This window comes from Phascolarctos cinereus, unplaced genomic scaffold, assembly GCF_003287225.1.
Source record: "Phascolarctos cinereus isolate Bilbo 61053 unplaced genomic scaffold, phaCin_HiC Scaffold_5;HRSCAF=322, whole genome shotgun sequence".
NCBI lineage: Eukaryota > Metazoa > Chordata > Mammalia > Diprotodontia > Phascolarctidae > Phascolarctos > Phascolarctos cinereus.
Genome location: NW_027555958.1, coordinates 477,603,444 through 477,747,622, shown reverse-complemented (window position 1 = coordinate 477,747,622; position 144,179 = coordinate 477,603,444). Strand labels below are relative to the sequence as shown.

At 43.2% G+C, this 144,179-nt stretch overlaps 3 protein-coding genes and 1 non-coding gene across 9 annotated transcripts; 1 reads left to right on the top strand and 3 right to left on the bottom strand.

Annotated features, from left to right (window-relative positions):
- Window positions 1-22,129: 22,129 nt before the first annotated feature.
- Window positions 22,130-32,324, top strand: ASB17 (ankyrin repeat and SOCS box containing 17). The gene is given in 4 exon segments (XM_020968494.2): window positions 22,130-22,364; window positions 22,367-22,529; window positions 29,047-29,326; window positions 31,936-32,324. Coding segments are annotated over 4 exon segments (885 nt in total). The 3' UTR covers window positions 32,143-32,324.
- Window positions 32,325-43,494: 11,170 nt separating this feature from the next.
- On the bottom strand, window positions 43,495-130,737 carry MSH4 (mutS homolog 4). 6 transcript variants are annotated; one of them, XM_020968519.2, is made up of 20 exons: window positions 130,433-130,737; window positions 122,836-123,018; window positions 119,848-120,011; window positions 114,469-114,579; window positions 112,389-112,504; window positions 109,821-109,994; window positions 106,553-106,725; window positions 105,913-105,980; window positions 90,385-90,459; window positions 87,160-87,224; window positions 77,434-77,603; window positions 71,925-72,061; window positions 69,561-69,664; window positions 65,387-65,511; window positions 59,872-60,072; window positions 54,965-55,083; window positions 51,935-52,063; window positions 49,396-49,570; window positions 47,203-47,291; window positions 43,495-45,101 (listed from the first exon to the last, which is right to left on the bottom strand). In XM_020968519.2, exons 1-20 carry the CDS (start codon window positions 130,722-130,724, stop codon window positions 44,901-44,903), a joined length of 2,871 nt encoding a protein of 956 aa, XP_020824178.1. In that variant the 5' UTR covers window positions 130,725-130,737; the 3' UTR covers window positions 43,495-44,900. The 6 variants fall into 6 exon arrangements, with proteins under 6 accessions (XP_020824178.1, XP_020824181.1, XP_020824182.1 ...); XM_020968522.2 differs by lacking the exon at window positions 51,935-52,063; XM_020968523.2 differs by lacking the exon at window positions 59,872-60,072.
- A 2,097-nt stretch (window positions 130,738-132,834) lies between these two features.
- On the bottom strand, window positions 132,835-139,976 carry RABGGTB (Rab geranylgeranyltransferase subunit beta). The gene is made up of 9 exons (XM_020968540.2): window positions 139,874-139,976; window positions 139,536-139,643; window positions 138,214-138,411; window positions 137,116-137,221; window positions 136,087-136,139; window positions 135,891-136,001; window positions 135,245-135,370; window positions 134,289-134,438; window positions 132,835-133,647 (listed from the first exon to the last, which is right to left on the bottom strand). The coding sequence occupies exons 1-9, from the start codon at window positions 139,874-139,876 to the stop codon at window positions 133,507-133,509; spliced, it is 996 nt and encodes a 331-aa protein (XP_020824199.1). The 5' UTR covers window positions 139,877-139,976; the 3' UTR covers window positions 132,835-133,506.
- Window positions 138,017-138,100, bottom strand: LOC144458087 (small nucleolar RNA SNORD45). Its single transcript, XR_013487639.1, has one exon. It is a non-coding gene; the product is annotated as a small nucleolar RNA SNORD45 (small nucleolar RNA).
- Window positions 139,977-144,179: the final 4,203 nt, after the last annotated feature.

Genomic DNA, 144,179 nt, shown 5'->3' with positions numbered 1-144,179 from the left:
AGAGTCTCCATTCTAGCCTCAGTAGGGTAGTAGCTTTTCTCCAAACTCTTTCCAGTCGAGTGGTTCTCTTCCTGTGCAGACTTTCCTACGGCACTCAGTCGAGTGTTAGCATGCTCCCCTTATAGACGTACACACTCTCCTACTACCCACGTTCCACAAGTCTAGTCAACTTTGGCCCTTTTGGTTGTGGATACAGTATGTCTCAGCCGATTTTGCCCAGCATGGTCTAAGCCAGTGATACACCAGCATTGTCTCAGGCAACGGTTCTGAACTGACGTGCACAGAATTTCTTTGAAATCAGAGGTGTAAATTTATTAAGTGGAGGATGAAAATAGTTAATAATCCCATTATGGAAATTTAAGCTTACAAGTAAACATGCAAATCATGGCTCCTCAAAATGAGCACAAGCTCAGAGAGCTGCTTTATTTAGCTTTAAAGCCGTCTAAGAGCAAGTCACACCAATTTCAGTCTGAGAGAAGATGTACACACAGTAGGCACATGAATAGGACTAAGGTCCATGAGAAGGGAAAGAAACACACATGCGGAGGTTTAGAGTGCTTGAAACAAAGGCGAAGGCTGAACTTCCCAAGGTCCTATAGGCTACTCAGGAGCCATCTTTTCACACCAAAAGCATACCTTATGATCGTTAATCGACAAGCACTTAGTGAGCTCCTACTATGTGCCAGGTACTGAACTAGGCAATGGGGATACCCTCAAAGACCTTACATCCTGTGAGGGAAGACACACATTTACTTATCAGGAAATAAAAAATATGTAATAAATGTTTTGGGGGTACAAGGGCGATCATGAATGGCTCATCCAGGAGATGGCATCTGAGCCATGCCAGGAAGAGAACTAGAGATTCCGAGGGGCAGAAATGAGAAGGAACCTGCATGTTATGGCAAGAGAGGAAAGATATGTGAAGAATGAGCGGTGTTGAGCATGTGGAGGCAGGGCAGAGAGCAGGATCTCCAGACCAGCTGTGCTTGAGTGCCGGTGCATTGAAGCTCTGAGCGCAGTGCCCTCCTCACTCCTTTCGAGCCTAAGAGAAGAAAAACATCAAAGAAAATCATTTTCACAAAACAAGACACAGCTGCGGGGAAGGAGAAAACAAATGACATCAAGTCACTCTTCTCAAGACCAGTGGCAACAGCAAGAGAAGGCTCGCCCTTAAAAGACACAAGGACCTGTCTCTGCCTCTCAGCATCGGGGCTTTTCTTTAAAAAAAAAAAAACCAAAACATTCTTAACCTAAACACCAAAAAGGAACATTTCTAAACACAGCCAAGCACAGATGAGCATTTTACATGAATCTCCATTCCACAATGCCTGCTCGAAAAAAATGTATGAAATCGATTCCCCACATGACTTTCAAACCTGCCCAGCTTGTCTGGCCTTCCTTCAGAATGCTTGTCTTCCTCTGTGCACGTACTTTATTTTCCAAATACACGTATCTTTCAAATGTCAGAATGCAGAGATATGTCTTTGCCCCTTTTCCTGTGGTCAAGGTGTCTAGAAGCTTTCTCTTCTGCCATATCTCTTGGTGGTTCAATATCTCTGACCCTGAAAACACATGGAGGTTAGGTTACTGCACAGGTTCATTACAGAGCCCTTGGGTTCCACACACAGTATCTTCTTCAAAGATGATCCCAACTTTGACTTGCGGGTGGGAGTGAGGAGGAACACTCGTGGGGACCCCGAGATACACACTGTGTTGGGTCAAGCTTGTGGTTGGAAATAATGGACTGATTTTACAAAGTCTTTCTCAGCCTGCAGATCATGCAGACCTTGAAGTTGCATATCAATGTAAACTATTCTTACTGAATGACCGATGATGCTAAAGACGGAAGCTTGGGAAACACAAGTTGGGTTTCAGCCTTGTGCAGGCTCTCTTCAGGTCCCCAGAGCAGGGAAGAGCATCTTTTCTTGTAGCTTTACAGTAAGAGTCTAAACCTGAGAGGTCCTGTGCTCCAGCAGACGCACCATGCTCAGTTCCTCTTAAGGATAACATGTGATCAGAGAACCTTTAAATTAAGTTTCCTATTTTATTACAACAGAAAATCAATCTTAATCCAAACTAGGAAAAGGAAAATAATCTGATAGCATGATTTGGTATGAAGAGTGGCTCATTGATATATAATGGGCTTCTGGATTCCATTTTGTAAAACAAGGAATCTTCCCCCCTTTGAAAAGCAAAGTACTTAGAATGCCAGCTCGTGATGGGTATAATTCTGTACAATTATCTCTGCTTGTCTATAATTGAGATTGATGAGAAAGTCCATGATGGGAAAAGCACCAAGGTTACCAGCTCATGAAGAAATCGAGTTAGCACAAGCATCATTTTGGATGCCAGCTCTTACATTCAGCACCTGTTGATTCTTCCTGGGGGGCAGGACACCTGCTGAAAGCTCCGGTGCAGAATAACCACCAAATTAAAAAAAAAAAGCTTCACAGAGGATGTGTGTACAAACATGTACATATATGTATACACATACACACATATGTACCGGTGCATACAACATGCACATGGAAGATAAACCATTACTATGGAGAACAAATGAAAGACCCAGAGTGAGACCTCCCCTTCCCTGAAGCCAGCTCAGATTCAATTGATCCCACAGAAATATCTAGCTCACTCTAAGGTTCAATGATGCTGTGGCTGCTTAGATATAGGGATGGGGACCCTGCGGCCTCGAGGCCACAGGTGGCCTTCTGGGTCCTCAAGTGCAACCCTCTGAGTCCTCAAGTGCAGCCCTTTGACCGAATCTAAACTTCACAGAGCAAACCCCTTTCATAAAAGGATTTCTTCTGTAAAACTTGGACTCAGTCAAAAGGCCGCACTTCAGGACCTAGAGGGCCACACGTGGCCTGAGGTTCCCCACCCCTGCCTTAGAATGATCTCGTAGGACAATGAGATTTACCCCAGCTCCACAAAGGGCCTCCAAGACCCTCAAAGCCAGGGACTGGGTCTTCTCTTACTCCTCTGACATCCCACATAGCACTTAGCACAGCGCGGTGCCCACAGGGGAGATTCCCAAACATGTGCTGAATGAATAGATGAATGAATGAAGATACAGAATCCAACAGGACTGATAGTAGGATAAAGCAGTTCCTTAAATACAAGGTAGCTTGAGAGGGAGGGCAGCAGCAGATGGAGAGATCTGGAAGGGCTTCATGGAGAGGGGGTGCTTCAGGGTGTCTCCAAGAACACGGGCATTTTATGGAGTGCAGGTGAGAAGGGAGCGTCTTCCGCACAGTGGGGACAGCCAATGCTAAGGTGGGAGATGGAGGACACTGTGTGAGGAACAGAGAAGTGGCTAGTTTGGTTGGACTGAGGAGTGGAAGATGGCGAGTCAGGTACAATGAGTCCAGGAAGCTAGCTTGGGGCCAGGTTGTAAAGGGATGCAAAAGTCAGAGGTGGTTCTATTCGATCCTAGAGGCGGCTGGGAACCACCGGAGAAGTTTGAGTAGGTGGCGCCATGGTCAACCTGTGCAGAAGCCTTGTGGAGCCATTGGGGAAGGCAAGACAAAGAGACCAATGGGGCTACTGCCATGATCCAGGTGAGGCAGCATGGGAGCCGGAACTAAGGTGGGGCCATGTGAACAAAGAAAGTGAGATGCCCACTGTTTTGGAAGCAGAAATGACAAGATTCAGCAACCAAGGGAGAGTGAGTGTGAGAAGCAGAGGATAATCCCCAGGTTGTGAATAGTGGACATTGAAAGGATGGCTATACCTTCATGAAAAATGGCAACATTGGCAAAATGGAAAGTTTGGAATACAGAAGATGAGTTCTACTTTCAGTCAGTCAATAAACATTTATCAAGCACCTAATGTGCCAGGCCCTGGACCAAGTTCAGGTAAGGGAACAAGTACTTGGAACTGGAGGAATGGTGTCAACGCCTCTTTCTCTAAGGCAGGAGACCAGGATGGAGATTTGTTGAAACAACCTTTCTCTCCTCCCTGAAAGGGAGGATTCTGGTGCTCCAAGAAATGGTCTTTCTCCTCTGCCAGTAAGAGTGGAGGCCAGACAGGAGCCACACAACAGCACATGCAGCGCCTCCAAGCAGTGCCAGCCACCACGTATTCACTGCTATCTGCCATCACCACAGTGGGGCTGCCATGTACATGGCAGCCACAAACGCACGAGGGCATCTGTGTGCAGGGCTTTACAAACTTAAAATGTAGTATCAATGTTGTTGTTGTTACCAGATCAATCCTTCATTTTGCATGAAATTCTAGGTCAAGACTCTCCTGAAGGCTGATGGGTTACCCCATGACCCTCCTTCTGTCCAGAGCATAGATATGACATCAATGTATCCCTGCCCCTCAGAACCACTCTCAGGTCCAACGGAAGCATTCCAGAGGGCCAAGTTCACAGGTATCTGATAAAAGGAGTAGAGGGTGTTATCATACTTGTTCTGAAATCACATTTAAAAGGTAGGTTACAAAAGAGGCAGCTTAGGTGAAACAATGGGAAGAATGTTGAACCTTGAATCAGGAAGACCTGAGTTCAAATCTACCTCAGACACTTCCTAGCTATGTGACCCTGGGCCAGTCACTGGCTGCTCTAAGCCTCGGTTTCCTCATCTGTAAGATGTAAACAATAATAGCATTTATCTCACAGGGTTGTTATGAGAATAAAATGAGATAGTCTACATAGAGCTCTTTGCAAACCTAAAAATGCTATGTAATCACCACTTCTTGTTATTAAAAGAAAATGAATGGAGCTAAGAACAATGGAGCTGAAAACTAAAGAAGGAAAATTTACAATATTCTCCTTTGACAAGAAAATCCCAACCCACTGCACCTGATTTTGACCCCAAATCCAGGATTCATACATCAAGCCACAAAAGATAAGAGGAAAAGTAAGATAATCCTTCCAAAGATTACTTTGACAGCTAAATTTCCTAAACTAACTGCATAACTCATAAGGATAAAAGCGGAACCATTAAATCTAACAAAAATATCAGTAAATCTAAATGTATCACTGTTGTTCAGCCACCAACTGTATTCTCAAGTTAATTCAATTATGTTAGACAAATATGCAGACTATAAAGTGAATGAAGGCTCTCATAATGGTGAGAAGCATAAGTCATTTCTATTTAATAAACTTTTATTAAGCACCCACTATGTGCAAGGCACTGTCCTAGGTGCTGAAGGTCCAAAGACAAACATAAAACATTTGCTCTCTCTTTTCTGGTGGGAAGAGACAAGGAAGAGAATATGGCAGCTGGTTGGTGCATTGGCCATGGCCCAACACCTGAGTTCAAATTCAACCTCAGATAAGTACTAGTTGTGTGACCCAGGCTACTCACTTATCTTCTCCATGCCTCACTTTTCTCATCTGTAAAATGGGTGTAATGGCCCTCATCTCCCACAGTTGTTCTTGAAGATCAAATGAGATGGTATTTAAGTGTTCTGCAGATCTTAAAGCACTGCACAAATTCTAGTTATCATTATGAAATACTTCTTTGAAAACCAACGTAACAGAAGTTCAGAGTTTCCTCTGCTCCCCCCTTTTCTGTTCTTTGCTTATTGAAATGTTTGTGCATGTTGATGACGGTCAAGTTAAAAACAGACATTTTTAAACTATGCCTCTTTCCTCCCTCACCCCAGCCCACAGCAGAGTTTGCTAAAAAGACTCCTCAAAATTCAATCATTCTTTTTGCCACAAGTGACCTACAAACACAGGTGTTTAGTAGATTACTATCTGAACATCTGTGCTCCAGACGTGATCATTATTAGTTCTCTTGCATCAGGGAACACTAAGTGAGTTACACCATTTCACACAGAAGCAATTAGCTGTTGGCAATGGGTCCGTTTTAACCAACTGTTTTTTATATTACAAAACAGAAATGGTAAACGCTTTGGATTCCCAGAGCACAATGAAAGAGGCAGAAATTAACTGAGAACAGTGAGGGAGGAAATACATAGTACAGTGAGTGTGTAATTCACACAGCTGTGAGATACTGAGGCATGTGGCCATCTAAGACTCTCTCATAATGATGTACCTATGAGAAAGGATGAAAAATCCCTTCGAGGGAAACTTTTCATTTGTATGTATTATTTTTCCATTGATTTAAAAGCCATGCAGTACAGTAGCTGCCGTAGGAGCCTGCAGATTCTGAGACTTTCACTTAGATGGTATGTTTTTCTTCATATCAAAGTGTTGCCTGGTCTTTGATTTTTTCCTCTTGGTAACTGACATAGCTTTTGCTGTTGGGGATTTTTAGGAGAAACTCTGGGCTATTATTGCTCTATGTTTGTTTATCTATCAAATCAAGAATTGTCTCTAGCACTCAGCCGCAAAAACAGAAATGATGTTTGAAATGAAAATAGTCTGAACTTTTTAAAAACGCATTTCTTTCTCTTCCAGCTTCAGATGTGTCCATTCAAAACAAGTGTGAATAGCCCAGCACCTAGGAGAGATGGGAGGGAGGCCACTGCCAAGCTTGGGACGATTCCCATCCACATCTTCCATGTTGAAATATTCTCTAACGTGAGCTTCAGCAAGTAAAATTAGTCCACTGTCAAAAGCAATGAAACCCAAAGCTGTGTGCTGTCAGCGTAAATAATTCTGTGGTGATGTGGGTGCTGGAGGTGGGTACAGGTTGAAAGGTGTTGGTCAAGACTTGCAATGTCATCTGTGGGGGTAAGTCCTGGGATGGAAACTCCCTTCACAGATGCAGATTAGCAAGCCATTTGTAACTGATAGATAGTATTTCAGCAGAGCTGTGAGGACTGGTTAAAGGAATGAACCAAGGATCTTAACTGGGAGAAGATTTTGGGGGACACAAAAGCTATGTTTAAATATCTGAAGGCTATAACATGGAGGAGTAAAAGTAAACTTGTTCTGTTTGAAAACCCAAAAGGGCAAAACTAGGAGCAATCAGTGGAAGCTGCATTAGGCTTGATCTCAGGAAAATGTCTTAACAGTTAAGAGTACAACAGGCTCTTCCGGGAGTGGAGGATTGCCTTCCATGGAGATGTTCAAGGTGAGACTGAACATTTACGGAGTACCTAGTAGAAATTCCTTTAGCCTATGTATTGGACCAGATGGCTGTTGACATCCCTTCCACTTCTGCAACTAGGGCTGGGTGGTCAGGGCATTTTCCCAGGCTGCTAAACTTTACTAGGTGCTTTCAGCTCTTGTGCTCTGTCAGCAGATAGAAACAAGCTTAGCACATGGTTCACAACTGATGTCCCTGCCTCCAATCTTACCCCACTCCATCCAGTTCTCCATACAGCCGCCAAAGTGATGTTCCTGAAGAGCAGGCACAGGTCAGGACTCTCTCCTACTCATTAGCGACTCTCCAGTCGCTCCCCAGTAACTCTAAAAGCAAAATAAAGCTTCTCTAAGAGCAAAATCAAGGGCATTCAAAGCCCTTACGACCTGGCCCCAACCCATCCTCCCGGACATATGAGTTCCTCCACGTCATGTGCTTTACAATGCAATCAAACTGGTCTCCTTACTTCTCCCACATGGCACTCGAAACCCCCAGCTCTGCACTTCCTGGGGCTCACCTTTGGAACCTTTACTCCCTGTCAAGACTGAGCTCAGACAACAGCTTCCAAATGAAGCCTCTTTCCTGCCCCCTTGTTGCTAGTGTCCAACACTTCCCCTCCTAAATCGTCGTGCATTTATTTTGTGTATACTGATATATGTCCAGGTTATCTCCCGATGGAATGTAAGCTCCCCGAAGGCAAGAACCGCTCCACAATTTTTTCACATTCCCAGCACTTCGCACACTGTAGGCCCTTTAGAAATGTTGCTAATCGGTCGACTTGACTTTGCCCATTGCTGGGGACACTGATTTAAGTCCTGGTCATACAGCTAGCATGTGTTGGGGACAATCCTCAATCCCAAGCCATCGTGACTCTCCGAGTGACTCTCTATATGCTACACCATGCTGCCTCCCAATAATTATGACTTGCTTAAGCCACTAAGATGTCCTTTCAAGGTTGACTAATGAGAGTCAATGTACAAAAGTTCTGAAGACATTCTTAGGAGTGGACATAAAGAGGGGCAGCAGGGCAGAGCAGGGAGGGACCTGGCTCTTGGTCCACCCCCACCACCCACAAGACTCTTAGCTAGTCAGGGCCCCCAGGCAATTGTCCAAGAACAGGCATCAGCCTAGTTGGTAAGGCGAGTGTCCCCTCTGGGAGCTCTTTCCACACAGACCTCCTGGCTTTGGCTGTCAGTACTATACCAAGCTCTCCTCAGATCCTCTCGGAGGGTAGGGTGACCCTTCCTTCTCAGGTGGCTGGCTTCTTCCTCTGACTGGTGAGCTCTATCCCTGACTTCCAACTGAGGAAATGCCAGTTGTGTTCTAGTTAATTGTGTGGATTCACAAGAGCCAGTTGTTAAATGTTTAGGAATTTTGTGACCCAGTTGTTAAATATAGCCATTATTAAAAATTAGATCAAGTAAATTTACAATCAAATAAATTGTATTAAAAACAAATACTCAACATGCATCCCTTCCCAATTATTTTACTATTATCTGTGTTCTGGAGGCTATTTCTATTGCATCTGTTTGGTGAAAATTCTCTATGAGGGCCTCCTACTGTGCATGTCTTCCCAACTCCATATTTAGTGACGTCATGTAGGTAGCCTGGAGTGGCCATTTGGGGAGTGTTTGCACCACAGACATCAGTAGATGATACAGATCAGGGCTTGATTCCAGACTAGGTCAGCACACTATCCCCAGAGAGCCGAATCCAGCCCACTGCTGCTTCTGTGTGCCCTCCAGCTAAGAACAGTTTTGTTGGTTTGTTTTCATTTTGAAATACAATTCGGATTTGGCCCGTCCATTGCAGTGCGCTGATTCCTGGTCTTGACTTCAGAGAGTGATGGAGAAAAAATTCAAAATGTGATGAAATTCAAACGTGGGCCATGTTTAGAGCTGCTGCCTTGTGAATAAGATTTTAAAACGGTGGAAATGTCTTTCCAGTTTTCAAAAACCATTATTCACTTCAGCAAAAGCTTTGTTCCTGCCATTGATGAATGAGGGAAGCTCCTCCATACATCTTGGTTATTTTGCTTTCATCTTACTTATTAACATAAGTGAAAATATCAGCCAAAATTCGTGTGGGTACCATCCTGGTTCATCAATGATACAAGTAACTTGTATCATTGCATTTATTCACGATCTGGTTTTGTGACCCTATTGCTTGCAATAGAATGACAAAAACTGAGCGGGGATTTTGTAAGAAATAGTAGTAGCACTGAAGTTTTAGGTGTAAACTGAAATATAAGATAAGTGTTTTAACCTAAAATTTGTTATTTCTCAAATCATATAAAGAAATAATTAACATTTTTCTTATATTAACCTTCAATCAGCATATGAATTTTAGTAAGGCAAACATACAATTCTTTTTCAGATTCTGTTCCCTAAAATGCCAGTGAGCTATTCAAGTTTTTTAATATGAAGAAAGTGAAAAGACACAGAAAATAACAGTGGGAATAAGAATAATCATGGAGCATTTAAGTCAACAGAACCAAATTTCAAATTTTTTGAATGACCATGCACTGAAGAAAAATCATCATGTCTAGACCATAGGTTGCTTCCAGGTTATTGGAACTGAAACAAGCAGAAGTGTAGAAATTAAAGAAGGTAAATTAGGACGTCAGGAGTGTTCGACAGCTCAGCATTTAGGAGTTAACAGAAAAAAAATCACATTTACGGGTTCACGCATACTTTAGTGACTCCAAACGGCAGTAATGAAACTCCTTGTCAACTTTTTATGTGAAAAAAAATTATATCAGGGAACTCAATGTTTCTACATAAAACCTATATTGTTCAAAGCATTGGCTAATGACCCAGTTTCCAAGTTAGTGCATAAACTAAATAACAAAAATATTGATGCCATTTTTGCAACTTAGTCAAATGTAAGAGGCCTTTATTTGATAGAGGGAGCAACAGAATTACAAGGGTAAAGGGGTGGATAGAGAAGCAGTTGGTTACATGCACAACATAATGCAGCAAGAATAGCAAAATATTCACAAAAGAAACTGAGATGAAGATGTTGAAGCATACGATAGAAAACAATGCTGAAATCCCTGTCAAAACTGATGGGGCATCTACAGTGATTTCTCTCCAGTGCACACATTTCAATCAGCTCCAATACTGGGAATATTATTTGTTGCTTTCAAAGAACTGGTGGCAACCACATCAGAGTGTTATCTTCAACACATTATTGTGAATTTCAGATGATTGTGGCTCTACTAATATTTGAAGGCCAACTTAATTGCATTTTGTTCTGTTGGTCCTGATACAATGCTGGGAAGAAAGTCAGAAGCAGCTACGAAGTCCTCAGGAAATGTTCCTAAAGTCGACATCTGGCCTTGTTTAAATGATCAATCACAATTATCACTCAGTGTTCAATATCTGAAATAAAACAAGTCAATTATTTTAAATGTTTCTGGATCTAATAAAAATTACGCTGTGCTGGAAAATGTAGCCAAAAAATATGAAATATAAATTATTGAAATGGATCAAGTACTGGGACGAAGACAAGTGGTGGGTAGTTCGTGAGTCCCTGCTACTGGGGGTGCCTGCAGCCAGCTGGGTATGCATTCTCTTTTATCATTCCTCGTCTTCTGGTTTGGCGAAGAGATTAGCCAAAATTGCAAGACCTTGCTTTAATGACTGACAGTCTTGAGAAATTTTCATTACTTTCACACTTGCATTAGAGTCAAGATCAATTTACATTTAGAAAGTGGGAAAATTAATCAAATATTATCATAAGATCTCTGGAAAATTTAAAGATTGGCATTGGAAAAAATAAGTCTCAAGTTAAAGATTTGATTAAGTTGGATAAGTTTAAAGACATACCATTTGATAAGAATAATAAATTTAACGCTCTTCCCAGGGATCTATGTATATTGCTTAGAAAATATAATTCATCTTTTATCAGGCAGAAACCATGATGGAAGCATTTTTAATTATTTCAATTTATTAGAACCATCTACCTGACACACGAAGAAGAGGCTTCACCACGGAGAGGTGATGGAAACAATTGTGCCATCTCAGTGAAACTTTAAAACCTGAAGTTGATTTGGATGATGTGGGATTTTAAAGATAATAAAGCAGGACAAAAAGGTCTCTAGCACTGCTCTAACCAGCTATCCAGAGATGGTTCAGTTTAATGAACATACTTGAGAAACAGTTTAAATGAAGGTTACATATCAGATTTAAAAACAATAAATGTGTTGGGGGAAAAGTTAGCAGTCTGCCATGGAAGTCCATTTGTCACATCATGGATGAATTATGACCACCGGTTGGCTCTGCACAAAACAGCTTGGCAAAAGTCAACCAAAGTATTCTATGAGAATCAATGAGCTATGCTGAATTTACAGTAAAGAGCATCACATATTTTATCATTATTTGTAAATTATGTGCTACCATCCTTTACACCAATAAACTTGATAGTAAACTTATGTACAGACATATGCATACTCTTTTTTGGACAGCCCCTAATTAAATCACTAGGAAGTGCCCATGCCAGCCACACTCTCTTCAAATCTGCACCAGCCCGTGACTCCCAGACTCCTCCTCTATCTTGTCCCCAAGTGGGCACCTTTCTGCCAGCTCTCTGCCTAATACAGTCTTTTTAAAAAAAAATTATTTTTTTTAATATAAATTTATTTATTTTTAGTTTTCAACATTTACTTCCACAAGATTTTAAGTTCCAAATTTTCACCCCATCTTGCCCCTCCCCACACCCCAAGATGGCATGCATTCTGAATACTCCTTCCCCTAGTCTGCCCTCTCTTCTATCTCTCCCCCCCTTCTCTGATCCCCTTCCCTTTCTATTTTCCTGTAGGGCAGGATAGACTTCTGTACCCCATTTCCTGTATTTGTTATTTCCCATTTGCATGTGAAAACACTTTTTAAACATGTGTTTTTAAAACTTTGGGTTCCAAATTTTCTCCCTTCCTCCCTCCCCACCCACCCTCATTGAAGAGGCAAGCAACTCAATATAGGTTATATATGTGCAGTTATGCAAAACACTTCCATAGTAGACATGTTGTGAAAAACTAATTCTATTTCCCTTAATCCTATTGTGCCCACCATTTATTCTATTCTTTCTTTTGACCCTGTCCTCCTCAGAAGTATTTGCTTCTGATTACCCTTTCCCAATCTGCCCTCTCTCTATCATCCCCCTGCTCTCTTGTCCCCTTCTCCCCTATTTTCCTGTAGGTAAGATAGATTTCCATACCCAATTGAATGTGTATGTTATTCCCTCCTTAAGCCAAACCCTATGAGAATAAGATTCACTCATTCCCTCTCACCTTCCCCATTTCCTCCACTGTAAGAGCCTTTTCTTTTCTTTTTGTGAGATATTTTACCCCATTCTACATCTCCCTTTCTTCTTCTCCTGGTATAATCCTCTCTCATCCCTTAATTTTATTCTCCAGATATGACCCCTTCATCTTCAACTCACCCTGTGCCCCCCCCATATAAATATATATAATTTCCACCCTTCCACTACCCTAATACTGACAAAGGTCTCATGAGTTATAAATATCATCTTTCCATGTAGGAATATAAACAGTTCAACTTAATAAGTCTCTTATGATTTCTCTTTCCTGTTTACCTCTTCATGTTCCACTTGAGTCTTGTATTTGAAAGTCAAATTTTCTATTCAGCTCTGCTCTTTTCATCAAGAATACTTGGAAGTCCTCTACTTCACTGAATGACCATTTTTTCCTCTGAAGGACTATACTCAGTTTTGCTGGGTAGGTGATTCTTGGTTGTAATCCTATCTCCTTTGCCCTCTGGAATATTATATTCCATGCCCTGTGGTCCTTTAATGTAGAAGCTGCTAAATCTTGTGTTATCCTGATTGTGTTCCCACAATATTTGAATTGTTTCTTTCTGGCAGCTTGTAATATTTTCTCCTTGACCTGGGAACTCTGGAATTTGGCTACAATATTCCTAGGAGTTTTCCTTTGGGGATCTCTTTCAGGAGGAGATCTGGATTCTTTCAATTTCTATTTTGCCCTCTGGTTCTAAAATCAGGGCAGTTTTCCTTGATAATTTCTTGAAAGATGATGTCTAGGCTCTTTTTTGATCATGGCTTTCAGATAGTCCAATAATTTTTAAATTCTCTCTCCTGGATCTATTTTCCAGGTCAGTTGTTTTTCCAGTGAGATATTTCACATTGGGTTCTATTTTCTTCATTCTTTTGGATTTGTTTTACAGTGTCTTGATTTCTCATAAAGTCACTAGTCTCCAGTTGCTCTATTCTAATTTTTAAGGAAGTATTTTCTTCAGTAATCTTTTGGACTTCCTTCTATATTTGGCCAATTTTTCTTTTTAGGGCATTCTTCTCCTCATTGGCTTTTTGGACCTGTTTTGCCATTTGGGTTAGGCTATTTTTTAAGGTGTTATTTTCTTCAGTATTATTTTGGGTCTCCTTTAGCAAGCTGTTGACTTGTCTTTCATGATTTTCTTGCATCACTCTCATTTCTCTTCCCAGTTTTCCCTCTACTTCTCTTACTTGCTTCTCAAAATCCCTCTTGAGCTCTTCCAAGGCCTGGGACTGATTCATATTTTTCTTGGAGGCTTTGGATGTAGGAGCTTTGACTTTGTTGTCTTCTTCTGGTTGCATGTTTTGATCTTTGTCACCAGAGTAAGATAATATAGTCTGACTCTCTGCGCTGTGTGCTCATGATCCTGGCCAATTACTTAAGTTTTAAACTTTTTGTTAAGGTAAGAGTCTGCTTCCAATGTGGAGAATGTACTGTTCCAAGCTTCGGGGGTTTATACAGCTGTTTTCAGAGGGACCTGTAAATTTTCAGTTCTTGCAAGGTGGTGAGGTGTTTACTCCTTTACTGGCCTGTGCTCTGGTTTATTAGTGACCATAAGCACTCCTTTCTGTCCTGGAACTGTGAGGAAGGTTTTCTCTCTCCACAGCCATTACAAGCTGCCCCATGCCAGCGCTCCTCCTTGCCCAGGACTGCCACCCAGAACTGTGACCCAGATCCAAGTATGGGCAAAGCAAGAGATTCCTGTTCTCAGCACTGGCAAAGAGATCCCTGCAATCCCTCTCTGATCAGCCACTCAATTCCCCCAGAGTCTGTGGGCCGGAAGCTCAGGATGCAGCCACCGCCCTGGTGCCTGCACTCTGAGCTCTGTGCTCTGGAACTGGCTCTGAGACCTAGCTCCTCTCTCACTGCAGAAACAGACTGTTCCCACTGACCTTCTAAGTTTTCTTTGGTGTTCCTGCGTTGAGAAGTCTAGAATTCACCACAGCTGCCTGTGATTCAGTCCTCTGAGACCTGCTCCAGGGTCGCTGCGGCCTGTGCCCCCATGCCACACTGTGCTCCTCTTCTTGCCTGGTGCAATGTACCTTTCCGAACAATCATCCAGGTTGTCTTCGGCTGGAAATTTGCTTCACTCTGTCTTTTTGTGGATTCTGCTGCTTTAGAATTTGTTTAGAGCCATTTTTTATAGGTATTTGGAGGGGTTTGGGGGAAAGCTCAAGCAAGTCACTGCTTTCACTCCACCATCTTGGCTCTGCCTCCCCCCTAATATAGTCTTTCTAACATATTTCTCTATATTGTAAATTTTGTGTACCCAGAACTGCACCTCTGACTTATTCAGTTCAACACACATTTATTGATCCTCTAAACACCTACCATGCACACGTGTGCCAGGCACAAAGACAAAAGTGGAGCTGCCGATGCTCTGGAGCTCAGGGAGTGGGTGCAAGGCAAAGCAAGGGTACAATATGTACAATATGAAGGGAGAGAGCTCCAACCTGGCAGGGGTAGGGCGGGAGGGGGGCGAAGCTGTGTACAAGGCAGACCCTGCGCTGAGCATCTACGGGAGCCAGAGACCCAGCCCAGCGCACTCTGGATCTGGGCGTGGAGGGGAGATGTGACGTGCTCTGTGGGGGGAGGGCAAGCAGACCCTTTGACCGTGCAGAGTGCGTGGGGGGCAGTGACAGCAAATAGGTGGAAAAGCTATGTCATGGTGCTCCTCTGGGTGACACTTGATTGAACACCGGTGCCCAGCGATCACATCCTCCCTGGGTCTTCTCTGGACTCCCATCCCCAGGTACTGGTCCTCCTCCTGGCCGGTGGTCCTCCTCCCCACACTCTCTTGTCTTACCCATGTCCTTCCTGGCGCACAGAGGGATAGCGCTGATTTCTGGAGCCTTGCCTCTCTCACTGCAGACTAATGTTGCATTAGCCTTTCTGCTGCCCCATCACCCTGCTGACCCATATTGAGTTTAAAAGTCTATTAAGCCCCTCCCCTACAGGTTCTGTTCAGACAAACTGCGGTCCAACCATGTGTCCTCCAACCACGCTGATTTTTTTAACTTGTGTGAGACTTTACATCAATTTATTCCTATTGAATTTCATCTAATTAGATTCAATCCAATACTTTAGCCCCTGTCTGTTCACAAGTCTAATTACTTCAAAGGAGGAAGCCTTCCCAGGCTCATTGGAGAGAGGGGAGCAGGGTACTCTTTCAGGATAAAGACTGATAAGGCTTCTCCAAAGGCTTCAGAGCAGAATCATTTTAAAATGTTTTCTTAACAGTTATGAAAGGGAGAGCACAGAGGCTTTGCTTCCACATTGTTCAGGGAGAAAATAGGAGAGGGAAAAAGATTTTCACATTAACTGACTCTGAACATGGGAGTGGGGGGAGGAAGAGGAGGAGCAGGGAGCTTGCTGGCCCTTCTTCCCCCCTCCCCAACCCCAGTGAATGGGAAGTTCTTGGTGATCAGGACTTCACTTTTGAGGGACCCACAATGTCAGCCCAGAGTCAGGGAGGACCCTCGATGCCTCTGACTCTTAGAGGGCCATGCTCTCTCATAGTTCTGAGATAGGAAAAGCAGAGGCAGAATAAGGGAGTGAGGAGACCCCAGGCCAGCCGGCCCTTTGACTCATCCAGGTGAGGCGTTTTGAGGAGCACTCCAAAAATGCCTGCACAGGCTGTAGGCAAAAGCTTACAATCTCCGAGTTCCCTGAAGCCAAAGGCCTTCCCAGTGCACTCAGACTAGAATGTTAGGAGGGCTTAGACTTTCCTTCAGAGAAGTCCGTGAACTGCCCAGGGAGCCCAGAATCTGAGCCCTAGGCTGGTGTACCTGGTGGGAGGATGTGCAACATGGTCCTATGCAGCTAACTGCACCCTGGAATATGATTCCTGACTGCATCTTCATGGAACCATTCAGCAATGCCAGGTGGGGCAGTTTGTCCTTCCCCCCCATCTCTGTTTTTGGGGGCTTTGCTCAGACTTCGCTGGGTCTGCGATCTCATCTACCGCTCCTTCCCACGATGATGCAGAGCACACCCCACCATGATTTCTCATCTTATGTCTGTTTTGTCCAGTGCTTCCAGTAAACCTTGAGGTATCTCTTGACATGGAGAAGGCTGGTCTTGACCAGGCCCCTCCTACCAGCCCAGCCCACCATTAATTTGGTCATACCCTTTTCGGATTATTTTCTCCCTGCTACCAACTCTTATGCAATTCTTCCAGTTTCACTAATAACAAGCATGCTGAGATATATGTGACTCAGTTCCTCAAATACTGTGTCTCATCACTGGACAAGTAACTCATATTTGGAGTATGATTAGCTTAGCCACAGGTCAACTAGATGGTGCAGTGACTACAGCGCCAGGCCTGGAGTCAGGAAGACTCATTCTCCTCAGTTCAAACCTGGCCTCAGGCTCTTACTAGCTGTGTGACCCTAGACAAGTCACTTCCTCCTGTTTGCCTCAGTTTCCTCATCTGCAAAATGAGCTGGAGAAAGAAATGGCAAACTACTCCAGTATCTCTGCCAAGAAAACCCCAAAAGGGGTCACACAGAGTCAGACACAACTGCAAAATCTAGATGGAGTTAGCTTATGTAGTCTTAGGCTACTTGTGGTGGGGGAGAGCTACAAGGCGGCGGTCCCACCATGCCCTCCCCTCACTGGACCTCAATTCTGGGTGTCATGGTTCAAAGCCAAGAAGTGTCTAGAGGCAGGCAGCCAGCATGGTGAAGGGCTGGAAGGGCGTGACATGGGACGGTGCACGGACCTAGGCACGTCTGGCTGGAGAAGACGAGGACTGTCACGTGGAGAAGGAGTAGACTTGTTCTGTTGGGATTTGAACCACAAGCTCTGGGTGGCAGCTGTAAGGAAATCAGCAGGGTGGACATGAGGAAAATCCCAAAGAGCCATGGGATGTCCCCCTTGGAGGCCTTCAAACATCTGGGACGCCACCTGGTGAAGGCCATGAACGAGACCCTTTGTTTGGGGGTTGGACTAGATGAGCTCTGAGCGTCCTTGCAGTTCTCTACTTCTGTGACTGCATATTCTGGATAAGAAGTCTTGCAACATAGCTTAGAACACTTAAAGAGACTTACTCTCACCGAAGCTGCAGGCTGAGTTCACTGCCACAGTGGTCTCTTTAAATAGCCCCCCCAGGGCCAGCTAGGTGGTGCGATGGATGGAGCACTGGCTCTGGAGTCAGGAGGACCTGAGTTCAAATCCACTTTCAGACACTTGACACTTACTAGCTGAGTGACCCTGGGCAAGTCACTTAACCTCATTGCCTAGTCAAAACAAAAACAAAAACCCAGCTCCCCCAGTAACAGCAATGCAGTTCTAAGAACAACTGTGAACAACTAAGTTATTCTGAGCATTGTAAGTACTCAAATCAACCACCAAAGACCTATAAAGGAAGATGCTATCCACCTCCAGAGAAAGAACTGATGAGCAGAAGTATGCATATATGGTTTTACACACACACACACACACACACACACACACACACACACACACACACATGCACACACACCCACCCTGAATGGTGGCCTTCTCTAGTATGGGGTGGGGAGGGAGGGACACAGTTCAGAACTTAAAATAGAATATTAAATTAAAAACTAAATATACTCCCCATTGTCTTCCTGTAAGACACCTTTTTCTCTTCGAGTTTTTAAATTTTCGCTTTTGAGAGCCTCCCCCTTCCCATGGGCTGACTTCCTCTGCAGAAATTTAACCTCTCACAGACTATCTGAAATCTGCTCTCCCCAAACCGAGGATGGATGTCAGACCGCGCCCAGCCTTCCTCCTCCATCACAATTACAAAGACAGAAGCGGTCAGAGCTGAGGGTCCCTAGGTGAACCTGCGATGCTGACGCCCTGTGAGGCCAGTGAGGGAAACGTTAAAGGAACAAGCAGACAGGAGAGCCCTCATGAGCTTCTTCTATGCACTTCCCTCCAATCAGCTCCTAAGCTCATTAAGGGAGGAGACCACGCCCTTGTTTATCTTGGAATCCCAGGGGCACTTGACTGCACTTCATCAAGGTTAGGGAGGTGTTAGAACACTCTGACAGATCCTTGAACCTTGATAGCAAGCATTAGGGCTGGGGTTAGTCAAGTAAGACTCGTGCAAACGCCTTGGGGGTGATTGTTAGCTTTTACTATTTAAACTGGACCCTCAGATTAATAAATGGCTCAGTCTTCACTGACCTGCCTGGCCCACGTCTCTTCATTTCACGCTCCCCTGTGAGGTGCCTCACTTAGTTGCAGGTGACATATGTTGTGTTGACCTAGCTCCAGGCTTCTTAATTCGAGGTCCCTGAACGTTTGGGGAAAGTATTGATAACTGCATTCCAGCATAACTGGTCTCCTTTGTGCCCTGTGTATTTCATGCACTCAAACCTACCATTCTGGAAAGGGGCCATTAGGCCTTGCCCACAAGTTAGCACCACAAGCGCAGGTTCTCCGGCGCTGGGCGGAAGAAGCATGGTGGTGCTTGAAGTTTCCCCTCCTTGGTTGCTGAGCTCTTATCCGGTTCCTGCATCTCTCACTTTTCTGCAGAGGAGTTCTGTGTCTAGTCCTCATTATTAAGACCTTATTTCTTATGCATAATGCATCATGGTACTTTTGTCAGGACACTAGGAGGGATTATCAAAATGAATTAAATTGAAATTACACTTGTCAAAACAAATGGAGAAAATTCATTTGATAATATGGTTTTTAATTGGCTTCTGATGCTTTCTTATTTGCTTACTTGTTAGTTTATAAAATTCTGTAATGAACCATGGGTATCTCCATCATTAGCATGAATTATCAAGGTCCTTTAGTAGTTTCGGGTATTTTCATAAAGCTATTGAATATATTTGCAGTCCTATTAAATATCTAATTACTTCTTTGTGGGGGTTCAAATGAACATGTGAATCAGAAGCTACAGAGGATGGCACATGCTGCTGACAATTATTTCGAAATGGCGAGTCTAAGATCATCTTACAGATGAATTCACCTGCCAAGCTCTTTCTCTTTTCCCCGCCCATCCCAGAATGGGCAGTGACAATCCATCATCTCTAGGTACACGGAAGGATCAACACTGAATTCTTTCTGAAACCCACTGTGCGCTTCTATCTTCCTGCAGCTCTGATTGTGATTCAACAAACAGCTGCAGACAGGGAGCATCTTGGCAGGATCCCCTGCAAAGATCCCAAGGCTCTGTTTAACGACGCCATGTAAACACAGCATGAGATTGAAAACATTCTCCAAACAACACAATAAACACTATTTTGCACCCACTTAGCTCTTTCGAGGATCTGATCCCGGAGCTAGTTATGTATTATCTCTATGTTACCTTTTTTTAAATTAATTTATTTTGAATTACCAACAATCACCTCCATAAGCTTTTGAGTTTTAAATTTTTCTCCCCTTCCCTCCCCATCTCCCTCCCCAACATGGCACGTAATCTGATATAGGCTCTACATATACATTCCTATTAAACATATTTTCACATTAGTGATGCTGTAAGTAAGAATTAGAGTCAATAGGAGGGACCACCAGAAAGAGGAAACAAAACACAATAGAAGAAAAAAATAGCAAATACTATGCTTCGATATGCATTTAAACCCCATAGTTCTTTCTTCTTTGTGGACAGCATTTTCCTTCATGAGGCCTTTGGAGATGTCTTAGATCCTTGTATTGCTGAGAAGGTTTAAGTCTATCAATATCAGTCATAGCACAACATGGCTGTTCTTATGTACAATGTTCTCCTGGTTCTGCTCACTTCACTCAGCATCAGACCATACAAGTCTTTTCCAGGTTTTTCTGAAGTCTACCTGCTCGTCATTTCTTATAGCACAGTACTATTCCATTACATTCATATACCACAACTTGTTCAGCCATTCCCCAGTTGATGGGTGTCCTCTCAATTTTCAATTCTTTGCCACCACAAAAAGAGCTGCTATAAATATTTTTGCATATGTGAGTCCTTTTCCCATTTGTATGATCTCTCTGGGATACAGCCCTAGAAGTGCTATTGCTGGGTCAAAGGGTGTATGTCACCTTTGCAGGGAAAAAGGAAGAAGAGAAAAGGAGGAAAGGATTTTCTCTCCAGTAAGTTCCAATGAGGACAAATAATGGATCCCCTGAAGTCACATTTATTGAAATGCATCTGAGTTAAAGTTATCATTATATGAAATAGTGGTTCAGTATGAGTTTAAACAATGTGATCACTTCAGGGAACTCCTTGTTGTCACTACTTGGGACCTGGCTATGTTTATCAGAAACTAACACGGATCCATGGAGTGGCTGAAAAAATGAATGTCAACTCTAAGCTACGGTCCGTCATTAGTGTGGGAAAGTGGAACCACATTCACCTGACATTTTCTCTAAGTGACAGGAAAAGAAAACTATTCCAAGTTGTCCAAAGCCTATGGAATGTCCTAAAGTTGCCATCTACAATGTTGTGAGCACTGGATAACTTGGACAAACAAAAGTAGGCAGGGGTTAGACCACAGACTGAACCCAATGAATGCTCCAAGGCTGCCTGCTTCTTCTGCTTTCTAGGGCAATCCCAGCTGACCTACATAGACCGGACAGTCTGTCCTTGCCCATAACCCTGCCAAGTAGGCAGGGCAGGCATTAATGCTATCCATTTTTCAGATGGGGAAACTGGGTTAGAAAAGGGGAAACGACACCCACCATTACTTGGCTTGTGGAAGTGGAAGTGTCTGCACGCACAGATCCAGGTCTTCTAACGGCCTTGGGTATACTACTTGTTATTCTGCCATTAACCCTGTCTTGAGTAGCAAAGCTGAAGAACACAAAATCCCCCAACTATGTGTCCTCTACCTAATAATGGAGCAAACACAATCACAGAGAAATTACCATACACCATAATAACTGCTTATGGCGGTGAAGCTTTTTAAGGTTTATAAAGTACCTTCCTCCAATAAGCAAGGTAGGGCAAAAATTACTATTCCCATTTTACAGATAAGAACACTGAAGGTGACTTGGCCACAGACGGTAAAATGTCAGAGGCAGGATTTGAACCCAGGTCTCCACACTCCAAGTCCAAACTGACGTTCAAGCTCCTAAGAAATCTAATACAGATTCAAATTCAATTCACTGCAGTATTTCTGAATATAATTCTATACCGGAAGAGAAGGAGAAGCAAGAAAGAGGGAGGGAGAGGAGGGAAGAAAGGAGAGATGGAAGGAGAGAAAGGGAGGGAGGGGGGAAAGGGAGGTAGAGATGGGGAGAGACAAAAGGAGGGAGAGACAGATGGAAGAAGAGGGAGGAAAGGAAGGAGGGAGAGAGAAAGGAAGGAGGGAGGGGGAGAGCAGGGAGGAGCAGTTTTGCCCCTCTGTGGACCCGTTTCTGGAAAAAGGCAAAGATGTGAAAGCAAAAAAAAACCATAACCTGGTATTTTCTATTTCTACCCTTGAAATCATAAGCAACCACTGCTCCAGTGCTCAAATTCAAGGTCCTTAGTGAAAAATGTTGTGAATCCTTTCTTTTGTTTTAAATGTGTCCTTTTAGACCTTAGTAAATATGTGACTTAGACACACTCCTGTTACAATCATCAGACTTAGGTTTCATGCACTGGATTCACTTCCCTGCTCTTCTCTCCTAAATGTGTCACTAGGACACATAACAATATCCCAAATTTTCCCCTGTGCTGATGTCAATTTCCCCCATTGTGATGTCAGCCTGCCCTGCATGGCCCCATCCCAGGCCGCCTCACTTGCTGCCACCAGCCCTGGCATTTCAGATTTGTGGCACGAAGCCTGCCACACTATCGAAACATGTGATGGAAGGATTACAATATGACCTCCTGTGATTTGAGTCCTGCATCGCTGCCTTTTAAGTAGCAATGAGTAAATCTTCTAAGTTATGTCGTAAGACTTCTTGTCCAAGAAGCAATATATTCTGCAACCTCATAGACCGGATAGTGAAAAGACCCTCCTTGCAGTTCTTGGGTCAGTGGGGCTACCACTGCTACGAGCCCAGGATTTACAGGACGCTGGCGAAGATCCTGAGGTATGTCGACCTGGAAGGGTTCGATTTGCTGCTCACAGACTATATCACATTTGTGGAGAAGTCAGGATATCGTTTGAGCTGAATTTTAATCTTGAGTTTACCGAAATTTGTGTGAACACTATTCTGTACTGGGTCTTTGCAAGAAAAGGTAACCCTGACTTTGTGGAGCTGCTTCTCAAGAAGACCAAGGACTACGTGCAAGACAGAAGCTGCAGCCTGGCTCTCATCTGGAGGTAACCAGCCCCCACCCATTACCGTTAAGGATGATTCCTCCCCAGGAAATGTAAACTCTCCCACGACTGAGCCCAGGCACGCCCCTGCGAAGGGAGGCTTCCCCTCTCCCCATGGCAAGCGCTTTTCATGGAAAAGCTACAGGTTCTGTCCCATATCAGTCGAGTAATCAATCAAAAAGTGGGTACTGAACAGGTACCTCCATGTGCCAGGTCCTGTGCTAGATGCTGGGGAGGCAAAGACCAAAATAAATGTCTCCACCCTCAAAGGGCTTATATTCTATTGGGGGAGACAACATGTATGTAACCATAGGATGGTAAACAAAATAAGTATGAGGTATTGAAGAAATCAGGGAAGGCTTCATGTAGGAGGAGGCGTCTAGGTTGTATACAGTTGTGCATTTATTGTCTGCAATCAGACTGCAACCATTAAAGACCTCTGAAATTTAGACACAGAAAGTCATGCTTTTCTTGAGTACTATGATCTCAGCTTTTTGAAACTGGATATTTTCTGTGTATGCTCGTCCATATAAATTTATTTTTCATAGGATTTAAAAAATGAAAAGGATTAAGCACTAACATCCAATTCAAATCCATTAGGCTACCATTTATAAAGCACCTACTACATAACAGGTACTATTGCCAGGCACTGGGCATACAGAGAACCGCATTAGCCCCAGACGAGCTTATCTCGTCTACTGGAATATAACAATCAACAATTTATGTTTACCAAACTCAGTGGTTTCCTGACAGGTATGAGTTAGTGACTTGAAGCCCTCCCAAATTTCTAGGGACCTTGCACCTTGAAGAAAGTTAGCAAAGTCATGGTGTATACAACGATCATGAATGAGGGATGCCTATGAAACAAAGAAGATTCCTTCAAGAGCAAGGAAGGAAGGATGGAAGGAAAGAGGGAGGGAGAAAGGGAAGGAAGGGAAGGAAGGAAGGAAGGAAGGCAAGAAAGAAGTAAAGAAGGAGGGAGGGAGGAAAGGAAAGAGGGAGGGAAGGAAGGAAGGAAGAAGGAAGGAAGGAAGGAGGGAGGGAGGGAAGGAAGGAAGGAGGGAGAGAAGGGAGGAAGGGAGGGAAGGAGAGAGGGAGGGATGGCCTCCGTGGAACTCTCTGCCCCAGTCTGTAACAATACAAATGCTGCTGCTAGTGTTAAGCGACATTTAGCACATGCTTGGGAGTTTGCAGAGAGGGGTGAAGGAAGGCCCCGAATACTGCCTCTTGTGCAATGTCAACCCCAAACTGTACTTTACATTCCAAGGCCCTCTAACTATGGCCTCTGATCATGGAGGGGCGGAGGCACATATGAGGGCCTGGGGAGCATCGGCTTCTCTTTCCCTTTCCCCACACTGCACTCCCCTCTCTTTCTTTCTCCCCCCTCCCTTCTCTCTGCTAGAAAAGGCTTGGATGTTAGCTTAATGTTCAGTGAAATAAAATTATTTCTGGCAGATTTGTGCCTAGAATGTACAGTATTCATCATTTTTTTCCTTAGCACCAATTTTCTACAATTTTACTATCAACATAGGCGTGTGATGGGCAACTTTCCCCAAGATTAATATCAGTCATTTTACTAGCTCTTAAGAAAGCATTATGACGTTTTACAAGGAAAAGAATGAAGGTCTTGGTGGTGAGGATATTTTGCTTACAGTAATATTCAGGGTTTTGACAGATTGGACGACCCGCATGCACCGTTAGAATGTCAACCTGTCGTGCTGTCCCGGCCTTAAAGCTAACTTAGAAGTCACTATAAAGAAAAACCACTGAAACCAAGCTAAAACTAGGGTCTAACATGAGTTTTAAAAGGGTAACCTGCACCAAAGTGGCATTTGATTAATCCTCATATTTGAAAAAGCACATTAGGGTAAATCAAAACTTGCTTACTTGCACGACAGTTACCCCAATCTCTTGGGACGTGGCGCAATGGGGAGGCGAGCGGAGGAAGGGCAGCTCAATGAGCTGCTCCTTCGTACCTGAAAACCCGAGCATCCCAACTCCCCCCATGGCTGCGGGGCTGCGGGAGTCGGGGTGCTTCCCTCCTCTCTTCCCTTTGACTGCCCCAGAGCATGTGGAAGGATGCTGCAGGGGCCCTGCTGCCCAGCGCGAGGGCTCAGGCGGCCTAGCCGCCCGCGGTCAGCCTCCCACAGTGCTGCTCCTCTGGCCAGGACACTCCCGTCCTCAGCCCCAGAACTAATCTGGACGTCTCAGCTTCCTCCAAGGCTCACCCCAAGCCCCTTCTTTGTTTCCCTAGATGTTCCTCAGTTCCTTCTTTGCCATTAACCTTGTCTGTCTTGTATTTTCCCATCCGTGTGCATGTTATTGGGCATCTAAGATGGTGATTGAACAGAGTGCCGGGTCTCAAGTCAGGAAGACCTGAGTTCAAATCCAGCCCCAGACACTTCCTAGCTGTGTAACTGGGCAGTCACTTCACCCTGTTTGCCTCAGTGTCCTCATCCATAAAATAAGCTGGAGAAAGAAATGGCAAAGCATTCCAGCCTCTCTGCCAAGAGAACCCCGAGTGGGGTCACAGAGAGTCCGTGGTGACTGAAGGACGAGGACAAAAACACAGTTATTTCCCTCCCATAGGCTGTAAGCTCCAAAGGGGCGAGCACGTGGCGGTCACTTCTCAAATGCTGTTGAGTCAATTATCAGAAATCCGCTGGGTTCATGATCCAACACCCTCCCGGAGGGAAGAAAAGCTTCCAGACGAGTCAGGAACAAAGCAGTGCGGAGTGCTGTCCTGCCCGCTCCTGCTGAGGGATTCCGGGTCTCTACCCTATGCCTTTCTCCCAAGAACAGCATCAGTCCAGGCTTTCAGACTGCAAGGGTATTCTCCAATGTTTCTTGGGAAACTGAAAAGGAAGATTCAATCTGCTTCCACAGCATAAACATAGGACCATTGTTTTGTAAGAAGATCCTATTCAATTTAATACCACAAGCATTTGTCAGGTACCTACCATGTGTCAGGGACTGTGCTAGACAAAAAGACAGAGTCTTTACCCTCAGGCTGCTTCCAATCTCTCTGGGGCAACAAGTGTGCTCACAGGCAGGGAGGGCACTGGGTGCCAGAGGAGGTGGGAAAAGGCTCATTCCACTTGAGGGAAAACCACATGTAGGCAAATAAGTAAAAAACACCTACACATACACATGCATACACACACATATACACGTACATATACACACACGAAGATACACACACACACACACACACATAATCAATCATTCCAAAAGGGTTTCGGCTAAGCATCTACTGAGCACCACTGTGCCAGGTCCCAGGAGCAGGCCAGTCCTGGCCCCCCAGAGGCGAAGTGAATACAGAATTTATGCAGGTAAACAGAAGGTGATTGGGGTGGGGGGTGAATGATGGCAGAAATCACTTGCAGAGGGGGCACTGCCCATGCAAAGGAAGAGGCAGGAAATGGGTGTTGTGTTCAGGAATAGCAGACACACTGACTAGGCTGCATCCTAGGGAGTTTGAGACAAAGAGAGGCTGAAGTAAGATTATTCAGGGCCCTGACAGTGAAACAGAGGAGTCTGTATCTTTCCAGGCAGAAACAGAAGCCAAAGGGGCTTCTTGGGAAGGGTGGTGACATGGTCAGGCCTGTGCTTGAGAAATGTCGGTCTGGCAGTCACTTGTGTGGGGGCTGGAAGGACAACAGTGAATCTTCAGGTGGGGAGACCAAACTGCAGGCTGTTGTCACGGTCTGTGGGCCGGCCCTGCATGACAGGGGTGCTCAGTGGGCAGAGTCGACAAGACTTGGCAGTTTCCTGCCCTGTGGGGTCAAGGGATGAGGAATGGAGGAGGACCCCAAAGCTGTCTACAGGGCATGACTAGAAGGATAGGGGGAAGTTAATGAAGCAGGAAAGTGAAGAGGGCTCGTCTAGAGAGAAAGGTCAGGGATTGTTCTGAATAAGGGATGCCTACGGGGCATGCAGTACATGCTGTCCCATGAAGGTCAGGAAGGACATGCAGGCTGGTGTTTAGATTGGGGAGATCTCTTCAGAGAGACGATCATTTGAGGTCACCAGAAAGTACAGGGAAGAGTCAGTGGCTGGTTCAAGACTAAAGTTCAGGACAAAGACTATGCCTAGAGTTACGGGTCATTTTCATGGAGATGGTTCTACCAACTAGGAGAGAGCTTAGAGAGAATGGGGTAGAAGACCCAGGGAGAAGATGGAAATGACAGAAAGACCGGTCAGACAGGTGGGAAGAGAGCCTCGAAGACCCAGAGTGCAAGATTCCCTCCCAACCCTTCCTCCAGAGGCTGATGCAGGAACACAGGCAGGCAGGTCGCAACTCGCTCCAGGGATTTATTTATTGGGGACAAAGGGTGACTGTGGCTGAGGAGCTCAGTGCCCTTCTCACCATCCAGCTCCTCTCCAGCCTAACACCACAGGACACCAAGGTCAACCTTCATGTCTCCTACCTGAACAAGGCTCCCCTTCCCTGGAAGGCGAGTCTTCCAATCCAGCAAATCATCAGCGGCTCTAGGCAAACTGACTCGGCTTCATTTCCTTAGTCCAAACAAGGAAACTCCATGGATGAAGACCGTAAAGAAAATCTGCCTTCATTCCTTGATGGGATGAAACGCTGGATGTGGGAAGACAGATGGATTTGGAGTCACTAGTCCTGGTTCAAGTACCAGCCAGGCCACTTCCTGGCTGGGGTATGCTCGGGCCGGCTCATATTGGCAGCGGCCTCACTCTAAGTGGCACACACTGCAGCCCATCCTAAACATTGCATCAGATCCTCTGGTGGGCGGACAGTTCACCTGCAGCCACATGTCCTAGCTAGGGGAACTCCCTGGAGCTCTGGCTCATCCAGCCAGACTTGGTCAGAGATGGACCTTGAACCCCGGCCTTCCTGCCTTTGAGGCTGGCTCTCTCCCCATTATGCACACTGACCCGCCGCACAGGGCACTGGGGGGCGGGAAATGACAAGTTCTCCTCTTTGCCAAGGACACCCTGCCACCACCGAGAGAGTCCAGAAGAAACTCTGAACCAATGATTCTGAGAAGACAAAACTCCCTGGGAGGAGGGAAACAGCTTCTCCCTTGAGGGAGCTGAACCCAGCCTTGTTATGCTGGATATTTCTTGAACCTATCAAAACTACTTCCATTTTGCCCAAACACCTGGGAATAAAGTGGCTTCAACCTTTATTCTTACTACAGTGAATCACTGACCTCCAATCAAAGATGAAGTCTAGTGAATGGCCAGAGAAAGAGCAGCAGCATAGCAGAGCGTGCAGGAGGAGCTGCCTCAGACACCTATGGGGGTAGGGGGTGGTGACCAACAGCAAATCATGTAACCCCTCTATGCTCCTGGCCAAGCTTCTCCAGCATTAACCACAGGAGAAGAGCTGATCTCTACCCATGGACGAAGCCTGTAATGACAGCTTAGAGAGACAGAGTCAATAGATAAGGTAGATGGCAGACAGCATGAGAGACAGATGTAGATAGACAGGCAGATAGCTATAGATGTAGGCGGACAGACAGAGACAGAGAGCTAGACAGAGATAAACACAGCTAGACAGGAACAGACAAAGACAGAAAGATAAAGACACAGATGAGACAGATAGGCACAGATAGACAGACACCTAGATATAGACAAAGATAGACATAATTAAACATGGGTGGATCAACACAGATAAGCATAGGCAGACATGGCTAGACATAGGAAGACAGAGATGCAGAGACAGTGAGATAAGCAGGCAGAGACACCAACAGACAGACAGACAGACAGATCAATCTGGGGAACTAGAAAAAGCCATGGACATCCTAGTGGCCGTTTAATAAAAAGTGACATACACATTTTGTTAAAGCAAAATCAATTCAACCAATAAGCCACCAAGCCCTCTACTCCTCACCACCTTCTTCTCCTATCAGTTCCAGAACCTGGTTTCCCAACAATGTGGGTTTTTCAGTTGGAAAATTTGGCATTATTAGGAGTAATGTATATTCTTTACATACAATTATTTTTACTATCTCAGTCTATACTTTTAAGTGTTTGTTCTTTGGTTATGTTCCATTTAGTCTCATCAATTAATGAAGTAGAACACTTCCCGTGAGATAGCCCACATGGCAAGGAAAGGCTAAAAAATTGCTGCAGTGGTAACAAACGCCATTGACAACCACAAGAACAGACAGGTATTAAGCATCTACCTAAATACCCCGTGCAAAGTCATGGGCTAGGTTCTGGGGCACAGACAGAGATACAGACACTCGCCCTCAGGTAGCCTGCATTCTTCTGGTACTGCCCAGTGAAGTGAACCAGACCCTTCCTTGGCTCCCGCATACTTTTTCTCCCTAATTCCACAGCCGTAATGAGCCTCCATCAATGCAGCCAAAGCACCGTGGCCAGACGGTCTCCAGCCCGCACAAGGACAAGGAGTCGGGCAGACAGAAATCCTGAAGAGCGAGCCCGGCTCTTCCCCTACTTCTACTCGCGTCTAACACTTTTAGGAGTATTTCTAGAGCCAAGCTTCTAAAGCCAGCGGACTCTGCCTTTCTCTCTGCAGAACGTTCACCCCCGTGTACTGCCCAAGCCCACTGAGTGGCATCACGCCTCTGCTGTACGTAGCTCAGACCAGGCAGTCCAACATCTTGAAAATACTCCTACAATATGGAATCCTCGAGAGAGACAGAAAGCCCGTCAACATCGTGCTCACCATCCTGCTGTACCCTTCCAGAGTGAGGATAATGGTCGATCACGAACTGGTCGACATCCGGGAAGACGCCAAAACGTGCCTAGTGCTGTGTTCCAGAGTGCTTCCTGTCATTCCAGTCCGGGAAATTGAGGTACGTGAAACACTGAGCGTGCACAGCTCACGCTGGCAGCGGAGATAGTGGGAAGGAGGGAATGGTCAGACTCTCTCACTTTAAGCCAGAAGCAAGTTAACTGCAAGAGCATAAGCACGCTCATTAAACAAATAGCAAATAAAAGGATGCCATCTAAGCTAAGAACTAGCACAGGGCCTCATTTTCTTTTACCTTGTGGATGATAATGTGCAAATCAAAATCTACTGTGCCCTTTTCAAAGCGACCAAGTAGGTGTACATCAGCGTTATAGATCACATATTGTGAGAGTACAGACATCTAACAAGTATGTTCAAAGTAAGCACGAGCAAAACAAAATCATTCACAATTACGTGAATTGTTGAATGTCTGATCTGAACCAAAAGAATACAAATGAACTAATACCCTTACTCTACGCTTAGCAACTTTCACTAAGGGAGCTACGGGAGTACTCTGTGACACACCCTACTGATCTGATTGTAGACCATCACCACTACCTGCCCCAAGACTAGATTCCTATGAAAGGAAACACCCACGTAGGACTAGCTATAGATAGGGATTATTTTGCTGCATTGTATAACTATACACCAAAACTTCTTTTCCCAAATCTGGTTTGTATAAGCCCTGAGTGAATCTGGTAACCAGTTTGCTAGCTCTGCATCCCTCCTCATGTGTATTTGTATTATATATGTGTGTGTGTGCACGCACGTGTATGTATATATACATATACACACACACACACATTTCTATGTGTATATATACAACTAGTATATATATCACGTATCTCTCTGTGTGTGCACATACTGGAAAAGGGCACTGATTACAAGATTCACTTGGGATTTCTATAAGCCTGATCTGGGGAAAGAAAGCAAAGTTTATATTTGGACAATATAGTAGTAAAACCATGAATAAGCTTCTTTATCTTATAATCCCAAAGTACTTTAAAAGACAAGTTCTGAATAAACTATTTGTTAAATTGACTGTCTCTGTACTCTAGAGATCTAGAAAACACGAAGCTAAAATACCATTTTGCCCTACGTGTTTCTGTGAATTAAACTAAGTTTGGATAAACTGCAGCTTATGTTAGGCAGCTTGGGCAATGTCCACCATTTTCAACATAACAGCAAGTTTCTGTGCCAAACAGCTGCATCGTACCAACTGGCAGCAACCATCAGCTTGAGAAAACTGAGTTATTGGGACAGCTCCAAATTCACCCTACACAAATCACCAACATGCAGGAGACTGCCAGCTCCCTCCCAAGCTGGAATCTTAACCTGGAGTCCACAGGCTCAAAGGGATCCATGGACGGATTCCAGAAATTCCACGGATGTGGATGGGTGAAAATTACATCTTTATTTCAATATATTTTGTTTCCTTTGTGCTTCTACATACTTTGTTCTTCTGCATTAACAAAGATGATTCTGAGAAGGGAATCATGGGCTTCCCCAGACTGCCGAAGTGGCCCATTACACACAGACAAGGGCTAAGGACTCTTGCTCTGAAGGTCTCTGTCTGTCTGTCTGTCACACACACCCCCCCCAACCCCATAGAGCGAGGGAGCATGGTGGAGTGAAGGGGCCACTGGCCTTGGGAGTCAGGAAGACATCGGTTCACATCCCACCCTCAGACACTTAGTAGGTGTGCATGGTCCAGGCAAGTCTTTTAACTTGCCTGTGTTTCAGTCTGCTCTTCTGTAAGGTGAAAGGGTTGGACTGAGAGGCTCCCAAGATCCCTTCCAGCCTAGCTCTATGAGGGGAAGAGCTGAGAGAGGAAGCTTTTGGTGCCCCCAAGACCACACGGCTGTAAGGTGCACAGGAAGTACCAGCCCATGTTGGTAGAGGGAGTGTCCTGACCTGGAAGTTCCCTATACAAATGAATCCCAAGACTCAACCCTATTCCTATATGCACACATATGTATTTTTGAATAAATAATCACTTCTCAAGACTCTGCAACATGTATAATTTGTTGCATTCAATTCTCAATAAACCTATATAACTTTGGTCCTCTGCCCATCTCGACTGCATTACTCACTGTACTTTAGGGTTGCTTACTATACCTAATTTGAGCCATAAAGAAGAAAAAGGAAGTGAAAGAAAGCCCTTGAATAGGGAGCATTCTGGCCTTTTTAAATGACTATATAAATTTATTTGGTTTATATCTGTACAAGATCACCCTTTCAATTTACCACTCAGAACAGTCAACATCTAATCAAATTTCTATTTGTCGAGTATCCCTAGCAAATTTATTTTTAGGATCTCCCTAACAAAATTATTCCCAGAATTACATCTTTTAAAAGGAGTGGCTACTCTGATTTGGGGTTCTGGAATTATAATTAATTCACTTGCTGTGTGAACAAGAGTAAACACTTTAATTTCTAGTGCCTTGGTTTTTTCATCTGCAAAACAGGAATTTAAAATACCTGCTCAGATTTAAATAAAAGATATGAAAGCATTTTGATAAATTTAAGAATCTTGGAGAAATGTAAGCTGGTATTTTTTACTGCATTTGAACTAGAATTATGTACATACCAATAGTTCTGACCCAACTGTATTGTTAGTGATAAAGAATAATCTAAATGTTTAAAATAAAATCCTTTTTCTCTTCTTCCCAGGCACAGCTGAGCTTGGGAAGGCGGCCAATTGTTTCCAATTGGTTAGACTACATTCCTTCAGCAAGATACAAAGATCCATGTGAACTCTTACATCTTTGTAGACTAACGATCAGAGCTCAGCTTCTTGCCAACAATATGCTCCCCGATGGAATATTTTCACTTCTAATTCCTGTTCGTCTACAGAACTACCTGAATTTAGAAAGCTAATACACTTCTTTATCCCTAATTCCTTAAGGATGATCACCCTTTGTGTGGTTCAGAAGTTAATAAACTACTGTATTAACTTCATATTTTTACTTCAATGAATATTTTGTTTGATAATTCACATATTTTCTTTAAGTGTTTTGAACACAGAAGGTGCTTAATAAATGCCTGTTGAATGAATGAAATAATGGAGTGTCAGTATCAGATACTTTTTGTCAGAAGATCTGAGCCCAGATTCCACTCTGATGTTTGCTTCCTGTGGGTGTTACCTACAGTGAGTCACTGACCTCCCCAGGGGCTCTGTCCTCCTCTGTCCACTGATAGTGGTGGACTGGACAGACTCTTAGGTCCATGCCAACTCTAGAGCTATGCCAGAGTCCATAGCACCAACAGGGTGCGAACCCCTGCTCTGAAGGTATGCTTCTGTCTGTCTGTCTCTCTGTATCTCTCTCTTTTTCTCTCTTCTCTATCTCTGTCTCTCTTTTTCTCTCTCTGTCTCTTTCTCTTTTTCTCTGTCTCTTTCTCTGTCTCTCTGTGTCTCTCTCTTTCTCTCTCTATCTCTATCTCTCTTTTTCTCTCTCTGTCCCTGTCTCTCTTTCTCTCTCCTGCCCTCTCAGTCAACAATTATTCAATAAAGATTTCTGTGCCAGGCATGTCCCTGCCTTCTAGGAGCTCACAGTCTAACGAGGGGAATAACAAGCAAACATACACGAGACCAAGCCACAGACAGAATGAATCTGTAACAAATTAAATGAAGGAACGCACCAGGTGTGAAAAGACCAGGCAGATAGGAGGGGGCTGGGTTAGGAGGGCTTTAAAAGCCAGACAGAACATTCTGTATTTGAACCTAGAGAAGTCGGGGGTCACTGCAGCTTACTGAGCAAGGAGGGTGACAGGATCAAACCTGCCCTTTAGGAAAATCACTGGATGGACTGGAGCAGGGAGAGACTGAGGCAGGCGACCCCCCAGCAGCTACTGCAGTGGTCCAGGTGGGAGGGCATGATGGTCTGTAACAGGGTGGGTGGCAGTGTCAGAGGAGAGGAGGAGTACAGGACGAGAGATGTTGGAAAGGCTTTGGCACCATATTGGATTGGGGGAGGGTGGGGAGAGAAGAGAAATATTGGGTTGAGAGACTGAGGGACAAGAGGGTGGTGTCGGCCTCTGTAGAAACTGGCAAATTTGGAAAGAGAGGGGGCTTCCCAGGGAAGATCATGAGTTCTAATTTGATCAGGATGAATTTAATATGGCCACTTAACATCAGTCAGATGTCTGAAAGGGAGATGAAAACGTGAGACTGGAGGTCAGCAGAGAACTTGGGGCAGGAGAGGGAGACTGGAGAATCATCATCATCGAGACGGTAACAGAAGCTGACGAGATCACGTAGGGAAGTTGTACGGATGACCCCAGGATAGGGGGGGCTCCCATGGTCAGGAACCATGATCTGGAGGAGGGTCCAGAAAAGGAGGTCAAGAAGGGTCACAGAGTGAGGAGAACGAGGGGGGAGGAAGAGAGGATCAAAAAGGAGACGGTGACTGACAGTGCCCAAGGCTGCAGAGAGGTCAAGGAGAATGAGGACTGAGGAGAAGTCCTTGCACTGGGCAACTAAGACCCTTAGCAACTCTGGGGAAAGTGGTTTTGGTAGAGTGAGGTGGTCAGAAGCCTGATCGTAAGGACTTTCTCTCTCTCTCTCTCTCTCTCTCTCTCTCTCTCTCTCTCTCTCTCTCTCTCTCTCTCTCTCTCTTCCTCTCTCTCTCTTCCTCTCTCCCTCTCTCTCTCTCTCCCTCTCTCTCCCTCTCTCTCTCTTCCTCTCTCTCTCTTCCTCTCTCTCTCTTTCTCTCTCCCTCTCCCTCTCTCTCCCTCTCTCTCTCCCTCTCTCTCTCTCTCTCTCTCTCCTCCTCTCTCTCTCTCTCTCTCTCTCTCTCTCTCTCTCTCCCTCTCTCTCTCCCTCTCCCTCTCCCTCTCCCTCTCCCTCTCCCTCTCCCTCTCCCTCTCCCTCCCTCTCCCTCCTCCCTCTCCCTCCCTCTCTCTCTCCTCTCTCTCTCTCTCTCTCCTCTCTCTCTTCTCTCTCTCTCTCTCTCTCTGCCTCTGTCTCTTTCTCTATTTCCATCTCTGTCACACACACATACACACAGGCACAGTGAGGTCACACGGTGTTGTGGAGGGGGCACTGGGTCTCTTTGAGACAGACAACTGAACAAGTCATTGAATCACTTAGGCTTTCTTTTCTCATCTGTAAAACGGGGATAATACTATTTTCACTACCAACCCTGAAGGGTTGAGGAACACACATCTTAAACCTAAAAATGTAAACCTTAAAAATATATAAATATAAATTATTATCCTTATTACTATTAGTTTCTGACAGCAGAATCTAAGGATCCAAATTATATCACAATGGAAAATTATGCATCTTCCCATACTTCAACTATAAATTACCTTTTTATCATCATGTTTAATTATAAATTATGATTTATAAAGAGATTAAATTATACCAATGAATTTTTATTAAAGTCTTGGTTTCTTCACTTGTAAAATGGGATGTCAGCCTCAGTGATCTCTAGGCTCCCTCCCAGCTCCAAAAATGTTTGACTGGCCTCACAATTCATATCAGAAGAATCAAATGGATGAAGAGGCATGTTGCCTGGATTGTAACTTCCAGTTGGAAGGACACTCCATCGAATTTATCCAAATATAATTTTACCTTAGAAGAAGGAAAAAAATGAAAGAGCAGAACAGAGAAATTAAAACCCCTTATATCTAAAGAAGAGAACCACTGTCCTCAAAATCAAAAATCTGAGGCCAGGGATTCCATTTGTGTGCCATGGACCCCCCGTGGGAACACGCAGAAGCCTATGGAACCCCTCAGAAAACTGTATTCAAATGTATAGAACTGAACCTATGGGGCTACAAGGGAAATGCAATTATCAAACTATTTTAAGTTTGTGGACTCTTGGTTAAGACCCCTGATATGGGGTTTTCTTCACCATCTTCAAAGGGTCATCTAGTCCCACTTGAAAATGTCTAGTAATAAAATTATAATATTACAACTATTCTACAGCATATTAAGGTTCAGGGTAATTTAATATATTGTTGCATTTAATAATAACAACCCTGTGAGATCGGTACTACTGTTTCCTCATCTGTAAAATGGGGATAATAATAGCACCTTCCTGAGAAGACCAATTCAGATAACAGATGTAAAGTGCTCCACAAAACTTAAAATGCTACATAAGGTCGGCTATTCTCATCCCTATTATGTTACAGGTGATGAAAGAGACTTAAAAGAGGCTAAGTCATTCATCGAGGGTCAGTTGTCCAACAGAGAGAAGCGGGATTCAAACCTGCGTCTCCAAAGTCAGCTTCCTCTCCACTACCAACGTCTGTGACAACCACAGCCTTCCAAAGTAGCCGTTCCCACCCGGGGGTTGGCCCGCAACTGTCAGGTTTTCCTTATATTAAGTCAAGATCTGCCCCTCTGTGACCTCTCTCCTTTGCTCCTCATCCCTTCCACGTGACGAGCTTCACAGAGCTGAAGACTGCTGTTGCTGTCCTGGCTCCCCCCGCTCCTAACCATCTATTGACCCGGTAAGCAGCCTCAGTGCCTTCTGCCACGCCTTGTATGGCAAACTATGGAGCATTTGCTTTTTGTCCTCATTGAAATGTCAATGTTCGCTCACGTTGCCAAGGATTTGCAGGGTCCTAGGTCTTAGAAGGAGAAGACGTCTGGCCCAGGCTCATCAGTTTACAGTCACTCATTAAGCATTTCTGAAGCCCTGACTGTGCGTCAGGCCCCACACCTTGGCACAGAGCTCTGCTCTGTGGTCTGCAGCTGGCTCCCAAGTTACACTTTAAGGGTTGTAGTTGAGACACTGGCAAAGGCCCCACATCAGGACTTGGGTTGTTCTGCTGACTGTCTAGGAAAGTGAGAGAGAAGCCCTTCATGATGCAGATCACCTTAAGAGTGTTGGGGTCACATTTACCAGCACGGCGCACCAGTGGATACAAAGGCACAAGCCCAAGTCTCTGCCCTGAGAAAGCTTCCGTTCGCATGGGCACTTGGGAGGTCAAAGAGCCAAGGCTCACACAGGTCACACGGTGAACTCTCTCCAGGATCTTAAGCCAGGTCCTTGACTTCCACTCCCCCTTCCCCTTTCTGCTCCCAGGATCCCATGGATGCTACCCATGAGTCATTCAGTCCAAGCCACCCTCACTCCACCCAGAGTACAGCTATGATACATAAAAGAATAGTGTGTAGGGCATAGTGGCCACGCAGCCTCTGCTGGGAGATGGTCCAAAGCAGCCCACTCCACTCTACCCACCTGGAGACGGCTTTCATCATTAGGAAAACTTTCCCTGACCTTCATCTAAAATGTGCTTCTTTTGCCATGTCTACCCCTGAGTCCCGCTCTGTCCTCTGAGGCCAAACAGAAGAAACCCAATGTCTCTTTGTTTTCGATACTGTTTAACAAGTGTTTCTAATACATTTCCTCATGGACGTAAGAGAAGGAAGGAGAAGCCGAATGTGCCGTAAGCAGGTGTCATGGAGGTCACAGAAATCTCAGCAGGTCCCTTCTCTTTGCCTGGGAAATACTTTTCCCCACAAAAGGCCATGCAGGATCCATTCTCAACCCCTGTAGTGTCTCTTTGTCCCATGTGATTGAGGCCTGGATCCCTGTCTTGATTCAAAATGCAGGGTGGGGGGAAAAGCAGCCCACCGCTCTAAAACCTGAGAATTACACACATCTACACAGTTACACCCTGGCTAGGTCTGGGAAGTTCCTTTCAATCCCGTCCACTCTATTTCATATCAGTTCCACAAGCAGTGCACACCACATACAGGCATGTGTCAGTGCGGTTCTAAACCACCACAACAGAGTATCACAATAAAGCACGTCACCCAAACTTCCTAGTTTCCCAGTGCACATAAAAGTTATGTCTACACTATACTGTAATCTATTAATTGTGCAATAGCATTCTGTCTAAAAAAACAATGCATATACCTTAATTAAAATATTGAAAAAAACCCAATGCTAACCATCATCTGAACCTTCAGCGAGTGATAATCTTTTTGCTGGTGGAGTCTCACTCAGTGTTGATGGCTGCTGACTGATCAGGGTGCTGGTTGCTGACAGCTGGGGTGATTGTGGAAACTTCTTAAAATAAGACATCATTGAAGTTTGCCACATAGATTGACTTCCTTTCACTTGAACACTCAGAGACCCCTGTAGGGTTATTAATTTACCTAATTTCAATACTGAGGCAGCCAGGTGGGGCAGTGGATAGAGCACTAGGCTTGGAGTCAGGAAGACATCTTCCTGAGTTCAAATCTGACCTTAGACACTTACAAACCCTGTTTGCCTCAGTTTCCTCATCTGTAAAATGAGCTGGAAAAGGAAATCGCAAACCACTCCAGTATCTTGGCCAAGAAAACCCCAAAAGGGGTCATGAAGAATCAGACATGACTGAAAATGAATGAGTAACAACAATTTCAATATTGCCGTGTCTCAGGGAATAGGGGAGTTCAAGGAGAGGGAGAGAACACATGCACCATTTATCAGTTACATTTGCCCTCTGGTGCCCAAAACAATGACAATAGTAGTGTCAAAGATCACTGGTTACAAATCACCATAAAGGATGCAATAATACTGAAAAAGTGTGAAGTATCATGAGAATGACCAACACAAAACACACAGACAGCTGTGAGCACGTGCCTTTGGGAAAATGGCGCCCACAGACCCTCAACTGTAAAATGACTGAACAAACAAATGTACAAAGGCACTATCTGCAAAGCACAATAAGAGGATGTAAGCCTGCACTCACTGAAACCAGCTGGTGGGGGCCACTGACCCTCATGGGTCGGCAGGGAGAGGGGAGAGGAGCATCTCCTGCTGAAGGCCTGGACAGCTTCTCTGGGACCGCCCGGACCCACGGCTGGAGAAGGGCGCCACCTGGTGCACAAATTGGGCTAAATGCCTTTGCTGGCTAAGCGTCGGCCTGCAGAAAACGGAAATAAGTCAGATGTAGATGAGCTTATTTCATGATACCGCTGCCGTTAACACGAATTCACACTCCAATCAGCTCTACCAAGACTTCAAGGCCCATCTCAAGTCTCACCTCTAAGGAGCTCTCAGTCAGCACTTTGGCACACAAGCACGTGTGGTTTTCTATTGTTCCTTTTTTTATTTATGTGGCTCTTAAATAGCCATCAGAACTCACCTACCAACCAACAATGCTCCCAAATGGCTATCTTCACTGCCAGCTCCTGAGCCTCTGGAGAACTACTGAATTTAGAAATCTAATACAGTTATTTTTCCCTAATTCTTTTTTAAATGATTTTTTAGTATTCCTTTCTTTTAAATTTCGTGTTCCAGATTTGCTTCCTCCTTCATACCCTTCCCCCGCCCACTAAGAAGGCAAACAATATGACATCAATTATACATGTGAAATCATCCAAAACATAGTCAATATTAGCCACATAGGAAGAAAGAAAGAAAGAAAGAAAGAAAGAAAGAAAGAAAGAAAGAAAGAAAGAAAGAAAGAAAGAAAGAAAGAAAGAAAGAAAGAAAGAAAGACTCTTGCTTCACTTTGCACTCAGAGCTCATCAGTTCTCTCTCTGGAGGTGGGCAGCATTTTTTCATCGTGAGTCCTTTGGAATTGTCTTGGATCATTGTATTGATCAGAGCAGCCAAGTCTTTCACAGCTGGTCTTCATGACAACATTGGTCTCCTGGTTCTTTCTACTTCCCTTTGCCTTAGCTCGTGTAGGTCTCGCCATGTTTTTCTTTCTGAGATCCCCTCATCATTTCTTATAGCACAACAGTATTCCATTGCAATCATATGCCAATCAACCACTCCCCAACTGAGGGGCATCCCCTTAATTTCCAATTCTTTGTCACCACAAAAAGAGCTGCTACAAAGATGTAGTTCGGTTCACTGTGACACCAATGGTTCATTAACATACCTATTTTCCCTCACCCTCTCCAGAATTTGTCATTTGTCACATGTGAGGTGGTACCTTAGGGTTGTTTTAATTTGCCTTTCTCTAAAAAGTAGTGATTTAGAGCATTTTTTCATCTGACTATAAATAATTTTTATTTCTTTTTCCAAAAACTGCTTGTTCATATCCTTTGACCATCAATTGGGGAATGGCTTTTTTTTTTATAAATTTAACTCACTTCCCTATATGTTTAAAAAAAGAGGCCATAATCAGAAAAAAAAAAACCTTTCTGTAAAACTTTTGATGTTACTTCATTGTCTGTGGTACCTTTTGCCAGTTAATATTGCTTCTGCTTTGTCTGAGATGGATGGTCTCCCATGCCCTCCTCACTTCATTTCATTTATTTATTTATTTACTTTTGCTTCTTTGGTGAGACAGTCAAGGTTAAGTGACTTGGCCGGGTCACACAGCTCAGAAGTGTCAAGTGTCTGAGGACGGATTTGAACTCAGGTCCTCCTGACTCCCAGGCCAGAGCCCTCCTCACTTCAGCTGAAGCACAGCACGCGGCCCCAGCCCTTCATTTCAACTCTGGTCAAGTTCTTTGTTGTGGTTTGCTCATTTTCCCGGACTATTTCTTCACTTTGAACATCATGTCGAGGTTGGGCTCTGCTCACCTGGGGATGAAGCTCCAGGCTTCATGTGCTGCTGTCTTCAGAACTAGTTCTGGGGTCTGCAAGTTTTTAAGGTGGTGTGATCCTGGGACGATCACCGCTCTCCTGGTCTGCGCTCTGCAGCCCCAAGTGCCAGTGCTCCTCCTGGCCTGCAACTGTGATCCAGAGCTGCTTTGGGTAGCACCAGCTGCGCCTAGAGGCGGTGAAGGGCCACTGCAATCTCTTGTCCCACCCCCTTGCCATCTCTGGGCTGAGAGCTCCTGCCGCAGTTGCAGCCACCTCCCAGCCCACCGCTAGGGCTGCCACCATGCGCCGGCTTACAGGGCCCCATCCCAACGTCTCCTGGGGACCTCTTCAGTTGTCTCAGGATGGAAAAGTGTCTTCCTGTGGCAGCTGTTTGAAGGGGAATGTGCAGAGGCCAGCTGACTCCCTGCCTATACGCCTCCACCTAGGCTCCTCTCCCATCCCCAATTCTTTAATGATGACTGTCCTTTATATGCCTACAAGGTAATAAACTACTGCATTAACTTCATCTAAAGGTGCATTTCAATGAACATTTTAGGCACGGCATTCTAAATGAGCCCCCTCTTCACCCATAACGTTACACACACATTACCTTAACAGCGCTTGGGCCACAGAAGGCAGCTAATAAAGGGCTGGTGACTGAATCACATAATAGATTAGATTAGGCTCACTCTACCTTTATGCCACCGATGCCATGGAGAGAGCGCTTGCTGGGGGTGGATGACGGCCTCTGATGCTCCCTACCCCAGTGACCTCCTCCATCACTGAGCCATCCGGGGGCTCGGTCTCCTTCCCTGTAAATAGTGGGGTTGGGAAGCACAACCTCTGAGGATCCCCTTCTGCTCAAGATGTTTCTCCTTCTGGATCATACATTTCTGGATTGTAGGAAGTTCACCGTCTGCCTCATCGGGAAGAGCACAGTACTAGCAGAGCCAAGTTTAGCCATTTGATGGATGCTGGACAAGCACTGACCACCCTGGTGGACTCTTCTCCTCTACCCTACACCTGTCTGCTCTCTGCCAGTGACTCCCAAAACCTGGCTTGGGTAGGTGTCCGGGCTTCCCTCCCTGCCAGGATGAGTGGTAGGCAGCTAGCTTGAGCTCCTTCCTCTTCCACGCCAGAGGACAGCAGGGCAGACTCGGCAGTTCAGGGGATCTGGCAGCCTCAGTCACCTAACTGCAAATCGATGCCCTGAAAGTATTTGTGAGGAGATCTTAATATAAAAGGGGATAAGCATGGTGATGCTGTCCTGGAGTCAGTATAAACCGTGTTCTTGGGGCTGGTTCATATGGCCCTGAGTAAACAGATCTACCCAGAGAGATCGTTTGGTGACATTTAGAAGTTCGCCAGACATCGTTCATGGTAATTTAATTATTTTATTGATAAGGCCAGCAGGTTATTAGTGAAAGGATGGTCTCTTAGACCAAAGACCCTCCTGGCGGTGGGGTCACAGTTTATATACCTTCGAAGAGGAGGAATTCCTGAGGGATGCCGAATCACCTCTGATTGGTTAATCAAAAGGTTAACTCAAATAGCTCAAATCCTGGTCAAAGAGACATCAATTTATGTCACCTGTCTTGATAAAAGAGAGAATCAACATTTTCTCAGGCCTGTCTGAGCAAACACAAAGAGCAGGAATACACTCATTAGCCCAAACTTAGAATTTCTTTTACTATCTGATTAGATCTTGGCCTGGGTGAATCTCTGAGAGAAATTTCCCACTTTAGTTGGTTTCTGGATGAGGAAGAAGAAAAGGGAAAAAACCTTGGTCCTAATCCAATAATTGGTTATTAAATAGAGAGAGAAATATTCATTTTCCACAGGATTCAGACTGCTTCCTTGCTTTCTCCACCCCCTTCAGAATTGGGAGATACACCTGGAATATGGCAGAAATGGCAGTAAGGAATAGCAACTGGGCCCAAACCAAAGATCCCAATTTGGAATGCTTTACCAAGAGAGCACAAGGCGGATACTCCACCCAGCTGGAAAGGCTCTGAGCATGGGCTCAAAGATGGACTGTGGCTAGCTAAGACTGGAGAGGTTAACTAGCAAAGATGAATTTTCATGGCCATGATAACTCACAACATCCACTAACAAAGGTGCTGAGGGAACATGAATTGCATATCTGCAGGATGGACCAACGCTGCTGAAATTATAGACCTTTTAAAATAGTTCTGATTTACAGAACAACAAAGCTACTGTTATAATAACTATACATTATAGATGCTATGGTGAATGAAAACTGTAACTGTTAATACCAAATTCAATTCAGTTCAGGGGACATTTATTAAGCCTAGTATGCAAAAGTCACTCAGCAACACAAAGACAAAAAATGGTCTAGCCTCTGCCCTCAAGGAAGCCCACACTGGATGGGGAACAGGGGGTGGAGACATGACCTCCACATACACAAATACAACAGGAGGCCAAGGAATCTCTGTGGTTTAGTTTTTAATCCAGGCTTGCCGATATTATTTTCGTAACTGTCCTTTGCTGATTTTGGGTACATTCAGGCTATAAATGAATCGGTCTTTAATCATCTGAGGGGTCAATAGAAAACACAATTTGTGTTTCAGTAACAGTTAAGTAGTAATGCTAATCTCAAATAAAAACAAAACCAATCAGTTGGCTGCAGGTGTTCTGTTTGTTTTTGCATTAGGAGACTGGACCTTCACAACATATACACTGTAAAAGGTCTGGCCGGATCTGACCTTTGTGTCAATCCCAAAGGAAAGCTGAGGCATTGATACTTACCACACTGAATTCTCCCACTGTCTGCACTCATCCATCTTCCTTCCTTAACTCTTCCTTGTTCTTTCCTTATTGTCCTTTTGCCGATCAAAAAAGCCACCATATTGATTTTTTTTTTAAAGACCATTGACTGCTAGAAATTTGTCACAGGACCAAATTCTTTTTTGTGGATAACTGCTTTAGAAATTTCTATACAAAGAACATTTAATAGCAAAGGCAATGAATTAAAACAAAGACAGACTTTATTAAATAATGTCAAATTCCAGAATTGTCTAATATACTCACTTTCCAAAATGTGTCATTGGGGAAATAAAATTAAGTAGCAGGACTATCCATTTTAAAATATACTAAATCCTGAAATTAAACTACAGTTATAAAAAAATCATATTTCACCTGACTAAAAAGTTATTTCTTCATGTACCTAGCTGGTAATATTTGCTTAAAATTATAAGAAAGAACAGCATTTAATAAAGTAAACAACAAACACAATGTTAAAATTGTTTTAAAAGTTTACATTTCTAACTGAACTGACTGAATCCAAACTCCACGTGAAATTGGTGTCACAGTCAAAGGACCACACTTGAGGACCTGGAGGGCCACTTGTGACCTCGAGGCCACAGGCCAGATCTCTCTTAGGACTTTGTATCTCTGGTCCACAGACATGTATCTAGCAAAGCGCTGAGTTTAACAGATCAGCTTCTCTCCATTAAGCGGGTCAACTACAACTCTTCCATTTTTCTTTGTCTATTTCCCTTTGGCATTCACTCACTAATGGTCTCTGTAATCCACCTAACCAAAACTTCTGTATCTGAAAGTAAGAGGGTAACAAAATAATATTGGCCTTCAGGAAGACAGAATGGGTCACTTCAACGATTCCCCACCCAGAAACGGAAACGGTACCTTTTCTGTGTGTGTGTGTGTGTGTGTGTGTGTGTGTGTGTGTGTGAGAGAGAGAGAGAGAGAGAGAGAGGAGAGAGAGAGAGAGAGAGAGAGAGAGACAAGAGAGAGAGACAGAGACAGAGAAAGACAGAGAGACAAACAGACACAGACAGAGAGAAAGAGGAGGCAGAGACACAGTCAGAGAGACAGAGGAGGCAGAGAGAGGACACAGACTGAAGGCTGTAAGGAACTTCAAGAGGAGTGCTCAGAGATCTCAACACTATCCTGAAGAGCTTCAGGAGAGCTCATGCTGAGGGGGCTTCCTGAACATCTCAAGCACTGGTAAGGAATTCCTGGATAAGCCCCTAGGGAGGGGTCCCCTTTCAGAACAGAACAGGGCTTCCCTACTTATGAGGATAAGACAGACTTGTGCGACCTCCCCTGGGGCTGCTTAGTGATGACAACTGCATGCGTGCGTGTGTGTGCACAGACACATTGGTTGGTTTGCTTTATGGGCCTGCTGCCCCCAGAATCTGGAGGCCCTCACTCCATGTGCGGCTTCAGAGCCCCTAAGCAGGGACATCTCACAGCCGCCCTTGGGCTTGGTTTCCTCATCTGAGAAAGGAGAACAATTGTAAAAGGCTGTGCAAACCTCAAAGCTCTAGATAAATGCCCGCTGTTATTGTTATTACTCTACTAAATGTGGGGCTGGACCTTTGATTTCCCCAGTACGATGAATTCCCAGCAAAGGAATTCCTTCTACCAATACAGGTCAGCACCTGCCCTCTGACTTGGAGTCTTGGAAATTTGCCCGGGACTCCAAGAAAAGAAGCGACTTGCCCAAGGTCATACAGCCAGGATGTGTCAGAGGCCCGGCTTAAAGTCATTTCTCCCCGACCCAGAGGCCAAGTTTCTGTTCACCACATCACATGGCCTCTCAGTAGCCATGACTGTAATAATGATGGTAAACACTTACAGACAGGGTAAAGACCTAAAATGAAAGTTTTCAAATAAAATAAAAATTGTATACATGGCTGAGTTACTAAAAGTGATTTTTTTCCCCCAAATGTAATAATAATAGCTAACATTTGTATAGGGCTTACTACATGCCAGGCACTGTGCTAAGCATTTTACAAGAACCATTCGAGCCTAACAACAACTCTCAGATATTGGTGCTATTATTATCCCCATTTTACAGATGAGGAAACAGAGGCAAATAGAGGTCAAGTGACCTGCCCAGGGTCACACAGCCAGTGAGTATCTGAGGCTGGATTTGAACTCAGATCTTTATGACTCCAGGCCTGGCGCTCTATCCCTTGCGCCACCTACTCACCTAACATATGTAAAACTCATTCTATTAAAAACATAAATTTATCCCAGATTATACTGTAGATTACAAAAGAAAAATACAAAAATTTGATACAGATCATCATTTGATGTTGCTCTGGAAAAAATAAATTTGAGTCCCCTTCATCTAGATGTAGGTGGCTTGGGGAACGTCACTTATCTCTCCTCAGGCTCTTCTGATCCTCGTCCAGCCACAGACAAAGCTGCTCCAAACTTGGTCTTGAGGCCTCTCAAGTAAAGGCGCAAGTTCTTCGCATCCAGCTGGGAATTCCTGGCCGTCTGAAGGAGCCTGGTGGCCAGCTGGTACACGGCCCTCTGTCTGGAGGCTTCAGCAGGGCTGCTCTGGCTTTGCTGTTCCTGAAAAATATGCTTAATGGTCATAAGGTGCATGGTAGGAGCTTCATTCAGTCAAGCAGGGTCGGGCAGTATTCTGGCTATCCCACTTCTGGGGTTCGCAGAGCTCAGGAGGCTGCTTGGTCCAGCCTCTGGTTTCCAAACAACTCAACACCTAAACAAGTAGCAATCTTTATCACACCTAGAAACAGAATTTATGTTGAGCTCTTACTACTTTATGACAATTTATTAATTTTTTGTGCAACATTCTTTAACCAAACTCTGCCTAAAAAAATAGCAGCTCACCCCTCTTAGTTTAATTTCAGGAAGGAATGGGAAACCCATCAGCCATGTGCATAGTGAGACCGTACAGGGACCCCACAGTATTTGCATTAGCCACCAATACCCAGAAACAGAGTCGATGCCCATCTATTGGGGAACATCCATGGGACGGACAGTAAGGAACAACAGAGTGAAGCCAGCAGACCAGAGGACAGCATACACTACAACTAAATGGAAGGACAACAGTGACGAAGTAACTGGACTGGAATGCTGTGAAATTATATACTGAGCCTGGCCTGATGAGAGGCAGGGAACCACAGGTGAGGAATGCTGCATACAATGCCAGACTTATTCCTTGAACTGGCTGGATCTGCTGGACCTTTTTCATTTTTTTGTTATGTGGGATGGCTGCATTGGGAAATCATGGGCAGCGAGCTAGCGCAGTAGACAGGGTGCCAGGCCTGGAGTCAGGAAGACTTCTCTGAGTTCAAATCTGGCCTCAGATAAGGCCCAGCCATGTGACCCTGGGTAAGTCACTTTACCCTGTTTCCTCAGTTTCCTCATCTGTAAAATGAGCTGGAAAAGGAAATGGCAAACCACTCCAGCATCTGTGTCAAGATGGCATCATGAACAGTCAGACACAACTACAAAATCACTGAACAATAAAGAGATTTACAAAAATATATAAAAAGGATGTTTTTCACACTAAAGTTTTCTTGCTTTGGGAAATACAGTTATTTTTCATTAAAATATTATTTATATTCATATGAAATGGTTTATTAATTTAAATGAAACAATACTGTAAAACTGTATGATTTTTCATTTTTAATACAGCAAATATCAGTGGAGCTAACCTCCATAAGCAAAAGCTCTCTGAGGTTCTCAAATTTTAGGAGTGCCCAGGGGTCCTGCAGGAACAGCCTTATACTGGTCCTTTTCTGCTCCCTTCCCTTCCTCCTCTCCTTGCAGTCTTCCTTCTATGTTTCGGGTACACACTGCTTGAATTCCATCCTGTGGCGGGGGATGCAAACACGGAGCGCTGACAAGCCCTGTTCTTTAGCAGAAGACTGGGAGCTCCCCAGAATCTGCTACACTCTGCCAATCCATCACTCCCTACATCTGCTACAGAGAATTGAGCATCACTCCACGAGGATGATGATTCAGGATCCAGAGTTCTGGAGCAGAGACGGGTGGCCCTGCATCTCCCTTCTGGTTCGAGCTGGGTTCCCTGCGGTGCCAAAGGGCTCCTTCCGTCTATATATGGGACGAGGTGGGGACAAGGCTCTTTCTAACTTCCTACCCTTGAGCTTGTCTGATCCTAATTCTTCCAACTTTCTTCCTTCCACTCGGGCAACATTTAGAATGAATCAGCCCAGCTCAACGAGTGTCTCTTCAGGATCTACAATGTACAGGCGCCAAGGGTTGGCTGGCCAGGAAAAGAGAGATGAGGCCAGGTGACAAACATCCCACCGCCTAGCTCAGACGCTTACTCTTTCCCACTGGTAACTATGACTGAATTCAGTTTCTGCACATGGTTCTTCTATCCATAGAGAGCAGCTTCTTCTTCAAACAGAAGGCTCACACTTCACCTTCTTCCTACAGAGAAATTCTAGATGAGCAAATCTCTTTAAAATAAAGTTAAATGCTTTTAAAAAAACCCTGTAGTGTCAAGTCTGAATTTTAATATAGATGTTTAACCAAATGATTCTAACGCACCTAATTTCATATTAATTTATTTTCAAATAACCCATGACCCAGTCAGAAGCTATGCTGTTCTGAAGAGAAAACATTTCATGAGACTTTAAGGGACAAAATCATTCTTTTTGCTAAAAAGTACACTTACCGTAATCTGCCTAGTGATCTCAGCTCTGATCTCTTTTGCATCAGAAATAATTGACTGTGGGAGTGACGATGCTTCAGCAGCTTTGATCCCTGGAAACAAAAAAAACAAGGCCATGCCTTATTTCCAGGACTGGAGATGGTATTCATACTGGTAAATGTTAGCTGATGAAATGGTCTTTTTGTTATTATTTTTTAAGAACTAGATCCATGCTTTGCATGGTATAGTAGACAAATGTCTGGCCCTAGAGTCTGGAAGCCCTGTTTGAGTCCTGGCTCTGACATGGGGGTTATAGAAGCTGCACCAGGCTCTTCACCTGTGGGGGGGTTCCGAGAAGGCCAGGGGGCATAGACAGAAGTCAGGATAACAAAGGGATGAACTCACAAAGACACTTCCTCTGCCCTCCTAAGGAGCGCCTCAAACAAGATCATCTCTGCCTCTTCCTTCCCATCTCCATGAGACAGGAGAGCTCCATGCCCTTGGCACAGCTAGAAGGAACAGGCTCTGGGGCAGATTTTCTGCTTGGGGACAACCCAAGATGGGCTCTGCCAGGCCTCCTAGTGCCCCTCATTCTCTCTCTCTGTCTCTGTCTTTCCCTCTCTCCACTCCTCTTCCCCTCAATTCTTCTGTCCTTCCTTCTGGCAGCTCAAGTCTGCTGCCAAATAGGTCTACGCAACCTTTTTTGAGTCTCATCTCGTCATCCTTGGTGGCTTGGAGCAAGCACATACAGAAAAGCGTCTTGATTTCAACCGTCAGAGATCTGGGAGCAGTGGGGAGTTTGGGAGGTCAGGCTGACAGAGGAGATTTGGGGGACCCTGCTCCCTTTCCTGCATCTCTGAAAAATCCTAGTAACAAGAGATAGCTAGCTATTTCTATATTGTAAGAGAAAAAATTATTGCTAGCCTTGTCTCAAACCAGGGGTTCTTAACTTGAGGTCCACGGATTCCTCAAGGTTACAGATTGATTTCAGGAGGTCTGTGAACTTAGATGGAAAAAAAATGACAATTTAATTTTCACTAACCTCAACCTCAATATTTGCAGGCAGCAAATATTATTCTCAGAAGAGGTCCTCAGGTCACTGCCAAAGGGGTCCATGAAACACCCAAGTTAAGAACCCCAGTCTTAAACACAGTCCTCCAAATACAAGATCTTTGAATATTTTTTGGTACAAAGATTTCCGACCAGATGCATTTTGAATAAAACGAAGTAACATTTGTACAGGCCGATATACTGGTTTTGCCTGACATTTAAAAATACTCATCAGAGACTGTGGTTTCTCAAATGGGTCATAACCTTAGCTCAAATAATTGGCACTAATAAACCTCAGATTTATAAGTAAATTGGATATTCTCTCTCAACTGTCTAGCGTCACACGTTTGTTACATGACAAATTTGATAGAAAAAACATCAGCTCTCCTCTGAGAACATTCGATCACTCGCTCATGCATTTACTCCCTTTGGAATGACATTATAAAATATTAGAGCACTGTGGAATGTGAATAGGATGCAGATTCAAACTCCTGCTCATGCCATCAAAATGCTGTGCAGGGAATATGAATTTTCAGTTTATAAAGACCATAAGATCTAGGGATCTATGATTTAAGTGCTACAGAGAACTGTCAGGGAAGAAGCTTCCTGAAGCAATGCAGGCCTGGAGCAGCGGTCCCAAACTCAGAGGCACAAATCTGGATACAAGGTTCCCTGCAGGCACATGCTGACTCAGAAAACTGCCTAGGACACTGTCTGCAGTCGGCTGTATTTTTGTTTCTTTTGTTAAACTTCTCTCGATTCCATTTTAATCTGCTTTGGCCCTGGGGAGCATTTCAGGCCCTTGCTGACCCTGAGCCCTGAGAGGTGCTCAATGACTGGCCCAACGCTGTGTTGTGTGTCAGAGGCCAGCCTTTGCACCCAGGCCTCTCTGGCTCTTTGCCCACTGCTCCATGCCCCTTTTCTTCAGGTCTATGCTAAACTGCATTTGTCTGAAACTTTCCAGATGCTTCAAGTGTTTAGGCAACATTATGTAGTTCATTATAGGCTCAAAATTCAATTCAATTCTTTAAATACAAGTTGGGTGTTTTGAAAGACAGACTAGTCCAGAGAAGCATAAATGCTTAGCTTAGGAGGGCAGCATCCATCACACCACAGGCAGTAATTCTATCTTCAGAGCACTGATGTGGACAGAATGATCTGAAATACCGTAATTCTTTTCTTCTGTATGTCCTTTAGAAAGTCTGTAGGTGTATGTGATCGACTCTCGGCTTCTCAGGCCGCTTTTCACGTGCTGTACTTCAAAATGGATATTTTCAACATTGGGAAACAAGATGTCCATTTGGCACAGCTCCAGGAAATGAGTAGCAAACAGCGTGAATGCCTACAGTAGGGACCAGAAACTTCACATTAGGGCCTGTCAGGTAAATGAAGGGATTCCATTCAAGCAAGCTAAGAATCGCATAGTCACTCACAGTAATTCAGCCACACAAGTATGGAGCTGAAGAGTCGTGGTCTGCTTGTTAGAGAGTACTCTGAGAGTTTAACCCTCAAACAAACAACGTTCTCCTGCATGCGTTTGTGTGTGCCCTGTTGTAGGGGCCCTGGGATCTCACTGCGAACTGCCCCGCACAGAACCAACCAATCCGTCAGCATTTCTCAAGGGCCCACTAAGCTCCAGGCTCCTTACCCAGGTGCATCGGTGGCGGTGGCACCCCATCCAGGAGGGTCGCCTGCGCCCCTGAGAAGGGCAGCGAGACTCCAGAGTCACTCCCCAGCCCGGGGTCCTCACTCAGAAGCCATCTCTCCCTCCTCACGCACATACACCCATGCAAACATGCACATCTATATTAAATCTCTGGGGAAAAACACACGTTTCTCAATAACCTAAAAGAAAATGTTTTAGCCCTCATGTATTTCATCTACAAATGCCTTCTAAAATCACACGCCACCTGTCAATGCTGGAAAGCAGGTGCCTCATCATACTTCTGCAGGTCTCCCCATGACTTCTGAAATCTTATTCCTCTCCCTGGATTTCACGACCTGCCCCCCAAAGGCAATGTGTGGGCCAGCTCTAAACGGGAGCTCTTCCAGGAAGCCCGCTGCATTTCAGGAGGGGAGAAGCACTCTCTCCCACCTCCTAATGCCACAGTACTTCCTACCTTTCCTATGCATTTATCGGGTCCTACCTTCTATTACACTTACTCGTGTATTTACCTTTCCAACTGCACCAAGCTCTTTTATCATGTGGAGAGCCAGCTGGTCATCAGTCAAGTAAGACCCACATTCATATCCTTCCTCAAACACAGGTGATCCTGGGATAGTTAATTAACCTCTGCCTCAGTTTCCATAAAATGAGGATAATCAAAATACTTCCCTCTGGGGTTGTTGTGAAACTCAAAAGAGATATTGTGAAGGAGTTTGCTACACAGGTTTTAACTGGTATCACTATTGATAATTATTTTGTGTTTCCTCTCATGTTCTGCACACGTGAGGTTATTGCTGAAGTGAACTATTAAACAACTGCAGAGGAGATGAGAGCTGACAAACAAAAATGTTTCAATTTTCTGATTTTGTAAATTTCCTTTCTAATGAATCCCCTTCTTTAACCATTTAAGGGTAAGACCTAAATAATATCCTCTTTGGGTATATTTGAGCAGACACCACCACTATGATGGGCAGAGGCAGGAAACATCAGGAAGGTTTTAAGAAGTGAGTGATGAGCCATTAAATGGGTTATCACTGGGACTGCTGAGTGGTGAGTCATTTGTTTTTAAATGACAGATGAAATGGCTCACATGAAAGATGGCCGAATAATGATTGTAAGAAAATAATCTGCTAGAAACTGATCCAGGATTGGCATCCCAATACAGACAACTGACATTTCTGGAGATCTCGAAGGCTTGTGAAGTACTTTATATATACTTAGGGAAGGACTGCAGATGTTATTATCCCCAGTTTACAGATGAGAAAACTGAGACTGAGAGATGCAAGTGGCCCACTCAGAGGTAGAACCTGAAACTTCCAGATTCCAAGTCCTATACCCAGTTCATCAGTGAGGTGTGAAGAAAATCAACAACTATGACTCAAATAGGAGACAAAACCACAAATCTAAATAGACTAATGGGAAAACATCTAAGAAAACCTTGGTTACAATGAGATATATATATATACATATATATATATATACATATATATATATGTGTGTGTGTGTGCATATATATATGTGTGTGTGCATACACACACACACACACACACACACACACACACACACAATGATATACTGCCCGAGTAGGCTATCAAAAGAGGTTAAAAGTTTGTAAAACAATAATACTTTCAAAATTTCCCATCTTAAATCCACGGTACCAACTCTAGTAAACCCCACTTGACTAAATGTCCCAAAAACAACAGAAGTAAGTCTAAATCTAGGATGCGATTGTTAACGTAAGGTTCACTATCCAATACCTAAATTATTCATAATCCTTATTTTTTTCTATCCCCATTAGAACTCTCTTATTAACAGCTCTATGAAATGAGAAGCAAAACTCAGGGTTTACAAATATTTTTCAGCCAGCTCCTGAAGTTTCATGTCATCTGAGGAAGCTCTACACACTATTTCACTACCTTGGATTGCTAAGGGACTTCATTTGTGAGTGATGTCCATTAAAGCCAGCTAGATGCTTGTCTAAATGAAAGAAGTTACATCAAAAAGTAACTGGATGAATGTGTAAGAAATACGGCAAAATACCTTCAAGCTCTGCAGATATTCACAGACCGCGTAACAGATGCCAATGCCTTCCTCTGTATTAGTACCTCTGCCAAGCTCATCAATTAGGATGAGTGATCTGTCGTTAGCATTATGGAGTATATATGCTATCTAGGGAAAAATATTTTAATATTACTTGCTTCAGCCTACGAAGCTGTCAGGATGATCAAAAACAAAATTAGGGAAAAAATACAGATGATTAATTCATCTGAAATGAAGCTTTACTGAGAAATCTGCCACACAGAGTAAAAGATTACTTTTCTTTCTTAAATAGGAGGCCAATGATTCCAAAGGTAATTACAATATTAATGGCTGATGGGCATATAAAAATGCACCGCATGTGTGCATCAGACAATACAAAGAACAAGTAGCCAACACTGAAATTACAGTATCTTAGACTGAAGGGAAGAAAACCCAAGCAATATATTTCATTTTAGGCTAATGGGGGTGAAACCCAAGATACTAGTGACCTGTAAATTTCTATCATTAAATATTTGACTTTTCAAATTAATTTTAACACAGTTAAAACTAGCATAACTGCAAAGAAAACTACAGGAAATGTTGTGCCAGTATGGAAGCTTATGGCTAACCCAATCCAATTTAAATCCCCAAACAACAAACCCAGGAGACTTTCTCAAAAGGACACCAAATACAAGTCTTCTTCATGGAGTGATGTGTTCACAGCAAAGTGGCCAACTTCCCTTCAAAAGAATTCCATTCTATTTATGACATCATGAAGCTATAATCTGATATAGCAAACTTCATGAATCATGTATTATTTTCCTATTAAACTAAACTTCTTAAAGGCAGAGATTATCAATCAATGAATCAGCAAGCAGTTATTATGCTTTTCCCATACGCTAGGCACTGTTCTAGGCCCTAGAGATGAAGACAAGATTAAAACCTAAATGAGCTTACATTCTAATGGGGAAAATCATACACAGGCATTTTTTTAAAAGCATGTACAAGGTAACTTTGGGAGGAAAGCTCTAGTAGCTGGGGGAACTACAAAAGCCCTCATCTAGAGAGGGATCTTGAAGAGAAACCAGGGAATTTCCTCAGAGAGAGAAGTAAGAGTATTCCAAGCATGGAAGACAGTCAGTGAAATCAATCACTCATTCTCAATCAATGATTTAATCAATCAAGTGTTCCCTATACGTCGGTCCTATTCTAGGCACTGAGAAAGCACATGCAAAGAATGACACAATCCCTATTCTGAAGGAGCTCAAAGTCTATCATGGAAGAAAACATGTATGTATGTTACTACATATGCATTAAGTATGTTCATGCAGGGTAAACACAGGAAAAGGATCCCAGAGCTTGATCTACTCGAGCCTTGGAGATCCTGGGAATAAAAGCTCAGGCCTTCTGCCCCAGAAGATGGAAGGTGTCAGAGAGAGAGGAAGCATGCTGAAGGGTGTCGAGGTCCTGGGATGGGCCTGCATTAAGCCAGGAATGCCAGGCTCCAAAGCATCAGAGACTGAGGACCCAACCGAGCAGCCACATAGAGCAGTCTACAGGAAGGGGCAGATAACCAAGCCGGGAAGGACTATTCTAGTCCTCTGTTTCTAAAGGAAGAGATTCACTTATTTCCCCCAATCACTGTGGCCGTTAATGAGAGCTTGCTCACTTTCATGATTTTGCAGGTGTTTTCAAAAGAAACTGGTTTCTCTAAGAGTTTCTTCACTATGTGTTTCAACCGGGGTTAAGGGTCAGGAGGTAGGGAAAGGGATTAAAAGCTGCTTGAGTGTGACCATGGGACACAAAGGGAGAGGGGACACCCTCTTTCTAAATCACTGGGGGTTGGGGAGCTTCGCAGCCCAGAACAGGGGTCTGTGAATTTGGTTTTTTAAAAAAATTTATCTAATCATAAACAGTTTCCTTTGCAACACTATGTATTTTATTTTATGCATTTACAATACTATTCTGAGAAGGGGTCCATAGGTTTCAGCACACTGACTGACTGCTCAAGGAGTCTGTCCATGACATAAATATGTTCCAGAACCCCAGCCCAGAACAATGCTAGACACATAGTAGGTGCTTAATAGCTGCATGATTGAGGAGTCCTTCATAGTAATGTTGAAATAATCTTCCTCGTTCCTATATCTGGTTATGCCCTTCCCTGGCTCCAAAGCCTGGTGTTCAAGGTCCTGGTCAGCCTTCAGCCCTGCCCACTTTCTGAAGCCTTGGCTGGCACCTGAGCACCCTAAGAACCCCAGACCTTACACAGAAGGCTATCCTGCCTCTCTCTGATGCACTGAATGTAACATGCAATAGTGTCTGATTTGTGCACTGTAAAGTCGACAAATTCTGGACTGCGTCTCATCCAGATTTTTCATCTTCCCTAGTTCCTAACACAGGCCTCTAAAAACAGCAGGTGCTGAACATTTTTGAATGAATGAATGAACTCACATACCCAGTAGAGAATAAGTCAATCCATGCTGTATAAATGACATTCACCTGAAACACAAGTGAAGCTAAAACATTTGCCATCCAAATGATTTCTGCCTCCCAGGGCTGGCCAAGGAGGCCAGTTTGACCCCCTCTGTCCCTTTCCACTGAGTGGAGAGTTAGCCAGTCCATGAAAGGGAGGTGAAGGATGCGAAAATGCTTAAGAGAAGAGAAAGTTTTGTCATGGCAAATTAAAGCATGATTAAAAGAAGCTTGCTACCAATTCAATATTTTAAAAATCAAGCCTAGTAAGAACAATGTAAAAGGTATAAATAATTACAGAAAGTGTGTTTTGGGGAAACACATTATTTTTATATGTTCCATAAAAAATGGATATGCTTTCTAACTAAATGACCATATTTTCTCTCATACATTGATGTAAAGTTTACTGTGTCACCTAACAGATAAATGAGGAAGTTGTCTTTGACCACCTTCTTCCTCTTAGCATTAGGCATGACCATATTAACCTGTTTCAGAACAAGCACAGTCCATTAGACAATACCAACTGTCTAATAGCTGGATCCAACCCATTCCTGATATTAAAAGAATTTAACTTGGTACCTCTTTCATTTCCTTCATAAACGTTGATGAATTTGTTTCTATATCATCATTCATACTGATTCTAGTGAAAATTTGTTCAGTGATTCTAAATGAAGAATATTCTGCTGGGACAAATGAGCCTACAGAATTAAGAAAAAAGTATTAGGTATATATACACTCATAACAAAAAGAAACTATCTTATAAAAACATTAGTACTAAACTTTTTCTCCTCTCTACTGCACAAGAGTTAACACATATACTTACCGAGACCAAATGTTAAAGGTAGTAGTTACATGAAAAGAAGTGAAAATTAAATGAGAAAAATTTTAAATAGGAAGAAGTTCATTTTAGAAAAGCAATTAAAGTTTCATTCTCAAAAACTCTTAGAAAAATGTTATAGCAAATGTGACTAGAAAACATTGCCGACCACACAGCAGTAGAATGTAAAAAGGAAAAAAAAACCAAGTTTTATCCATAAAACAAAGTGACTGCCTCTGAGGACACGATGCCAACTCCCCCAGACTTTATATCCCTCTATTGAAAGCAGATCTCAATGGCTCAACTTGTAAATCTGCTCTACATAAAGAATGAGACCACAAAATTCACTTTAACCCACTGGAAGATAAAAGCATATTACTATCTGTGTGTAAAAAAAATGGTCAGCATTCAAATTTGTGGGGAAAAAAATTCCATGTTCAAATACAAATGGGCAGTATCAGAGAGAAATAGCAGCCTATTAAATCCTGAAGGAGAACAAGCTTTTCTCCTCATAAATTCTTGGTCCAATCTGGTGAGAGACAACCCAAAGAAAGGCTTAAAAGCAACAATTTTTTAAAAAATATTGCCCTCAAAGGGTCTGCCAGACTTGAGATTTCATCCATATGGGGAACTCCTTTCACTGACAGAAAGCCCCAGTTTGTCAGTAATTTTACAGCGTTCCATCACTGTCTGGGGCCCTGAAAGGTTCAGTGGCCTTGCCCATGGTCACACATCTGGAACCCACTAGAGTCAGGACCAGTTGGTCTTCCCAACTCCAAGGCTGCCTATTCCACGCTGCCTTTTTTTTCTTTTAGAGAATCCAGGAATACTGATTATATAATTGTAGCAGATCTTTCTGAGTGTTAGGAAGGAGCTAAGAAAAATTAAGGTAACTTTTAAAAGAAATACTTGTTTTACATTAAAGATCCTAAGGTTGCCCAACATCAAACAATAAGGGAAAATAAATAAGTATTCTGACAACTGAATACCTGAAGTCACTGCTAAATAAGTAACCACAAAGAGAAGGCACAATCTTTTTATTCTCATGGGAAGGGTACTAAGCTGGGGGTCCAGGGCTCTGGGTTCTAGTTCTGTTCTCCTGCTAGTTAGTCATGGGGCCTAGCAAAGCCAGTTCAACTCTCCTGGATTCCTTCATGTATAAGATGAAGGTGATGGTACCCATCACCCACAGCCTCCTGACCCATCTCTCTCCCTTGCTCCCTTTATACTACATGGGGGCAGATCAGTATCAAACAGGCAGAAATGGAGGCAGAGAGAAGGCGGTGTGGTAGCCCTGCTCACTGGTCTCGCCTCAGGGAATATTCACACAGCCGGGGGTGGGGGGCTGGGGAGGTGGGGGGTGTGTGTGTGGGTGTACTGCTTAGGGCAGCCTCACTCCCTGCCACCACACCCTCCCAGATTTTCCTTGGATGAGGCCTTGAGGTGTTATTTAGGAAGGCAGACTGACAAGGAGGAATTTGACAGGAACAGAGGAATTTTCTAAGCCGAGCCCACCAGGCAGCAAGGATCAGAGACCTCAAGTGAGATCAGTGGAAGGGTCCATCCTATCTCATCTACGCTTTTGCGCCGGCTTTCCCTGGCTGCCCGGCTGTGTTGACGTGAGGTCTTAAACTCCAGTAACGAAAGGTCCTTCTTACAACAAGACAGGTTCCCTAGCAGCTGCAGCCCAGCTTGGCCCAGCTGATGGCCAGAACATGATGGCAGAGACCAGCACAGGAAACACCGCACCCGCACAGCCAGAAGCCGCCCGGCAGGCTGCAGAGATTCCTGGTAGAGCTGGGCCATGACCCTCATCCAGGGGCATTCCCAGAGGACATGTGCGGCACTGTCACTACAGCACCATGAATTGTCTCAGCCAAGTGCATGCCTTAGATGCATGTTTCTTACATGTATGTACCTGTTAGCTACATGTCATACCCATATGTGTGCAGAAAACACCCTTCACATCATCTATTATTCTACGCTGTTTGATTCAATGTCTTTTGCTTTTGTACTAACATATAAATATATTGGTGGGGACCTGTAACCTGTGGATTTAAGTGGGTGCCACTCACTGCTGTCTAGGGGGTCCAAGGGAGGGAACGTCTAAAATCATGGGAGTTTTTCGGTATAGTCACGTTCAAGAGTTTGATGCTGATGTTTAAGAAACGGTCACCTTATCTATAACCTAATAAACGATGCTATCTAATCTTAACAGTCCCTTCTGCTCCTTCCTTCTCTCCTGAATCTGGACCATCTTCTCCTTAGCAGCTATTCCAGACCCTCTCCGCACCAGCCTCCACACCACTGCTCCCCTTCCCCTTCTCGAAAGAGCACTGCACCACTCGCCCTCCTGGGAGGACAGAAACTTTCTGCCGAGCTCTTTCTCCCCCTTCCATATCTCAAAGCCATCTATGCCATTCTCGAGTCTTGAGCCTTGGTTTGACCTCCTACAAGAAAAGCCTTTCCACTCAATGGTCTTCATATTATCACAATCTCTGTGTGTGTGTGTGTGTGTGTGTGTGTGTGTGTATGATCTTCACACTGGCTTTCCTCCTGCCTATAAACACTCGCATGTCTCACTAAGACTCTTCTCTCGACCCACCATCCGTTCCCACTCCTATCCTATATTGCTTCTTCCTTTCCTTGACAAATGACGTGAAAGAGCCATCCATAATCATGACTCTCATTTCCTCATCTCCCATTTACTCCTCAACCCCTTTCAATCTAGTTTCTGACCTAATCACTTGACTGAAATTGTTCTAAGGCTATCAATTATCTGCTTCTTAAAATTATAATTTTAAATCGGCCAAAGTCTGCCTCCTTACTCTTTCATCCCCGCCTCCCCCCAAACCTGTCACAAACATGACCATCAAAGCAAAGCACCTTCCCACGCTCTCCGGGGGCCAAAGACGCCTGTCTTCTCCTCCACTCCGAGTCCTTCACCTCCCGACAGGAGGCAGGGAGCGTGCTTCCTCTTTAGTCCTCTGGAACCTGACCCTGGTCGGTCCTGAAGAGTTCCAAATTCTGTCAAGCTGCTTGTCTTCCCCACGTTGTCCCTGAATAACTGTCCGGCTGCTTCTGCTCATGTAAACCCTCCCCAGATGCTCTGGAAGCATCTCTGCCATCGCTCCTATGGAGCGCTGTTCAGCCTTTCCCCAACTGATGGGCGGCCCTTGAGATTTCCTTTCTCTGCTGCCTCAAAAAGAGCTAGTTTTGTGTGTCCTTAGTTAAAGGCTGTTCTGCTTAGTCTACCTTCACCCGAACTCCCCCTTCTCTGCTGTGTCCAAGCTGAATGAAATGTTTCCTTGTGCAGCCTTGTATGCGTGCATTGATCCCTCCTGTGACCAGTTCAGAGGACTTATCCACTACCCCTCCCTTTACTGTTTGTGTAGACGTCTGCCTGCATCCGTATGTTCAATAATTCCCCCTACCCTCCTTTCCCTTCTCCACCTCACCCTGTGCTAGTCTTAAGTTCATCAAGCTATACAGAACTTCTCCCAGGCTTTGTCTAACGAGACTCTCTCAAGGCCCCCTGGGGATGACGAGGCTCAGAGAGGGGACATGGACCATCTCCCCCCATCAGAACGTAAGCAGTCTCTCCTCGTTGAGTTAGTTATTACAGATCATTTATCTTTCTGCTCTATGTTTCTCTTCACTCCTGTGTTTGAACTTCAAAGTTTCTCTGCGGCCCTCTCTGGCCTTTTCACCAGGAATGCTGGGAAGTCCTCTACTGCACTAAAGGTCCATTTCCCCCCTGTAACATTATACTCAGTTTTGATGGATAAGTTAATACTGGCTGTAAGCCCATGTTCTTTGCCTTCTGGCATGTCATGCTCCAAGCTTTTTGCTCCTTCATAGCACTGGCCTCTAAATACTGTGACCCTGACAGTGGCTGCTGGGTATTCAAAGTCTGTTTCTTTGCGGTATTTTTCCTTTGACCTGGAAGTTCTGGATTTTAGTTGTAATGTTCCCGGAAGTTTTCATTTTGGAGTTTACCTTAGGAGGTAACCCCAGGGGTTTCTTTCTAGTTCTACTTTCCCTCTGGTTCCAAGTGATCTGAAAAGTTTTCTTTGAAAATTTCTCAAAAGAAGATGTCTGGGCTTTTTTTGGACATGGCTGATCCCATCAAGTTCATATCCACGTGTGGCACGACTGTTGGACAGCCATCTCAGCGTCCACTAGCTGGGTCCTGGGTTCTTTGGGTTATTCCCAAAGGTCACTCATTGTTCCTCATGGTATCAATGCTACATGGAGAAACCTGATCTGGACTCTGAGTTCCAGATTTCTGTGGCTCTCCCAAGGTCATCTGGTCTCACCCTGGGAGTCACTGATAAAGCAAAAAGACGAGCCTTTATGAATGTCTGCACTGACCAGAACCAGCTACCAAATGGGGTCCTACGTTCCCAGCAGCTCAAGGGAGCTCCTGCTTTGGTGCAGCCTTCTATGATTCTCGATATGCTCTGTTCCATGCACAGAGGTGCAACTTACTCAGTGCTCACTGAGAGAGCACTGAGTAGTGAAGGACTGTGAAGAACAGTCACTACACTCCTACATAAAAGGAGTGATCTCAAGTTGTTTCCAGAAGCCTAGAAATTAAACTTTTGACTTACTAAAAGGATATGAATAGAGGATAAGGTGAGTATCTATAGAACAAAGGGTCACTTACCAATTTGGGCCATAATCTGACAAAGAGCAATTTGCTTTAAATATGTCGATTTCCCACTCATGTTTGGCCCAGTCACGATAATGAAATTGCTCCCCTCAGTAATGTAAGTATTGTTAGCCACAGGCCTTTCCATAGATATCTTCTCAAGGATAGGGTGCCATCCCTGTTTGATGGCTAAAGTATCAGTGAATTCAGGGCGAACTAAAGGGGAAGAAAAGGAAGATTCTAAAATATCAACACAGAGGATTTTAACTTTTTCCTTTCTATACTTTAAAAAAAGCCTATGTGGTAGAGTAGAAAGAGCTGATTTGGAGTCACGAAGGGTTTGAATCCTAGCTCTGCCATTTACTAAGAGTGTATCAGTCACTTACCTTCTCTAGGCCTCTCTAGGTTTGCACTAGGTGCCGCCTGGGTTCTCCTCTAGCTCCAAACTAAGGATCCTATGAATAAACTCTATTCAAGATAAAAAAGGACATTTGGTGCTTTCGATGGGTTTTTACCTATATAATTTGAAGCTCTACTTATCATATCTCTTTTCTTCAGTCTAATTATCCTTAAGGCTACAGTGTGGGGCCCAGTCCCATTACCAATCCAGATGCTCTCCAGCTTGTCAATACGAGTCAACATTGTACGAAAGCAGCCAAAAGTGATCGTGTCACTTTGGGCCATGTTCGGAAAGACACGCTTTCAAGGAATAAGGAGGTGATGGTCCTGCTCTAATTCTCCCCGATCACCCCACATCTAGGGACCTATGTTCAGTTCTAGGCAACACAATTTAAGCAGAAGAACGCCCAGAGGAGGACAACCAGGATCGTGAAAGGTTTCCATTCCAAGCCACCCAAAGGTCAGTTGATGGGAATGAAAATGTTTAGCTCAAGAAGAGAACATTCCAGAAGGAAAGAATAGCTATCTTAAAGTAACTGAAAGGCTGGCATTTGGAGAGGGATTAGACATTTCTTTTTCTATCCTCCTCATTCTCTCTCTATTTATAGGTAACCAATAAAAGCCAGCAAGAAGAGCTAGAAAGAGAGATTCAATAAAAAATAACTATAGAAGCATTAAGCACCTGGGAATGTATCTTCCAAGCTTCAGCCAGGGACTATATGAATCTAACTAAAAAAAAAAAAAACTCCGCAAAAAATAAAGACAGACCTAAATAACTGAAGATATATATATATATATATATATATATATATATATATATATATACACACATACACACACACACATATATATAATATATATATATAATATATAATATATAATATAATATATATATATAATATATAATATATAATATATAATATATAATATATAATATATAATATATAATATATAATATATAATATATATATAATAATATAATAAGAATGCATCACTACCTAATTTGCTTATTCAGTACTGTACCACTCAAGCTTTGAAACTCTTAGGCCTATGCTCCCCCCAAAAAAAATCAAAAAGGAAAAGTATCTTTCTGTTCAAAAATATTCACAGCAACTCTTTTGGAGGGAGCCAAAAATTGAGAACTAAGGGGCTGCCCTGCTGGGGAATTGCTCAACAAATTGTAGCATATGAACGTAACAGAGTTATTCTGCCATAAGATACGATGAAATGGAAAATTTCAGAGCAAACTAAAAGACCAGTGTATATAACACATTATGGAGAATAACAGCTTTGAAAGACCAGAACTCCGATCAATGCAATGATAAATCACCAGTCTAAAAAAATTAAGATCATTTGATAATTAAGATGTTTGCCTCAGTTTCCTCATCTGTAAAATGAGCTAGAGAAGGAAATGGCAAGCCACTCCAGTATCTTTGCCAAGAAAACCCCAAACTGAGTCATGAAGAGTCATACATGACTGAAATGGCTGAACCGCAACAGCCCAGTGTAATTGGAAACAGCAACAGCAAAAATGGAAATCGAAGCATGTAGTTCTCATGATTGAGCCTGGACCAAAGAAGAAGAGAAATTGAACCTCCTTCACGTCTTTGCAGGCTGAGAGATTATGGGTGTAGAAAACAACATTTATTATCAGACCGTGGATGTGCTGGCTAGTTTTACCAAACTGTTTCTCTCTCTCTCTCTCTCTCTCTCTCTCCCTCCCTCCCTCCCTCCCTCCCTCCCTCTCTTTCTCTCTCTCTCTTTCTCTCTCTCTCTCTCTCTCTCTCTCTCTCTCTCTCTCTCTCTCTCTCTCTCTCCCTCTCTCTCTTTCTCTCTCTCCCCCCCTCTCCCTCTCTCTCTTTCTCTCTCTCCCCCTCTCCCTCTCTCTCTTTCTCTCTCTCCCCCTCTCCCTCTCTTTATTCTTTGCTACAAGGTATAGCTACCTGAGGAAAAAATACTTGGAAATGAAAGTGATGTAAAAAAAAAAGATATCAATAAAAAAATTAAAGGAAAAAAAAGAAAAAGTCATGCTAGTTCAATACTGCTTAACTCAAGTCAGTCTATTAAGGGCCTCCTATGTGACAGACACTCTGCTAAGTGCTGGGGATATAAAAAGAGGCAAAAGTGGCCTCCAGGATCTCACAGTCTAACTGGGGAGACAAGAAGCAAACCATTACGTACAAATAAGCCACATACAGGATAAGTAAGAAATGACTGACAGAGAGAAGGCACTGGAATTAAGAGGGGCTGAGAAAGGCTATCTGTAAAAGATGGGATTTTAGTTGGGACTCAAAGGAAGCCAGGGTGGTGAGTAGCAGGAGCAGAGGAGGGTGAGTATTCCAGGCCTGGGGGATGGCCAAAGGGAATTCCCAAGCCCAAATGACAGAGTATCTTGTTTGTGGGACAGCCAGGAGGCCAGCTGACACTGGATGGAAGTGCATGTGGTAGGAGGAACTATACTTCTTGACTACAAAGCAGGATTCCATAAGGCAAAAGGGGGTGAAAAACAATGCCACATAGTGAGAGTGGTGTTAAAAATAGCAATAAATTAACAATACAATATAGTGAGTGATGTTAAAAATAACAACAAATTAACAACATGACATAGTGTTGTTAAAAATAACAATAAATAATAATTAATATTAAAAATAGCAATAATTTTTTTTAAAAAAAGAATGTCAGACCAGTCAATTTTATTTCCTTTTTTCCAAGTGTTACTAAAATTGGTGATCAGAAAACTGCTACAGAAAAAGTTTCCTTTGATTTTATTTTTCAAAACCTTAAATGTTACTGATGTTTTGTTTTTGTATTACAAACTTTTACAGATAACTTCCCCTTTCTGAGAGGTCCTTAGAACAAAGTAAAACAGTTAAGTAAAACTAGTAACACTGTGACCTCACCTGAAAGCTCATGTAACATTTCACAATAAACCCCTCCCACCTACCTCTTTTTTGAAAAAAATTAATAGAAACTGTTTTCTTTTCCTCCCACTTCCCAACCCCGTTGAAAACTGATAGAAAAGGAAACAAATTTCTTGTAACAAAAATTCAAAACAAATTCCCTCAATGGCTGTTCACAAAAAATATGGGCATCTCCTTCTTTAACCCAAATCCATCACCTCTCTATAAGGGACAGCATGCTTTATCACCTGTCCTCTGAGTCACAGAGAATCTTCACATAGAACACAGGGCTCACAGCTTTCCAAGGTGTCTGTCTCCTCTGTGTTTTGATACAGCATAAATTGTTCTCCTGGTTCTACTCACTTCATTCTTCACTGGCATAAGACAAGGCCCCCAAATTAATCATTTTTGTAATACTGATGCTATAGTATAAATTGCTCATCTGCTTCTGCTGCCTTCACTCTGCATCAGTTCATATAAGTTTTCCACATCTTTATTAACTTCTATTTCCTTATTTCTTACAAAACACTAGTACTCCATCACAATTACAAGCCACAGCTTACTCAGCTTTACTCTTACTGATGGGCATCCCCTTGCATCACCACGAAAAGACCTACTATAAATAGTTCTGTACATTAAGGACTTTTTCCTCTTTCTTTAAATACTGGTATGTATAAGCCTAGCAGAGGTGAAGTGCCTATATCTATAGCACTACCAGACCTTTTTGATAATTACTTCTTGGTAGTATAGTTTGAGATTGGCACTGCTAGGCTCCTATTCATCCCCATTTCTCTTCATTATTTCTCTTGAGATTCTTAACCTTTTTTCCTCCATGCGAATTTCATTCTTTCTTTCTAGTTTCACAAAGTAGTCAGATTAGTATGGCATTAAATAAGTAAATTAATGTAGATAGCATTGTCATTTTTATTATGTTGGCTCATCCTACCTATGAGTAATGAATATTTTTTTCAATTATTTAAGTCTGTTTTATTTCTGCAAACAGCTGTTTACAATTTTATTTCTTTAGTTCTTGTGTAGATCTTGGAAGGTGGACTCTCAAGCATTTTATATATTCTGTAGTAATTTTAAATAGAATTTCTTCACCCCTTCCTGCTGGATTTTATTGTTATTATGTAGAAATGCTTATGATTTTTGTAGATTTACTTTCTATCCTGCAAGTTTGCTGAAATTATTAATTGTTTCAATTAATTTTTAGTTGGTGTTTTAGGGTTCTTTAAGTACACCACTATATAATCAGCAAAAAAGGATCATTTTGTTTCTTCTTCACCTATGCATATTCCCTCAAGTTCTTTTTCTTGCTAGAGCCAGTACTTCTAGTACTATGTTAAATAGTGAGGATGACAATGGACTTGGCTTGTTTCATCCTTGAATTTCGTGGAAAAGATTTCATTTTTATCTTCATTAGAGATAATGTTAGCTCTTGGTTTTAAATATATACAATTTATCATTTTAAGGAAAGGTCTGTTTTTTCCCCTATGCTTTCTAATGTTTTTAACAGAATAGGTGTTTTGTTTCGTCAAAATATTTTTTTGTATCTTTGATACAATCATATGGTTTTTATTTTATCATGAATAGGGTTAATTAAGTCTATAGGTTTCCTCATAGTGAATCTCGCCTGCATTCTTGGTATAAATATCACCTAGTCAGAGCGTATCATCTTTATGCTATGTTGTTTTAGTCTCTCTGCTAATATTTTATTCAAAAGTTTTGAATCCATGGCAATTAGAGATATTGGTCTACAGTTTCTGTTCTGACCCTCCCAAGTTTTTATATCAAGACAGTATCTGTGTAACAGAAGGAATTTGGTAGGATCCCTTCTTTTTTATTTTTGCAGACAATTCAGGTGATATTAGAATTAATCATTCTTTGAAAGTTTTATAGGCTTCACTTGTGAATCCATCTGGTCCTGGGGCAGTTTTGGGGGGCAAATATGTGAAAGGAAATGGACAATAGTCACGGAGGATGGACAGGTACACACAGGTGGTGGTCTGTGTCATTACAAAGCATGCCTACATTGAGGAGATCCAGGGTTTCCTGAAGTACCATAACATATTTAGTTGTTGAAACCCAGATTTACATGTTATACCAAAGTTTAGAAGCCCAAAGACAAAGAGAATTTGACAAGTAAAAATGTAAAACATTCTAGCCTGTTCTTTTAAAATAGAGGCCTACAAAAAGAATTTGAAACTTTTAGTAAAAAAGTAACTTACCATAATCAGAAAGAGTGCAGGCATGAGCAAACGCCAGCAACATGTCCAGCATGGACACAATGTCTGAGAGTTTATACAAGCAGTGAATGTGCTCATAAATCTCACCAAGCAGCTGGCACACCACCCTGCAAACAAACGTCTCTGATTGAGTTTCTCCATGTTAGGGCTAACCTGTAGAACGACACATAACTACCACACAGCGTCAAATTACTGTCAGAAGGAAGCAAACATTGTTTTGAACTAGGTGCCATGGGGGACTCGGGAAGCGGCTCTCAGCCAAAAAGGAAGGAATGGGAATGAAACCAGAGACACACTGAAACCTTTGTAAATCCACAGAATCTGAGGAAGACCAGAAGGAATCACAAGCAGGATAGCTGCGAAAACTGTGGGTTTAATTTATTACATCCTTAAAACTAAAAGCAAGCAGTTCGTATTAGACACTTGCAATTTTATGGCCAATCCATGCCTCTTTTTCCAATCTGCTGCATACATGGAAGAATTTCTATCATTGAGTGTTGACTCGTTTCAGAATTTAAAAGAAAGATCATTGGTTAAATGAGAAACAGCCTCTAATTTTTTGACATAAATATTCTTATATCTAGTATTATTCACTAATACATAAAAGATCTGTGGATTTATTACTTTTCCTAGTGGGGAAACTCCTTCCACCGGAGCCAATCTCAACCAATCTTTGAATCTTTTAATGAGACAATACATGTAAAGCCCTCTGTAAATCTTAAAGTGCTATGTAAATGTGGGCTGTTATTGTTTTTATAGGATTTAGTAGATAAGACTAAGGGGTTACCTAAAACCCAGGTGAACAAACTTGCCTGGGGTCAGACAGGCAAGATTTGAAATCTACTCTTTTGGACTAGAAACACAATCCTCTGCCTATCATGTCATGCTGCTTCTATTTAACTTTATTACTATATTCTTGCACATAAGAGTAACCCTAATGGAAAACTATAAAAATTTTATGTTTAAGATTCAGCTTGGTCATTTGAAAACTCCAAATACACAATATAGAATCAAAACATTTTATAGATGGAATGGGAGCCTTTCAGGTCCAGGGTTCTTAACCTTCTCTGTGTCTTGTGCCCTCTCCCCATCAGGCAGTCTGGTAAAACCTATGGACTCTTTCTAAGAATAATGTTTTTAAATGAATAAAGTACAGAGGATTACAAAAGAAATCAATGATACTGAATCAAAATATTTTAAAAATCAAGCTAATGGATCCCCTGAAATCTATCCATGACCTCCTGGGTTATTGTTTTGAAGGGTTCCATGATTTTGGAAACCTTTTTGTTATATGTCATATGGATGATGTTTCTTATTTTTAGACATTTGATTTTCACCTGTTTCACTCTGAAATGCAGAACTGTGAAATGGTCATAATAATTGATAAAATATGAGTAGGGGAATAGCCTTTAGCAAATCTACTTGAGGTTATGCTTCTATTTTATGTTAGTTATAACCATTTATTTATTTAGATTGTAGTCTCTAAGTCTGTTACAATCAAATGGCTTTTCTTATTCATCACCATTAGGATTGCATCACCTGAATTTCCACTGCTGACCACAACTTCTGTTCTCCACTCTACTACTCTGTCGCTCATGTTAAGCCTAACTTTCACCTGCACTTTCATGTTCAACTCCATAAATAGCCCCCTTGTCCTGTTCCATTGCTTGTTTGCACTGCTGGCTTCACCATTCTCTTTCCCAGCCTAGACCTGTGGCATGCAGACTGAATGTTTCACAAGCCACTCTCCTAGAATTCCTTGCCTCCCCGACTTCAACCTGCTGCTCCCAAACTATGAATCCCCATCCTTGGCTCTCCTTCCCTATGACTTCTAGGGCTGTGAGGCACTGCCTGGGGAGAAGAAACTCCCCAAAACGCACGACTTTGGCTCCCTACAAACTCATGATGCACACATTAAGCTGCAACGTGGCTACTCCTCCAAAGCCCTTCTCCCCTACCTCATGAATTCATCTTCTTCTGCTGCATCTTTCTCTCTCAACTCCCAGATCTCCCACTTAGTCTCCCAGCATTACAGATGGAGGATTTAGCAGGTCCTAGTAGATTTAGAGGAGGAAGGGATTTTAAAGGTCATCCAGTCCAACCCTTCCATCTTCCAGATGAGGTAACTGAGGCGCAGAAGTTCTGTGCAAGGCCTTGGGTCAGGATCACCCAGCTATGTAGAAATGGAGGTCTTCTGGAGTCTGAGGACAGCTCCCTCGCCACCACACCAGGCTGCTTTCTTCTGGAGACCAGTGTGGGAACCTCAGAAGATGGCAAGCTCAATGTGTGACAAAGGGGGCCTCTAGTACAGTCAGAAGTAATACTGTCTAAGAAGCAGGGTAAAGAGCCCCACGACTGCCCCATTCAGGCTGCAGTTCTGACAAACCACCAGGCTAAGGAAAGGCTTCTGCAGAAGGAACCTGGTTGAGGTTCTCCTAAAGCATGTAGGGTAGGGCAGTGTGGGCTTATTCCTTACAGGCAGCTATGTCAAAGAGGAGTGAGATTTGTTCTGCTTCACTCTAGGAACTCTGAGCTTCTGGGCTACACTTTTTGACAAAGTCCCCAGTGCCTGTACTCTTTTCCAGCAACAGTAATCCTGCTTCTACCCCAAATGCCATAGTGAAGTGGACCTGTCATCAATCACAACTGCTGAAATGACAGATTCAATGGCCTGCCGCCACTCTGGTACAGACCCTCACCGCCTCACTTTATGTCTGGATGATTACAAGACTCCTTGGTTCCCAACTCCAATCCCCCTTATATTCAGCTGTCAAACTGATCTTCCTAAAGCGCAGGTCTGACCATGTTGCCTCCTCCTCCCCAAGTCAACTAACTCCAAGGTCTCCTTTTTACTGCCAGGATCAAATACAAAATTCCTTGTTTTGGCATTCAAAGCTCTTCATAACTTGCTCGGCCCCCAGCCCCCTTTTTATACCTCATTCCTCAACACACACTCTGCAATGCAGCGACACTGGCCTCCTGGCTCTTCCTTGCACAAGGCATTCTCTCCGGCTGCCCCCCATGCCTGCAATGCTCTCCCACCTCATCTCTGCCTCCGAGCTTCCCTTGATTCCTTCAAGTCCCAGTTAAAATTCCACCTTCTGCAAGAAGTCTTTCCCCATGCTCCTCAATGCTGGTGTCTGTCTTCCCTCTGTCGTGTATCCTCGATGATCTTGTCTATATCTTGCTTGTTTGTAGTTATTTGCATGCTGTCTCCTCCGCTAGACTGTGAGCTCCTTGAGGGCAGGAACTGTTTTTTGCCTTTCCTTGTATGCTCAGGGCTGAGCATGTTGCTTGGCACAGATCAGGTACTTAATAAATGCCACTGTGAACAGCACAAGGCTGAGGGCAGATCCCCAGGCCAAGGGGTCCGTGGCTCCTTGTGACCTCTTTGCCTGTCCTTGCCTTCCCAGTCTTATCTCATCTGACCTTCCTTTAGAATCTCAGTGCCCCAGCCAAGCCAGAGACCTTCTGCCCAAACACAATGTCGTCTCACACCTCCTGGCCTGTCTTACTCCCTAGATCGAAGGAGCACTTCCTACCAAATCCTGCATGCTGATTTCTTACATACCCTTTATGCTCAAATGGAAATCCCATCTCTTCCAGGAAGCGTTCTCCATCCTCCCCAAATGGCCATAGCCTCTTTTGTCAGACCTCATTCAGCACTCGGTAACTGCCTAATGCATTTATCGTGTAATAATGTTATTATAATACAGTGCTCTGCATTGGTGTGGGTCACTATAGGTCCTTGAGAACAGGGATTCAGTGTTAGCTAAACTCCTTAGCTCTCTACCTCTCAAACTACATTTTGAATATATTTAAATATACGCCTTTAAATATTTAAATACGTGTCTCCCCTCCATAAGGGCATTTTATTTCTGCATCTGTATCACCAATGACCAGATCAATACTCTGTACATGGCAATGCTGAAGTATATAGAGAATATGTTTGATTTCATATGTTTATAGTCTTAAGAGCTTTTAGTAGAACCTAGTCAGGGAATATTTTCTTTTCCATTTGCTAAAAAACATAATTCTTTATCATTTCTAACCAAATAAGAATTAATGAATTGAAATTAACATTACTAATCATTAACATTAACATAACAAAACAATCCAATTTAGTTCAATAGCTAAATATTTTTCATTCTCTTACATGTAAGTCATATGATAGATTTCTCTCAATGACTCTTGGCATCTTTCATTCATTTTAATCAAATCTGTTGATGTGAAGCTATATGTGTTTTTCATTTTAGTAATCTGCCAAGAAATTAAAATTAAATGTTAAAATTCACCACTTAGTTACAATTAAATTAAAAACATTCCTGGTAAATAAAAAGATTTAAAAGGCAACCACAGGGGGGAAAAAAGCTATCCTATTTAAATACAGAACAAAAGAACTTCTCAATAAAATGACTAAATCAAATTTTATCATCTGATCACATAATTGTTATGTATAAGAAACACTTTTGTCAAAAAAAATTGCCTAAAATTCCCAAGAATTTCATAGTCTGATAGCCCACATTTTAAGTCAAGAAATCTTCATCCTGGAACTGCCTGTGATCAGTGATGTGGTGACAAACGTGACAGTCTGTGAATTCTCAGAGGAGAGCACAATGTCTATGAAACATAACTGGGAATCTTAGGAATCAGCCAACGGCCTTTGAATACTTTGGGCTTCAGTTAACCCTGTTCTCTTAGGCAACTGCAAAACTCCAGCTACCTGGAAAACAGCTCTCACAGTTCTGCATCCTCAGGGTAAAACTGAAATCTTTCCTTTACAACTGTAAAAAAGGCACAGGAGACAGCCAGGGCAAGCATGGTGCCTTCTGGACAGGACACACCTGGACTATGGTCTGGTGGGCACAGAGAAGGCCAGTGCAGTTGGATTGCAGAGTGTGTGCAGGGGAATGATGTGTCGTTAGGCGGGGTAAACAGAAAGGGGATTATCTGGGCAGGAGTTTCAATGTCAAGAAGGAGTGAGGTTCAGATCCACACTTCAGAAAAATCACGTTAGCGGCTACGCAGGGAATGGACTGGAAGACCAGACAATAAGGGCCTGGGCCAAAGTGGTGGCTCTACAGGTGGAGAGAGCATGTCATGGCCCCTCAGTCACCAGCCTACTTCAGGCCCCCCTCACCCCTCCCTGAGCTGCTTCTCATCCATCACCCTGCCTTGTCTCCCCCATTCCAACCTGTCCTCCACACGCTGGCCACACTGATGTTCTCAAAGGACAAATCTGACTGTGTTACCACCCCTCCCCCATTCCCCAAATGTCAGTGGCGCCAACAGCCTCTCAGGCCAAATGTCAAGCCCCCTGTTGGGTCACCTGATCCCTTCCAACCTTCCCTCAGCCTCATGGCTATTCCTCAGCCAGCACCAGATCTAGCTGCTAAATCCTGCACCTCTGTGCCCACATTTCTGAAAAGCCTTTCATGGTTGTTTTGGTTTCTTTCAGCCCTCCTCCTCCAGCATTTGATAAATCTTGCTGATTGACTTGACTGACTGCTTTTCTGTTGTTGTTGTTGTTTTTGCTTTTTGGTGAGGCAATTGGAGTTAAGTGACTTGCCCAGGGTCACACAGCTAGTAAGTGTCTAGTGTCTGAGGCTGGATTTGAACTCAGGTCTTTCTAACTCCAAGGCCAGAGCTCTATCCACTGCGCCACCTAGCTGCCCCACTGACTGACTGTTAAATGAAAACAACATAGTCGAGTGAAAAAAGCATGGGACTTGGAGTAAAGATCTAAGTTTTCACTACAGTTCTGACTGTACGAGCAACACGTCAGTCAGACTCTCTGGGCAGCAGTGGGCTCATCATTGTTTAACAACCAGCTCTTCAGGAAAAAAAAAATTTGATGGTGCACTTTAAAGCTGAATCCGCATTATTCACATTTTCTCCATCACTTCTTAAGTCTAGACAATCAACAAACCAATCGGTTGAGCCTCGGTTTTCAGTCACTGGGCCTCACGAGCTGGGCTAAGCTGATGCCAGTGCACCTCTGGCTCTGGGACTCGGTTTCTCGTCTGTATAATAATAAAATAAAACTAGACAATCTCTAAGGTTCTCTCCAGCTCAAGTTCAAATGTAATGATCCTTAGGCTCCCTTGCATCTCTAAATCTGATGTTTTGAGGCTGCTTTTTAGCTCATAGATAGAATAAAAAGGAGATAATAAGTAAAAATGTAAAAGGAAGAGGGAAATTGGAAACAGGCTAAGGAAAAAGAACAGATAATGTGGAGGAGACTGCCAGCAGTGTGGTGAGCAGTCAAGGTCAATATGCCTGTGGACAAGGACAACACCCCACAGCCGCTGCCATGGGCAACAACTCTCAAAGCTCAGGTAGCAAATAGTGGTTCTTTATTTGAATGGAGTGGGTTAGTAGACAGACCTGAGATAGCATACATCTACCAATCCATATTTAAAGGACTAGTCTAAATTGTGTAATATGAGGATGCCTATATAAACATATGCACAGAATCCATATTTTAAAAAATCATTTCAATGATCATTTCAAAATAAACCTTAATAAATTCAGAGGGAAGTTGACCACTGGGTAGTGATGTGCAATCCATGTTCATCTGAATGAAAAATCCTCGAGCAGAGCTAAAACTCGTCTTTAAAGGCAGGCTGTATTTTTCTCCAAGTTGTGTTATCATTCCTAGTATCAGCCAAAAGAAAGAGCGAAAGAGAGGCCCATTGTTTAATCTGAAATCTTTTTGAAAACATTATTCTTCTATAATTTTATATACCCATTGAAAAATCATATTTCAACTTATCATACATTAAAATGCTAGAAATCTGCTTATAAGGTATAGTAAGACATTTACTATCATTTAAAAATCCTCACACAAAGTTACCTATTTGCACTTTTTCAAAGAGAGGGGAGATTTTCCCCTTTCCCCTCAAAATGTAATCAGATTTGGCCTCTGTATGTTCTCTCTGCAAGTTATGAATAGTATTTTTGGTTTATTTTTTAAATGCACAAAGCATTAACAATGACATTTGCTAAATAATAAATTTCCTCTACCAATTTTCAGAAATTAATTGTTTTAAATAGGGATCTCTCCTTGGCCCTGTTCTATTCAGTGTTCTTAGCTTTGGGTCAGCTGCACATCTGACTAGTGTTCCACCAATGCCTTCAACAAAATTGCTGATAAAAGTGTGGCCAAGAATAGGGCCAAGGGCAAATAACTAACTTACTCTACTCCAAGTTGCCTATTTTTATCAAAAGTCAGGCCAAAACAGACACATTCTTCTCTCCTTGCATTGGCATTTTTGTCAACTTCAATTCCATGTGCCTCCAGTTTGAACAAGGAAAAGTAAATGGCTTTCATAAAGTGACCCTCAGGAAGCTTCCTCAGTCCAAGAGCTGGTCACACCTTTGTAGCCGCTCCCTCAGGTGAGTGGCCCTTTAAGGAGGAGGGTGGAAGGCAGACAGACACGGGACACAAACCCCTAGCTAAGGATCTCGGTGGGCCACAGATATCATTAGAAACCACATGTTCATATTCTCACGTTTGACTCTATTTTTACCTACTGTGTTAAATGTTTCCCAATTGCACTTAGTCAGGTTCACGTCACACTTAGGACTGGTGTGGGCTTCAGGAGGCTCAGGGCCTGTATTTGACACCTTTGCTCCAAAGAATCCTTACGGCCAAGGGAGGCTGGCTTTCCCCATTTCTGGGCTATAGTTCTCAGGCTTCCACTTGCCTCTCACCTGGACTGTCTGGGCAAGATGAGCTCCACAACAGCTCTGGCCTCTCTAAGGCTGTGGCAAGGACCTGAAGACTGGTCTGGCTGTCGTGCGCACCAATTAACTAGTTAGACCAGCAATGTGTTGAATATAATGAAACACTAGAACAGGGTGCGGAAGCGGTAGCCTCAAGGCCACATGTGGCCCTCAAGGTCCTCAACATTTGTCCTGTGAAGTTTGGGTTCAGCCAAAGGGCTGCACTTGAGGACCTACAGGGCCACATGTGGCCCAGAGGCTTTAAGTCCCCCAACCACGCGTGACTAGAACTTCAAGAAACCAACGCAATATAAACTTTTTGGGATGAATACACATTAGTAACTAAAAAATGCTGCCCACTGCCTTTCACCAATGTTTTTATTTGGGCGCAGGGGATGGCTACTGTGCACATCAGTGATTCTTGGAATGAAGTCTATGGGTGGTCCAGTCACTGGTGTTCTATCAAAAATAAGAAGGATAAATGATAGCAGATACAGAATTCTTTAAGGTTCTGAAAGCACTTTACAACTATTAACTCTTTTGATCCTCAAAACAACTTTGGAATGTAGGTGCTACTATTGGCCTCACTTTACAGATGAGGAAACTGAAGCAGGCAGGAGTTGAGTGACTTGCCCAGGGTCACACAGCCGCCAAGTGTCTAGGGCCATGTTAGAACTCAGGTCTTCCTGGCTCTAGCCCAGCACTCTTTCTGTACTACCACCTAGCTGCCTATAGTATTCATTTTCAAAACGTGACCTTTTAGCTCTGTATCTGTTATCCTTTGAGTCACTGCCATAGAATCATGAATTGAGAGCCAAAAGGGACCTCACAGGACCATAAAGTCCAACTGCACCCATTTTCCAGAATAGGGAAACAAATTTGAATTTATTAGTTTCCGAGAATGGGAATGGGGGCGGGGTGAGGGAATTAAGGGGATCAGGACAGTAAGTGGTTAATTGTGGGAGCTGAGTGACCCCCACTGATGCCATCTTGTGACTCAGTTCTGGAGCCAGCCCAGTTCCCTTTCTATTCAATTATGGGTCTAGTCCAACTTCTGTGTTTTGAACCTGGGAAGCTGGATGATCTCTCCCTGCTGCTCAGAGACCCTTAAGCAAGGACCTCAGGTATGCTGACCCGAATCCAGTCAGATCCAAAGGTTGAGGCAAGGCGTTTTCTCACAATTGTACATCACAAGCAACCCATACGTCATCTGAAAACCAGCCTGGATTGATCAATCAGTTATTGTTTCCATGTTCCTTTGATTGCTTATGGACACTTGGGGGAGCAGGACACCTCTTTTTCTGTATTCAGGGATTGTACCCATTCACTCTCTCCCTCCAAATTTGGAAAGTCTCTAATCTTTCCTCCAATGATAAATCAGATTACCTAATGTTATAATTGGCTTTATTTGATTGTTTTTGATATATAAAAGTCTGTCTCCCCCTGTATTTGGGATCCAGGCCTAAGCTGCACAACTGGCACGCACTGATTAATAAATAAATCACACTGGAAAAACAACTGACCTGGAAAATAGATCCAGGAGAGATAATTTAAAAAACACCAGATTATCTGAAAGCCATGATCAAAAAAAGAGCCTAGACATCATCTTTCAAGAAATTATCAAGGAAAACTGCCCTGATATCTTAGAACCAGAGGGCAAAATAGAAATTGAAAGAATCTACTGATCGCCTCCTGAAAGATATCTCCAAAGGAAAACTCCTAAGATGTTATAACCAAATTCCAGAGTTCCCAGGTCAAGGAGAAAATACTACAAGCAGCCAGAAAGAAACAATTCAAGTACTGTGGAAACACAATCAGGATAACACAGGATTTATTTAGCAGCTTCTGCATTAAGGGACCAGAGGGGAAAGGAGATAAGATTACAGCCAAGAATCACCTACACAGCAAAACTGAGTATAATTCTTCAGGGGAAAAAATGGAAATTCAGTGAAATAGAGGACTTTCAAGCATTCTTGATGAAAAGATCAGAGCTGAATAGAAAATTCGACTTTCAAGTACAAGACTCAAGAGAAACATGAAGAGGTAAACAGGAAGGAGAAATCATAAGAGACTTATTAAGTTTGAACTGTTTACATTCCTATGTGGAAAGATGATATTTGTAACTCATGAGTCCTTTGTCAGTATTAGGGTAGTTGGAGGGAAAAAATTATATGGACAGATAGACAGACAGACAGATAGATAGATAGACAGACAGAAATATAGACAGATAGATAGCACAGAATCATGGGTGATACCTGGAGAATAAAATTAAGGGGTAAAAGAGGATTATACTGGAAGGAGAAAGGGAGAGGCAGAATGGGATAAATTAAACAGACAAGAAAAAGCTTTTACAGTGGAGGGGAAGTGGGGGAAGGTGAGAGGAAATGAGTGAATCTTACTTTCATCAGATTTGGCTTAAGGAGGGAATAGCATACACACTCAATTGGGTATGGAAATCTATCTTACCCTACAGGAAAATACGGGGGAAGGGAATAAGAAAAAAGGGGGATGAGAGAGGGGAGGGCAGATTGTGGGAGGGGGTAATCAGAAGCAAACACTTCTGAGGAGGGACAGAGTCAAAAGAGAGGGAGGGGCAGGATAGGATGAGGGGAAATATCGTTAGTTTTCCACAGCATAACTACTATGGAAGTGCTTTGCATGACTACACATGTCCAACCTATATCAAGTTGCTTGCCTTCTCAATGATGGTGAGTGGGGAAGGAGGAAGGGAGAAAATTTGAAACCCAAAGTTTTAAAAATAAGTGTTAAAAATTGTTTTCACATGCAACTGGGAAATAAGATATACAGGCAACGGGGTATAGAAATCTATCCCGCCCTATAGGAAAACAGAAGGGGAAGAGGATAAGAGAAGGGGGGGGGAGATAGAAGGGAGGACAGATTGGGGGAAAGGGCATTCAGAATGCATGCCATCTTGGGGTGTGGGGAGGGGCAAGATGGGGAGAAAATCTGGAACTCAAAATCTTGTGAAAGTGTATGTTGAAAATTAAAAATACATAAATTTTTAAAAAAAGAAAAAATATGCTCAGAAGATCAGAGCTTTGTTTTCCTCAGTTGTTTCATCTTTCACGTGCCACAGGGGGAGGGAGAGTAGGGTTAAGTGATCTGCCTGGGATCAAACACCTAGTTAGTGTCCGAGGAAAGATATGAACCTAGGCCTCCTTGCTGACTCCTCATCTAGAGCTCTAGCCAATAATTTATGCTACCTCTCAAAGACCCAGCATGTTCCCCTTATGAGTAAGACCAACTCCTTTTAAGATAACCTTTGCTTATTTAAATACCTAAGTACTAATATCTGCTATGCTTCAACATTCGTTTGCTCAAGAATACCCAAGGATTTAGTCAGACATTGTGGCTCCTACATGAATAATTTGGATTTTGCATAATACATTTTAATAGCTACATTGTATAGTCATCAATTTCTGTCATTTAAAAAACCTTTCTGTGGTATATCACCAAAAGTAACATCATTCTTTCATTCAATCTGTTAAGAGTTTTTTTCTTCCTGGTGTTATGTGGATACGAAGCATGGTGAGTGTCAGGACCAGTTTACTGCAGGTCTGTAGCTCATGGGGGCAACTCCACGTGTAACCACTGACTGACTTGCCTACATAAGGAGAAATTCCCATGAACCCAATGAGCATGGGAGGACACATAGAGTGGGGAATGCAGGGTGACCAAATCATCAGCTTAGCCATCTTTCCTAATCACAGTGCCTTTGTGCTTGAGAAGATGAGTTTGTAGTCCAGGCTGCCTGCCAACTGAATGTCTCCCGGTCCCTCCTCTACTCAGTCTCCATGCCTCTGCCCTGAAGCAACCATCAGACACAAGGGCAGTGACTCTTGGCTGGGAGGACATCCAACCACACACCCAGGCCCGTAGGCCCAGGTAGGCACACACCCTGCTCCCTTTATGTTCCTTCTTAGTACCTCCTCACTCAGGATCACCTCATAGTGATTTGTACATAGCTTTCATTCTACCAGAATGAACTGAAACATTGAGAGCACTCATATACATACTCTGCAACTCATGAGTGTATTATGAAGATAAAAACTTTGTGATCTCTATTAAAGTATCATTTCTAAAAATCAATATACTGCATTATAAGAAATGAAATAAAATTTAACTAACTATTTAGACAATTAAAAATTAAATTGAATATATTCTTGGTCATCCTTCACTAACAAATAAGTGTAACATGTCTTGGTAAATTTTTTTTTAGTTTTATAAAACAAAGAAAAAACATTATGAATGCTTTTCTGTGTCCACAAATAATCAAATACCTGCTATGTCGTCTACGATTTCGGTGTATGTTCTTCTGGCGATATCAAGAAATTCATTTATGTTTGACTTCACTGCATAGCACTTCTGAGTCCTCATGTTCAGACATCCTTTCAAGTATCTTACATCATCATTAATAACTGTTTTAATTTTTTCAAGTATAGTTCCAAACCTTAAAAAGTATTTTGTAAGTAATAAGTAAAAATATATACTTTTAAGTCTTCTAAGTAGACTAATAGTAAATGGCAAGCGAGGAAAACAAAACATTTTACTAGAGATCATAAAGTAAAAGAAATTAGTTTGAAATATATGTTGAGCAAAAATTTAACACGACAAGTTAACAGTTGGAATATGCCATTATTAGGCTTTTAGTCGGGTATACATAATAAAACATTTATATGCCAAGGACCTATAGTTTCACTGTAGGAATTCTCTCCCTAAATATAAATCCCAATTTGTCTGTGATTTAGAGTCTTGGAGTAGCCTAAGTCTCAGAGAAGTAAATGACTTCAAACAGTAACAAAGTGGGAGGCCACAGGAGGCCGGAGCCAAGGTCTCCCTGATACCATGCTTCCTTTCCACAGGTAACGCCACAGGAGCTGTTTGCCAATATCTTCAGGGCCGTCATGTGGAAGATGGAACAGACCTGTTCTGTTTGATCCCCATGGTGCAGAACTGGGATTAAGGAGGCAAGTTGTAAAGAGACCATCTGAGGTTTTCTGTTGGGAAAAACTTCCTAACAAATTGAGTTTCCAAAGTTAGAATGAGCCCTCTCAAAAGGCAGAGGGTTCCCCATTCTTGAAGGTCTGAAAGCAGAAGTAAGAACCATTTGGAGGGTATGGGATAGTGAGGATTTCTTTGAGACATAGTCTGTACTCGATAGCCAGGATCTAATGTTCCTGACCCCTCTCAGATTCTATGCTTCTAGGAATTGTTTTAGAAAAATTTGGCAGAAAGGTGAAAGTAGGCAACGGAGTCATTAGGTATTTGTATTTGCTAATTACTTTTGTCATTTTGTCCAAGCTTTTGTCTTTTGCTTAAGAATGAATTCTTTAATGCCCTCAAAGCTGCGATGCCTCCAGGATGGACGTCTTCCATACACACAAGCTCAAGGCCATCTGCTCTCCATCTCGTCTTTTCTTCAGTGTGATATCTACAATAGGGAATGTGATGGGAGAGGTCAAAGACGGCGGCTCCGCTGCCATGGAAGGAGCCGACCACCTTTTCATCTGCTGTCCTTCAGGTTTCATCCTTAAATGATCTTGGGATGGCTTACATAATCAACAAGCTTTCTACAAACTCACTTGTCTTTCTACTGCTTCTGAATCTTAAGTTTTTACATATAAGTATATATTCTGTATTACCCTTGGCTAGCATCTTCCTCCTAAGGGTTGATCAGGGTGGTTTCGATACCTTTTTTTATCTCGTGATAACTGACCTACATTGACTGATTAAATTTACCTAGGAAATGGTAATAGTTGGTGTAATTTTTTTTTTTTTGCTGAGGCAATCGAGGTTAAGTGACTTGCCCAGGGACACACAGCTAGTTAAGTGTCAAGTGTCTGAGGCTGGATTTCAACTCTGTTCCTCCTGACTCCAAGGCCAGAGCTCTATCCACTACACCACCCAGATGCCCCAAGTTGGTGTAATTATTAATTTTTTTACATGCTTCACTAAACGCTGCAATGGATAGAGCACTGACATGGAGACAGGAAAACCTGAATTCAAATCTGGCTTCAGTTCCTTATTAGTGATGTCTGGGCAAGCTTCCTCAATGTAAAACGGGGATTTTTAACACCACCTACCTCCCAAGGTTGTTGTGAGGATTAAATGAGATAACATTTGTCAGAAATGTTGAAAATCTTAAAGTGTTAAACTAATGCTAGTTATTATTGCTGTTGTCAAATATGCCAAATAGGCAGTCCCTCAAGCCTGGCATTCCTCACTCCTCATCTCCATTTCCTGGCTTGCCGATGACATGGCAGTTTACTTAGAAAACCTTAATCAGTTAGCCAATAAACTAATATATACAGCAGTAGAAAAAACCAGAAGGAAACAATGTCTATTATTTCCTTGCTAGTACTCACACAAGACTCCATCTCCTGATCCCACGCATTTTCACTGCTGTCTCCCAAGCCTACAATTCTCTTCCTCCTCATCTCTTATCTTTTGGCTTCCTTCAAGTCACAGCTCAAATTTCACCTTCTGCAAGAAACCTTTCCCCAGGCCCTTAATGCTAGTGCCTTCCCTCTGCTGCTTGTCTCTAACTAATCTGATACATATCTTCTTTGTGTCTGATTGCTGGCACGTTGTGTCCTCTATCAGACTGCGAGTTCCTTGAGGGTAGGGGCTGGGGCTCTTTTCCTTTTTTTGTATCCCAATGCTCAGTAATGTCTGACACATAGTAGGTCATTAATAAATGCATACTGACTGACTGTGTGCCATATCTTCTTAGTTTTATTCTTCTGTTGTTAATCATTTCAGTTTCGGTAGTGACTGATTCTTTGTGACCTCATTTGGGGTTCTCTTGGCAAAGATACTAGAGTGGTTTGTCATTTCCTTCTCTAGTTCATTTTACAGATGAGGAAACGGAGGCAAACAAAGTGAAGTGACTTACCCAGGGTCACACGGCTAGTAAGTGTCTGAGGCCAGATTTGAACTCAGCAAGATGATTCTTCCTGACTCCAGGCCCAGCACTCTATGCACCATGGAGCCACCTAGCTGCCATATTTAATCTTACTTCTTATGCCTAAACCATACTGCACAAAGCATTTTTCACCACATTCCCCCAACTTTAAAATCACTAAGTACCACAAATTAAATGTTGATTTAATGTGAAGGGCATCAGAGAATTACAGTAGTTGGGAATTAGAAGGGACCTCAGCAGCCATCTATCTGGTCCAAATCACACACAAAAGGGAAGGCCCACTAGTACACACAGAAAAAGGAGCCATCCAGACTCTGAGGGAACTTGCCGTCTTCACAGTCCACTCACTTGGGACAGCCCTCATTTTAGGAAGTTTTTCATGACATCAAGCCTAAATTTGTCTCTTATCAATTTCAAATTAACCAATAAGCATTTATTAAATATCTACTCTGTGCTACATACTGTGTTAAGTGCCAAAGATACAAAGTGAAAAAATGACAGTCACTGCCCTCAAGAAGCTTACATTCTAACAGAGGAGAAAACATGTATACATATTATGTGTATATGTATAAAAATGTACATATATGTGTATGTATGTGTGTATGTGTGTATGTACATATATAAAAAACATATATACATATACATATATATACCGAGTAATATACCAAAGAGTAGCTATAAAAAGGAACAGCTGGTGAAACAATGAAAAGTTCACACAAGACAAAAATCCAACAAATCTGCCAGTGGTCTCCAATGTCTATAAACAAATAGTCAAAGTCTAGGCAACAGTGGAGAGGAACTGAAGGTCTAATGGAAAGAGACAAATGTGACGTCATAAGTATCAATGAGATTTGGTGGGATAAAATCCATGACTAGACCATGGCTCTGAATGAGACTGCTTTATTCAAAAGAACCAGAGTAGGAAAAGGGGGCAGGAGGATGGGGAAGGGATGAGCAGCACTTTATATTCACAGGATGTATTCATTTGAAGAAATCTAGAAATCAGAAAAGGGAAGAATGACAGAGAGTGTTTGAGTAAAGATCAGTGAATGGAGAAACAGAAGTCATTTTTCCCTTGAAGCAGACCATAGACCAGCTAGATGATGATTTGGGGAAACAGATCACAAACTGGCCCAGAAGCCCAATACAGCAATACTTGGGGGCACGGTGCATGAATTATCCAGAAATCTGCTGGAACTTTGCCAAAAACAGAATGGATATTAGCTCGAGTGGGGGAAAAGTCAGGTCAAAAAATGGACTGGAGCACTGCTGGGGGTGCTAAAGAAGCGAATCCCTCTTAACAGAGAGAAGGAAGAGCTCAAGTCTTAATTCTGCACCTGTCTTCTCTGTGAAGAATGATCTTTGCCCTGGAAATGACAGAAGAAAAATGGCAAACAGGAAGATGACATCCAAGATAAGGAACTCTGTTTGTTCTTAGTGAATTTAAGTCACCTGACACAGACGAACTTTAACCCTTGGCACTGCAAAAAGCCTCTGTCGATGGTGTTTGAAGACCATGAAGAATGACAGAGGGGAGGTGAATACTGTTCAAAGAAAAGGGACGAGAACAAAACCTGCCAACTATGGGCTGAAGAGCTCGACTTCAATTCCTGGGCAAGTGTCTGGGAAAGACCACAGGGGAACTGGCCGATGAGCATCTAGAGTGACTGCTACGAGCCATCAGGGATTCATACAGAGCAGCCTGGGCCAGACCAACCTCTTTTCCTCTTCTGATGGGACTACTCAATTAGTGGATGACAGGAATGCTATGGTCAGAATTCACCTTGATTTTAGTAGAGCATTTGAGTAAGTATTTCATACCCTTCTTGTGGAGAAGACAGAAAGATGTGGAGTAGAAGACAATCTAATCAGATGGACTCAGAGCTGGCCGGATGGCCAAAGTCAAAGAGTAGCTATTAATGGTTCAATGTCAAATGACAATATGGCAGGAAGCATCTAGTGAAGTGCCCCAGGAATCTGTAATTGGCCCTGTGCTGCTTAACATTTTTTATTAACTATCTGAAGAAAGTCGAGGTTGAAGACTTCCTGTCAAGATGACTGCATAAAGGGAGGCAGGCCATCTGGCTCCCACACAGCTATTACAGCAAATACTTGAAGGCTGCACCAGAGGCAGGTAGGGAGCACCACAGTGCACAGAGCACTGTGTCTGGAGTCAAGAAGACCTGAGTTCAAATACAGACTCAGATACATATTAGCTGTGTGACCCTGGGCAAGTCATTTCACTGCTGTTTGCCTCAGTCTTCTCATCTGTAAACCGAGTAATAATAGTATCTACCTCTCAAGGTTGTTGTGAGGATCAAATGGAATAATGTACGTAAAAAGCACTCAGCACAATCCCTGGCACATAGTAGGACCTACATAAATACTTATTCCTTCTCCTTCTTGCACCAGACCAAAGAGCAATCAAGAAATACAAGGAACAACAGTCGAGAGCACAGAAGACGTGAGGAAATGTTGGAGTACAACCTTCCAGAAGGCGAACCACACGGGCCTTTAAAAACAACATCCTGCAAAGCTGGATTCAGTCCTACAGGGTGGAAATGGACCTTCCATAAATCTACCTTTCTGGGTTTCACAGGACGCTTGTGTGCACATTTTTAAATGCCTCTTCAGCTCCAGCTGCTCCTTATCAAACAACTAGAGCTGAAGAGGAATTTAAAAATATTTAGAAGGTAAATTTATTTAAGTGATTGGAAGTGCTGTATGATGATGGAGTGCTAAGACTTTAAAAAGAGAAGAAACAAGCAACCCTTTAGAACCTTAATGTATTCAAAGGGCAATGAATGAGTTAACTAGGAGAAACAGAGCTTATGGCAAGAGGGAACTGTTCTGTTTCTCAGAGTTTTGAAAAAGAAAAGAGAAGAGAAGGTAAGAGAAGGAATGCATTAGTAGAAAAGGAAGAAGAAGGGAACGGAAATTGCTATTTCTTTTAACTGGGATGCCTGAAAAGTACATTCAAACATGGGAAAAGAGGTACGCATCAAATAAACCTCATTTTTACTTGAAACACACACAAGAGGATCAAAATAGTACATACACAGAGTCTGGTGTAGAAATACATCAAACTCAACAGAAAAACAAGCAAAGATTAGAAAGGGGTAGTGGTATTAGGAGAAAGAAAATACTAGGAAGGGAAAAGTCACAAATAAAATAAACTTTCTGATCTTAATGGGAGAGTTAAAAAGAGATAAAAAAGAAAAGAACTAGAATTTAGGTAATGGCCTCTTAAGACAATTGGATGAACAAACAGTAGTACACTAATGTAATAGAATATTGTGACATAAGAAATGATTCAGAGAATCCTGAGTAGTATGAAATGACAACATGAAGTAAGGAGAAGCAGGAAAACAAAGACAACACTGTAAAGAAAAACAACTCTGGGAGACTCAATTCTGACCAATAAATACAATGTCTCCAGGAGATCTATGATGAAGTGTGTTACCCACCTCTTGATCTAGAAATGATGGGCACAAGGTACAAAAATAGCTATTTCTTTATATGTATGTATGTATGTGTGTGTGTGTGTGTGTGTGTGTGTGTGTGTGTGTATGGCCACCGGTGTGGTCATGGGTAGCCCTGGGCAGATACACGCTGCCTGACTATGCTTATTTGTCACATGGGATTTTTTCCTTTATTTCCTTGGTCAATTGGAAAAGATAGTCAGTGGGGAAGTGGGGTTATAGACGACGATGAACAAAAGAAGAAGGCCATGTAACACTTTTAAAAATGCACAGAACAGAAGGAAGTTTGGATGGAAGTACTGACAAATAAAAGAGTGTTGAACTTATTAATATTCTTTTTTAAAAAAACATGGATATTCATAGTTTCATACAGGATCCTTTTTATGCTCCCCAGAGTTTTAGATCATACAAAGCAGAGAGAAATAGCAAACACAGTAGTTAACAGAGTCAGGAACCAAAGCTATTTTCACAGTTAAGAACACTGAGCCAAATCTAAGTTAAGAGCACTGAGCAAAATCTAAGATGAAATTTAATAAAGGTAAATCTGAAGTCTTACACTTGGGCACACAAAAAAATCAATTTCACAAGTACAAAATAGGCTGAAATTCTAAAAAAAAATCTGGGGGTTTCAAGGGACTGCAAGTTTAGTATGAATCAGCAGTGTGAGGTAGCAGACAAGAAAATTAATGCAATCTTGAGCTTCAGTCTGAGGCATGCATCTTCTAGGGGCAGAGAGGTCCCCCTTCTCCTGGTTACACCACCCCTCGATGTGCCATCTTCCCCTATCAGAATGTAAGCTCCTCAAGGGCAGGTGTGGCCTCTTGTAAAATCTTCACACCTCCAGCACGTAGCACAGCGCCAGGTATTTAATAAGCCTTTCTGATTCACTCATCCTTGTGTGGTCCATTAAACAACTTTCCAACTCTCAAATTCTGTGATTCTGTGAGGTATAGATCTTCTCTAAAGGAGTATTTTACTAGTCTGCACCCCTTCCCCCAGCTTCGGGGCCTTCTTTGTCTTCGGCTTCTATCACTGCATATGTCAACAAGCCTTGATTAAGTGTTCACTATGTGCCTGGCAAGATATGTGTGCATGTATAACTATTTACATATGTATATGTACAAATATGCATACACACACAGAGACACATTTTTATACGTGCTTCTCCCCCATTAGAATGTGAGCTCTTTGAGGACAAAGGCTATTGTTGCTTTTTCTTTCTATCCTTAGCACTTAGCGCAGCCTGGTACATCGTTAAGTCGTTATTGTTATATTATAAATTGTTAAAGTAAACAACAAGAGTAACAGCAGCTAGCGTTCATATAACACTTTAAGGTTGGTGAAGTGTTTGACAATTATTATTTCATTTGTTCCTCACAACAACCCTGGCAGGCAGGTGCTATCACGATACACATTTTACAGACGAGGAAACTGGGGCAAACAGACACGAAGTCAGGGTTACAAAGCTACTAAGTGTCCGAGGCTGGATTTGAACTCGGGTCTTCCTGACTCCAGGTCCACTGCTCTGTGTCCTCCAGATGCCTTTAAGTGTCCAGTAAATGCTTGCTGACTGATTAAGCTAATTTGGTTACAGTGTAGAGTACCCAGGGAGGAGCAATGCTCAATAAGCCAGGGAAGGCAGACTGGAGCCATACTGCAAAGGGCTTCGAATGCCAAGTGCAGAGTTTGCACAGTGGCCTAGAGGTCACAGTCCCCAGAGCTTTCTGATAAAATCTATGGATGGGCCAGCGGAAAGAAAGCAATGAGGATGGTTTTGTAAGAGACCAGGTGACAGCCCGAACGAAGGTGCTGACAAGGGAAGAGAAGGGACCAGAGTTGAGTGACGTTGTGAAGGAAGGACGCTCTCTGGGCTTCCACCCTGGGCTCTTCAGACAACCCTTAATTTGTGTCTTCACTGGAACGTTGTCAGTCTTACAGGGGTCCCTCCCCTCCTCAGCCTCGTTTTCTTGAATATGTCATTGAATTTCTCTATCTCTTCATCCCCAGCAACAGATTTGACACACAAGCTTCAATTATTTTCATCGTGGTCTTTTTCAAATGTTAATTGCCACAAGTACTTCCAAGATGGGATGGGCAAGTAAGTCCTGAAATGGTATTTCTTTTAGTTCTTGGACATGTAAAACCAACTCAGCCAACTGCTTTCTTTGCCTCTATGAGGAAAACCTGTAGGCCACCCTTCCGTTTAGCTGAAATATGGCTTCTATCTTCAGGCTTCTTTTATCCTGGGAATGTCAGGACTGATACAATTCGCTTCCTCTACTATGACGTACACTCATGAGTTACTGAGTGAGGTCTCAAATGTGTAGGCACTTAACGGATGCCTGCAGACCCAATGATTGATGCACAGACACAAGCCTTCACAGACGTTTTAGAAGGGTCATTCTTGTGCCTCTTGGTCCCTGCTCTGCCACCATCACTAGACAAGGTCAAGAACACGCAGGACAATTTTGTGACTTGTCACCAAGGGGCCAGCCTTCTGTGTGTGTCATTGGGCGTCCCCCGGACCCAGTCTGGTGTCAGGACGACCCCGTGGCACCTCCATGCTATCATGAAACCCGCATGTGACTTCACGGAGGGGACAAAGTTTAACAGGGTCAAATGTAAAGTTGTATAATTAGGTTCAAAAATTACTCACACAAAGTCAAGATGGGGCAGAACTGTAGTTTTAGCGAACTACAGGCTCACCATGAGAAAAAAGTGAAATGTAGACACCACGAAAGTTGAGGAGCTCTTTAGACGCATCAGAAGTATGGTGTCTGGAACGAGGGGCTGAGAATCCACCTGGCCCCTGGCCCGCAGCTTTTGCTAGGAATCTGGCTGCTAACAGGAGAAAGTAGATGGAAGGGTGAACTGAAATGTGTCTTCAGAGGGCACCACATTTTTGGAAGGTCACTGAGAATCTGTAGCATTCCAGGGGGATAGTGAAGGGGTCTCAAAACCATACCAAATGAGGAATGAATTGGAGGTTCCTGGAGAACTCTTTGGGGAAACATGATTATTGCCTTCAGATACCTGAATAGCTGCCATATGGAAGAGGAACTGTGTGTGTGTGTGTGTGTGTGTGTGTGTGTGTGTGCGTGCGTATATATTCTGTATTTTATGTGTATATATACTATATATTCTGTATTGTGTGTATATATATATATATATTCTGTATTTTGTGTGTATATATATATGTTCTGTATTTTGTGTGTGTGTGTGTGTGTGTGTGTGTGTGTGTGTGTGTGTGTGTATTGTTAGTTCCATAAGACAGAACTTCATCAAATTTTGTGAAGAAGCTGAAACTTCTGCAGCCTGAAAAGGGCTTTTCACACCGTCTGTAGATTCCATTTTCCACAAAATCTATATTTCCCTTTGGCATAAACAAGCAATGGATCCATTTTCCCAGTAATTACATTTGCAAACCAAAACATAAAATGTGATTTTAAATTAAATGAACATTTTAAAAGAAATGTTCAACCAAATATAGAGTAATTACAACATAAAGTCTAATTAACTAACTATCCTTACATTCAAAACTAGCGATAGAAATGAGAGAAAAATCAGATGTTCATTGAGTAGAGAAGTTGAAGCAATACCTGTTGTCTTCTAAGGAACTGCAGTAAGCCTTTAATAAAGGGGTGTTACACTTCTTCAGCAATGCCTAGTAAATAGAAATCTTAGGGTTACAATTCATGAATATCAATTCCTCCAATGTAATAAGTCCAGAAAGATCTATTATGATCTTAATATAAATGCAATTCTTTCTTAACATTTTTGGTCACCAACCCAAAGCTTCAAATGATTACTTCCCACTTACTTCCTAGAACAATGAATTTAAGCAGTTCCTTCATGCAAAAGTGAGCGTTTCTTTTTTTAATTTAGGCAAACTTTGTAACATTCAGAGAAGAAGGTAGAAAGAAAAGAAGCCTTCACCTCGAGCTTTTAGCCAATGCTCTTCCTCTCTGGGATCAGCAGTGGCTCTTTTAAAATCTTTAGGGATTTAGTCTGCCAAAGCTGCCACTGTAATTCTGTCCACGTCAGAATGCATCCCACCGCTTCCTATAGACAAATCCAGGATGAGGTCTGACTTAGCAAGCAACTACCAGCCCTAAGTTCTCAGATTTAACGCTGGGGGATGTGTTCTGCCACTGGCCCGGTAAAAGTGGAAGGGGCATTCAGACCTGAGGGCCACGAGGCATTTTACTTTCTTTACTTTGTTTCAAAGACTTAATCACTAGGGGGGTACAGCATTAGAGGAAACAATGTCTTTGTGGTCGAAGTACCTGGGTTCAAATCATGACTATGCCACATATTATTCAATTTGACAGCAGGAAAATCAGTTCTCCTCTAGGGGCCCCAGGCTTCATTTACAATGAGTGCCCATTCCTCATCTATAAAATGAGGGGGCAGGATTGAATTCTATCTGGGGCCCTTTCCAATTCTAAATCTCCTATTAATAACCAAGCCACCCTCTCTACCTACTGAAAATCCACCTCTCTCCTCTTTCCCTGATTCGCGAAGTCAAAATGCTATTTCTCCTCAAATAGCATTCTGCCCCTCTGACATTCCTATCGCATTCTGTTCAGCTGTTTACTTTTTCCTAGCATTTCTGGTTCAGATCTGTGATTTCACTGCTCTATAGAACTCTATGATGGACATACTGAAACTCCTATGCCAAGGCGTCTTCGACTGGAGTGCTGATCTACTAAATGACGGGCTCACAGTCCTACAGCTCGCGTGTGTCAGAGGGAAGACCTGAAGCCAAGTCTTCTTGACGCCAAGGGCAGTGTGCTCTCTACTACAGCGCCCTGCTTTCTTGGTTACTAGTTTGCCTGCCTCTGCTCTCTCCTGGCCTCCTCCTACTCGTCGGAGCGTCCTTCTCAGAGTCTCAAGGTAACATCTGATAACTGTGGCTGCCCCCCAAGGTTCTGTCCGGGGTCCACTTCTTTTCTCCCTCTATATGAGTTCTTAACCTTTTTCATGTCATGGTCCTCTTTGCTATTCCAGGGAAATCTATGGACTCCTCACAGAATAATGTGTTTAAATGTACAATACAATACACATGAGATAACACAGGAAGCCAATTATATTGAAATAGCAATCATATTTGAAACCAATTATATTTGAAATTATAAAAACAATTATATTCAAAATTATCAAAATATTTAACAAGTTCACAGACTTCAGGTTAAGATCCCTTGCTCTACACCATTTCTTTCAGTGATTTCACTAGATTCCGTGAATTCTTTTTTTTTTTTTTTGGCAATTGGGGTTAAGTGACTTGCCCAGGGTCACGCAGTTAGTAAGTGTCAAGTGTTTGGTCTGGGGCTGCATTTGAACTCAGGTCCTCCTGACTCCAAGGTCAGAGCTCTATCCAATGTACCACCTAGCTGCCCCCTCCCATGAATTTAATGATCAAATTATACTAATGATTCCCAGATCTTTATCTCTGGCCCTAATCTCTCTCCTGAGCTCATATTGCTAGCAGCCTTTTGGACATCTCAACTAGGACGTCCATTGGCAAGTCAAACTCGTCACGTCCAAAACAGAACTCGTTGTCTTTCCCCACTTCCTCATTACTGTTGAGGGGACGGCTGTCCTTCCAGTTACACCAGCCTGCGTCCTTGGTCAGGGTCACTCTTTCACTGACAGAGTCATTGCTGCCTCCACACCATCTCTCCTCCGTGTCTCTTTTCTCCACACACACACGGCCATGATGCTAGTTCAGGCTGTCACCACCTCTATCCCTGCCTGGCGTTTTCTAGCTGGTCTCACTGCCCACTCTCCTCTCCACAGTGAGCTCCAGTAACTCCCTAGAAAGAGCTACCATCTCCACAGAGCTGACTGTGTGCCAGGGGTTGTGCTGAATCAGCTATAATCATGACTTCCTTTGATCCTCAGGACAACCCTGGAAGGGAAGGGAGGTGCTGCTATCACTCTCTCTTATGGATGAGAGAACTAAGGCAAACAGAGGTTAAGTGACCTGCCTAGGGTCACCCAGGGCTTCCATACAAAGCCCTGTGTTCCATATTTCAAGCTCTTCATAACCTGCCCCCTTCCTACCAGCTACATTGGCCCACCTGCTGCTCCTTGAACACCACGCTCCATCTCCCACCTCCTCGTCTTTGTCCTGTCTCCTCTAACTGGGATACTCTGCTCCACCACCTTCACGTTCTTGTTTTCCCTGACCTTCCAGGCCTTTTTGAGTGCCCCCAGCCATGAACGCCTGTAAATATCTCACATCTACCTGGTTATTAATAAGCTGTATGCTCTCTGGAGGCTGGAACATTTCTCCAACCCTACTGCGCTTAGTCAGTACAATGCCCTGTACGTAGTAAACAATTACTAAATGCTCGTTGACTGACTTAACCCCATCTCTGTTCTGTTCTGTTCCAGTTGTGTGTGGATGAATTTTAACTCCCCTCTGATGCCAGAAGGTCCTCGAGAGCTGGGGATGGAACTCTGCATTGGTACACCCTTCCACATCGAGCACGGTACGTCACACACTGAAGTGGCTTAAGACGTGCCGACCGAAGGAAGGAAGGAAGGGAGGAACTACACGGGGGAGCTCTGGTATGTTTTCTTTCCACTTCCTTCCCACTAGTCCTTGTCTATTTGCTTTCTGGAAGGGAAGAGCATTTGAATTAAATGCTCAGACTCATTCCTATCTTCTCTACTAGCCTGGATTTCAGGCCAATATAGAAGGCAAATGCCACACTATTTAGTTATCCAGCTCTACTTAAATGTCTTAGATCCATGAAATGTGGTCAATCACCTCAGAGAACTGTACTATGAAATGTATTTGTGATTTTTAAAATTACCTTTAAAGGATCCACAAGTTCTAGAGTATGCTTTAGGTAAATTAAATTTGTTATCTTTGATTCAGCGGCTTTAACCTATTGGGAAAAAACACAAATACAGTTGGTTCAACAGTATTTAACAAGGACATATATATATTATAATATCATATTTACAAAATATTATAAATATCATAAATTTTTCAAAACCACTAAGAGTCACTCTAGAGAAGGTCCCCAGAGCAGTGTTGTGAGAAGCTACTAGAAAATGGGGTTGTGAAAATCTAATGCTAAGCAAATTAAATCCAGGTGAACTCTCAATTATATTCCAATTTCAAAAGGTCAATTTGATCCCCTCCAGTCCAAAATCCCACCAAGAAAAGTCAAGCAATATCAGCCACATTTCTGGGCATTAAGATGTTCACAGTAAGCTGAAGTGTAAGGATCGCCCCAAGCAAAAGGAGGGCATCTGCAAACACAGAAATCACGTGGGATTCAGGGCCGGAGGTTCTGTGCCCAGCCCCTACTCTGCCACTTCGCCCTTGTGCGACCTTGGACAAGTCTCTTCATTCTCTCAGAGAAGGCATGTGGTCTCTAAGGTCCCTTTGGGCTCTAAATCAATTACCCTAAATTGGGGAGACAGTTCTTACAACAAACCCTTAGTATCTTGACGGACATTTTTCCTGATTTACTAATTAAAAATTATGATACATCTGTATGGGATTATAGAGAACCCACTTTTTGAATAAACAACTATGGAGTCTGAGGCCAAGCAAAGGCCATCTGCGTGAGAACTGAAGTTACTGGTGAAGGGATGTAGGGGAGACTTTTTTTACAGTGATGTATAAAATCTAAATTATTTATACCAAAACTTCCAGCAAGATGGTTGAGTCAGTTATTAATGTGATGCTCCTTCCTCTTAATGCATCAAAGCAACTAGAAATAATAATGACAGTGTACATTTAGATAGCTCCTTTGATGTGCCAGGCACTGTGCTAAGAGCTTTTCTCATTTTAGCCTCATAGCAACCCTGGGCAGTAGGTACTATTATTATCTCCATTTTACAGATGAGGAAACTGAGGCATACAGAGAAGAGCTGACCTGCCTAGGGTGATGAAGCTCATAAGTGTCTGAGGTCATATCTGAAGTCAGGTCTTCTTGACCCCAGGCCTCTCCCTGTCTCACTGCATCACCTATTAAAGGCATTAACTGAAAGAGCAATGAACACTCAAAGAAGGGAAAATAACATCCCAAGAAAGCTCTTACATGAAAGAAAATCACAAAAAGAAAGAATAATCAAAAAGGAAAAGAAAAATATCTTCATACAATGAGGAAAAACCATAGGACAAGAGAATCCAAGGAGAAAACTTCAAAAGAAGAAGACAATTCCATGACGACAACCAGAACTAAAGAAAAAAGAATGGAATGACCACATGAACCATGGCAGGAGATGGGAGGTTCTAACAAAAGAAATGAAGAACTTAGATGTGGGCAATTATAACGAGAAGTAAAAAAAGATTAATGAATATATAGCTCAGAACAAACACATAAAAACCTGGGCTAAACAGCAGATATTCTTTAAAAAAAAAAAACAAAGGTAGATAGAACTCAAAAATTAAATGATACAAGAAATAGAGCAAATCAAAAGATTCAAAAAGACACAAAACTTCTATAAATAAAAATAACTGACTTGGAAAATGACTCAAAGAAATCATCTAAAAAACTGAACAACACAGAAAAAATAGGATGAAATAAAAAACCTGAAATACAACGTTTCAAGAAATCATACAAGAAAATTTCTCAAGAATATAAAAAACAGAAATCACAGATTACATCTAGAAGGAATCCCAAGTTTAATTCACTGAGAAACATGATCCAGAGCTACCATGTCAAAGAAGAAATATTCTAAGCAGCCAGAAAGAGAAACATCATGTTGCTAAGGAATTCTACTCAGAAGATTGAGTAGTGGACTACTCAACATGGATAAATGAACTATAGGAGTGGAATAAGGTAAACTGGAAGGCAAAGTGAAAGGGCCTGCCCCTATTAATAACCAAATTCGCTCATTCAGCATAACCCTACAGAGGAAAAAAATGGATCTGTCATATGAGGACCAGTAAAAGCTGCAAATATTTAGCCTGCAGAAGGCTTACAGGACTTAACATCTGTGTTCAAGGTTTGTCCTGCACAAGAGGGATTAAGTTTGTTCTGTATGGCTCCAGTGAGTTGGATAAGGAACAATGAGTGGGATTTGCAGAAAGGTCAATTTAAGCTAGACACCAGAAAACAAAACAAAAAGATTTCTACAACAAGAACTATGCAAATCCAGAACGGTTTGCCTTAAAAGATGATGGCTTCCCTTTGATTGGAAGTCTTCAAACAGAGGCTACAGATACTTACAGGGTATTTTATAATGGGGATTCCTTTCTGGGTGTGGTCTGAACTAGATGGCTACTGATATCACTTCTAACTTAAATTGTGAGACTTTTAAGAAAATTCCTCCACATGTCACACTGCATGAAGGTGACCTTAGGTGCTAAAAGTCTATACCAAGTTCTGTCAGGTTGCACAATTCTGGAATTACTTTGATCACTGTCCTGACAACAGTCTGAGGCTATTTTCTGAGGACAAGCTGAGCTATTTACAAACAGGCTTCTGATTAGGAGGCTGGCCACTTGGAGAGGTCTTCACCCATGGCAACCCATGAAATGAAGAACACAAAATAGTCCCTAGTCCTATGCAGCTTTCTCTCACTTATGCGGCTGGTAGAGCAGCTAAGTGGAAAAAAGTGATGAGGGTTATAAAAACCTGGGTTTTTTTTTAACCATCAATAAAACTTAACTTAGTTGTCAGTATCATAAATACGAGATGCATGTTCTACTACTGCTAGAGGAATGGAATCTTACTGACCTTGACGTTCTCTCCAGAAAAGATTGTTAGTTTTCAATTAATTTTTAATCTATGTTTGAAAGACCCTTTATTAAATTTAATTTTTATTGCTTTATGGTTAGTAAAAGAAACATTTAATATTTCTGCTTTAATGCTCTTCTTTGTGAGGTTTTTACACCGGAAGGCATGGTCAACTTTCGGGAAGGTACCACGCACAACTGAGCACAGCCCTTTTTATTCCCATCCAATATTCTCCAGAGGTCCATCATAGCTAACTTTTCTAAAAATTCTATTCATTTCATTAACTCTTTTCTTTTTTATTTTAGTTAGAATCTACCTAGGTCTAAGAGGGGCAACATGAGGACCACACTATGAAATACTACTGTATTTCCTTTATGAACTTTTCTTTAAGAATTTAAATATCATTCTATTTCATGTAAATATGCACAGTATTGATATTAACTCATTGCCTATGGTAATTTTAGCAAAATGCAGATTCCTTATTTATCTCTTTTAATTAGGTCTGGTTTTGCTTTTGCTTTTCTAAAATTATCACTGCTATCCTTGCCTTTTTTTACTTCAGCAGAAGAATAACAGATTCTGCTCCAGCCCTTACTTCAACTCTGTGTATCTTTCTATTTCTAGTGTGTTTCTTATAAACAACTTATCCAGATAGGGTTTCTGGTTTTTCTTTTCTTTTCTTTTAATATAAATTTACTTATGTTTAGTTTTCAACATTTGCTTCCACAAGATTTTAAGCTCCAAATTTTCACCCCATCTCGCCCCTCCCCCACCCCAAGATGGCATGCATTCTGAATACCCCTTCCCCTAGTCTGCTCTCTCTTCTATTTCTTCCCACCTTCTTTTATCCCCTTCCCCTTCCATTTTCCTGTAGGGCAGGATAGACTTCTGTAGCCCATTTCCTGTATTTATTTCCCAGTTGCATATGAAAACATTTTTTTAAACATATGTTTTTAAAACTATGGGTTCCAAATTTTCTCCCTTCTTCCCTCCCCACCCACCCTCATTGAAAAGGCAAGCAACTCAATATAGGCTATACATGTGCAGTCATGCAAAACACTTCCATAGTAGACATATTGTGAAAAAACTAACTCTATTTCCGTTACTCCTATACTGCCCTCCCATTTATTCTATTCTTTCTTTTGTTCTCCTGGTTCTCCTCACTTCACTCAACATCAGTTCATGTAAGTCTTTCTAGATTTCTCTGAAGTCTGCCTGCTCATCATTTCTTGTAGCACAATAGCACTCCATCATATTCATATACCACAACTTGTTCAGCCATTCCCCAATGAATAGGCATCCTCTCAATTTCCAATTCTTTGCCACCACAGAAAGAGCTGCTATAAATTTTTGTACATGTGGGTCCTTTTCCCATTTGTATGATCTCTTTGCTGGGTCAAAGGGTATGCACAATTTTATAGCCCTTTAGGCATAGTTCCAAATTGCTCTCCAGAATGGTTAGATCAGTTCACAACTCCACCAACAGTATGTTATTGTCACAGTTTTCCCACATTGCCTCCAACATCTATCATTTTTATTTTTTGTTATATTAGACAACCTGATAGGTGTGATGTGGTACCTCAGTGTTGTTTTAATCTACATTCCTCTAATCAATAGTTATTTAGAGCACTTTTTCATATCACTATAGATAGCTTTAATTTCTTCATCTGAAAACTGCCTGTTCATATCCTTCGACCATTTTATCAATTGGGGAATGACTTGTATTCGTATAAATTTGACTCAGTTATAAATTTGACTCTATATATTTTGAGAAATGAAGCCTTTATCAGAAACACTGGCTATAAAAATTGTTTCCAATATTTCTGCTTTCCTTATAATCTTGGTCACATTGGTTTTACTTCTGCAAAAACTTTTTAATTTAATGTAATCAAAAGTATCCATTTTGCATTTCACAGTGTTCTCTATCTTTTGTTTGGTCATAAATTCTTCCTTCTCCACTATTTCTTGCTCTCCTAATTTGCTTATGGTATTACCTTGTATGTCTAAATCACGTATCCATTTTGACCTTACTTTGGTATAGGGTGTAGCTGGGTGAGGAAAGTAGCCTCAAGGCTACATGTGGTCCAAACTTCACAGAACAAATCCCCTAAAAGGATTCAGTCAAAGGGCCACACTTGAGGACCTATAAGATGATACGTGGCCTCAAGGCCACAGATTCCCCATCCCTGGCTAAACCTAGTTTCTGCCATAGTATTTTCCAGTTTTCCCAACATTTTTTGTCAATTTATGAGTTCTTATGCCAGAAGCTGGAGTCTTTGGATTTATGAAACAGTAGATTACTATAGTGACTACTATAGTTACTACTGTGTCTTGTGTACTTAACCTCTTTCACTGATCCACCACTCTGTTTCTTGGCTAGTATCAAATAGTGTTGATGACTGCCACTTTATAATATAGTTTTAGATCCAGTATGGCTAGGCCACCTTCCTTTGCATTTTTTTTTTCATTAATTCCCTTGATCTTTTGTTCTTCTAGATAAAGTTTGTTATTATTTTTTCTAGCTCTATAAAATAATGTTTGGTAGTTTGATTGGTATGGCACTGAATAAGTAAATTAATTGTCATTTTTATTATATTAACTCAGTCTACTTTTGAACAATTGATATTTGTCCAATTGTTTAGATCTGACTTTAATTGTATGAAAAGTGTTTTGCAATTGTGTTTACATAGTTCCTAGGTTTGTCTTGGCAAGGAGACTTCCAAATATTTTATACTGTCTATAGTTAGTTTAAATGGAATTTCTCTTTTTATCTCTTGTTTCTGGGCTTTGTTGGTAATATATGAAAATAGTGATGATTTATGTGGGTTTAATTTATAACCTTCGACTTTGCTAAAGATAATTATTTCAAGTAGTTATTTCAGTTGATTCTCTAGGATTCTCTAAGTATACCATCATGCAAAGAGTGACAGTTTTGTTTTCTCATTGCCTAATCTAATTCCTTCAATTGCTTTTTCTTCTCTTACTGCTAAAGCTAACATTTCAGTACAATATTGAATATTAGTGGTGATAATATGCATCCTTGTTTTACCCTTAATCTTACTGTAAATGCTTCTAGCTTATCCCCATCACAGATAATGCTTGCTGATGATTTTAGATAGTACTATTTATCATTTTAAGGAAAGCTCCATTTATTCCTAGGCTCGCTAGTATTTTTAATAGGAATAAGTGCTGCATTTTGTCAAATGCTTTTTCTGCATCTATTGAGATAAACATATGATTTCTGTTGGCTTTGTTATTGGTATGGTCAATTATGCTGATAATTTTCCTAATATTGAACCAGCCCTGCGTTCCTGGTAGAAGCCCCACCTGGTCATAGTGTATTATCCTCATGATAATGTGTTGTAATCTCTTTGCTAATATTTAAAAATTTTGTAGCAATATTCATTAGGGAAATTGCTCTATAATTTTCTTTCTCTGTTTTGGCTTTTCCTGATTTAGATATCAGTACCATATTTGTGTTATAAAAAGAATTTGGTAGGACTCCTTCACCTATTTTTCCAAATAGTTTATACAGTATTGGAATTAATTGTTCTTTAAATGTTTGGTAGAATTTAATTGTAAATCCATCTGGCCCTGTAGATTTTTTCTTAGGGAGTTCATTGATGACTTGTTCAATTTCTTTTTCTAAAATGGGGTAATTTATTTCATTTCCTCTTCTGTTAAGCTGGGCAATCTATATTTTTGTAAATATTTATCCATTTCATTTAGATTGTCAGATTTATTGGCACACACTTGGGCAAAATAACTCCTAATTATTATTTTAATTTCCTCTTCACTGGTGGTGAATTCATCCTTTTCTTTTTTGATACTGGTAATTTTTTTTTTTATCAAATCAACCAAAGGTTTATCTATTTCATGTTTTTTTTTCATAAAACTAGCTCTTAGCTTTATTTATTAGTTCAATAGTTTTCTTTTAATTTTATTAATCTCTCCTTTGAGTTACAGAATGTCTAACTTGGTGTTTAATTGAGTATTTTAAATTTGTCATTTTTCTAGCTTTATAATTGCATGCCCACTTCACTGATCTCCTCTTTATTATATTCCTGTAACCATTTAGAGACATAAAATTTCCTCTAAGTACTGCTTTGGTTGCAACCCATAAATTTTGGTATGTGATCTCATTACTGTCATTCTCTTTGATGAAATTACTGACTATTTCTATGACTTGTTGTTTGACCCACTCATTCTTTAGGATTAGACTATTTAGTTTCCAATTAATTTTTAGTCTATCTTTCCATGGCCTTTTATTACACATAATTTTCATCGCATCATGGTCTGAAAAAGACACATTTAATATTTCTGCCTTTCTGCATTTGGTTCTGAGGGTTTTATGCCCTAATACACAGTCAGTTTTGTGTAGATACTATGTACCACATAGATAAAGGGGTGTGTGTGTGTGTGTGTGTGTGTGTGTGTGTGTGTGTGTGTGTATATATAGATATATATATATATCTATATGTATCTATATATATATCCCTTTCTATCCCCATTCAATTTTCTCCAGAGGTCTATCATAACTAACTTTTCTAAAATTCTATTCACCTCCTTAACTTCTTTCTTGTTCATTTTGTGTTTAGATTTATCTAGTTCTCAGAGGGGGAGGTTGAGGTATCCCACTAGTATAGTTTTCCTGTTTATTTCTTCCTGTAACTCACTTAACTTCTCTAAGAATCTGGACGCTATACCACTTGGTACATATATATTTTGTATTGCTATTACTTCATCATCTACGGTAACTTTTAGCAAGATATAGTTTCCTTCTTTGTGTTTTTTAATTAGATCTATTTTTGCTTTTGCTTTGTCTAAGATCAGGATTGCTACTCTTGCTTTTTCTTTTTTTACTTCAGCTAAAGCATAACATATTCTGCTTCAGCCTTTTACCTTAATTCTGTGTGTGTCTCTGCTTCAAATGTGCTTCTTTTAAACAATGTATTGTGTAATGCTGGTTTTTAATCCACTCTGCTATCTGCTTCCATTTTATGGAGGAAGTTCATCCCATTCACACTCACAGTTATGATTACTATCTGTGTATTTCCCTCCATCCTATTTTCCCCATTTATACTTTTCTCTCTCTTTTCACTCTGTCCCTCCTCACCAGTGTTTTGCTTCTGACCACAGCCTCCTTCAATCTGCCCTCCTTTCTATCATCACTCCCCTTTTCTTTTCCCCTTCCCCTTCTACTTCCTCGTTGGGCAAGACAGGTTTCTTTACCCATCTGAGTGTGTATGTTATTCCCTCTTTGAGCCAAATCTGAAGACAGTAAGGTTCAAACAATGCTCACCTCTCCCTTCTTTCCCTCTACTGTAATATGTCTTTCATGCCTCTTCATGTGATATCATTTACCCCACTCTGCCTTCTCCATTTCCTCTTCTCCTACTACAAATCTTTTTTTACTCCTTAATAATTTTTTTTTTATCCTCACATAAAAGTCAACTTATAGTCACATCCTTTGTCTAAGTATACTCCTTCTAACTGCCCTAACAGAGACACAGTTCTTAGGAAATGCAAGCATCATCTTTCCATGTAGGGATGTAAACAGTTTAACGTTATGGAATACTATGGGTTTTTTTTTCTCTTTCCTGTTTACCTTTTTATGCTTCTCTTGAGTCTTGTATTTGAAAATCAAAATTTCTGTTCAGCTATGATCTTTTCATCAGGATAGTTTGAAAGTCCCCTATTTCACTGAAAATCCATCCTTTCCCCTGAAAGATTATGCTCAGTTTCGCTGGGTACTTGATTCTTGGTTGTAATCCAAGTTCTTTTGCCTTCTGGAATATCATATTCCAAACCCTGTGATCCTTTAATGTAGAAGCTGCTAAGTCCTGTGTAATCCTGACTGTGGCTCCCTGGTGTTTTAATTGTTTCTTTCTGGCTGCTTCCAGTATTTTCTACATGATTTGATAGTTCTGGAATTTGGCTGCAATATTCCTTGGAGTTTTCATTTTGGGATCTCTTTCAGGAGGTAATTGGTGGATTCTTTCAGTGAGTATTTTACCCTCTGGTTCTAAGATATCAGGGCAGTATTCTTTGATAACTTCATGAAAGATGCTGTCCAGGCTCTTTTTTTCCATCATGACCTTCAGGTAGTCCAATAATTCTTAAATTACTTCTCCTGGATCTATTTTCTAGGTCAGTTGTTTTTTCAATGAGGTATTTTACATTTTCTTCTTCTTTTTTCATTCTTTTGATTTTGTTCGACTGATTCTTTTTTAATTATTCAGTATTATCTTTTTCCACAGTTATATGTAAAAAAAATTTTAACATTTGTTTTTAAAACGTTGAGTTCCAAACTTTCTTCCTTACTCCCTCTCCACCCCCTCCCCCCACTAAGATGGCAAGCAATTTGATACAGGTTATAAACATGTGTAGTCAGGCAAAACACATCCATAATAGTCATTTTGTGAAAGAAAACAGACAAAAAAACTCAAGAAAAAAAGTTTTTAAAAAGTATGCTTCAATATGTGTTCAGACACCATCAATTCTTTCTCTGGGGATAGACAACATTTTTCTTCCTAAGTCCTTCAGAGTTGTGTTTGACTGATTCTTGATGTCCTATAGAGTGATTAGCTTCTACTTGCCCAATTCTAATTTTTAAGCAATTATTTTCTTCAGTTAGTTTTTGTATCTCCTTTTCCATTTGGCCAATTCTATTTTTAAAGGAGTTGTTTTCTTCAGGGGAATTTTTTTTTTATTTGGCCAATTCTATTTTTTAAGGGGTTGTTTTCTTCAATTTTTATGTTTCCTTTTCCAAGCTGTTGATTCTTTTTTCATACTTCTCTTGCATAACTTTCATTTCTTTTCCCAATTTCTCTTCTACTTCTCTTACTTGATTCTTAAAATCCTTTATGAACTCTTCCAAAAAGACTTTTTTGGGCCTGAGACCAATTCGTATCCCCTTTGAGGCTTCACATGCAGGGCATTTTGACACTGTTGTCCTCTCCTGAGTTTGAGCCTGGATCTTCCCTGTTCCACAGCAGCTTTCAATGGTCATGGCTCTTTTTTGGTTTTTGCTCATTTTTAAAAGTTGAGCTCTGGTCCTGGAGTACAGGGGACACTGTCCCAAGCTTCCTGCATTGGGGGGGCCGGGGGTCTGGTCACTGGCTTTCTACGCCAGGGCCTCTGGGGCTGGCAGCTTGCCCACTGTACTGGAGTGACCCAGCCCAGTCACGCCTGGTGTGCCCTGGGTTCTGGGACTAGAAGTTTGCCTGTTGTGCTGGGGCTGGGGGCCTCACAGCTGGCCTGCTATGCCAGGACCAAGGGGCCTCAGTTGCTGATCTGTGCTGTGACTAACAGTCACCTGTGCTGGGCTGCACTCCCCTTTTACCCAAGTGAAATAGACCTTTCCTAAAGTCCTTCTAAGTTATCTTAAGCGTTTCACTCTATCTTTTTGTAAGTTCTGTGGCTCCACAATCTGTTTAGGGTTTGATTTCATGTTGTTTCTGATGGAAACTGGAGAGAGCTCAGGCAGCTTCCTGGCTTCTCTCTGCCACCTTGGCTCCACACACCGCCCCCCACCTCCACTTCCTAACTAATATGCTACTGAATAAAGTTAGAGAAAATCACACAACCAAGAAAACTGGGTCCACTGCTCCTGCCATCACTTTATGGTAAATATCCTTTTCTAAAAACTAATTGACATTAATCAGCTAAATGAAAAGAGGGTGGCAATAACTAGCAATTAACATTGAGGAAAACACACAAGAATGGAAGCTTGAACCCAACAGCATTAGAAAAAGTTACTCCAACCCTTCAGAGTACCTGAGAACCTCAAGGGCTTCGGTATCCTTAGGCTCCTAAGAGTATTTGGCCTAAACCAGAACAGAAAATGAAGCATAAGAAAGGATGAACCCCTTATCTCAGGAGGCCAAAAAAAGTTTAAGAAAAGCTTCAACTCAGATCCCGGTGTACTTTGTCATCTAACTCTCTAAGGCAATTTAACATGCAACATTGTGTAAAAACATAACTACGTTGGTTTCTTATCCATCTACCAGACTATAAACTCTGAGAACTTCTGGCTGATCTTTCCAGGGTCCTTCCTTCTCCTCCCATCCTCCATTCCCATCTCCAATGAGATATCTGTAAGGCACTTAGCACAGTGCCTGGCACACAGTTGACACTAAAATGCTCATTCCCTTCCCCACTTCACTCTACTCCACAGCACCATGTGAGTCCCTCCCATTTTCTAGCTCCTCTTCATGCGCCCCTTTCCTCCATTAGGATGTAAGTTCTTTGTACTTGTTTCCTGCTACATCTTGCTGTCTTGTACTTGTACCCTGGGCATTAAGCACAGTGCTTAGAACACAGTAAGTGCGTCATTGCTTTATACATCAAGCTAGAGGGCTGAGACTATTTTATTCAAACTGTAACTACCATAACTGCCTAGCACAATTTTCAGTATAAATTAAGTGCTTGACCAAGATTAGAAATAGGGAAAATAAGAGTATCTTCTTTTCAAATAGCCTAGAGATGACCAGGAGCTAGAATTACATTTGGATTACAGAGTAGATAATTCTGGGAATAAAGACTTAAAACTGAAGATCCTCTAAATCAGACATTTCCTAAGATGGTGTGTCTGATTATGTTATTTCAAAACTCTCCAATGGGCAGAACAGCCAAGCTAGAAAAGGAGAGGGGAGCCATGGAGGGCAGCTCCCGTCTCCTCCACGTCATAACCAGCTAGTCATCATCTGAGAACACCAGACCCAGGAATTGATGAAAACACAAAGAAAAGACTGGAACAGGCCACCTTTTCAGCCCAGCATCACAAATTCAACCAACAGGCCAGTGACCAAGGCAAGAACTATGCACTGGGGTGGGGCAGGAGCGCAGAATCACCTCCCAGAACTCTGAACTGGACCAGCAGCATCCAGACATCCAATGTTGATCTCTCCAAAGCCAACGTTGAGGGGTCTCCCAGAGCAGCCATGTGCCAAGACGCAGCACCTAGAACTCAGAGCTAGGCTGGCAGCACAGGGATGCCAAATCCTATCACAGACTGGCCCTCAGCCCGAGCCAGTGGCTCAGAAAGACTCAGCCTGCAGTCAGCACTCCAAGCCTCTAGGATGGGTCTGCCCAGAGTAGATCATGAACTCAGCCAGGATAAGGTGTTCATATTCTAATGGGAGGAATGGTGACACAAGGATCACCTAAGGACTGTGGGCTCACCTAGGGTCATCAAGGGAATCAAATAAAATGGAGGAACTAAGAATGATTTTTCTTATGTTTTAATGAAGGCAAGAACCTTGGGAAAATCCCATAAAACACCAAAGACCTAATTCCAAACCAGCCCCACAGCCACCACTGAGGAGAGGATGGGGCCCACCTTACTCATCACCACAAGTACAAATCTTCCACCAACAAGCAGTTGAGCACAAGAGCCTTAGGAGTGGCAGCACTCCACCAGAACACCAGTCCTGCTTTCCTGCTCAGCCCTTGCAGCCATTACTGGGGAAGAAACTCCTGGGAAGAAGGGGCCAGTCATCCTCAACCTATACCAGCTACCGGGTAAGCCAAACAGCCTAGATGATGCAACAAGGCATGGGTGGGGATGGAGGAGAGGGGAAGGGAGGAAGGGAAGAGGGAGGGAGAGAGAAAGGGCAAAGAAAGAAGGAGATAAGGAGAGAGAGGGCAGGAAGAGAAGGGGGAAGGAGAGAGGGAGAGGGAGGGGGGGAGACAGAGAGAGAGAGATAGAGAGAGAGAGAGAGAGAGAGAGAGAGAGAGAGAGAGAGAGAGAGAGAGAGAGAGAGAGAGAGAGAGAGAGAAGGGAGGAAGGGAAGGGGAGGGCAAGAAGACGAGAAGAAGACGGGGGAGAGAGAGAGAAGGGAGGAAGGAAAGGGGGAGGAAGAGAGGGACAGAGAAAAGGAAAGAGGGAGAGAGGAAGAGATGGAGAAAGAGAGGGAGAGTGGAGGGAGGAAGGGAAGGGGGAAGGACAGAGAGAAAGAGGAGCAGAAGGAGAGAGAAAAATGGGGGGGAAGGGAAGGACAGAGGGAGGGAGGAATGGGGGAAGGGAGAGAGGGAAAGAGAGAGAGAGAGAGAGAGAGAGAGAGAGAGAGAGAGAGAGAGAGAGAGAGAGAGAGAGAAGACAGTAAGCAATCAATATATGTCCTCAGACCCCAACAGAGACCCCAAAACTTTTGGAATAGCATTGCTTCTAGGCTAATGCCATCAGCATGGGAAACAAGTTCTGGGGAGATGTAGCCTGGCAAATGCTCCTGCAGAGACACAGGTGATAGCCTGGGGTTTCTCCCCCCATACTTTTCCTTATATGTCTCTGTGGTAACAGAAGAAAACTTCCCAAGGACTTTCTGCTGACAGAATACAACTGAGGAATTTCCCCAAACTCTGTGCTTCCTTTTCCCATATACAGAAAAAGAAGTGCACTCACACCCCGACATCTGCTAAAATTAGGAATCACTACCCTCTATGCTTTTGCATCTGGTACAAAAAGAATGGCCTGTCATCCTAACGTCAGAAAATTGTTGCTGTTATGGATATGCCAATTCAAAAAGCAATAATGTCATGACAGCATTTGAAATTATAGATACTTTGAGTTATCATTGCTTTAAGGTTTTTTTAAGTAATATAATACAATGGTATTAAAATAATGGTATGCCCACAAGTTAAAAAATATTAAAATCATAAATCATGAGTGCAATCATTTAAAAGATCCTAAGTGGAAATGCACAAAAATAAGAGATGTAAAACTGATTCAATTTTCTATTAACTGAACTTTGCATAACTTTACCAAAAGGCCAACTTCACCTATGGATTCTTCAGAGAAATTTGCACTAATGAGGACTGTGCTAATTTGATTTGCAGACAGCAGAAAAATGCCTGACTCATTTCCTGAAGATTCTGAGTTTTTCAGTGTTCCATAGTCTTGCCTTGTGTCCTTCTTGATGAATACAAAACATGTGAAATACCTACAATGGATAAAATCTGCTTCTCAGCTTGTCCTGTGACAGGTTTCATTATCTAGTGCTAATTTATAGTATAGATGGGGATGTGCAGAATCCATAATCTACAGAGTAATAAGAGCACACTGACCACAAATCAGTCTTCTGGGCATCTAGATATGAAAATACTGATGTGCTAAATCATCTTCCTTTTCTTTTAACAGATAGAAGACACCTCTAACTTCTAAAATATTTTTCAAATATTTGCTAGTTCTTTAATTAAAATATTTATATTGGTACCTTCCTCCCCTATGTCCACAGATGCTCCTCAGGTCATTATAGGTCTTCAATAGATACCAGATCTCTCAGAATCAGAGAGAATCAGAGGCATCCTCAGCTCCACCTAGTCCAGCCCCTCTCCAAAAAGAAGTCCCACCAGACCACACTCCAGGGACAAGCAGGCAAGCGCCCAATGCTTCAAGACCTTGAAGGAGGCCGACCCCAGCAGCCCCTGAGGTGAATCTGTAGGTCCTCCATTAGGGGAGTGCTCACGGTCAGGAAGCTGTTGGGGGTTTGTGACACCAAGCCCAAATCTGGCTCTCTGCTGCCTCTCCCCACCATCCCTGGCTTGGCCTTCTAGGGTTAAACAGAACAAGGCCAACGCCTCCTCTGCCACCTGATGGCCCTTCTCCTGTCTCTGAGTCTTTGCCAGGGTAGGAACGCACAAGTTCTTCAACAATCCTCATGTGCTATGGACTTGAGGCCCTCTCACCTCCCTTTCTGCCCAGCTCCTGTACTCTCCAGCTTCTCAGGGTCCTTCTTAAACGGTGATGACCAGAAACAAACAGTGTTCCAGAGGTGTGATGAGGGCAGGGTGCCTTCCTGGAATGACGCCCCGCTAATGAAGGCTTATTTGGTGGCTCCCTCCCACTGCTGACTCACACTGGGCTTGCAATCCACAAAAGTCTCCAGATCTTTTCCAAAAAACAACACTGTCTTGCAAGGCCTCTCCAAATTATGCTTGGGAAGCTTATTTTTTATACCTAGTTATGAGACTTTCTGTTTATCTCCACTGAACTTTGTCTTACAAGATTCACCCATGACTCTTCTGACTCTGTCTTCCAGCGTGCTAGCTCTCTGCCCTACCTTTGCATCATGTGCAAGTCTAAATGACACAAGGCCAAGAATGACTCCCAGGACACTCCATGGGAGACTGGCTGTGACTGTTAGCCCAACTAACCTGGACTCTTGGAAAGAAAACTGACTTCAAGTACACTTTGAAAAATAAATACTCGCAAATACATATACATGTACTAGCCATGCACACACACAGAAATATCACCATTTTGTATTGATGCCCACAACAACCTGAGACACTGTACAATTCCAAAATACATTCCAAATAATTAAGAAAGATTAAATCATTTGTGGAAACTTTAGTGTATCCTACTCCACACTTTCTTAACTGGTCACTGAAAAACAGTCATCTGCGTATGTTTTATGTAGCTAACTCCTTATTCCTGCTTGGCCAGGATGCTGGAATCCTCAATTACACCAGGTGGTTTTATTTTAAAATCATCACTTCCTTTTTCCTCTCAAAGGACAAGGAAATAACAGCAATATTAAGACCAGTTGATTTTAATAAAACGTATTGGTTCTTTTCAACTACTACTCTAAGGCATTAATGAAACTTTTTTCTTAAAAAAAAGGACACATGTTACCATACCGTGTCTTGCTTTGGAATCTGTACAAGAACCGAAAGCAGCTGTTCTGTATCCAGAAATCTTGAAATAACTGGAATAAGAAATAAAGGAGAGCAAAGAAGTCTTTTAAGCTTCCACTAAGACAGTGACAGTAAACCAGTCTGTCCTTGTAACCCAATACGCATCTCTACACATAGAGACACTAAACAAATGCCTGCGGACTTGAATGGACACAAAAGGCCGGCCAGGTTGTCCGCCGTGACCCCACATGGGGAAGCTTTGGATGGACACTACTGGAGACGTGGCCATCTCCTGAGGGCCCAGCTGAGGGACAGAACTAACTGGGGCTGGGGATTTCCTCTGTTTTCTCTTCCTCAGTAGCCCTGGAACACTGGGGAGGAAATCAGGGAGAAGAATTCAAAGGCTGGAAAGAAGTAGTCTGAGGGATAAGGATGCTATTAAATAGAGTAGGTGAAAAGCACTGTGTAGTGTTAGACGTGATAAGTAAGACAGATTTGCTTTCAGAAATCAAAGCGTGCAGCCCCAAGCTCCCTTATCTACTTTAAAAGCAGAAAAGTAGGGTGAGGGGAAAAGGGACATCTCACAAGCCCAGGATAGTTTTAAAACTTGTACTTATATAACCAGAATAAGATACTCCTTTACCTGACTGAAGACCAAAAAAGAGTTCCTCCTCCTGGAGAAGTTCCTCAACGCAGTCCAGTCTCATGGTGATCGTGTCAACATCCGTTAGGGGCTCTAGGATGTTGGAGCGAAGTCTTCGGCTCCCACCTGGCGTTCTGGTGTGATTGAGAACACCAAAGAGAGTGTGGCTGCTCCTTTGAAGACATCAGGAGCACAGCAAAGGAAAAAAGTCCGGAAAAATTCATTGAAGCTTCTGAGGAAACTATGTAATAATCTACAATGTATTCCTCTGCATCACTGGAAAGCACTTTGCACAATGCCTGGCACACAGGCAACACTATGTAAATGTTAGTTATTATTATCACTTATTTAATTGGAATCTGACACGTTTGTAAGTACGTGCTGTTCCAGGTCATGAAAATCCGCAGATTATGGCACAGAATCGATTATACACTCCTTGTAAGAACAATGCTAATGTTTTGCAATTGAGGCCAGTACAAATGCAAATACTCTAAGAAGCTAGGAACAGGGTGTAATTAGAGAGGAATTTATTTCAAAACACAAAATGTCTGAGCCATTAAATATAGACCATTTCAGTAGAATAATTACTAGAGGGGAAAACAACTTTTCATAGATCAGGTAAAACCTTGTGGGCTGCTAGAAATTCTCATCATCAGCAGAAATTAAATGATCAAATTTTGGCACTGTCATTTTAATAATCTCTAAAAAGCAAATCAATGCTCAGCTATAATTCTTTCATGAACAGTTCTGGCCCTTGATTTCTTTAACTGACTAACAGCAGGACAAAGGAAGTGGCCCATTATCAACTACTCAGTATGGGTAGGGATCACTAAGCGATGGGTATGGTGAACATGGGGGCAAGCCCTTAGAAGAATGAAGAAAGTTTCAACAGCTCCGCCCAAAATGCACCTGAGCCCTGATGCTCATTCTTAGTACAGACACACTTGGCCTTTTGTTCCCTTTGAGCAACCACATGCTAAGTATGTCCAGTATAGAAACCTTACTCCGCACATTGTATGTGTGCATGTGTTTATATGTGTATATATTCACACACATGTGTTCACCTGTGTATTGTGTGCATGTGTATATGTGTATATACTCTTCTGTCTCCTCTCACTGCCTAAGCATTTGCAAGTGTTTAGGAATGATGATCACAAAACCCAAAGTATAAATTAATCCCTTAAACAGTAAGATTGGGTAAGCAGTGATGTGTACCACTGCACATTCTGCTGGGGCTGCTCCTGGTCACTAATTAGTTTCACAAATTTAGCAAAGAGACCACCAAGGGTGGCTAAGACCATTCCTTGACCCAACACCAATCTACTGAACAACCAGATGATTGTTTATGAAAGGGGCTTTAGGTACTTTGCCTGAAGAAACTGGAGCACTATGGTCAACATGAACCCTCCTCCTCCAGTAAGCAGGGACCATGCCCTGAACAGAGAGTGGAACACTTGAAGTACGCTCTTTAACAACATGGGCCATAGCAAAGTACATCATGGGTACCAAGGGACCACAGAAAGGAAGAAATGGAGATTGCTATAGCCCAGAACCAAACACAGCACTCTACCAACTGAGAGTTACCTCATTAAGACTGAGCACCACAAAGCAAAGAACGAACTAGTTTAGATAACTTAGGCCTCTAAATTTACATCAGACCACGAAAAATGAACCTTCCTGCCTACAGATTTCACCATAGGGAACTTCATGCCAGCAAAGAAAAATTTAAAGAAATAATCACACAATTTTGATAGCTCAGTTCTAAACTCCTGTTGGAATAAGCAGAAGCCTGAGTTGAGAAGCCATCTATATTGCCCTATCACCCCCTCTGGCATTTAATCCATGGCATCGAATTTTTCACTCTTAATGAAACCCAAACACAAGGGTTTATCATACAGTGGATTTAGTGCTGGCCTCAGTTAGACTTGGGTTGAAATCCTGCCTCAGGTACTTACTACCAATGTGACCATATGCAAGTCACCTTAGCCTCAATGTTCTCATCTGTAAGATGGGGATAATAATACCTGTAACACTAACTTCAATTGACTGAGGATCAAATGAGATTTCATATGTAAAGCATTTATTATTATTCATTATTTATAACTGAAAATTTGAGCCCCAAACTTTTCCAAACTGATCCATTATTTGATTGTTTATTTCATACCCCTGTTCCTCACGTGCCAATTGCAAGCTTCTGTTTTTATTTCTACCCCTTCCCCCAAACCTGCAGGGGCAGTCCATTCTTTATTCACCTATTTTATACTCTCACCAATATCTTCTGCAAACAGAGCCCCAAACTCTCTAAATTTGCCTTGTTCATCACAGAACTCTGCCCTGACCACTGACAACATGACTAGGTTCCTCAGTGGTTGTCGTGGGCCTGCTGCTTCTGAATTTAAAGCCTCATAAGCTTTGGGACCCAGAGCAAGCCCCTCACCCTCTATCACCCCAAGTTTCCTCACAAAAGATAGGAATAGTAACTTCTGTGGTTCAAATGAGATAACGTACACGCAGCAGTTTAAGCCTCCAAGCACCACGTAAATGTTGGGGATGATAATGAGGAGCGAGGCAATGCCCTCTGAGAACAGCTTTGGGGAAGACCCAGGTTACCAAAAGCCCCCAGAGACTACAGTGAGCCTCCCGAATGTTGCAGATAAATTATTTAGGACTTAAGAGGGATCACTGGGGTGCTCTGTCTGCTTCCAGCAGCTTCTAGGTGGGTGAGTTATGTTCCTCATCGTCATAAGCCCTGGTAATTTCCTGAATTTCCTGCCTTGGTGAGGAGTATGTTTATGACTTCAGGCTATTAATCCACACACAGTTGGGTCTGAAAACCGAGTTAGTTCTTCTGGTATACAACCCATAATTTAATTATGCCTTTTTTGGAGGAGCAAGGTGGAAGGAGGAGAGGAGGGAAAGACTATCAGATCTGTGATTTAATCTGTGTAGGGAACTTCTGGTGTGGAGACTCCCGCCATGGACATCAGCAACTACTCAGCAGTCTGAAGTCTAAGGTTAAATGATTCTGTCTACAGACACACAGCTAGTATAGGTCAAAGGCAGAACTTCAACTGGGTCCTTCTAACGCAAAGCCAGCTGCCTCTTAGCTATGTGTTAGAAGGGTTAATGAATATTAAATGATGATAAAAATTTATTTACACAACATTCCCCAAAGAGTTCAAAGAACTTTAAATCAGCAACATCCTTAGGCAAATACAATGTTTTTTTAAAAGGATATTGTGGGCTTTTAAAAATGGAACAATGTTACCTGCAATCCTGATTATTAACTAACAATTCGAGGTTTTGAGCTGATGAGGAATCTATCATGACTGTCTTCTCACTGCCCTGGAAACAAACCTTCAATGACTTTGGTGCATACACTGAATTCTGAATAAATTCCATGTATTTCAGCAGAGCAGCAACAGCTGCCAGACAGTAGTACCTGTAAGATAACCAACACAAGATGTTTCTACAAGTCTTAATAATAAAAACGAATAATGAAAAAAGAGAAGCTTTCTTTTACAAATTCATGATGCCTCGCTGGGACCTCCCTGAAGCAAGGTAACCTTGAGAAGCAACTCCTACCTGAACACTCATGACTGACTGACTGACTCACTGACCGTATCCCACGAGCCAGGTGTCTCTTTACCATGAACAACTGTTCCGGTTTTCTCTTGACCCTCGGCCGCCCCTTGGTCCCACTGCCTCAGACTTCACTGACCACACAGAGGCCACTCTGTGAGCTCCTTTTTCTCCCGGACTCTTCCTCTCCGAACTATCTCCTCCTCTCCTCAGAGGAAGCTGTGGCCCTTCTCGTCACCAAAGCCCGTCCTTCAGTTTACAGCATGGAGTCCATTTCCTCCCATCTTTTCTACAGCAGTGACACCCCACTCAGCCCCTTTCTCTGGAATTCTCTACCACTTCCTTCTGGCTCCTCTGCTGCCCACAAATAAGCTGAGAAGACTGAATTGATTCTGTATCATTTTTAATGATCCTATTTATAATCACTTCAGTCCCGTACCTGCCTGGATCATGCTTATCTCTGAATGTAGCTGTGTCCATTCAGCTGGCCTGTAATGGGCTAAGTTCAGAAATCCAGCTCTCCTGCTAATCACAGTCCTTCTCTTTCCTCCAAGAATTCTACTGTCCTCCATCAGGGAGTCAAGGCATCTTTACACGCTAAGCTTTCCTTCAAGGACATCTGGTTTGCTATCCAAAGAGGTCTGGGCCACCATCTTTTAACTTGCCGGCAGATTCAAACAACGAACACTTCTTAGTCACAGGAGGGAAGGAGGGGGCTGTTGTAGCCCCTCAATTACCAACTTCCAACTAATCATATTGTTCCCCTCCCCTCAGTTACGCAACCAGCCATGTTGTCTTCAACCCCACGATGTCACCTATCCTGCCCTATTCTTTGTTCTACCCCCATAAAAAGAAGTTCAGTCTTCATCTTGGGGTCTTGGCACAAAGGGAGGCAAGCCACTGACCCCTTTATTAATAGATTCGGTGCCCTATTAACATACTGTTATCTTGCTCAGCAAGAACATGCCTCAGTCTACCTCTGTGGACTTTTTACTGGAGACAATATCCAAGTCTCCCTCATCCTTTTAACAACGGCTCAGAAAGCTCTGTCTACACTGCTCATCTCTCTCTTCTTATCCTCACCTTCTTTTCTTTCATTCGCCTACTACCTTGCACTCTGATGCTCCTCGCCGCTGGTTTCCCTCTCATCTGTCTCGCTATTCCTTCTCCATCGCCTTTTCAAGCTCATCGTCCAGTCCAGCCTCCTAAGTGGGCATCCCTGCAAGGCTCTGGACAAGCCCTTTTCTCTTCTCTCCTTGTGATGTCGTCCACCCTCACAGACTCTCTCTGTCTGACTTCCAAACACATATTCCAGTCCTAAACTCTCTCCTGAGCCACAATCCTTCATCACCAACTGCCTACTGCACACTTCCCATTGGATACTGCCTAGGTATCTAAAACTCAACATGACCAAAACACGACCCCATTCTCCTTTCCCAAATCAGAGAAGAATCAAAGATTTGCTTTGCTGCAATGAGGGCCCAGTTGTAATTAGGTCACACAAAAATGACATGTTAGGTGACTTCCTCTAGAAACATTTGATTCTGCAGCATAGGAATGGAAGCAGAGGAGGAGGTGTGCCTTTTCTCTATTAATTATTTCTTCTTCATCCTGCATTTAGCTTGCTTTGTATTTCTGGTTTGCACGTTGCCTTGCCCATTAGATTGTAAGCACCTCTTTTTGACTCCCCACCACTTAGCACAGTGCCTGGCGTACAGCAGGCACTCAATAAAAGAATACTGATTGGTTGGTTGATTTATATGGCAGGAGGGAGAGATAGAGGGGGTAATAAATAAGTATTGGAGGTTATAGCAGAGTACGAGCAGAAACAGGACAAGGGGACAAGGAAGCGGGAGAAACAACAGTACAAAACCGAACTAACTACAGGACCAAGATGAGGCAGGAAGGCAAATGCAGCCGAGTGTGAATGGCGCTTAAAGAGCCTGACGGGGAAGATGCAGGGGAGGGTGAAGTGATGATAAAGAGTGAGCTTAAGAGCAGCAAGGCCTAGGGAGAGATGGAACGAGCAGAGTTTCTGGCTGGACAGAAAAGCTTCAAAGCTCTTTATTACAGCAAAGGAACCCGGATGGCCGATGGGAAGACCAAGACCGCAACCATCCCCATGTGTGGCTGAGGTGGATCATGGCAGAAGTTGGGGAAGCAGATGTTTATAGACTTGAGGTGAGGACATTTAAGTGAACCTTGATGTTCGTTTTAAGCTGCACAGTCAATATTGTTTCTAAATGATACTTACTTGGACTGAACCTCCATTAAGACAGTGCTGAATTCTGCTGCGCATAACTGCTCGATGTACTCTAACCCTTTAGTTTCGTTGAAGTATTTCCTTTGAATGGTAGTGAAAGTCACGTTCTGAAAGAAAGTTGTGATCTCAAAACAGATTCTTCAAACACTAGTTCCACTGCTGTACTTTCAAGCCCATTTAAGCACATGGATGGGTTGCTTAAGTACTGTCCAAACTTTTAATGTCTTGGAGCAAAAGGATCCATTGTCCAACACGTAAATGTGGAAGTTAAATTACTTTCTCTCCTTCCTATGACAAATTACAAGGGAAAAGAAACCCAAGGACAAGAAGACTCAGGTCTTCTGTCAGCATCCTTGGGGATAAAGACCAGGGCTTGGAGATCATGCAATCCTCTTCTCCCACTCTTACACTGCTCCTGGTCCTAGAACATCCATCTCCACAGGCCCCCACAAAGGCAGACGTAAGGAGGCTAGAGCGTATCAGCCAAAGAAGACTGGCCAGCACCAACCACAGCCTGCTGACAACACAAACGGGCCGTCCCAATAGCCACTGCCTGGTCTCCATCCTGCGAAGCTCTTCCAGCCACAGTTCACTGGCCACTCAGCTGCCAAAGTTCTCCCGGGAGCCCCGATGTGTCTCTGTCACACCTACATTCAGTAAGCTCCAATGGCTCCCTATCTCCTCCAGATTCAAATGTAACCCTCGCCCCTTCCTCCCTTTCCAGTCTTCTTACACTTCCTCCCTGCCACACACCATCATCCAAGGACTCCTTACTGTCCCTCACACAGGATGCTCCCACTGCCACTTCCAGGCATTCTCACTGGCTGTCCTCTGCCCCTAGAACTCTCTCCCTTTTTTGTCTCTGCTTTCTGACTTCCCTGGCTTTCTTCAAGCCTCCACCAAATCCCGTCTTCGGCAAGAAGTCTTTCTCAGTCTGCCTTCCCATAAGACTGCCTCCATTTAGTCCTGAATACAACGTTTGTCCACAGCTGTTTGCATGTTTGTGTCTCCAGTGAGCTGTGATGGCCTAGAAACCAGGGACTGGGGTTTTTACCTTTCTTTATATCCAAAGCACTTAAATAATTCTTGTTGATTTGACTTGACAAGCAGTGCCCCAGAAGTGCAGGACTGAGGGGGCGGGGGAAAGGTCAGTCGATCAAACAGCAAGAGCAAAAGATGACCAGTGGACAGCCTGTCATTTGAGTTCTCACCTTTCAAGCTGTCTATGGCCCACCACAGTACCTAGTACAGAGCAGACACAATAAATGCTTGCGAATTGATCTGAGACTCTTCTCTCTCCTTAAACACTCCTAGCCAGTGAGCTGCCACGTCTCATCAATCCTGCTTCCAGGATATTTCTAATTTCTATCCTCTCCTTTCCACTGACTCAGGCCTTCATCATTTCTCACATGGACAACTATAATTCCCACCTAACTCCAATACATCCTTCACACAGCTCTCAATTATTCCTAAAACCATAAATCAAAAATTCTGGAATTGTAAAAGATGTTATTAGTCATCTAATCCAGCCCATCCCCCCTCAATCTACCTGAAGAGCAATGATCCAGGCAGTTTTTAAAGCCCTTCCCTGAGGAGAAGCGCCTTCTCAAAGAAGGCAGCCCAACCCACTTGGGGACAGCACTGATTTCCTTCCATTTAGCCTAAATTTTCCTCTTTGCCACCTTCTCCTATTAGTCTCAATTCTACCCTTAAGGCTGAACAGTCCAAACTGGATCTCTGTTCCCGTATGATAGGCCTTCAAATACCTGAAGACAGCTATTAAGCCAACCCGAGTCTCCAAAAGGCTAAAGTGGAGGAATATTCTGACCTGCCTTGAGATTTTGTGAGTCGAGATTTTAGAGCATCCAGGAGAAGGCTGGAAGCAGAAGCCCACGGATTAAGCAAAGGGGCCCTACAACTAGAGTAGGGAGCTCAGCTAGCACCCCTGCTCCCATCCACCACACCTCACATGCAGGCTACCAGTGGTTGTACTCCTTAACATGAAAGATAGAGCTTTATGTATCTTTTATTTCATCCCTGTTAAATGTTAAAAAATTTTTTTTTAATTTACCTGGAAGTTCTCTGTAATTAAGGTGAAGAGCTTAGTCGAATTTCCCACAACACAGGCAGTGTTAGACATTATTATTTCCAATGGTGCTAAAATTTTTAGTTTGGTAATTACCTGAAAAAGTTTACATAAACAGCTTCTTAAAATACTAGTTTAAGGTATATTCTGAATCACACAAAAAAATCATTTTCATCAAGAGGTCTCTTTAAATAAAAACCCAAACAGACAATTACTTACATTTCCACTAATTATATTAACTTCCCGCTGCATATTAAAATATGTCTCATATGTATCTTATGTGAACATAGACTAACATCATCGTGATCAAGTTAGGCTACACTCTATTTGAAATACTCTGAAACAACCCGGGTTCAAGTCCCCCATTGAGAAGATGTTCCAGCTTCTCAAATGCACTACCTCACTTTAGATTAGTTTTTGGCTTTGTTTGTCTTGAGTCCTCCTATCCTCTCCCTGTAGCCCTGTCTCCTCTACTTGTAGCAATATGTCTAGGGTTGCACAGAGACGGGTCAAATCTGGACAACAGAAACTTTCCAATCCATTAGGATCATTTGTAAGTTGGGGTGATGTCTGGTGGGTAGAGGCATGTTGCAGCTGCCTACCCTCCTGCACGAGACTTCTAGTACACACAGGGATTTCACTGATTAGAAAAGGTATTACTGTTAGAACTTGACAAACTGCGGGGTATACCACAACATTCATTTTTCTTAGAGAAACCTTGACAAATCACAGCTCCTCTACTAGCTGTGTAACCATGAGTAAGTCACTTAAAATACATGAGCCCTAATTTCCTTATCTGTAAAATAGGAAAATAATATTTAAGATACCAGTTTAAGCAGGTTGCTGAAAGCCCTTTGTAAATGTTAAAGCAATACATAAATGTCACTCATTATTCATATGAAAGCTTGCATTACAAGGCTCAGAAGTATCACTTACAGCATTGCACACACTTGGATATTTCAGGGGTACCCTGACATCACTCATGTGCAGACACCCCTGACCCAAAGATGCAGCTCTCCGGGGCCAGGGCACTTGGGCTCACTAATGGCGCTGTGCCTCCTCATCATGTCTTTACTTATCGTGGCTAACAACTTCCCACTGGGCATCTCCTGTTCTGTCTACTCAAGTCAAGAGGTCATTCTCCAGAAGCCAGTAGCTCTGAATTGTGTCTGCCATCAGGGGTCACTGTCCCATCACAGTCCTTTCAATCTCTGACCTTGCTCTTTTCCCCTCTGATCTTCTGAGCTTTAGAACTCGATACTATTCTCCCAGGCTCTGCCATGCTTTTGAACTCGCTGCACTCTCTGGAATCTACTCTTACATCTATTTTCTGCACATGTCTTTTTAATCTAAATTGGCTGGCAGTTCTCTTTGTATCCATACTGTTTTTTTTTTTCCCCAAATAACTTCCCTTTTTTTTTTCCTCTTTCTAATCACTATATTATGTCTTCAGAATATCACTACTGAGCATTTCCCATTCTTCCTGGATTGGCTTCCTCCACTGCCCCCAGTTTAGTCCATAGGCTTCTGACTCTGACATTCTTCTGGATGCTCTAAAATCTCCTCTCACAAAATCTCAGGCAGGTGAGAATATTCCTCCTGGCCTTCTTCTTCTTCACTTCACTTCACAAACTCTAAGTGGGGTGGTCACTTGGCCCAAAGGTTCTCCCCCTCGTGGTGGTTAAAGATCAAACATTCTTCTTCCCTGCAGAGGCTAAACTCCTACCACCTCCACCCACGCCAAGGCCCCAGGAGCCATGACCAGACAAAAAAACCTGAACATCATAGTTCAAGAAATCATAAAAACACTTCCCAGATCTATCAGAAACAGAATCCACCATCACCTACTGAATGAAACTCCAAATTGAAAACACTTCAAAATCCAGAGCTTCCAAGTCCAAAACAAACAACAAACAACAACAACAACAAAAACTGCAAGCAGTCATACAGGAAAAAATTAAAGTAGCAAGGAGCCAGTTGGGATCAACCAAGGCTTGGCAGCTGCCAGTTTAAAGAAGAGAAAATCTCAGACTAGGACAAAGGCTAGGATAAAAACTGAGAATATTTCACCCTCCAAAACTGAGTGTAGCTCAGCAGAGAGTTATCATGTCTAACTTTAAGAAAATAAAGGTCTTTCAAGAATAACTGATGAAAAACAAAAACAGAGAGCTGGGTAGAAACTTTGAAATGTAAACACAAGAGTGTCGAGGCATAGACAAGTCAATACATTTGAACATTAGAAAAGGCTAAATGATGAATCTAACAGGAAGAGAAGAAAGAAATTTCCCTTTACAATCTTAGTCTCTTCACTGGTCACAGAAAGAGTTAGGACTAGGTGGGGGTTTTGTTGGTTTAAATAGAAGAAAGGGGCGGGTAGGGAGGGGGGAAGAATGTACCAGAAAATAAATGAGAAAAAGAAGGGCGAGGAATTTACTACTTTGTATAAATAGGGTGCATGAAAAGAAGAGTAAACAAACAGGCATGAAAGTGTGGAGGAACAAACATCTCCTGACCTCACTTTTATCTGAACCAGATAAAGGAAGACTACAAAGATGAAGACACCCAGAGAGTTTAGTGCAGAAATATGCTCATCATGGATACATACAGGTAGGACTGGGAAAGGGGAAGGTGGGAATAAGAGGCTGGACATGGCTGAAGAAGGAAGAGTCCTAAGTCTCTGGAAGCTACTCTAATCATGAAAAGGAGAAGGGGAGCAGAATGGGTTGGAAAGGAATATCGAACAATATGTCATTTGCAGGAAATACATTAATAACTTAAAGATTAACATGGAATTCAAAAGAAAGGCAAGAGACAGAATGTGTCAAAATTCAACTACAGGAACAAAAGGTCAAGCTATATGAAGAGACTTAATGAAAAACACTGGGAAGGAAGTGGGCAGTACCAGATCGCAGACCACATGGCACAGCTGTAGTCCTTAAGACAATTTGGTGCTGGGTAACAGACAGGTTGATCAGTGGATATGATTAGGTATAGAATCACTGTTTGTCCTTATTCTCGAAGAGGACCGTGGCATCAGGAAGGAGATGTCATGAAATGAGGGAGGGCTCTGCAAAGTCACCAGTCTCTTTCCTCCCGAGCCATCATGTACGCAGTACACAAAAGCAAATAAGTCTGAGGTCCCCCTGATCTTACCAGCCTAGTCCCACTGTCACTGAGCTGAACGAGTAAACCTAGGGGAGAAAGTCCTGGCCTCCTTAGCCATCACAGCTACTAAAGACTCAGAAAAGATTCTCAACAACATAGCCCTTGGCTCCATCAAATGGTATCAGGGAAAATGACCCCAAAGATGCAGAGTCCCTGTCTCCTTTGCCCTTCACCCCAAGGATCTGCAGCTGAAACCTGTCTTGTGTTTTCTCCCCTTATGGGAATGCGGGCTTCCTGAGAGCAGGAACCATCCTGGTTTTCTGTCTGTGTACCCATGGTCAGCACTGTGCTCTGGCAGTAGTAAGGGCTGAATGAATGCTTTGTCCTTCATCCTCAATGTTCATCCTAAGGGATGGCTCCCATGTTGCATCAACCAGGACTGTGTCACTCTTGTCTTTTATCCACAGCCCCCAGCACACAGAAGGCATTCAACTTAGTGAAGGAATGTGGGGAAAGGAAGGAAGAACCATGATGTCTTGTGAATAAAGCATGTGCACACCTTTTGGCAAGCAGTCTTGTTGTCACATGACTCCTCCCCATTTCCTTTATTCTGAGAAATAAAAAGTCCATCGCACTGCTGAGATAATGAATGCTCCAAGTGCAAAAGGCACGTAAAGCAGAAGCACGCTAGGATGTGGCCTTGGTGCTGCCCCAACTCCACCTGTCCAGGCCTTAGCTCTGTTCTCTACAAAGGAGGGGCCTAGAACAGGGTTCTGTCCAACAGACGACCCTCTGGCTTTAGAGTCCTGCTGGAGAACCAAGTCGTCCCACCAACAGACTACAAGTTCATGACAGAGCTAACACCGGCAGCACCTGGTGTCCAAAGGGCTTTGTGTATCTTACCTCATTTCATCTCCACAACAACCTTGTGTGGTAGGTGCCATTATTATTATTTCCATTTTACAGATGAGGAAAGTGAGGCTGCATCAGGTTAAGGGACTTGTTCAGCGCCTCAGATTTCATAAGTTTCAAAGCAAAATTCTAGTTCAGGTCTTCCTGACTCCAATTCCAGTACTTGATCCACTATGCCACCCAGCTCTCTGGTCCAAAAGCCGCAGGTGGTTTTAATTTACAGTATTAAATCTCAGAATCTAAAATTTCAAAGCCATTTGGAAATTTTAAAATATGAGCCCAATATCTTTTTTTAGCCCATTTTTTTTACTATGAGAGAGGCAACCTGGCACAAGGCCATTAACTTACTGGCCTTGGAATCAAGAACACCTGAGTTAATGTCCTGCCTGGGCCAACTTTATGACCTTGGGTCAGTCTCTGGACTTCCCAACAACCCCAGCCATTCTCTAGGGCAGGCTGCTTGACCCAGGGTCCATGAATTTTGTTTTAAAGCACTTGACACATCTACATCAATAGAACTGGTTTCCTTTGGGTTCCAAATCACCTTCAGAATCAAATATAAAATCTTGTTTGGTGTTCCAAGCCGTTCACAACCCACCCCACCCCATCTTTCTAGTCTTCTTACACCAGACACCCCCACATGTATTCTTCTATCCAGTGACCCTAGCTTCCTGGCTGCTCCACGAAAAAGACGCTCCATCTCCCGGCTCTGGGCATTCTCTCTGGCTGTCCCCCATTCCTGGAAGGCTCTCCCTCCTCTTCTCTGACCACTGACCTCCCCGGCCTTCCCCAAGCCTCTTTGTTCCAGCACCTTTATTTCCTATTTATCCCACACAGGGCTTGCTTTGTACGTCTCTGTTGGCATGTTGTCTCCATTAGACTTGAGTTCCTTGAGAGGTCCACAGTACTTAGCACGGTGGCTGGCACACAGTAGGCACTTACTAAATGTTGACTTACTGACTAGCAGACTGACTTGGTAATCCTCTGTGTTTTACTGCATGCCTTTACAAACATGATTCTGAAAAAGCCTTCCTCCCTTGGCCTCACCAGCCCACGGCCCACAACACACCAGAGGGGTTCAGAGGGCCTGAGCATGACAATTAACAACAGATGGGCTGGAAGCTGTTGCTCGCAAACTGTGGTGGGAGTCCCACATTGATGAAATCAAGCTCTGAACCAAAATTAAAACTTTAATAATTAAGCCAATGCTTAATAATAATTCTATCTTAGTTCAGATTGGTACCCAAGAAATCATGATTACTATTCTACCAATAAATCATCTGATTCCTAAAGAATAAACCTGAAAAATGTCACGGAGTTCCTGATCTCGTATTGTTCTATACTTACCTTGGTATATGTCGTGTTGTCAGGAAACTGGGATAACACAATTTGAGGCCTTTTCGAATCAATACTTGCTATTCCTATTTCCCCTCTGGCAAGCCCTCTCCCTTCGACAACCGCGACAATAACCGAGGTAACAGAGTGAGTCGAGACTGCAGATGAGGACGTAACTATAAAAAGTTAAGAAAGGCAACTGAATCAGAACAAGAGACTTGCCCACCCAAGCTCTGTGCACTCTGTGACATCTGCTCCAACCGCCTTCACAGCCACTAGAACAAAGTATTCTCAACCACCCACGGGGTGGATGGTGGAAAGTCTTCACACACTTGGGGTAGACATCCCCCTATCTCACCAACTGATGTGAGGCCTCTAGGTTACCCTCAACCTCGTTTAGCCTGTCTCCCAAAACAGTTTACCTGGGTCTGGCTGCTGTGTGTGCTACAGCTTCCTGTAGCCACAGGCGAGAGCCGAGTGCCAGATGGACACCAAAGTTGGAGAAGCAGCCCTTGCAGCAGGGGGCCGAGCACTCCCTGAACATCCCAGACCCGGCCCCTCCTCCGGTAAGAAATGGAGAGCATTACTGCCTCCCTCTCTAGCTTGTCATCCGCCAGTTGGAAACTGCCATGGACTTGAACCCAAAACCTACCCAATTTAAATGTGCAGTATTCCTTGGCCAGGAAGATGAGAAAAAAAAAAAGCCCAACAACAACCTTAGAACTCTGAGTAGAAGTCCTCTTACCAAGCTCTGGCCCAAAGGGACTGTGCTACATTGACAATATGAACAGTCCCTAAGTAAAATGAACCTCTTTGAATGCCTAGGTCAAGCATTTAAAGCTCTTCCCAAACCCGTTCTTCATCTGTATTTACTGTCTTCCATTAGAAGGTAAACTCCTTGAGGGCAGGGCCTATTTTTACCATTCTTTGTACAGATCCCCCAGTATTAGCACAGTGCACAGCACAGTGTAAGCAGTTAATGAATGCCTGATGATTGACTGACTGGCTGATCCTTGCCTCTGGACCCTCTGTATCACCTCCCCTTCCCATCACCCTGGCTTCCTACCTTGGGGCATGTTCAACTCCTTCCTTGCCCTCAAAGCTGATCTGCTGCCAAATCTTGTTTCTCCCACCTTCACAGCAGCTCCTGTTTGCCTCACGTTCCACCCCACCCTGGCTCTCCCTCTCTCCCCTGCCATTCCTGCCATGGCCTTCTAACCCTTCATATTCAGCACCAACCTACCCTCCACTCTCAGCGACCAGCTCATCCCAGTGAGCCCCAGTAACTCACAGTCACTTCCACGATCAGATTCTAACTCCTTTCACTGGAACTTAAAGCTCAGCATAACCTGGTCTCTTCCTAATTTTTCAGTTTTTTGAATCCTTACTCCCTTCCACAGCCTTTACTTTCTCACACACAGCTACCCACCTCCCACCTTTGCCCTGGCTGACCCCACATCTGAAATGGTTGGTCCTTTAACTCCCACCTTGGCTTCCCCAACTTCCTCTAACCAAACCCCACCTCCTATAAGAGGCCCTTCCTGGCCCCCTCAGACTCAGGCCTTCCCTTCACAGAACTGTCTATCCACTCTGCACACAGCTCGGATCTACCTAGTTTTTTACAAGTAAACTTGAGGGCAGGAGCTATCAGTTTGCCTTTCACTGCATCTGCAGGGCTTAGCACGGTGCCAGGCATGGGGTAGCGATCACTTAATAAATACTTGTGGACTTGACCTGTGGCAGCTGTCTGTGTACCTGCCTGCAATGTCCTCTGTCCTCACCTCCACTTATTTCAAGTACTTGAGGCTTCTCCCTGAAGAGCAAAGGCCTTTCCTGCTCCCCCCAGTGGCTAGCTTGCCCTCTGAGGTGACCTTGAATCTCCTTATGACATATATGTGGGTGTTCTCCAATGAGTGGCTCGAGAGTAGAGCCTTGTTCAGCTCTTTTCTCTGTACCCTCAGTGCTGAGCACAGTGACCAGCATTACCATTTGCCAGGTGGGTCTTGTGCAGGCCAGGGTCCCTTTTAAGTTGCAGTGATGTTCTTTTTACTTTCATAATTGTTAGTCAACTGATTATTTAAGATCTGCAGAAGGAAAGAGAACTCTACCACAGTGTGAAGCATACCTATTTTCCAAATGTGCAACAAGGCCCTAATTCTACTTAGTTCTCTTACTTTTCCCAGTCAGCTATTTAATGACAATAACTTGGGGTTAAAGCAAACTGCACCTTCTGCTATAACTAGGATCCTAAATAGTCTGCTGCTTTGGGACTTGCTTTCCCCAAAACAAAAACAAACAAAAATCAGACATAGCAGGCTTCCTTGCTGAAATGAAAAAAGGAGGATATGTGTTTTGGAAACTCTGTAGCTGGGTAGTTATTTTATTTTTTGCATGAGGGTGGTGAAAGAAAAGGTAACGAAAGTTACGGCAGTCCCTCTAACCCTGTGAGAATAGCTTATGGCACACTCTATGAAGATTCAAGATGGTGAGATCCCATCTCCCACTTTGGCAAAAGGTTTTCCCCAGAGAACGAATAAGTCATAGAACCTGTGAGGCTGTGAGGGCCCAAGGGAGCACCTAGTCCCACACACTGTTTCACAGATGAGCAGATGGAGGCCCAGCAAAGCAAAGTTACTTGTCCAAGGTCAACACGCTAATAAGTACAGAAGGGATGTCCCAAGCCTGATGTGTTCCTCTCCAGCTTCCCCACATGAGCAATTCTTATACGTAGGTGCAGGAATCTTCTCTCTCTCATCTAAAGCCCCTGACAGCCTCTGCTTGAGCAGTAACAGGGAGCTCATTGTTTGTACCCAAAGCAGACTTCGTGACTCTCAGGACAACCTCAGAAGAAAGTCTGTCCAGTCTCATTTCCTACTTTAATACTCCATAACAAATAAATCAACCATCCCACCACCATCACCATTCACTTCAGATGTTTGTGATTCTACAGAAATAAAATTCAACATGTTAATGTAACAGTTTCACATTCTTGCTTTTTACCTGAATGTCCCATTTGAGGTGTCTTACTTCCATAACTGGATCTGGGAGGATTACCAAAAGCCGATGGTGTCTTTATGACTGGAGCAAAACTGCTATCTCTTGCTGAAGATGAACTTGCAACAGAGGTAAAATTCAGTGCACTAACATTTTCTGCAAAAGAACTTTTGTCCCCAAAGTATGAATCTAAGCAGGAAAAATAAAATGTGAACATATGGTTTTAAAAACTTTAAATACATCAAAATCATTTAGTGATGATGAATTTAAATAACCATGTATTATGTCCTGTAGTCAAATGAGATAAGAGCTAGCATTTATGTAGCATTTTAGGGTTTGCAAAGCACATTAAAAATATCTTAATTTGTTTTCACAACAACCTTGGAAAGTAGGTGCTATTACTATCTTCATTTTAGAGCTATGAAATGAGCATTAATGAAAAAATTTACAGAAAATTTAATTTCTATAAATGCTGAATTCGCAAATCTGACAACAGCACATTAACATCTCATTTTTCCTACATCCCTTCCTACATTTGTCATTTACTTTTTCTGTCCTATTATCTAATCTGATATGGTTACTTTTTTTTACATAGGGTGCCTTCTCTTTTTAGACTCTTCAGTGTTGTGGTCTCAGAAACTCTCTTTCCTTTTTCTGTCTCTTGAGAGAGCGATTTTTATGAGCTTTAGAGAGAGCCGATGAAAGTCTAGGGGTAAAGCTGTGTGCTCAGGTAGGCTATATCCAAAACCTATTTTAAACTTTACAGGAATATCAAATTCTGCTAAAAGTGATTTATCAAATAGAATTAGTAAATCATAAGGTCCACAGAGAATGAAATTCTTCCTTTTAGAGGCATCTAGGTATTACAGTGGATAAAACACTGGGCTTGGAGTCAGGAAGATCTGACTTCAAATCCAGTCTCAGACACTTACTAGGTGTGTGGCCCTGAGCTTGTCCTCCCTCTGTTTGCCTCAGTTCCCTTATCTGTACTGTTGTCGGAGTTGTGAATTGATCAAACTATTCTATAGAGCAATTTGGAACTATGCCCAAAGGGCTATAAAACCATGGATACCCTTTGACAGAACAATACCACTACTAGGTCTGCATCCCAAAAAAGATTAAAAACAAAAGGGAAAAGGACTTATATGTACAAAAATATTTATAGCAGATCTTTTTGCGGGTAGAATTAGAAATTGAGGGGATGCACACCAACTGGGGAAAGGCTGAATAAATTGTGGTATGTAATTATGATGGAATACTATTGTACTATAAGAAATGATGGAGAAAAAAAAGAAATGATGAACAGGATGCTTTCAGAAAAACTTAGAAAGACTTTCATGGGTTGATGCAAGGTGAAATGTACTGGGTACAAAGTAACAGCAAAATTGTATGATGATCTGCTGTGAATGACTTATTCTCAGCAATACAACAATCTATGACAACTCTGAAGGACTTAAGATGAAAAATGCTATCTATCTCCAGGGAAAGAACTGATGGTGTCTGAACACAGAGTAAAGCAACTTTTTTTTTCCACTTTATTTTTCTTGAATTTTTTTTTGTCTATGTTTTCTTTCACAAGATGACTATTATGGATATGTTTTGCATGACTACATATGTATAACCTATATGGAATTGCTTGCCTTCTCAATGAGAGGCATGGGGAGGGAGAAAGGGAGAGATTTTGGAATTCAAAATTTTAAAAACAGATGTTAAAAAAGATTTTTTTAAAAAAGGTAGGACAGTTTGTACAGGGGATGTGGGCGAAGCAGGCTGGAAGTCAACAGTTTCTGTTGTATCTGTTAATTAAGGAAAAGTCTCTTTTAATGAAATAAAGGTTTCTGATCTAGGCAAAAAAAAAAAGTTAGTCATATCAATCAAGATAAAAAAATCTTTGTAAGATTACCATCTGGGATGAGTACCCGACCTCATGTTTTACTAAGTAAAAAGCTCTTTTCACCACTAGCAGAGATTCCCTTCTCTACAACTCAAAACCCCCTGACATCTCCTCTACTCCAGGTTCTGACAAAAAAAAAAGGTAATCTTTCTCCTCAACAAGGCCAACCCTTCTTCATGTGACCTTGATCTCATACTCTCCCTTGTCATCTCCAGCAGACTGCCCAGACAATTATCCCAGTTCTTTCCAATCTAGAGAAATCTCCTTGTTTGGGAGAAACTGAAGAAAAATTAAACAAGAAACTCTCTAAGCCCAGATACTGGCCCAAAGTCTACTGCTGGATCAAGGAAAAATAGGGAGTAGAATGTTAAGAAGTAGACTCAAGAAAGTTAAAACAGTTGGCAAGATGAGGTAAGGTGAAATAAGTAGAAAAATGAGAAAGTAAAGTGAATTAATAAGAGTGAATAATTGGGTGGGGCAAGTTGGTGAGAGGTAAGAGGCTGCTATAAGGCTAAAAGTGACTGTGGAATTGTTAGAACTAAAAAGATTTGGAGCAAGTCTGCCAGGTTATTAAGGGGTGATTATTATCTGTAAAAGATGTAAACAGGCACTTAGGGTTGGGTTCAAAAGTTATTTCTGCTCTAAGTGGACACATGCCACATGTGTGCCCAAAACACAAAATCATATAAGAAAAACGACAGGGCTTATAGGGAAAATGGGGTTAGGGCAAAATTCCCCAAAACTTTGTCAATGACATATAAAAAAGGTAGGAGTCCAGTAAAAATGGTTTTACAGATTAAACAGCTGAGCAATACATAAACATTACGATAATGTACAGCAGAGTGTGCAGCCTCAGGCCCCTGTTTGGGAAAGTCTTTTTCGAATTGGGCAGGTGGCATCTGGTGGGAGGGCGAGTTCTGGAAGCCATCCCCTCTCTCCTATTGCACAGAAGAGATACAATACACACGGCACTTTATCTTGAAAAAGATCTGAAGTTTGCCTGTGGAAAGGGCCTCAGAAAAGTTTTAGCTTATGAGTGGAGATCATACATTAAGCAACTCAAAACTGTTTTATGCTCAAAATATTCCTTAATATATCAATTTCACTGCAATAAAATCACATTTTCAAAGAAAGTGATAAAGCCCAACTGTACCCACAAATTGTTCAAAACACAAGGATGAAAATTTCAGCCATTGTGGAGAATAGAAGAAATTGTACATGAAGTAGCCAGTGTGTGTATTTTTGCACAACAGAATGACTATTATCTGTGTTCCATATGTAGGCTAATCTCTCTCCTGAAAGAAAAAGTGAAGGGACTCCAACACCATCTCTCCAGTTTGTTACAGAGAATTAAGTTTCAAAAGGAAAAAGAAGCAAAGCTTCAATAGGCATTCTGAAATGTGAGGGAAGACTAGATCCTTGTCATGTTGGAGAGCTGAAGGGTATTACATCAAGGAGAAAGGAGAAAAAATGGATACTGTACACCCAAAATCAATCAATCTGAGGCTCTTCACAGAGAAGAGGAAGAAGCTCTTGGTTACCCAAAGAACAGCACAGCTGAACCATAAATGCCACCATCCAAGTTTCAGAAGAGAAGGGATATTAGGTGGTGATTCCCCTGCTCAGGTGACTAGGGGAAGCAATCTGCCCCCCAGGTAACCATAATGGAGAGCCCTACAGTCTCCCTGGAGCCTGTATTCAAGACATGACAGAGAACCTCCCAAGACTTTTCAAAACAGATGACAACTACCCACTTCTAGTGCTTAACATGGGTACAAATGACGTTGCCAGAAGGAAGCTCAAAAGTATTACCAATTCTTTAATTTCTTCAAGAAACTGAAGACCATAATGACCCAGATCAGTTTTCTTCATTGCATCCACTGAAGTCAAAGGATACAGGAGAGAAAAATTCATTTGGTAAGTTAATGGCTGGCTAAGAAAGTATGCAGTAGTCACAAAATGACTTTGTGGCTACAGGTGGAGTGCATATAACAAAGGCTGTAATTTGCCTGAATGGAAAGACATGAACTGAACCCTTGTGAAGTAAGAAGCATCAAGAAAACAATGTCTACAGAATGACAATGATAAAAATGGAAAGAATAACAAAACAATGTAAAACAGATATTGCAATTGTAAAGAACAAGCCAGGCCCCAAAGATGAAATAGGAGAACCCTCCCCCTCAACTCCTTTGCAGAGATGCAGCATCCACACGTTGGGAACAGGGCTTACACTGTCATGTTTTCCCTGTGCACTGATAATTTATATTGACTTTTTCCTCTTTTGCCTTTAAAAAATACTGTTACTTGAATGGCTCTCAGAGAAGGAGAGGGCAACACTGAGGGAAACTATGGTGAGAAAATAAAAATGTATTTAATAAGTAAGTTTGGCCCTGAAGAATAGGTACAAGAAGACACCATTCTGAACTCCTCTGTAGAGACAGTGGAGGTTTATGGGTGAGAATTGGTAAATGTAAAATCAGAATTTTTTTTTGATGGTTTTGCTGAATTTTTTTCTTTTAAAGATTCTTTGTTTTTATATAAGGTATGGCTCTCCAGATGGGGAGAGAGGTTAGTCAGTCAGTCAGTAAATATTTCTGAATTTTTTCTGAGCACCTTGGGGATTCAAATAAAAGCAGAAGACAGTCCCTGTTCTCAAGGAGCTCATTGTCTAATGATGGAGACAACAAGCAAGCAACTATATATGAACAAGACACAGACAGGATACATTGGAAAAATAAAATATCAATAAAATCTATTTTTAAAAGAATATATTTACCAAGAGTCTTGCAAAGCTAATCAAAAAGGTCTCAAAAACTTTGAAAGATAGGAGCAGCTAGGTGGCGCTGTGGACAGAGCACCAGGCCTGGAGTCAGGAGGACCTGAGATCAAATCCGACCTCAGACACTCGACCTTATTAGCTGTGTGACCCTGGGCAAGTCACTTAACCTCACTGCCTAGCAATAATAATAATAATAATAATGATGATAATAATAATAATGATAATAATAATAGCGGACTGCTGATGTATACAACCAAGGTGGTCAGTCTGCTTGCCCCAAGTCTCCCCCACTGCAGTCCATCCTCCACTGAGCCACTGAAGTGACTTTCCTAGAGGTCTGATCATGTCACTGCCTTACTCAGTCAACTCCAAGAGCTTCCTATCACCCCTAGAATAAAATACAAAATGCTCTGTTCATACCCCAGGCCCTTCCTCCCTTTCCAGTCTTTACATGTACTCTCTGACACTTACCTTTCTATAGGAGGTCACTGGTCTACTGGCTGTTCCACAAACAAGACCCTCCAGCTCTCAGCTCTGAGCATTCTCTCAGGCCTTCCCCAGGCCTGGAATGATCTCCCTTCTCTGCTCCAACTACTGACCTCCCTGGCTTCCTCTAAGTCCCAATTAAAATCCCACCATCTACATGAAGTCTTCCCTAAGACCTCTTAATTCCAGTGCCTTCCCTCGGTTAATTGCTTCTTTTTTTTTTTCTCTATGTAGCTTGCTTTGTATATATTTACATAGTTTCCATTCCTTGTGGGCACAGTCTGTATTTTGTGTCTTTTAGTATTCCCAGCACTTAATATAGTACTTGGCACATAGTAAACACTTGGGGCTCAGGAAAAGACTTGTGACAACCTTCCTCCTCCCCTCCCCCTATTCTTTTATACGCCATAGATATGCTAAATAAATCCTTTAATATCCTGTATCTTCATTTCTCACCAGGCTATGTTCTGGACTTTCTTCACCATGGCCCAGCAATCTAATCATCCTGGAATCCCACTCAAGCCCTGGAATTCTGACAATGGAAATACTCTCTGCCCTTGGCTATCTCCCTCTCATTGGAAGGCTGTTCTAGATCCTTCACTGCAAGAGGACCCACAGACCAGCTAGGTCTTCATTTCTCTGCATGACAGCCTTCTCTGCTACTCCCTGTCCTAACCCAACTCCCAGAGGGTACCTTCACATTCTTCCTCTCCTCCCGAGCTTCATTTTACGCAGTCTTCCTCCATCAGAATGTAAACTCCTTCATATATTTATATTTGCATATTGTCTCCTCCATTACTGTAAGCTCCTTGAGGTCAGGGACTGCCCTTTGCCTCTTTTTGTAATTTCAGGGCTTAGTACAGTGCCTGGCGCATCTTAGCACTTAATGTTTGACTGCTTGTATTTATATTCCTAGTTCTTGCACAGTGACTGGTACGTAATGCTTAATACTTGCTACTGAGTGATTATACAGGCATTTTATACAGGTGAGTCAAGCACCAGAGATGACATAAGGGGTAATGCTTATTAAAACTCAATAATGGGATTAAAATCACATTTCAGATTTCCCCAAGTGGGCTTCAGATAATGTTCTCATATTAGAAACCATTATCTTCCCGATGAAGAACACACAGCATAATGTCTTATAGCTATTAGTGTTCAATAAATGAGTTGAGGAAGAGCATTCCAGACACGGGCAGAACGTCTGGATTTGGGAGATGACCTATCTTGTTCATGGAATAGCAAGACCAGCTCACTGAATAACAAACGAGGGTGATAACAGGTTTAAGAAGATTGAGAAAACATGAATGTGGGGCTAAGGAGCTGAATGGAATTTAATGAGAACAATGACATGACTGGGCCTGTGCTTTCGAAAATCACTTTGGTGGCTGAACAGAGGATGGCCCAGAGCGTGGGGATGCCCCAGCAGCCACTGCAGCAGTCCACATGTGAAGGGATAAGGGCCTATCTCGGGGGTGACAGTGTCAGAGGAGAGAACAGGGTGCATTAGAGAGAAGTTGCAAAGGTAAAATCAATAGGCTCTGGCACCATATTGGATATTGATATGGGGGGGTGAGAGAGTGAGTCCAGGGCGACTCCTAGCTTATGAGCCTGATAGAGGAACTGGGGTCACAGGGGATAGAGCACTGGCCCTGGATTCAGGAGGACCTGAGCTCAAAAAAAAAAAATGGGGAAATCTGGAAGGGAGAGGTTTGGGGTGGAAAGCTGATGAGTTCGGTTTTGGCCATGCTGAGTTTATACTTCAGGTAGGTGGTTTCTTTTGCGTTTTGTTACACGCCCGTGACAACATTATTCTATAGTCCTCCCCGCCTCCTCAGGCTCCGTCTGCCGGTCCTGCCCTTGCCTCATGCTTTCCCTCTGACTCCCTCCCCAATCCCTGCGGGGCAGAGCTCTGCTCTCCCTGGGTGACCCTGCCTCTCTCTGCGTCCTGGTACGCTCAGGCTCCCCGCTAAGCACGGCTCACGGTCTGTACAGGGTAAGCACTATATATATATATACACACACACACAGCTATATGTGTATCTACACCCGCGCCAGCTATCGACCTCGTATCAGGCGCACAGCTGGTGAGCCAGGCCCTGAGCAGCGCAGGGCACACGAGGGGCCACGCGGGCCTGGACGCAAAGGGAAGCCTCCCGGGCCCGGCGCACCATGACGTCATCGCCTCGCGTCACTCCCCCCCTGCGGGAAGGGGGCCCTCCTGGGCCCCACTTTGCAAAGGAGGGAGGGGCCGGAGTCTAACCCTCCCAAGGGTCCGACGACTAATTTGACCTTGACCTCGGCTCTTCTGGCCTCCAAGGCCGCGACCCCGTGGGGGAGGGGAGGTCACTGCAGAGGAGGGAGGGGAGCCTGGAGAGGTCCGCGGCCCAGCCGTGCCTTCCCCCACCCGGAGGCACCACGGGGCTGGGCGGGGGCGGCCCCACCTCGATCTGCCCGGGGGGCGCTGCCCGGCACGCTGCGGCCGCTGCTGCTCCACCGCACAGGGCCGGGGCTGCTGCTGGGCCCAGGCCCCGACCAGGAGCTGCTGCTGGGCCCGGGCCCCGACCAGGGGCGGTGGCCGCCGGGCAAGGGCAGGCCGCGCTCGGCCGAGCCCCACAGCGGAGTCCGCCGGGGGTCGGATGTGCAGCAGGGACCCGGAGGCGGAATCCCTCTCGCAGGCGAGGGGAAGTCCCACAGCCGCGAACATGAGGGGCTCTGAGCCTCCGGCCCGGACATCCTCCTCAGGGAAGCCCCGCCCCGCACTGACGCGTCACCCACGGGGGGCCGGGCCCGAGGAGAAGCACAGGGCGCAGGTGCAGAGTCACGTGGCCACGCCCAGCGACTGAGCCCCGCCCCTCAAAGCAGGCCTCTCTGCCCGAGCGAGGCTGCAAAGGCACGCCCCGCTGGAGCCGGAAATAGGCCCGGAAGGGGAAGCTAGAGCGGCGGGCAACGTAGGGAAGGATCAGCCATTTGCGGAATTAGAGGGAGACCCGAAAAACCAGGCTAAGGATCACGGACTGGGCTCTCCAGGAGAGGGAAAGAACCCAGGCTTGGAATAAGCACATGGACAAAACCGCGAGCGGCCGGCAGGAGGCCTCACTCGGCCCACGTGATCAGTGGGGGAAGGGCCGCCCCGCGTCTGGGCAAGCCACGTGCCCTGAGGCTTGTTCCTGAACTGCAGTCTTGGGCACTGCGGTGAAAGTGGGGTGGGCTGAGTGGAAGCTAATGATGCCGCGGGAAGTCAAAAAAAACGAAAAAACGTGAACTATCCTGTGTGTCCTAAGGAAAGCAACTGCCTCAAAATACATCAAGGAGAGATCTTTTTAAGCAGTGAACTACTTGAAAGCAGTTTTAAGAATTCCTAAAACTGCCCGTTCCTTAAGCAGACGATGAAAGAAGCCACCAGTCACCCCATGAAGGTACCCCAACACCGGAGCTTCCAGGTCGACAGTATTCCTGCGCCATGAAGCCACAGTTAGGCTCCCGAGGGATTAGAGTCACCACAGTAAAGGAACGGAGTGCTTGGGATCCAGAATTACCACGAGGGGGGAGAGGGTGGGCAGAATGAGGACTCAAGTGTTATTGATGACAAGACCAAATTGAAGATTTGACATGCAAATATAGAACTTGAGAAGCACCAAAATGGCAAGAATGAGAAACCATTAAGGACAGTGTTCCCTCTTGACGAAGACTCAACGATGATTGAGATGCTCCCGTCCCCACCCAATTGTCACCACTGAGGAAGGAATTTATAACTTTCACATTAATCAACGTGTAATGAATATACCAATAGTTTAGTTTTCTGAAGAGCTTCCTCTCTGGCTTGGGAGTTACAAGCTCACTATGCAGCTTGAACTTATTAATCAACACTCACAATCCTTGGACCTTAAGTGAATAGAATCACAGGTTGTAGAACCTGTTCCCTCTCTGGTTCTGTACTTTACGGGAGGCAGTCACATTCCCCAAAGACTTGACACCATAATTACAGTATTGTGGAGCTTAAGGGTTTCTGGTGGGAAACCTCTAAATGGCTGTAATCCACCTTCGCCCCCCTCCCTTCCCTCGCTGTGATTTAAGTATATAACCTGTGCTTTTACTTCACCGTGAAGTAAATTCACATTCCTCACTCTAATTAAACTACTTGATTACTGGCACTCCCATCTCTAGGCCTGCTCTGAGCATTCTCAGCTTAGAAAATGGCATTACAGGCCCAATTCAGCCATTTGGGGGCCTCCTCAACGACCCCATTTATAAATGTCCTCTCAACAGGACCACCTTCAAGATTTTACTAAATGACTTTCTGCGCTTCTGACGCATTTGCCCCACTTAAAGGAAGCTCCTTGAAAGCACAGCAGCAGCAGCAGCAATGCAGCCAACATCAGACCATGTGAAATCCCAATGTTGTCTATGGACAAAAATGTTGGGGATCTGTAAGGATGTAGAGGGCCACAGACTGTTCGTGAGGTCTCACTGACGGACAGAGGCTCCTCTCGCAAAGGTCTTTAACTCCCCTAGTTATTATAGGGTCATTAGCAGTCTATTCTGGGATTGGAGTCAAATAAGTACACAGGACGTGCATGCACTGGTCTCTGAGCACAGCATGGGCTATACGTCATTGTAACTTGAGAAAGAGTTCCTGTTATTTTACTATATAAGTGCTTTGCTAAAAATAAACGGAGTTGCTTCCATCCTGCCTCCCGCCTCATCAATGCACATTCGAGATAGAAAATCAAGCTGGTCTTGATTCATCAGGTGATTGGGAAATCCTAGGCCCTAGGTAGGCTCTATAGACAAGTGAACTAGTTGTGTACAACAAACAAAATAAAATTCAGGGGGATACAAAATCTCAACTGGAATACTCACTTTATTCTCAAATTTTTCCATGCTAGGCTGAAGATCCATCTCCATGTAAGCACACTAAAATCATTCATCACACTGCTGTTTGGACATTTTCCTGAGACATATACAAAGAGTATGCAATATAGGTGGGCAAGTTCGTAACTTCCTAACCCATTTATAGGGAGCAAGTCTACACAACAAATCAGTCCTTTCCCAAGTAAAAGATGTTACACCGTTTACTTTACATGAACACTAATGACAAGCTAATGACAACACTTCTACAGTCCTGGTGAGGAAGGGCTTTCATTTGTTGCTGGGTTTTTATGAAGAGCTCATTAAATAGAAATGACATCTTTTCATTATTTACACATCAAAACTTCTGATACTTGGCAATCATTTACAAAGGCATTACATGCTTCAAGTGCCATTAACCTACTGCGCCAACAATTAGACAGCATTACAGTCAGTCACCTGAAGCTATGTATTAGGACAGGGTTGCTTTTTACAATATATATCCACACACATATATAACACAAATTTATAATTATAGAATTTATTAAAATTGATTTGACACAATGTACAACGTAAGACCAATTCGCCAAAACTCTGTTCGGCTACGTTCATGTGCACGTTTGAAAAAGTAAAGATGTGTCAAGCACTAGTCTAGTGGGCTTGCTGTCTAGTTCACGAGTTCTGGCTGCACATTGATTCTTCTAAGTGCTTCCTCAGGCATGCAAAACACAGGATTGACTGGCTTGATTTGTTCATCTCCTAACAGAGAAAGTCCAGCAATTCCAAACAAGGTATGAAAAGGGTCCACCTATTTCGGAATTAAGAAAGCAAGGTCAGGAAACACAACTCTTTGATACATTACAACAGGTGTTCAATTGCAAAAGGCCTCCAGAAAGTATTAAGGAAAATTAAAATGTGAAGGGCTGCAAAGTAAACGAATCACATTGAAACAAAGGTGTAGTTTTTATTTGCAAAAACCAGTTTAAGAAATTCTGGCATAGAGGAAACCAGTCCATTTAATTAAGTAAAATGTATTCTGCTATAAACCAAAAGCCCTAAACAGACAAATTAAAATACTCTTCATCACAGACACAGGTCATTTTTTAAAACGGGAGGCTTTGTTTTCCTTTATAGTTCCCGAGGAATTAAAGTACATTTTTTTGTCTGAAACTTGTGAATAGGCCTGTAGTGAGATAAAATTTTCCCCAATAAATCTGTATTGAGCTTACTAAAAAATAGTTTCAAAGGCCCCTTCATCACCCTGTTGTTGTACTTTCAAGGACAGCTCTATAGTCACATAGTTGTTAAATCAGCACTAATTGTTAAACAACAAAACCCCATTCTGCCTTCAAGAACTATCCCCCACTTCCTCAAATGGGGCACTCTACTTTATCCCATTTTACAGCTCCAGGTCAAAACTATGACAAAAACAGCATAGTGAGAACTTGCCATATCTCCTGGCCTGTCTGCAAACCCTCCGGTCTCTTCATCTTGACAAGCCAAGATGAAACTGCGCAATTTCTCCCGGTCAATCCAGTGAAGTCTTCCGATTATTTTCAAGGAAGCTAAGACCCACCAGGAATAACATACATCTGGTAACTGAGGGGGAAAAAAGATGCAAACATTTGTTTCACTGGTAACTACCCACCCCTCCACCTGTCTATGGATGAGAAAACTGCTAAGTATTAAGAAACAGGTGGATTTAAATAGGCTACCTTAGTCGAGGAAAAATAAAACACACAAAAAGAAAAATTTCTAAGCCCTTTTAATATTAAGCTAGAAGGGGGCAGCTAAGTGTCCCAGTGGATAGAGCACCAGCCTTGGAGTCAGGAGGACCTGAGTTCAAATCCAGCTTCAGACACAACACTCACTAGCTGTATGACTCTGGGCAACTCACTTAACCCCAATTGTCTCAAAAAGAAAAAAAAAACAAATTTAGAAGGAATGAAAGCTTCCAGTTTAGGAACATTCCAAAATTGAATGTGGAAAGAGCTTAGGATAGGGCCTTTCTTAATGTAGAACAGGCAGCTAAGAATTACAGGAGAGAGGGAATAGTAAAGATCCTCCAAGTACAGCACTAGCACTGATGGCTGATCGGGTATGAAGATGACCCTAGGTATCACATAGCAGGCAGAGGAGGGAGATTAGCAAGTGCATTCAAATCTGGGCAGCAGGTGGACCACAGCTTCACTGCCTGGGCCAACTCTCTACTAGTGTTTAAAAGATAACAAGATATCCTTCACGGGATCTAAAAATCTAGCCTCGAAAAGGAGTTTATGTTGTAAAAGTATCAAGATGACTTTAATTGTGAATTCCTGTGCCAGCACAAAAAAGGCCAAGGGGAATATCCTTAGGGAACACATGAAGATTGTGCCAATTCTTAGGATTCTCAAGATTACAATTACCTTCTCTGGTCGTCCATTGAGGCCACCGGATGGTAACTGGCGTTCGCAAAGCCACCAACCGAGCAAATCGGAATTAACTTGATGCAACTGGCTAGTAATAGCCAGAAATCCTGTGCAACAATAGATCTAAAATTACAGACATAAAGTTCATGTATATAAAATTTTATTCTGACTTCCATACTACAGGATTACTGCTAAATTAAGGATCGCTTGGAAAATTAAACGTAAGCCCCGGAGAGAAGACTGTACTCAACTATTTGTGATCTGTCAGCAAATTAATTCATCTTTGTTCCCCTACATCTTAATGTATTTTAAATGGTAATTAGTACACTTGAACATAGGTAGGAATGTTTAGTACTGTGCTGAAGATGATCACTATTTTTGGCCAAAAAACAAGGTGGCAAAGTTCCCAGACTTTAACTCACCTACGCTGCCATACGCTAAACCAGGGTGCTAAGTGCTTCTGGTTTCTAGGAATGGTGGGGAGGATCTATCCCACAAAGGGTTGGTAAGCCAGTTCCAAAAAATGGAGGAAACACAGCTAGTTAACGGTATAACAATAAAAATGTGCCACTAAACAGCAATCATGTGACTTGGGGCCCCGGGTCAACATTCAAATACTGCCTGAATGCTCCAGACCGTTTACCTGCCCAGCGTGGGATTCAGAGCCTGGTCTGCACCCAAATCCACCATCAAAGTTCATGCAGGATAAAACAAATTCTATTGCCTTTTCAATATTGATGGCATCTAGCTTCCCCTACAAGACAGAAAGTGTTTTTCAATGAAATTCCAAAGACAGAGACAGTTAAGTTCACAACTCCAATACAATACTTAAAACTTACCAAAAGTGCTAATGTTGCCACAGCACAGAAAGAAAATCTTGTATCGATTTCACCTGGGGAAAAAGGCACCATAATATAAACACCCCAGTAAATACATGTGTATCACATTAGATCAAGATCTGCTATCTCCCACACGCCACAGCCACACCATTCCTCTTGTAAGCAAAACTGAAAATAACAACCTGGTCCCCCTTCTTAACAATAACAGCTAATGTTTATCTAGCATCTACAGCCAGCAACTGCACTAAGATCTTCACGATATCTTATTTGAGGCTCTGACTAGTCCCAAGGTCACAGAGCTAACTAATCAGAGCAATCCTAGAATTAAAAATGCTTGGAAACACAGGAAGGGATTAACTCCTTCCTCCTTTAAAAACAAAAATAAAAAACTGGATTTTCATATTCCATCAAACAGCTGGTTGGTATCCAGTCAATCCCTTTCCTGGACAGCACAGCCTGCACTGTTTTCAGAGAGGTGATGATAATGCTTATACTGAAGATTACAGAAGGACTTGGTCTACATTTCTAAGGTGAAATGTTGCCCTCTCCCTCTTCACTCAAATATTCAGCAAGTTTGTAAAGTTTTCTTATTTCTACTCCCTCTTTTCCAGTGCAGATTCTTTTATAAAGAAAATACCAAAAAACTTTACAAAGCCACCAAATATCAGGGGTGAAATTTACCTACCTTATCATTCTAGACTTGCCCCCTCTGATCCAGTGCTCACATATGCTGAAATAGAATTACTACAGTGCATGCTGGGACTTCCAGCAGACAGACATATCTCCAAACAGACCAGCTGCTTAGTGGGACCTGAAAAGATGGCAAACTTAAAGAGTTTAATTTCTTTTTCAAGTCCCAGATACATGGGGACACATTAACTTGCCACGTCAGCTCCTAAAATAGAGTTTAAAAGCAGCCTATCATAGAATACTAATTCTCCGCTCCTAAAATGATTCTTTACTTGCACTTAGGGCCTACTCTAACAGTGCAATTCTGGTCATTATGCTAAACTGACATAAAAGCATTACCCCAGATGTCGCCAGCAAAGGACCCATCTTCTTTCTGAAGACTTTGTACATATTCAACAACTTTATTTACATCAATAACATTGAGACTATCATAAAGAGTAAGAATCTGCAAAATAAAAAATGCAGTAGTTACTAAAATTTACGTCACTGACCTCCACAATACTCTTTACATACAGCCCAACTTTCTGAAATTTAACTAGGCCCTTTCCAAATTCATCTTACTCACTGTCTTTTTCCTATTTTGATTATTAAGAATTAAGGGCAAAGAGCACATTTTACAGTTAATTTTTAGGCAATTATTTAGTGCCTGCTCAGTACAAAATACTAGGAATACAAAGTGAAAACCAAAGAGCCCACACCACCAGGGTGCAGATAAGCTACCAGAGAAACACGTGGTGGACTACTTGCAGGGTACATTTTGGACATTTGGTGTCCATTCAGTACTCTTAAGAGGATATTTAAACCTCAGATCACCTAATCCCAATGCCCCCATCTTACAGAGGAAACAAGTTCAGAAAAGGACGTTCTCTTCCCCTAAATTATACGGGTCAGGTAGGACTTAGGACTTCTGCAGATTTTGCTCTCCCTAGTACAATGTAAGCTCTCCAGGGCAGGAAGATCATTGTCAGGCACGCCATGTGCTTGGCAAATAACCCCTATCAGTCAGGTTAGGTAGCCCATGGGTATCCACTAAAGAGTTCAATGGTCCCAAAGAAGCCAAGCTATGCCCAGTCACACAGCAAGCTGGCAGCAGAACAAGGATCACAGAATCCTACATCCCACTTCTCAGTCCCCTCTCCATTTTACTGTCCCAAATACCAACTGGGGACAGTGTAACTTTACATTAGTATCTAAGGAACATAGCATCAGATATGAAAGTGATCATGAAAAATGAATTTCCAAGGTCTCAGCGTAATTCTAGAGCTAAAGTAGTGCTATGCATCAACTTTAGATTCAGCTAATACATGCCATCACATCACTGACCTTGAAAGTAACAGCTTTGATTTCAAAACAAATAGCCTTACCTAGAAATTGCCCTCAACACTGTTAGGTGATTTAAACAAGGGAGAAAAAAAAAAAGCAAGGGACCATATTTACCTGAATAGCACTAAGAGTGTACAAAAGGTGAGGATCGTGGCCGAGGCTGGCACTGATGCCACCACACTCATGCTGGCATGCCTTTATGAAAGTGAGGATTTCCTCTCGATTCATTCGATGAAGCTGTCCCATTAGATCCATCACTGTGAGTCCCCAATAGATTCCACTCATCCTCAAGTATTCAGACATACAGTACTCCTGAAGGGAACATTTGTATTGTATCACGTTAGACTATGTTGATATTACTGTATATGTTTTACCTAACATGGTAAGCAGGTATGCTTTTATAGTAATTCACTTTCTGACATGGCAAACTTCAATAACTTCAATGCTAGCTATGACTAATTCTTGGTACCATGGCGTATACAAACACCATTAATCAACCTCTGCTCTCAAGGACCTAGCAACACAGTGGATAAAACGAGGAAATCAAAGCACAAATCTAACTTAACGTGGAATTTTGCTTAGAGGAACACCCCCTGCAGAGAACAAAGGTACCTCTCTTTCTAATATACTAAGCTACCTACCTGGACAAGTCCCAATGACTCTGTTAGGAAATCAAGCACAAGTCATGATCCCTCCCCCAGTTAAGAACTTGACTTAGCTGATGACTATTCCATTACTGTATCAGAAACTACCGGAGTGAGCGGCTAGGTGATGCAGTGGACAATGCCAAACCTCGGAGTCAGGAAGACTACCTCCCCGAGTTCAAATCTGGCCCCAGACACTAACTAGCTTTGTGACCCTGAGCAAGACACTTCACCCTGTTTGCCTCAACTTCTTCATCTGTAAAATGAGCTGGAGAGGGAAATGGTAAATGCCATGAAAAGTCAGAAATGACTGAATAACTACAAAACAATAACAGTTTACTCTAACGGTTTAAGTAATAACCCGAACAAAAATGAGCCAAAATGCATTAAGGAAAATGTTTCCCACTCTCAAATTTTAATGCTGATGTTAAAAAAAAAAAAAAGGCCATTTGCCCTCTCTATAAGGGCTGGCTGAAGCGCAGATGCGTTTTCTGATTTAACGTTAAAGGGTTTACCCGCAATCTTAATGACAAAATAAAGCCCGAGAAACGGGACTTTACCCAGGCAGGCTCAGGGCCCGGCGGCCTCGTACTCTCGGAGGCGGAGCGGGGCCGCGGCTGCCCCACGATCCGCACTTCGGTCCAGACCCGTCCCGACGCTTTCAGACAGCGCTGACCGACGGCGCTCCCCTCCCTGGCCCCAAGGCCGCCCAGACCCCCCCTCCCCCAAGTGAAGCAGGCCAGCCCTCGCTCATTCCCTAGGCCTCGGCCCGCCCGGCCCGGCCCTACGTACGTAATCGTCCTTCTTGGCTCCGTAGGCCGAGATGTAGCTGGCGTGCTTGTCCAGCAGCAGCGTGTCCGGGGCATCCGGCCTGATGACCACGTCCTTCTCGGGCGTGCCCTGGGCAAGACGCAAAGGCCGCTGGTCAGGGCCCGAGCGACTGCGGAGCTCAGGACCCCGGTCCGCTCCCCAAGACACGGCCACCCGCACAGCTCGGCCCCCGGCCCAGACGCCCCCGAGGCCCCGGCACGCACCGGCCCAAGGCCTCGACCCCCCGATCCACTCTCCCCGGACACCCCACGGCCTCCTCCGAAACCCGGCCCACAGACCGCCCAGGAGATCATACCCACCATGGCCAGGTCCGGAAAGAAAGGGCGAGGACGGCCGCGGGCGCCCCAAGTCACTCGGCACCTGCGTCAGCACGCACGCAGGCCCCGATCGCGCCGCCGGCGTAAGTGGCCCCGTTCTGGCCGAAGGACCTCCCTGCTCTACGAGGCGTCCGCGCCGCTGCCTGCTCAGAAAAACCTGGGACGCCGGCGCGGGCACGGGCGCATGCGCATGCGCAGGCGCTTCTTTCCCTTCCTCGCACTGGAATAACCCAGGAGACTCGGGTTTATGGCCTTAGGATTATATTTGTGGCCGCTAGGGGGCGCCAACGTGTACAGAAGGCTGAACTTGGAGCCCGGAAGGCCTGACTTCAAATCCAACCTCAGACTCTAGAAAACTGTGTGGCTGTGGGGAAGGCACTTGGCCTCCCATGCCTCAGTTTCCTCCTCTGTAGAACGGAGGTCATAACAGTCCCCGCCTCTCGGGGACGTCGTGGGGAACCAATAAGAGAATCGTTGCGAAGGGCAGTCACTGTGGCAGATTTCGAGCTCAGATCCGGTCTGGCCGCTTCCTCTGGCACAGGAGGAACCGGAGGCTGAGCAAGGTTGGACGCCTTGCCCAGGGTCACGGAGTTAGGAAGTACCTAAAGCGGGAGTAAAACCCCGGGGAACCTTCCAGAGGAAGGGCTCCTGGGGCTTCCCGGAATGTCCCACAAAGGCTCTCTCAGCAGACTTCCTTCCTTGAGGGAATGGGCTGTTAGCAAGTGGGCGGTGCCTCTCCAGCACCCTCGATCAGTCAGTCAATCAATCACCAAGTGTGGAGGACCTACCATCTGCCAGGCAAGGGCAGCCAGGTGGTACGTGGCTGGAGTCAGCAAGACCTGAGTTTGAATGTGACCTCAGACACTTACTGGCTGTGTGACCATGGGCAAGTCGCTTAACCCTGCCTGCCTCAGTTTCCTCATCCGAGGCAAACACAGTTAAGGGACTTGCCCGGAGCTGGAGAAGGAAATGGCAAACCAGGCCAGCCTCTCTGCCCAGAAAACCCCTGCTGGGGCCAGGAAGCGTCAGACGCCACCGGCCACTGGTCACCTCTGCTCATCGCCCGGAGCCGCCCTTCTCCCAGTGGGCGTAGTTAAATGCGACCGTGGCTATCCCTAGCAATCTGCCATTCTGAAATGGTGTGTCTCACGATTCCTGATGCTGCTGTCCCTACAAGACCGCGCCTGCCTCGGCTCCATCTCTGGGGCTTTCCGTTTGACACGTTCAGTTATGAAGTGCCTCCTGTTTGCCAGGCTCGGTGCTCGGTGCTGGGTGGTGACATAAGACCCAGGCAGTGCCCTGCAGGAGCCGAGATGGGGGACGTGGGGTGGTGGGCAGATAGACCTGAGATGTAAGTGCCACGTACTGACTGAGGCGTTTCGTTGCCAGGGGAGGCAAGGCTAACAGCCAGGGGCCATGCCTGGGTAAGTGAAGGAGGGAGCAGACTCCCAAAGGAGAGGGGAGAGAAGGAGGCGCTGCAGACGGGCCGGGCACTGGAGGGAGGAGAGGGAGCGGCGCAGCATAGCAAGGAAAACCCTAAGCAAGCCCCTTTGGGGTGACGGCGAGTATGGCGCCAGCGACCTACAAGGGGCCTGGAAAGCTGTGGCGGGGGCATCTTCTGCAATGCTTGAGCGAAGAGTCCCCGCAGACTCTGGGGCAGGGCCGGGAGTGGAGACATTGGGCATCGGCACCCTGGCCCGCTGGATGGTGATTGCCTGGGCCTACCACAGGAGCTGAGAGCCTGGCCCGTGGGGGTGGGGTGGGAGGGGAGAGAGGGGATGGAGAGGAGGGAGGGAAGAGCTGACCACACAGGGTCCCTGACGGCAGGGCAGCAGGGGGGCGAGGGAGCCCACACTCTCAGCCCCGGGTGTCTACAAGAATCATGGGGCCCTTTCCGATGGCAGAGAAATGGAGAAGAGCGCTGGGTTTGGGGGGAAGCTCATGACGTTTTCTGCGAGCTGGTTTTGAGATGCCTTTGGGACAGCCAGGTGTTAGAGGCAGATCCGGGAGGGAAGGCTGGGAGTCCTTGGCTTGGCCATGACAGTGGAATCCCCAGAACTGATGAAATCTAAGGGAGGGCAGCAATGAGAAGGAAGCCTGGGATGGACCAAACATTGGGGTGGGGCGATGCTGCCCCAGAGCAGGAGAGTGATGTCAGGTAAGGGGGGGTGGTCAGCACTGCGAAAGGGACGGAGAGGACAGGAAGCTCTAGATCTGAGGATGGGCCACTGGACAAAGAGGCGCCAGGGAGGATGGTCAGAGAGTAGCCGGGGCTGGGCCCAGAGGTGGACACCACGCTGCGCAGACTCACCCGAACAGAGCCACCCAAGAGACACAGCCAAATGTTCACTTGTCGAAGGGAGTCTATCTTCGTTCCTGGAGCCCACCCGATGGGGTCAAGAGGGGTCGTGAGCGTGCGAGTCCAGTGCAGAGTGCCCTCGAGATCCTCCCATCAGGCTGAGTGACTGCACTGGCGGAGCCCAAGCAGCAGGTGCCATGACGTGTGTGTAGTACATGTGCATCTCCCGGGTGCCGGCAGCACAGGGAGCTGTTTGTGTGTCTGTCCATCCCTCCCATTGCACACATGTACTCATGTCTGCACACACATGCCCACGCACTCTTCACTTTTGTAGCCTGCTGATGGCCGAGTCTCTTTCCGAAATGCTCCTGGGCTGGGCGGCACAGACGTCTGGGTGAGGCTTCCAGGTCCTCCTCCCTGCTGAAAACCTTGGTGTCTTGGCTCCCGGCTCATTCCTCAACAAGAGCTGGACTTGGGGGGATTGGAAGAGCCAGGCTTTTGGAGGAACCAAATTGGGTCAGGCTCCCTTCAGGCTGACCCACAAGGAGGAACCCTCATCTCCAAGCCCTGCCCTGACAAATGTGGAAAATGGGGTTCTAACAACTCCTGCGAATCAAAGGAGGCAGGTCCAAATAGGAAAAATAACCAACGTCCGTGTCTTCTAAAAGCCTCCAATCTCTGTCGTTTATTCTGATGAGGGCTGCTGTTAGGAGCACAGGACTTTACCATTGTGAAGCGAACGGTTCCTGCAAACTTCGGCGATGTGATGATATGAATCGTGTAATTATTATCATGAGAAAACTGGTAAGTATTAAGAGACAGGTGGATTTAAATAGGCAACTAGGTGGCACAGTGGATAGAGCAGCGGCCCTGGAGTCTGGAGGAACTGAGTTCAAATCCAACCTCAGCTATGATCGTGTGGGACTCTCCTCACGGGCAGAGGTCGAGTCCTTTGCCCCAGGGGTCTGGCTGAGAGATGGATACAGCTGATGGGAAGGAGCCAACAGGGAGAGAAGCCAGCATTCCATCGTCTCCCTCTTCCTGGCCTATGGCACTGGGAACTGAAGGCATTTCCCATTGGGTGAGGGCTGAGATGCTCTGCTATGAGTTCAAATTCAGCCTCAGACATGCAGTAGCTATGATTCTACACAAGTCACTTCACCTCTTTCTGCCTCAGTTTCCCCAACTGCAAAATAAGGACAGCACTCCCTCCTAGGCTGTTGTGAGGATCAGATGAGACCCCACAGGGCTTTGGTTATTACCCCAGTGCCTGGTACTTAGTAGGCGCTGTATAAATGCTCGCAGTAACTACTATGACTACCTCAGGCTCCCTAAATCAGACCTTCAGCTTCTGATGCCAGACTCTTCAGAGCCAGCGGAGGCCACGGCCCTACCCACTGCCACAGGGAGTGCCCCAGTCCTTGTGGGGAGCTGTGTCTGGAGCCCACACTGGGCTGAAGCTCCACCTTGAGGGCCACCCCCAATCTCCTCTTTTCTCCTCCACCACCTGACTGCGTAGAGGGGGCCGGGGAGCTGGGGCCAGGGAGGGGAAGGGGAGGGCTGGGGGCAGGGAGGGCAGGCCCTTTCAGCTCCTCCCAAAGCCACTCTGCTCATTCTGGAACCCAGAACCTTTAGGATGTGTAGAAGTTTCCTGCTTTCTCGAGTCCCTCGTCTATAGAGAAGGCACAGTCTGGTGTGCATCTCTACACCGTATGGTTCAATTTCATGGATCTTAACAATGACAAAGTCAGCACCGTCCTTTAAAAAACCCTACTGCGTGCTCTTCAAGTGTCAGAGACAGTGGTCTAGCAGGACAGTTTAATAAATAAAATGGGCTGTATCTTTTACAGATATGCTTATTAAATTTAAAATCAGAACAAATGCAGTCACAAATCAACTTCTCTCCCAGTGAGCACATAACTCATGAATTAAGGTCAGAAAATATGCCTAGAGTATTAATACACCATCAACTGTTCCCTATAAAAGTAT

Bases quoted from the DNA above. Each gene is read 5' to 3' on its own strand.
- RABGGTB (XM_020968540.2), bottom strand. The intron at 137,222-138,213 runs GTAAATATGGTC...TTTATTTTGCAG, and splicing joins ACACTCTTAGTGCTATTCAG to ATTCTTACTCTTTATGATAG. The intron at 134,439-135,244 runs GTAATTGTAATC...TTTCCCCCTCAG, and splicing joins TCAATGGACGACCAGAGAAG to TTACCAGATGTATGTTATTC.
- MSH4 (XM_020968519.2), bottom strand. From the start codon at position 130,724: ATGTCCGGGCCGGAGGCTCAGAGCCCCTCATGTTCGCGGCTGTGGGAC. The intron at 123,019-130,432 runs GTGGGGCCGCCC...TTTCCTGCTTAG, and splicing joins CGCCCCCCGGGCAGATCGAG to ATTCATACTTTGGGGACAAA. The intron at 69,665-71,924 runs GTTTATTTTGAA...ATTTCTTGGCAG, and splicing joins TTCCCTCTGAATTTATTAAG to ATTACTAAAATGAAAAACAC.